The sequence below is a fragment of the Leptosomus discolor genome, chromosome 2, assembly GCF_034619465.1.
Source record: "Leptosomus discolor isolate bLepDis1 chromosome 2, bLepDis1.hap2, whole genome shotgun sequence".
NCBI classification, from domain to species: Eukaryota; Metazoa; Chordata; class Aves; order Leptosomiformes; family Leptosomidae; genus Leptosomus; species Leptosomus discolor.
In genome coordinates, this window is record NC_141392.1 from 125,846,421 (window position 1) to 125,952,480 (window position 106,060).

Here is a 106,060-nt window from a genome sequence, read left to right on the forward strand (position 1 = left end):
AACCCAAAACCAGTCGTTTCCACCCCGGGGAGGAAGCGCTTTGCAGGAACAGAGCGGTGTGCTAATTCAGGTGTGGAAGGTTAACAGGGAGGGTTTGGGATTACAGGGGGAGGGGGGGGATAAAACCCAGCCAGAGCTCAAGTTTTACATTTCGATCACCTCTTTGGGGTGACGGGGGTCTGTCGCTCGCCTACGGGATCCATGAGCCAGGAACAGCTTAGATGTTCCCGTCTGGAGACAATACGGGGACTAAACCTCACGAATTAGCAAAATTTCAGGCAGGATAGATTGCAAACCTCCGTCATCATTCCCCTGCCTGACTCTAAACAAGTCAAAGCACTGCCACGATTTAAAAAATTTAAAAAATACTGGAAATTGAGCCAAGAAGATCAACCACTTGAGCTTATTCAGTTTGGTTACAGTGTTTAGGAGCACTCAGCTACCCGGCTCCTTTGCAGCTCCAGATCCCTAAACCCATCATCCCCTTGAAGCAGCAAGTTATTTAGTAGAAGCTGAATTTGAAAACGAAAAAGGGTTTCACCCTTGAGGCTTACGGGGAATTGCAGTTTCCCCAGTTTAAGTCACTCAAGAGATTTTTCAGGCCTCTGTCTGCGTTGGCAGAGGTGACCTGGGCAGCTGTCCCTGCCGACGTCCCCCGGGGCGCTTTGCTCTGCCCGGGGGCGCTCGGTGCAGCGACCTCCCTCCCTGGATGTACCACCGGGGGAGCGCGGAGCTGTGGCTGAGCTTCGTCACTCCACGTCGGGTTTGGTTTGTGCTGCTTCTCCCTCGGAGCAAAAGCCCCGTGGGAGCAAGAACGACAATTTACGGTAAATCTGTTTCTACGACACGGTGACAGCCCGGGCGACCAAAGAGCGCGCGGGGACGCGCTTCGCCGAAGTGAGTCAGCGCAGCGCCAGGCTCTGACGGAGGCCCCGCGGCTCGGTGCCCTGCTCCTGCCCTCGAGGTTGTGCCACCCCAGCGGGTACCAAAAGGGTACACGCCTCCAACGGGTCAAAAAGGGAATTCTGTCCGGACGATGGAAAAATAAGGATTCGTTCCCCAGCGACGCCCCGCAGGAATTACTGAGGTAGGTTTAAAGGCAACCAGCGCTCCCTCACGCCGAAGGAATCTCACAGCAGGCGCTCCAGAAGACGGACTGCACCATCCGAGACATGCCTCGACTTTTGCCCGCGGTGCCAACAGACACTCCCCGTACCCCAACGGGTTATTTACACGCAGAAAAAGCCCCAACTGAGAATTCTCTACTGTGACTCTCTAGCGGGGGATGAAAAGAAAATAACCCACAGCAGAGGTCGGTCAGCAATGCTGGGAAGGAGCCAGGAATGGAGGGTGGATACGGCGCCTCCTCCTCCGGGCAGCAACGCAGAGGGTTTCTGGCTGCTGCAGCCCGCTCCTTCCCCGCCTGCCGGCAGCTCCGGCCTTGGTTTCTCCCACCTGTTTCTAAATTCTTGCTCCCCGCTCGCTCGAACCCCCCAGCAGCTGCCCAGGGGCCGGCAAGGACGAGGGGCTGGCCCTGGTTAAATCCCTCCTGCCTGTTCTGGCCTTAACCTTCCTCACCTAGGTCACGGGGTTTGTAAGCAGGCTTTGTTCTGGTTGTAAGGAAAAGGCCGTACATTCCAGTTTGGGTGACAAATCCAGCTTTTCTGTTATTATTATTATTTTTTAAATAGATCAGGAATAGGCAAGCTCAGCTTTTGTACATTAATCTAAAAAATAAGTGGCTGAATATTATCGAGATAACTGGTTTCCAGATGGTTCTCTTCCTACGTAAATTGTAAACAAGTAGAAAATTTAAATAGTCTTTCGTAAAAAAAGCAAGGACAATACAAGTTATAAAAAAATCACTCTTCCCTGCCTCTCTCTTCCCCCACCCTCCCACCCCATCCCAACGACCGAGCCTCAACAGCTCTGGTAAGAGCTGGCGACCACCAGCGCGGCGCCCTTCGCCAGAACGCTCGCTCCCGTGCCGCATTTCCAGCGAAACCCTTAGAAGCGCCCGCCGACCCCCGCAGACGCCCGTGACACGGCGCGTCACACGCGTCCCCTCCCCCTGCGCTCGATGACCACAAGTATCAGTGTCCAACCGCAGAGGGGCGCGGAGGAATCCCTTCCGTATTCCAGCTCCCTGATGCCTTACAGGGAAAAATCTCAGCGTGACCCGCCAGCGAGGTGTCAGGGTGACACCGACCGACACGCGGAGCCGTCGGAGGGAGGGGGTTTTTTGCCACAAAGAGTAAGAAATTCAGCAATGGTGGCTGATGAGTGACAGTTAACGAATAAATAATTCCCTACGGCTAGGTTCAAAGGAGGCAACCAGCTTTTTACTCAGTAATTCCACATTCCTGAACACTCTAGCTCTGAGGCAAGCACAAGGACGGTGGCTTCAACACGAAGAAGCCAGTTTCGGCTTCCTGATGCACCCCGTCAGCCCCCGGTGAGAGGCGTGGTAATACTGAGCTGAGGAGGAGCCGCCGGCCGCGCAACCGCATCCACCACGGCGGCTCAGGCGCTGGTGCCGTCCTCTTCGATGACGCGGTTCATGCTGGTCCCGTGCGTGATGTGCGTCATCGGGTTGCTGCTGAGATCCCTGATGCTGCTGTGACGCGACTGGTCGTTGAGCCGATGGGAGCTGCTGTGCCTGGAGTGGTCGGTCAGTCGCGACATGCTGCCGTGAGGTAGTCTCTCTTCCACGCCTCTGTAGCTGCAGGGAGTGTACCTGAGGCACAGGAAGAGAGGACAACCCTGACTGCTGTTACCCCGCGGAAGGACACAAAGAAACCCCGGTGGGGGCGCAGGCACACACAAAGCCTCCGCGTTCGTGAAACAAGCCGCTCCCTGGGCGGCTCGTACAGCCCCAGGCGGATCGTTTCAACGCTGGTTCTGAGCCCAGCGCTATGTGCAGCGCTGATAACCAGGTGAGTAAAATCCTTGACGATAAAGTACGGTATAAACCTTCACCGCACCTCAGTTAGAGCGGGTAACTCCCAATATTTACTATTTACAGAAACAAAATCAATTTACACACGGACAAAAGTGGCCACAAAACTACTAAGGTGACTTTAGGACAGGGCTGGCTCCCCCCCGCGCTCAGGTGGTGACGCACAGATCAGCGCCTTTGCAGGAAAACCGGCGCTGAACACGCTCACGCCATATAAATCGTGAAGAAGTAGCGCAGACTCTGAAAACATCACGAACTTTTCACAGAATCCCAGAATGTGAGGGGTGGGAAGGGACCTCTGGAGATCATCCAGTCCAACCCCCTGCCAGAGCAGGACCACCCAGAGCAGGTCACCCAGGAACGCGTCCAGGCGGGGTTTGGATGTCTCCACGGAAGGAGACCCCACCACCTCTCTGGGCAGCCTGTGCCAGGGCTCTGCCACCCTCCCAGGGAAACAGTTTTTCCTCATGTTCATGTGGAACCTCCTGTGCTCCAGCTGGCACCCGTTGTCCCTTGTCCTGTCACTGGCCATCACCGAGAAGAGCCCGGCTCCACCCTCCTGACACCCGCCCGTCACGTATTTATCCCCACTGATGAGGTCACCCCTCAGCCTCCTCTGCCCCAAGCGGAACAGACCCAGCTCCCTCAGCCTTTCATCCCGAGGGAGATGTTCCACCCCCTCCATCCCCTCTGGGGCTCTGCGCTGGACTCTTCCCAGCAGTTCCCCGTCCTTCTGGACCCGAGAGGCCCAGACCTGGACACACTATTCCCGATGGGGTCTCACCAGGGCAGAGCAGAGGGGGAGGAGAACCTCTCTCGACCTACTGACCACCCCCTTCTCATACCCCCCAGGATGCCACTGGCCTTCTTAGCTACTTTTTCCTCATTCCAATCCACACACCGACAGGGAGGGGAGATGCAATCAGAGCAAGTAACTATCAGCAGAACTTCCAGGTCTGGCACCACGACGGCCCTAGCAGAGGCTCGCCCAATTTCCTGCCAGACTTTGAGGAGAAGAGACGTACCGGCCGTCGCGCGATCGGTGCAGGCTGCCGTGGTAGCTGCTCACTTTGCTGTGGACGCTGCCTGCCTTGCTCCTTTGGTCGTCCATCATGGCCAGCTGGGTAGAGGAGGCGTGAGTGGACGTGCCCTGGGTAGAGGTGCCCCTTGACTTGCGGATGATGGGGGTGTTGGGATCTCTCAGAAGAGACTGAGCGAAGTCTGGCTCCTGCAGCACTTGCCGACTCTCGTTTACAACTCTGGACAAGACGTGCGATTGGAATCGTTAGTGACGGCAACGTGAAAGTCATCGCAGTAACAGCACGGTAACGATTTTACACACAGAACAGGCAAATGTTACAGCTCGGCAAAGAAGACCATCTATTTACGTCAGCAAGTCGCTCACTGCCTAATTTTGAAGCACCTCTACACAGGGCTATTTCAGCAAAGCTCATATCCTTGAATCCCTCCTCCTCCCCCTGTCTGAGCCTCCAGCCTGGGCACGTGGAACAACCGCGGAGTGTTTGCTTACGGCCTTAGTTTGCGAATGTTGTGGCAAGAGAAATCCTTGGGGCAGCGCTGTGACTCGGCACGCTCAGGCTACGCAGGGACCTGCCTCTGGGGGAACAGGGGAAGCCGCTTCCTCACTCAAACGACCTGGATTCAAACCGGCAGCAGAAGGAGGACACCAGGGAAACGCAGCACCTACTACAATGCCCAAGCAACTGCTCCGCAGCCCTGAGATCGGCAGTTACGGTCCCAGAGCTGCTCTGTTCGCTGGAGCCCCTTGCTGGGCAGGGCTGGAGGAGGGGCACACGCTTGGCCGCCCCACGATGGAAGGAGGTGCTGTCCCGTCCTCTACATTCCTTTTTTTTTTTTTTCATCTCTTTTTTGTGGGGAGGCCTTTTCCTCCCCTCCCATGCTCTACATTATCCTCCCACGTTCCGTTTCCGCTGCCTGGCAAACTCCTCCTCTTCACTTTCCCACCCACAGCAGATCCCAGGCTACCTAAGGAGGGGGGTTTGCGGTGGCTCTGCCTCTTACTGCTCAGGGAGCGGGGCCGGCGCAGGAACGCGGCTCCAGCCAGACGCTGGCACGCGCGGGGGCTCCTCTGCTGCACCCCGAGAGAGGATGGCGCTTCCAGAGGCCCCCCAGCTCTCCCCGAGACAGCCAGGCCTGTGAACCAGCTTCCTCTGCCTTCATTAGCTCTACTCCCGACCTCTACCCACCAAACCAGCAGGTCACCTCTCCGTAAATCCTCTCTAAACGTGCACACAGGTATTAAAGTCGTATTAAGTGGTTGTTAACCCTCTTCCTGTCATGGTAGGTTATCTTTCAAACAAAGGAAAATGTGCTCTGGCTTCACGGAAGGTGGTTTTACTTCAACCTCAGTGGAAGGCCAGCTCTGCTAAGGATGGGCAAGTCGAAGTCATGGAGGAGTCACGTCAAGGCTTGCTGTACTTGGGGATCTACTTTGAAACACTGACTTAAAAGACAATACTTACGATTGTGAAAATAGCTACTCATGGCTATCACAAAACCACCCAGGTTGTCTTTAAATTTATGCCATGCCTCAGAATAAATTGATTTCAATTTCCAGAAGCCCTAAGACACTCATATTGTCATTTTACCAAACTGTGCTTTGGCACTAATGCATCAGGGGGGATGAAAGCAAAGACATTTGCTTTTGACTGCAACCGCGGTGAAAAGAACTTGTGCTCCATTTCAGTGTAAAGCTCTGATCCAGCTGACAGGTAAGGGCGTTCACAAACACAAACACGCAGTTCCACCTCTCAGTAAATGGCAGAGAAGCTGTAGTATTCACCTGGAACCTAATTCTAGTTAAAAAATATTTATAAACAGATGGAGCAATGTAGATTGGAGCTGGGACGGAAGAATAACTATGGAAAAACAAGTGACAATTCTTCAGGGTTTTTTTGAGCTGTTGCTTGTCCTGTCCTTCCTTGCTCCGCTTTGGATAGTGACTGATTTCTAACAAAACTGTTCCGGTCTTTGCCTCCACGAAAAACTAACCAAAATGCTCTTCCAGGACTACAAGGGAAGAGGAGATCTTTCACCTGTACTCAACCAGTTGACCTGTCAGCCAGCAATACGCACTCTTTTTTCCTGCGTCCGTGGAAAAAGCTAGCCCACTCGAAACAGGTCTTTTTGCTTCCAACCCAGAAGACAGAGGGTATCCCAACGACCAAAGCCATGAGATATTTCATGAGAAAGAGAATCAAATCTGGACGGCTCATCTGAGTGACCTAGAGAGACAAAAAGAAAGAGAAAAGAAGATTAGACAACCCATCAGAGCTCACCACTCCATTTATCAACTCTTTTAAAAGAACCGTGTCTGCCTTGAGCCAAAGCAAACATCAACAGGGCTCCTTTGTTCTGTGGCTCTAGGAAGCACGACCGAGTGTGGTGTACAGTAACACAAAAGATTCAACTGCTGAGAGGTCTTGGCCTTTAGTTGTGTTCCTGGTCTGTGCCCTGAGTAACTGTGAAATATTTTCTAGCCTACAAATTATAAAGACTCATTTCCCTGGTGGAAGTAACCTGTATAAAAGCAGGTGCTACATCTGCTGTTGGGAAAAATCCCAATGAAATGCTCAACCCTGAGCCTTTGCTCCTTCGTTACACTCTGGTTACACTCGGAGTTTCCCTCCCTCAGGAATATGAGGCATCGGCAAGGTACGGCTGCCTGCCTCTTACTGACCCGGCAAAACCCCTCCCTCTCCCCGTTTCTCCTCCTTAAGGGATCAACTGAAGTTGAGAAAGCTCACGAGGTCTGTTTTTGCAAGCTTCTTGATACACAAAGGGTTTGTTTGGAAAAGATGCAGAGAAGCTACAAAGGTATGATTTCCAGGTAAGGCAGTATGGAACCAAACAGGCATCCAAGAAGTCTCTTGAATCCATAACCCAGCTCAAAACCTGAACCTTCAAGGACAGAGAACAAGCGCAAGCCTGAAAGGTACCACCGTCTTTGTACGAGAAGGCTGTGGAGGAAAGGAACTAACTTATTCTGGTATCATTAAGTCCTTTGTAAGCATTGGTGTGACACTGTCACCCGCACTGTGACCACGGAAGGTACTCCAGATCTCATTCTAGTCTCACACACCCACTGGCCAGTAAGTGACTGGGGGAAGAGGTTCCCTGCTGTTCGTCACAACCTGGGGAGAGCTCCTCAGAAAACCTCGATCTCCAGAGGCCCCTTCCCACCCCTCACATTCTGTGATTCTGCAAGCCGAGAAAGAAAACGAAGCCAGTCGGGACCAAGAGAGAAGGCGAACGACAAGCAGATGATGTGAAAGGACGGGAGACGTGATGGCAAGAGCAGCAGGAGACCAGAGGGAGGGGAGGAGATCCTGTAGCTGGGGACTCTGTGGTAAGGACTGACAGGCCTTTAACCAGAGCGGATCCAGAGCAGAAGGGTCTTCTGCCCGAGAGGAGCACGGCTAAAAGCAGCGGACGTGAGGCAGAAAAGGAACTTGGCAAGCGAGGGGAAGACATCACTGACTGTCTCATATCGTGACACATTGACAGGACGAGGTTCTCACCAGAATGGCTTTAGGATGCGTAACGCTAAGGCCGGGAAAGATGTTTAAACAAGCAGAAATTCGATTGATCTTCCGTTAAGTTCTCCCGACCCCAACAGAAATAAGGATAACAAAGATCCACAGATGGCTCAGGGATTAGTACAGCAAGAAGGTTTGGAGCTGTTTAATCGGGGGGAGGTGCTCACGAAATCAAGTCTTTCCAACCAGGAGTACCTGCAGCAACAGCTTGAGCCTGATGGTGACGCGGATGATAAAACCCATTATACTTAAGAAAGCGATCTGGATATCTACCGGCCTGTTTAAAACAGAAGAAAATATCAAACCAGCTGTTTCATACCAGGGGAGCTTCGCTCTGTAAGCTAGGAGTGAGACTGAAATACTTTGTGCAGTTCTGGGGATTCAGTCTGAACTCATCTTCCTGGGAAGCAGAGGGGTCTGGAGAAGGGCTAGAGGATGACAGGGAACAGTAGGATGACAGGGAACAGAAGCCGATCTTGCAAGAAGCTTGTCTGGCCTCTAAAGACTCAAAGGTGTGAAAAATACAATTACTATAAACATAAAATTTCTAAACTGTGAAATGTGGGAAAAACCACCTAGGGCTATTTGAGCTAAGCAATAGGAAAGAAATAGGCTGCACCAGCCATGAAGAAATGCCACCCTTACAGGAGCAAGATTTTGGAATAGCTTCCAAGCGAGAACTGTGAGGACAGGCATCTTCTAAGGTTGACTGACAGTGACAGTCAGAGCTCCCCTCTGATCCTACGAGCCTATATTAACGTAGAAACACATTCGCAACCTCCTAAAACAACATCAAGAACCATTTTTTCGCCCAAACTGAAAATCTGAATTCAGTGCAGTCACTGTGTCAAGATGATTTGCCAGAAGCAGGCTTGTGCCCCGTGGTTTTCCAACCATAGAATGCTGAGGGGCAGCACAGCTCCTATAAGGACCAGTGAAAACACAGCAATCGTTGCTTTAATACTCTGCATTATTACTCATTTTTTAATAGTATCGCCATCGTAGATGGAAAACGAGAATTTAAGCATCTTGCCCAAAATCACCTGGCACAACTGTGGCAGGCTAGAACACGACAAGAATTCAGGCCCATCGATCCTGGTCTTCAGTAACCACACGCCCGTCTTTCAATTAAATGTAGAAACATAACGAGCACTACTGTGAGAAGTTTCCTAGAGTTCGTCTTCGTACGCAGCGGGATCACGGCTCTCCCCATGTCAGTTCTTCCCTCAGCACTGCCAAGTGTGCTTTCCAGCACCCCCCAACCCAGGAAAAACCCTGATCTTGGAGGTCTTTGACCTCACTATGGACCCTCCTATGCTCACAACCATTTAACCACGCAGAAACGAGTCTGAAGGCTCTCCAGGTGGTTTTGTAGTCAAGCTGTGAGATTCCACTCAAGAAAAAAAAAAAATATTAACAATTACCCAATAAAAAATTATCCAACAAAATTAAACTCTTGAAAATTAACCTTATTATCTCATTTCATAATGTGCAAATACGGCATTAAGTGGAATAAATGGGGAAACTCATTGTTTCTTAATGAAGGTAATGTTCAGGTAAATTTTTGTATTTGCATATAATGCTTGTCCGCTGGGCCAAGTCTCCCCTGGCACAAGCACCGGCCTGAAGGGAATTTAAATTTGATTCTTGCGTGAAGAATAAAACAACAGTTCTAGCGCTAAAGCTCTCAGTTGCTCGCTGGACTGCAGGACATCTTTATTTCACTGACTGAGTCATGCTGCACTATGGCAGAGCCAACAGGAGTCAGGTGCCGTGACAGGTACATGTGTGTGTATCACACTGCTGTGGTGCGACTATGTCCCGTACTGAACATATTACAAATCTCTAGTGCACTATAAATCATGGAGATATTACAGTAAATCATGAAGATGTTATAGTAAATCACTTGATATCACAACTTCTGGCTCAACGTATTCGCGCTGGGTGCTACAAATAATGCCAAGCAAAAATTAAAATAAATACACGCAATAAATACTTTCAGGTGAAAGGAAGAACATCCCGCTCTTCGGCAAAGCAAGTTATTAAACATCATTACATACATTTCTGGAAAATAAGCCGCTTTGCACAAGGCAATTCAAGTCGTAACACACATTAGATCACTGGTGATTAATGCTAAAGGGACTGCACCTGCTTTAAGCACCGTGTACCTGCGGATTAGGAGACTTTTATAACAATTAACACAGGAAAAATAAAACTTGAAATTACTATTTGTCCTGGGTTACAGTGTAAAATGTGCCAAAAGGGAAAAAAAAAGTATTCCATTACCATCTTCAGGAGCTGTTGAGACCAGGTGGGACGGCGCTCCCTGCCTCCCCCCTCTGGACTATCTCCTGTTACTGGGCACAGCAATGCCTTATCGCTTGACCCATCGATCACTCCCTCCTGGGCTATCTCCTGTTAATGGCCCATCAAGGAACTGCCTCACGACTCCCCATCCCATGGTGAGATGCTCCGCCCGGGGGGAAGGAGCCAAGCAGTCCATGCCAAATAAAAACGGAGATCTCCAACACCCTAGCAGCCTTCTTCCACTGGATTCCCAGAGGAGCTTTTCCCCCCACTGGAGTTCCAGAGGACAAGAGCTACCTACCTACCACTGGACCTTCGGAGGAAGACCAGACCCTTTTACCTGATCGCTGCTTCCACAGCACTACACCCATCACTTCAGGAGGACTGCAGCCAGCATCTGATCGGACTGCTACTGCCCCCCTAACAGGGGGTCAGGTTGTATTTCTGACTCTGTCAGTGTAAACCAGGGGGTTGTTTGTTTTTCCCTGCCTTGTGTTATATATATATATATATTAGTAAAGAACTGTTATTCCTATTCCCCATATCTTTGCCTGAAGGCCCGTTAATTTCAAAGTTATAATAATTTGGAGGGAAGGGGGTTGCACTTTCCATTTCAAGGGAGGCTCCTGCCTTCCTCCGCAGACACCTGTCTTTCAAACCAAGACACTATTCCAGGCTTATAAAACTGAAAATACCAGGTGTTTAAACCCTGAGCCTCCGAGCCCGTTTCCCAGCAGCACGGCACTCGGGTAACTCCGAGCCCAAAACGCTGCCAGCTTCTCTCATCAGGACAGAGAACAGGCTGCACGGTTTCCAACAGCGGTACAGAACCCAGAACCTCATCTGTGTTCCCCCTCCAAACCTAAATCCAGGAGATCTTCACTTTGGCGATGCTGCCCTGCTCTTTAGGGAGAGTAAAACCGCGACGGACGACGGCGCAGTACTGCAGGCTTCAAGGTGGTTAGACAGAGGCCCGACACACGCAATTCGGACTTGACCTGGAACACCCAAACTTCACACACCGCTTTTCCCCAACGCAAGCCATCGTCCAAAAGCAGCTGCTGAGGCGATCTGCTTTGCCACACGACCAGAGCACTGCCAGTTCGAGCCATAAGGGCCCTTATCGATAGTAAATCCCCGCTGACAGCGAGTGTAACGTTGAAACTGTTTCAGGAGCACTTCTGCTATTTTAAAACCGCTTTTTTTTATACCCTCAGCTTCCGAAGCTCGGCTTGCCTGTCACTGCTCATGCCTCCTGCCGAGAAAAGCCAGGTAACTAGGGCTGCTGAGGCAAGTACCGATCGGCTGAAGCTACAATGGCAGCAACTCCAGCCCTACAAAACCACTTGCTCTTTCCTTTTCTTGACGAATTCATTGTGCAGGACCCAAACTCTTCCAGAAGAATCCAACTCCAGCACACGAAACCTCAATAATTTTCTGGGGGAGTACTTAGACGCAAAGCTGCTGCTGTAACACTGTCCACGCTTCTAAAATAACGAGCAGCTTCGTTTTTACAGCTCGTCTCCGTTGAATGACTAAGAGGAGACACAACGCTTCGCTAAACCCCAGGCTTCTTTAAAACCACACGACATCTACGTGCGTAACCGCCTTTGAAGGCGACAGTGAAAACTGGATGAGAGCCCCAGCTTCTGTTTATCTTCTTGTAGAGAGAAGATGACGCAGGGAATACATAAAGTGGTCCTAGACGCTGCGGAAGACCATCCTCCCATGCCTGCAGAGACTGTCGTTTTCTCCTCGCCCCCAGCCTCAGCTCAGTTTTGTTCAATTCTTGGCAGATTTGCAAACGTGAGGCGAGAGAGAAGTGCCCCAAATTTGGGGTGTAACACAAACGAAGAAAAATGGGCAGCCTGACTGATCGACAAATGAGACACTTGGGTCTCCGATGCCGTCCGTGCTGATGTCATAAGGTCACTCGATGCACTCTGTCTGTGTTTTTAAAAATTCAGAATATGAGCAGATATGTTTGAGCTTAAACAAATGCAGACTTCTATAAGCACTAATTGGGTCTATGTACCTCCCCGAAAGTGAGGATATTGGAAAACAGCTAAAGAAACAGCATGTATTTACTGCTCCTTCTCACATAAATACTTCAACTTCGAGGGAAAAACAGCTGCCATTTTAAAAGTACAGTGGAAAAAAGTGTGGTGGAACATATCGTTTGGAAATTGGTAATGGCAAGAACATGAAGACAAATTTTTCTTTTAAAATTGTATTCTCAGAGAAAATCTCTCTCCAGTAAGAAGTTTTGAATGAAAATGTGGCAGTTCTTTTATGAGAACAACCACAAAATGGGTAAACTTATTTTTAACCATTGATATTTTTTGCTACAACGATCAGAGTTTAAGAAACACTCCCAAAACCTAATCTATTGACATAACTGAAAGGAGGAAAAGAAGCTGAAACACAGTTACTGAGAACTTAAAATGTATTTTCATCTCATAATTTTCTACAAAACCCTTCACAGCTGCTGACTTCGCTGAGCTCCATGTAACGACACGTCACAAATACTGTAACAAGCAGAAAAAATCACTAGTGTGAACTCTCTGTGCAGTTTCCTCCTCTTTTATAGAATTCCAAGCAAGCAAAGCACTGCTAACATATTGTGTTGCAATTTCCTCAGGAGAGACACTTAAATGCCATAAAAAGCACACTCTCAGTGGCACAAGACTAAAAAGATCCTAAGAAATACAGTCTGTTATTGTTCATGCTTTGATAAGTGCATGGTACGTACCTTCTGAAGCTCCAATTAAAGATGTATGAGTATTTTAGCAATTTTGGGTTATAACACGCTATTGACGTACTGCATTTTTATCCAGTAACACCCTACACCGCTCTACCCTTCCTGCAGAGATGTGGGACGTCCTCACGCCCTCCTGCAACGGTTTAAACGCTGAAGGAGTTTCAGATATTCAGCTTTCCAGGTAGGGATCCAAAGGGGTACTTGATCACAAGATGCCCTCAGCAGCTGCAGCACCCTCCAGCTCACCTCAGCTGCCTGTTTTGGGACTTGGAGGCACATTACAGTAATTTCCCTGGAAATTATTTCTGGATGAGCATTAGCTTCGACTTTCAGTTTTGTTCTGCAAGTGATCCAAGTTGTGAGATGCTAATAAAAAGTCCCAACATGCATCTAAAACCAGAGGGCAAACACTCTTTCAGCTGTAAAATAACAGCTCTCAAATACTACTCCTTTTTTGGCACAGAGGGAGAAGCATGAAGCCCACCGGAAAAGCCATCTGTCTAATATCAGAGACGGAGTCCCACTGCAAACTCAGCAATGAGGAGAAAACCCTCTCAGAACTAATACTGCAGGTTATCAGCTCAAACAGTAACTCTGAACACCTACTACTTAATTTAATTCAGTCATTTCTTCTGTTTCCCGCTTGGCACCCTTGCCAGACCCCTCCTTTGTGGCTGTTAACCTCTGCGCCCCCCTCATTAGCACGTACCAAAGGCTTTCAAAATTCCTCTTACATGTCGGCAAGCCACTGACTCAAATCTAGAGACACTGCAGATCTCCTCTGGGCCCTAAAAAATGATGATAATACCTTTCTTTCTAGATAAAAGCCTGTCTTACAAGCGCACTGGTCAGGAGCTGCCTTTCCCTGAGGGCAATGTCAAGGAAACAGAGAGCAGAAGGCGGCCAGTGGCCATGTCCTTCCAGATGAGACCCTCTCCTAGAGGAAAGGTGATACTGGTGGTGATTCTCCGTTTTCCTTCATACCCGATCGCTTTTCCAGAGGTGCAAGAGGGGCTCACACGCTCTAGCAAGCTGAGAACTTGGCCATTTAGCAACGCCGGCAGGAATCATCGTTCTTGAGCGACAGCCTGCTCGTGGCGCCCTGCGTCGGACCTGCTGCAGAGAGGCCAGGGATGAAGATGCGCTTGGAAAGCCTCGGCGGGCTTCGGGCAGGCGCCCGCGCCACCGCTGGGCTGCAGGGATCGGAGTCCCTGAACCGAACCGCCTGGCTGTGTGCAGCTCCAGGCCTTCGGCTGACAGGGAAAACCAGGCAGGGGTTTGGGCCATGCGCTCCGCGCTGCGCTCTGTTCAGACCCGTCTCACCAGCAGCCCGGGCACCGACGTCTCACCCAGCGGAGAGCAGCGAACAAGTCCTGGCAGACACAAAGATCGCCTCTGCGATAGGGAGATTTCTGGAATCCATTTTTTCCCCTCCCACCCGCCGGGCTGGCGTGGTGGCTGGGTTGGTACAGACCATCAAACCGAAATGTACTTTCCTCGGCGAACACCAAAAGACGTTAGTTTGAAGGCGTCGTTTCCCTGCTGGAACACACAGTGGCAGGTGTTCAGGACGGAGGTTAAAAACATCCATTTCGGCATTCCTCCAGGGAAAAACAACGCTTCTTTGTAGGCACACTGTTAATTTAAGATGCTTATATAACTAATTTCTGAATATTTTCCCCTTCTGCCCCTGAACTATCAATCACGGTTGCTTTTTAGCGACAGAGACCAGTGGCCTCTTCCCACTAAAATGTATGAAATTGCAAATTAATGAGCTCGCTGCGTGTGTGAAGTGAAAGCGCAAACACAACACCTGTCCCCCTCCTTTGGGGCACGGTTCCACAATAACGCCGATCATTTGATATTTCCCGAAGGATAAAAAGCAATGAAATTCAAATTAACCCATCCTTTTGTTGAAAATGGGAGAAGTCGGGGAAAGACCAGAGGGAATCTGATCCAACAGTCTCACTTTCATAACCATTTCCATCACTGTCATTGCTTGGAGACTTAGAATATGACGCTCACGCTGCTCCTTTCCCGGTAAAACATAGCAGCATTTCTCACTGTAAAATAAAATTGTTTTTCCAGGTACCACGTGAGAACACAGATGCCCGTTGTCCCTTGCTCTCAGTTTGTGCTCTCCTCAGCCTCAGGAGCACGAAAGCACCGCGCATTAGCTCTGCCCACTGGCTCACATTAAAACAATTAAATTGTTAGAACAATTATGAAAAAGCATTACTAACTATTCTCCAGACTGACTTACCGAGTTGCTCTATACCCGGAGAGGAAATGAAAGCAAAGCGATCAGCCTGTGCAAGGCCCGGGCCAGTAACAGATAGCTTCGAAACCTAACCCTAGCTAAAAATAAATAAATAAGCCGCTGTAATAAAAGCTTATAAAATTACCATCTTAATGGGATACAGGCTATTCTGCAGGAAACTTATTCAGCACAGAAGTTAAGAGTTAGCCCAGGCACCGCAGATCCATCTCACCATGCCGAACTCATCTGCAATACATTTTTTTTCAAGAATTTAATCTGTGTAAGTGCCTAAAAAACACATCCTTATGAAAACTGCCTCTACAGAACATTGAAAATACAATTAATTCTGTTTTAGAAGAATTTCTCTTGAGTTCCTCTGGCATGTTATGGGAAAGAAATGATTCAGTCCATGGAAGAACAGCACTGGTTTTCACCAGAAGTCATCCCTTGTCTGCGTCGTGCCAGGGGAACACACTGGAGTCTAATCACCCGCTGGAAAAATAGCTTGAATAAAGAGTAACACAGCAGCGAGTGGCCTCGCACAAGGTAACGCTGCAGGGTTTCCTCATCGATCTCCTCCTTGAAAAGGGATCCCAGAGGACAACTAAAAAGGCCCTGACTCATGACTAGAGTCTAATAACTCGCCTCCAACGCTTTTGCCCTTCAGGCCCCGCGGTTAGTCACAGTGTCAGCACCCAGCAATCACCGAGAAGTTCGCTGCCACCCGCTCTTGCGTTCGTGGGCTGGGAATGCAGAGGACTACAGCCTCAGCCACCATGCTGCAGGTATCTTGCAAGGATCTGGGGACAGGTTGGCTCTGCAGCTTCAGGAGACTACTTCTGGGAGAACGCCCTGTTCCTCAAGGGAAAGCTGAAGCTCAGTGACCTTATCAGGATGTCTGGCAGTTTGTGGCTTTAGCTTGAAACGGAAGACAGCGTTCAATCGCGGCAACTAATTTTTTAAGTGCTGGCCACGGTTTGTAATTAGAGAGATTGCCCAAGCGCCTGCCTTCTGTTCTACCGCTATGAGGAACCGGTATCGCGAGTCTCTTGGCACGAACGCCGGGCATGGAGCATGGGAAAAGCACATCTACTTGAGCAAACTGCCCAGGAGAGACTTAGACCCCTCTTTCCATTTCCCGTGGACATGAACAAGCCGAAGTGGGGTGTCCTCTGCAGAGAGAAAAAAGCAAACAAGTCCCCACCCGCCGCACAGCACTGCTTATCTTTGCTCTTGTCACTGGAATAAGAGAGTCACGTCACAATCTCTGAGCACATTTCTCACTTTGGACTATTTCAGGTCCTCTCCCGAGCTTCCCCTTTCAGATGAGCTGTAGCTGTCCCACACCACAGATCCAAGGACCCATAAACTCTTTTTTCCCCTTAGAGACGCGCGACTAACGTGCGGATTCAAATGACAAAGTATTTTTGCAAGTCAAGGCATGACTCACTCAAAGGTGTCTAACAAACCCAATCTACTACGATTTCCCTTACTTAAATTCCAATGCTCACCAAAAAAAGAAGTGTCATGCAGTTGTCCTTACCCCCACTGTGGAACGAGGTGGCGTTACCGCAGTATTCTGTCTGTGCAAACAGGGACGGTGGTTGGCATGGGCTAAAATCAGCCAATAAACTTAGAGGTGAAACAAAGCTTTAGCAGCAAATGCTTCTTCACCAGCACCCACAACACACGGCTTGATAGACTTCCCTCCCTGGCAGTGCTCAAGGCCAGGCTGGATGGGGCTGGGAGCAACCTGCTCTAGTGGAAGGTGACCCTGCCCATGGCAGGGGGGTTGGAACTGGATGAGCTTTGAGGTCACATCCAACCCAAACCATTGCATGATTCTATGATATATCTATCTTTCACAGAGATTACATCGAGATTAAAGAGATGCCAGCCTGAATTGCTGGCAAATCTGTCAAATTAGGGATACTGAGGGGTCGCTGCGGTAGGTTGCATTTGGCAGATTCAGCATTTTTTCCTTCTGATATTAGCACTTAATTGGGAATCAAACAATAAGTCAGGGAAAAAAAAACAACTCATGAATCAGAAAATCTAATTTCTGTCAACCCTGCTGCTAAAAATGTACTTGGACTAAAATCTTTGCAGCCTTAATATCTATTTTGGCAGTAGATATTCTTTCTTGAATTCATTGAACTCTTCCAAGACAACATTTAGCAAGCTTACTATGACCCAGGCTTGGAATAAATCCCCATTAATAAACTCCCACTATTGAATGAAGACACTTGGCATTAAGAACATGGAACAAAAGAAATATCCTTGGTCAGGTCAAGTCTTCCACTGCTGCAGCCAGCAACAGCACACAAGCCTATTCTGTTATTCAGCTTTATCCTGCAATCACCCCCCACACACACTCAATTCACCAAGTAATTCTCTAATTTCCGATTGGAGTTTATCCAAGACCACGTTATCATTCTGCCAGCAGTGTCAATTCACTTTAACAGCTCTTTTTTAAAGCCCTTTATGGATCTCTAAAACTGCAACTGCATCCCTTCGTACTCCTCTTTTGCAAGGCTATGCACACCCTTACAACCTCCTCCCCCAAGCTCTAACAGAACCTTATTCCTGCCACCCTTTCATTACTTTTCATTTAGTTTTGTTTTCTTCTTATGGCCTCTTTTGATCCAACATGATGCAGTCAGTTACATGATGCCATACAGAAAAAACAAGTTGCACGTGACGTTATATTTGTCCTAATAATGGTTCAGAATGAGTAACTGCCGCACTGTGAAATCGCTGGAGTTGAAGTTGTAAGAAACAGGTTACAGAATCCCAGAATGTGAGGGGCTGGAAGAGACCTCTGGAGATCATCCAGTCCAACCCCCTGCCAGAGCAGGACCACCCAGAGCAGGTCACCCAGGAACGCGTCCAGGCGGGGTTTGGATGTCTCCAGAGAAGGAGACCCCACCACCTCTCTGGGCAGCCTGTGCCAGGGCTCTGCCACCCTCCCAGGGAAACTGTTTTTCCTCATGTTCATGTGGAACCTCCTGTGCTCCAGCTGGCACCCGTTGCCCCCTGTCCTGTCACTGGCCATCACCGAGAAGAGCCCGGCTCCACCCGCCTGACACCCGCCCGTCACGTATTTATCCCCACTGATGAGGTCACCCCTCAGCCTCCTCTGCCCCAAGCGGAACAGACCCAGCTCCCTCAGCCTTTCATCCCGAGGGAGATGTTCCACCCCCTCCATCCCCTCTGGGGCTCTGCGCTGGACTCTTCCCAGCAGTTCCCCGTCCTTCTGGACCCGAGGGGCCCAGACCTGGACACACTATTCCCGATGGGGTCTCACCAGGGCAGAGCAGAGGGGGAGGAGAACCTCTCTCGACCTACTGACCACCCCCTTCTCATACCCCCCAGGATGCCGCTGGCCTTCTTGGCCACGAGGGCCCGTTGCTGGCTCATGGGCACCCTGCTGCCCCCCAGGACCCCCAGGTCCCTTTCCCCTACGCTGCTCTCCAACAGCTCAGTCCCCAGCCTGTGCTGGGACATGGGCTTGGTCTTTCCCAGACACAACACTCGACACTTGCCTTGTTGCAGTTCATTAAATGTCTCCAGGCCCAGCTCTCCAGCCTGTCCAGGTCTAGGTTAGTGCAATGTTGTAAAGATGCAAATAATAGCCAAACCATAGCCTAAAGCAAAAGCACAGAACTTAGGGGAGAAGAAACAAATAGCTATTTTAGCAAACATGGTATTTGTAAAATATTTCTTATTCTCCACATACAGAGATCCTGTGTTCATCAGCCTAAAGGCCTTCTTTTACAAGTTGTGGTGTGAAGGGAATAAGGTTAATGATCATTTACAGTATTTGATTTTTAAAAATCAGTTCAACTGAAGCTTTGAAAAATGATTTGGTGTCAGGGTTATTACATCAATTGAGAAAATTTTACAACACAATGCTGTAATTCTGTAAGGGTGACTGAGCAGTGGAACAGGTTGCCCAGAGAGGCTGCGGAGTCCCTGTCCACGGAGATATACAGCATTGGGCTGACACGGCTAGGAGCCATCTGCTCCAGGCGACCCCACGTTGAGCAGGGGCGTGACTACATGATCCCCCCAGCTATTCTGCAATAAATACAAGAGTCTAGTATACTTAAATGTAATAACAAGAGTTATTAATGCCCTCTTTCTGCTTAAAACTGCTCTTCTTTCTCTCTGAAAGAACTGCTTCAGGACCAGAGTGGAAGTATTTTCATACATTAAAGCTGAGCTCCTAAATCTATACAACAATGCACCTTTAGAAAGACAAGTCCCAAACTTCGAACACGAGGAGCGCCGTCGTCTGGTCACAGCAGACCAGATCTGTGGATGTTCTACATCCTGGAAGACGACACAGCTCATCAGTTCCGATACGGCTTGTCGGTGTTGACACTCCTCAGTTTACGGCACTGCTTATCAGTTCTGTGCTCACACTTTGACTCTTTCATGGTGAAAATGGGACTTGGCTCTGCTCTTAGAGTTTTTGAGCATAAGAGCTATTTTAACGTAATTCAGCATTAAAGATTATATACAATGAGTTCAGAAACTATTAAAAAGAAAAAAATACATAAACAAAAAACACAACCAAAAGTATCTCTGTATGGCTAAGAATATAAACAATGGAAAACATGGAATAACCCAGTTCTTTAGATAACTCAAATACAGTCTTTTTTTGTATAAAGATTCTTATTTATACAAATAAAAAAAGGTTTTTTACGTTCCACAGTTGAATTTTGAAGCTGCACCTGATTTGCGAGTTGGCTCAGCTCCCGTGGAAAGCAAACCTTCACACATGTTGGGAAGAGGTACTGTACCCTTTGCTTGCACTTACTTTTCTAGGAAACAGACTAATTCGCTGTTAAGCGAAAAGCCCTAACAGCAGGATCATGCTGGGGAGCGCGGTTTGTTCACACGAATAACGTAAAAGAAAAATCAAACTTGAAATGTGCAAGTATTTGTTCCATTTTCGTGCTATAAGCCCAGCCACGACTAAGCTGAGCAGATGCTTACCAAGATCAGGGCACAGACAGAACACACCTGAGACACCCGGCCCAGCCTTACAGGTGAACTTCGTTCATGTATCTCATTACAGTCCATCGTTAGGATAGATCTATCGTTGCTAAGTACAGCCTTCACTTAGCAATACTGATGCCAGGTCTAGAAACAAATGGTTTTAACAGAGAGCATAAACATCTTTCTATACTTGTGTCTCTGCAGACTGTGTCTGAACTGCTGCCTGTTACACCACGAAGCAAACCTCTCAGCGGGAGCTGGTTGCTCCTGTTGTGCCCGGTGGTGTTGTAGAGACGGTGACTGCAACCACGAGCTCCCGAAAAGCCAAAGCCTTCCGAAGAACAGCTGTTGTCGGCAGCGTAACTGTCAGAGCTGCTTAGTCCTGAGACCAAGGACATTCAAACACGAGCACCCGTCCAGGACTGAGGTTTTAAAAATGTATTGAAAATAATAACAACCCTCTGGAATCACCAGGATTAAACGCAGAGCAGCGCAGCATCTCCGAAAGGTATCGTGCCTCGCGTCTCTGTGCTGACAGGACAAGGCACTCACTAGTCAAGGAACGCTGCAGAGAGCGCGACAAAAGCCATCTTTGCTGAGACTCAGAACATTCGGACTTGCAGACATTCAGCACTCGCTGGGATTTTGGCAGAATCTACAGCTCACACCCCGGTAAAGATTTTCTCGTTGCAAGCTGGTCTGCAGCTATTTTGACATCACTGTCCAACATCTCAAAGCAATTCAAACCCCAGCGAGTCACAATCATTAATGAATGTGTTGCTCTTCAGAATTGTCTAATGCAAATTATAGGCAATTTCCTTTCGTTTATTAAATCTTTTTTGAAGCAACTGACCTCCTAACACATGTACTGCAACATTCAGTTCTGACAGTTAAGAGCGACTGGTGCTTCAGAACCAGAGAAAACAGACGTCCTAACTTAGTTTTTGTTGCCGTTTTAATTAAAAGAGTCAGTGGAAAAAGAGCTTCTTCAGTAATCAGAATTAAAGGCTGTTCTAGACATAAAGCATGCTTATTAAACAGAGAATGGAATGAAACTGTGAACTCAAACGCAGCAAGATCTGACCTCCTTTGGCAAGTCACCCGCTGCAAAATACTGAATAAAAAGGAAAAAAAAAAAAACCTGAAAAAGATGACCTTGAGGAGTCATACTTGGGTACAAGAACAAATCAACCTGTCTGAGGATAATGGTTGAGAAATCAGCGCTTCCCTTTGTCTCTCGCTCAGTCAATCCAATTAAAAAACCAGCCAGAAGTGAGTCATGTGAATGAAATGATTGCTTTCACTCAGTATGTTAATTGACTGGAAATTGCATACGTGCCAAGGTGTGATAAGAGAATACATTGCATCCTCAGTAGGATTTATCAAAGTCCTGGATGTGCGAGGAGGAGGCAGGACTGATACTACTAAAGCTGAAAAGGAGAATTCTGAGAAATTAACTGGAATATATTCTTTTCCTTGAATATCTTCTTTTTCCTGAGCACCTAAACCAGGAGACATTAAGTGAATCCCTGTTAGGAAACCGTGCAATACTGCGATTAATGTTGTTGTTCTGAGCTGACACTCTTTCTGAACTTTTGTTTTTGAAAGAAGCCAACTCATCATTTACATTTGCTCAGTCTCTCCTGAGTAAACAGCAAGATGGAAAACACGTTTTTATCTCCACCGCTTCGGGTTTCTTTAGGACAGAATAATTACATTCAACAAGAAGCAATTCCTTAGGGCAGATTTAAGCAAATCCATTACCTCTGCTAAGAGGAATCCTAAACAATAACTAATGAAAAAGAAGGGGGAGGAGAAACCTCGATTTATAGACATCTCTAAATATACTCTTTTTATGCCTGTGCCAGACACAAACAGTGCGAAGACATCTCTCAACAAAGCCTCTTCTCTGCACCCAGCCCCGTGCGCTCCCCCACACGTTCCTGAGGACCCCTGGAACACAGACATAAAACAGCCGAGACACTTCGTGTCTAAAAAGAAAGCGGCAGCACCCCCGATTAGTGGAGAAAATGGCAAAAACTGGAAAACGCCACACACTGCAGCCAATAAAAGTGGGGAAACTCCATCCCAACTTAATCAGCCCCCCCAAAACCGCAGCCTCTCTGCCTCAACCATTGCTTCTTGCCACTGTTTTCGGCAAGATGTTTGCAAGCCCCATCTTTTCTTCTCTTTGCTCCGCGTGTGCAATTGTTCTAAAGCAGTTGTGCATGAAAATAAAGCCCGTGTCAACAGGGGCTACCCTGCACCCGTAACGCAGCCTGGGAGACGAGGGTCTGCTACCAGAGCACGTCGTAAGCGCTCGTGAGCCAGCTTTGCCGTCGCCAAATTTAAAATCTCTACAGTAAATTCAAATGTCTATCACAAATTTGGGGGGCAAAGAAGTACTACAAAAACTGAATACAAATATAATTTGTAAAGCAAGGCTTCGGTTTTCTTCTCTTTTTTTGGGGGGGATGGGGGAGAAATGAAGAGACATCGCTGCAAAACCTGAGCTGGAACTTCCAGCAGCTTGTCTCTGCGTCTCTTTTGCTTCTGCCCGATTTTACTGAAAAGTAGGCACTACGAGCCATAATGCTGAGCAGAGTGAAGTAACAGCCGAGCAGACGACTAAACACTCCCATACCCTTGGCTCGCAGCCTACCATTACTTTTCCACCACCGTTGCTTTTCGTCTGGCACCTGCTCATAAGAAAGCTTCCCCGTGTTGAATCGGTTCTGCAGGACGGCTACTGTTAGTTTGGAGACATCTAAAACGATCTTGAAAATTTACAGTAAAAAAAAATTAACAGTGATTAGATCAAAAAGTACATTTGTAAAAATGGGAAACAAGAAAACTGACAAATTCTTGACCCCAAATTATCAGCAGGTGACAGAGACCAATCCTAATATTAAAATCCATTTCTCCAACGCTAGTTGTCAAATAGTGCATTAAAATAATCTGTGATGCGGTATAAATTCCATATTAACAGAAATACATCAGCCAGCCTGTGCTTTGTTTTCCTTCGTGCCGGTGCGAGATACATCCAGGGGCCGCTGACGGAGGAGAGGAACTATCGACAAAACATCGCCTCCGCTGACGCTTTTGGTATCTCAGGCAACCACAATTAATCCTCTCGTCTCTCTCCCACACCAGCAATGAACAGAAGGGATGGGTGAGAACCCCCATCTTCAGTAAAAACCCGCTTGATGTTATCACACAGCAAGACCGGGGCCGCCTCTTGGAGGGAAAGAGCTGGAGCGGAGAGAAAAAAACCTGGCTGGATTGACTGTCTGGTTTTGTATCACACCATCTTACAGCATTGCTCTTAATTATTAAGTCCTTAAAAATACCAAGGCAGTTGTCATTTTTTTAAAAGCAAAGATCAGAAGGAAAATAGGATTTAGAGAGATAAGCACAGTAACTGCTTCAAGAACTCAGTTGGTTAAATGACATTTGCAAAAATGGTCGTGTTGTGCTCACGGTTCCTGCAGAAAAAGCCTTCCCCATCAGCGGCTGAAGTGGTTGAACTCAGGTTCAGATGGTGTTTAGCAAAGCAAAATTACCTGTCCATGGGATTCCCAAACATGAGACTGCGTCTTAGGTGCTTGTTTATGTTCTTTCTTCTAAAATGAGCAAAAAAGGTGTTACCAAGTTTTCTGCCTGGAATGACTGCTATTCAGGCCAAGACTGGTCAGGATCTAGAAAGTGTGTTTAAAAGGTGTTGAGGCACATTCTGATTTTTGAAGGGGACAGACTGCCAAAACCCCCTAACCTCTCCTACCCTTTCCCCCCACAAAATTTCCCTAGAATGTTGTAGCAAAAAATCCTAACATAAAAATATCCAGTAAGAGCAAACGTGAGCTCTTCAAACAGATAATACATGAAGTCAGAGTACAATTCACTTGCAGGTCCAATGAATCACTATACAAATGCCCGTTCCTCTGCTTCAGCTAGAAAAGCAGGCTAAGATGCTTGGCTCAGATGGAGACACTCGAAATTAGATGAATGAATGTTGCTCTCAGTAGCAGTTCTCGATTTTCACATTGTTTTCATTCCAACATATGTCAATTATCTCTGAAATCCCACTGGTTTATATAAGGTCAAGCCCAAAGCAAAGAACAGATGAAATAATGAGGAAGACGCGGCACGGGCACAGTGCCCCACCTTGGTTCGGTTGGCCGTAAGCAGACTCTGTAGCTGGATCTATCCATTTCAGCGCTTTCTGTGTCCAAATGCACTCATCACTATTTTTACTTCTGGTTCTGGGCTTAGGACTCTACCTGGAGTACCACGCTGAGCAAGACTGGATGGATATTCAGCATCCAGCACAAAACCCAGTTCCTAACGGAAAATCAAAGAGAGTTTCCAATACAAGGTCAGAGTTTGCTATTCGTTCTAAACTCTCCCTCCTGGCAGGGCTGCCCCATCACCAGTAAATCAAATGGGCTATCCACAGCTTCCACTCCCCTAAATATTAGTGAAGAGATGAGGGGGGAGCACTAAGTTAGCACTGAAGTCTTTTAATCCGGGGAAGCCATATGAGGAGGGAAATTACGAATATGAGATCACAAGGAAAGATAATTCACTTTGCTTAGCTTCGTTTCTCAAGGACTTCCACGAGGGTAGCAAATGCCTTTGAAATAGTTTACTTTTCTTTTCCCCCCCCTTAATATCTAAATTGGATGTCTTTCCCATCAGCCTAGCCTAGCCCTGAAGCATTCCTGAAAACGGTCGAGAGTCTGTTTATGTCTGGATTTCAGAGAAATAAATCTTAACTCAGGACCTCCTCTACTTTGCAGGAGATCTGATTTTGTGGTCCAGCCCAATAAACCTTTCCAGGCCTAAACAATGCTACACAGTTCAATTATGGGACTAAAAAAAAAAAAGAGGTAGAAGCTTTTCCCACCATACTCTGCCATCCCAAGAAAGCAGCCACCATTCCCTGTCTTGGGAAGGCGACAGCTACCGCTTTCTTCCACCTTTGAATGTTTCTGGCTTGATGCAGCCCTGGAGACAGGCTTTGCTGAGTATCTATTTCACTTTGCAGCCAAATTCAGCCCAGTTTTGAGACATATTTTCATAGATTGGGGCAGGTCACTGTGTCCCAGTTCAATTGCCTTTGTAATTTCCGAGAGGAACAAAACTCTGACACTCTCCTTGTAAAGAACAAGACACCGTGGTGCCTGGAGGACAAGAATATGTAACAGCAGCTAAATGCATTTCACATTTTTTTCCCCTTTTACCCTACTTTTTACCTTACATCAGGTCTATCTGAGGTTGGATGTCTGATAAAAAGGAACTTAGAGCTTTTAAGACAACAGGCACTCAAACCCTGACTGGATGTAGTCCTGGGCTGACCCTGCTTGAGCAGGGGGGGTTGGACTAGATGATTTCCAGAGGTCTCTTCAACCTGAGCGATTCTGTGCTTCTGTAAAGTGACTGCCAGCATTTTACCCCAGGCCACCACTTCATCTGAACTAGTTCCCACAGCATGACGTGCTCCATCGACACACCAGGTAGAAATTGCAAAGTAAGAGAGGGACGAGACAGACTTTGAAAGCTAACCATTTGGTCAGGAGCTCAGACTCAAAAGCTAAGCCAGTACCAAGAACTCATTAAGAACAGTGGAATTCTTTGAGGGATGACGATGACGATAGCCACACCGAACAGCAACAGCAGCACACGGAATCTTATTTCCCCAAACGTCCCTCCTTGAGCCCAACGTCACAGAAATCCAACCCTTGGTTCCGAGGCTCTGCCCTCCGAAGGACGATACGAGACTGGCAGAACCACTGCCGTTAACCACAAGCAAAACGAGCAGCAGCAAAGCACGTATTTTCAGCCGTAGCAAAAGAGATGACTAGACGTGATTGTTTTATGATTGGATTGTGTCACACTTCCCTGCTTCTTCCCCTTCATTTCTGCATTTTACCTTGATGTAAAATTGCTCTTTACTCTCATTAAAAAAAATTATATATGAGATAAAAGCCTGACTTGAAGAGCATGTAATGCACACAGCCCAGTTAAAATGCTACGCTTATGAAGGAGGTACCAGGTTCTATAGCTACTGAAAATTAATTTCATTTTCCACTGCATGAACTCCTCTTGCACAAAAACATTAATCCAGTTTTTGAGGCCAAGCATGAATTCATTTTTGAAGGCAATGAGTGAAAAGTGAGATACCAAGATAAACTTCAGCTCCTCATTTGAATATTACTGTGCAGGAATAGATTACAGTAAAGTAGATTACAGAGGCACTGCTCTCCCCTCCAGAAAAAGAAAAATGTCCCGACCTTGGTGAAAATGAAAGTGGATGGGTTCAGACATTTTTAGGGCGCTGTGAGCAGATATTTCAGACAGAAGTAACACTGACTGGAAAGATTGCATCTCTGCAAATAGTCCCAGCATCAGAAACCAATTATTTGTCGTTACACCTTAGTCAATTTGCCATTAATTGTATTGAAAGAAGACATTATCTTATAATTATTATGATTATACAGTCACCTTGATATTTTTAACTCAGTTGAGAGATTTCTCCAGGTTGATATAAAACACAGCTCCCCGAGTTGCCTGTTAAATTGACATCCACAAACCCAACGTGTTTCCCCGACAGCAGGGAAGGTGCAACTACATTTTTTAATCGTATTGGATACCTTGTACATACTGTAAATAAACCTCACCTCTCAGCTCGGTAGTTGTTTTTTCCTTACTGAAGGAGACTCAAGGAAACAATATTTACTCCACTCAACTTTCGACAGCTCATCTCGGAGCCCAGCTGAGCCCTCAAAGCCACGGTACGAGGGGGGCGACTGCTGCCTCTTTTACCTGCCGTTGCTGCCCAGGCAAGACTAAAGCTTCTGCCTGAACTGTGGCAGCCCACGATGCTACAGAAAACTAAGGATTGGGGAGACAGCTGCTGCCAGCTTGTACAAACCCTTCCCCTCCTTCCTAGTCTCTTCCAGAAACTTGGAGGACACCGAGGGAAAGGTAACGAGCTCCTTTTTGCTTCTTTGTAATCTACTGCTTCTCCAAGAGAGGGAATACTGGGTTATTGATTTCCTCTCTTTGTGGCCAAAAAAGTTTTTCTTTCACAAGGAAAGCAAGAGATGCCTCCCAGATCTGACAAACAACCACAACAATACACAGCCAGGTCAACCCAGGAAACAGCCAGGTAGCCAGAAATCAAGATTGAAGCGTGAAGGCGTCTCGTTTCTTCCTCCATTTTCGGAGTATTTAGCCCTTTAGGGAGCTGAAGAAACATGATGTCTATTGTTCATTCGAACACCAGCTGCTGAGGCCTCTTTGGTTCAGCAGCAGCCAGGAGAATCTGCAGCAAATGATTAACCCCGCGGTATCTCCTGCACGAAGCAGTCACAGGAGGGAGGCAGGGGGGCACGGCCGTAGCAGCTGCATCCTCCAACTCCCCCATTAGCAAGTTTCCAGCCTGAGTTACTGTGGCATCATCCTCCGATGGCAAAGATGATGAAACGGTTGAACGGACTAATGAATTTTTAACCTCAGCTTTGCTCAGTGTGCCTATGCAAGCAGCAAATTCCAACTACCACAACCCTGTGTAAGTTTTGCACATAAAACCTATGTCCACTGTGGAACCAACCACAGCTCTCAATTTAGGAGAGTCTAATCTCAGAAACCGATATTCAAATGTTTGAAGTGAAGTTAAATAACATCGAGGCTTAGAAAAAATACAGTCTTATTTTGCAAGTGAGAGATACTTCAAATTTCCCCCTAATTTAATAGCATATTTTACTAGCATGATCTAAGGATAAAATTGTTTTCCCCCACAGCTTTGGAAATCTGTTTCAACTGTAAGTCTGGAGAGTTTAATTAGGGAAGCATGTTTAGTTTAAGAAAAAAAAATTGGATGGGTTAGAAGAAAAACCCTTCTAATACTCCCTAGGGTCTATGGGTCCTTCAACCCAATTTGATGTGAATGAAACCATTATTGTTCTTTTGACTCCCGCTGAGCCATTATGTTAACGGTTTTCTAGAGATTTGACTAGCGTTTTACTACATGTTTTCGTTATTCCACTACCCAGGGTTTTAGCCCTCAGACATCAGAAGTTTCAAGGTTTAAAATAGTTTTGGTTCAACATTCTGCAAAAGCAATATCCTTTCCTTTTCACAGATTCTCACCCAAATTCCAGATTGGCACATGGTGGGTATTTGAAATTACCTAAGAAAACTGCATATCCCTCCTTTTCTCCCTTTTTAAGTATCACTTTAACATATTAAACCTGCAGCAATGAAGACTCAATCAAGCAAATGGAACTGCACACACCCACTGACAGGTATTTCCTGCCATAAAAATGCTGCACATTGGAAGGGAGGGAAGAGTCACACCCTAATAAAAGCTAACAGAGAAAACAATAAAACGGGTTAAAAGGTAATAAAAGGATTATTATCAAGCTATATAGACTAAACCAAACCTTTAGGTGATACTTTACTACATTAAAATGTGAGCTTGGACGATCCAGCTGGTGTTTTAGCTGCTTTAGAGCCAAAATACTAACTTTTTTTAAAGCCCTGTGTGCACAGCTATAGACTAGACGCTTGCTGTACAACCTCCCTGAAATCAAGTTGCTTTTAAATAACTTGCGGAAAATCTCTATGCAATATCATTCCAAACCCAATTTGCCACGTTGGCTCAAATAAAGAAAATAGGCTTCAGTGGTTAACACTTACAATACTTTCTTTGAAACTGCCCCAGTGTGAGACCGAAGTAAAGAGTGGACAGTTTGAGATCCAGTGCTCTTAGGGGCTTCCGTTCCTGGGATAACTCGATTAAACAAACGGAGCAGGTAAGTGTAATTTTCTTGAGAAAACCAGAACTGGTGAGCTGTAAGCTCTGGTGTTCTCCAGAAGACACCTGAAGGAAGATTCTATACAAACATTTCTGAGACATGCATAGGCTGCTCTAAAAGAAACACGAACCCCTCTAGGCTAATCAAAGCAACAAAACTGTTACAGATGAACAACAAAAACTAGAAAAAGCAGTCATCAGGCTGATGACCACTCAGTTTAAATCCCAAAATTCCTTCAGAGCAAAACTTCTAACACATCTCTAATGACCAAAAATAAACTCCTCAAGTCCTCTTCCTGAAGTTGGTCAGAAATAGCAGCTATATACCCTGTATAGGGCCCGTACAGCCCAGAAACTCCACAAACAAGGCAGCTGATGCAAGCCTCCAATTTCCCAGTCATACCTAGTCTTCCAGGAGGCCTAAGGCACTACCAAAGTAATGTGAGCACGGCAAGAACCTTCCCTCGTAGGAATAGCAGCACTTTCTGTTAGGGACAATAAATAAGTCTTAACATATCCCCTCGTTACCCATTTTCTGCACTCCTGAATATGTCACATCGGTTTCCTCACCTGATAGGGACACGGGATGTGATATTCTCTGCAGCGCTCTTGAATCCACGTCGTCTCCCACACGCCTCGGTAAGCCTGCTCATAGAAATAGCAGCCAATTACAACCAAGAGCGGCACGAGGTACAGAACACTGAACACGCCAATCCGGATCATGAACTTCACTAGTTTGTCCTGGTTCTCTTTTTCTAACGGGATTTCAATGCGAACCCGATTGAGAGAGATAATGCCAGCTAGCAGGAGGGAAACTCCAACCACCACATACAGGCAGAGAGGGGCAAGTACAAAGTATCTTAATGCATCCACATCATAGAGGCCAACAAAACATACGCCGCTAATATTGTCACCTTCAATTTTATTCATGGCTAAGAGGATGATGGTCAGAGTTCCTGGAATGCCCCAGGCACTGGCGTGGAAGAGCAACGCTTTCTTCTCGATTGCTTCACTGCCCCATTTTGGCACAGCTGCCAAGAACCACGTGATGGTAAGAATGACCCACCAAACGCTGCCAGCCATGGTAAAGAAATAGAGCACCATGAAAAGCATGGTGCAAGCTTTGTTGTGAGAGCCCTGTGTCACCGTGGAAGCCTTGTACTGGGCAGGGCTGGATGCATTACACGCTACTCGGTCTTCAAGCAGAAAGCCAATGAAGAAAATTAGCGACACCATCATGTAACAGACAGCATAAAATATTATCGGTCTCTCTGGATAGCGAAATCTTGTGACATCGATCAGAAAAGTTAAAAAAGTAAACAAGGTGGCAGAAAGGCAGACGATGGAGATCACTCCGATGAAGTAGCGAGCAAAAGAGAGCTCTTCACGCCGAAAGTACATATTTGGGCAAGGAGGGGAACAGTCCCGTACCCTCAGGAAAGAGTAACCCAGATCAGGGTCTATTTTCAACTCCCGAGGACACCAAAAACCGTAATCCCTCTGTACTGCCATTGGGGCCTCTTCTGTGGGCTCCCCAGCTAAATTGAGGTCAACGAGGCGAGGATACGGCTCATCACAATCTGGGAATCTGAAAAGCAAGAAAAAGATTTATTTACAAGGAATATATAAATTGCAAAGACTAGTAACCTTATTTCTCTGTCTGACTTTGGACAACCTAACTGGAGCAAAACCAAAGACAAGCCAAAGAATGGGTAACCCGTGAAATACTGCACTATGGGTGAACAGGCTCTGGAATTCGCTATCCCAGAATGCAGCAGATGGTGAAAATATGAAATAGGTTTAAAAATAAATGGACGAGAGAAATAAATGGACAAGGGGCCCATTGGGGCTTTAAGCATAAAGATGAGGATACAAACTCCATCTCAGGAAGTCTATAAATTTAGGCTTACTGTAAACTGAGACTATGTGCTCACAGAAGCATGATCTTATAGAACATGTTAAAACCTTTCCCTAAGCAACTGGGCTAGCTGCTATCAGACAGGGCGGTGAGCTAGTTAGATCAAAAATCCAACCCAGCACTGCTATCAGCATTAATAAATGGAAATTATGACGAAGATATTTTTGTAATTAAATAAAGCTCTCCCTGGAGGCTAAGGACTGCTGGAGGTGCAGTCTGAAGTTCTGAAGGAGAGACTGGAGGGATTCCACACCTAGCTGTCCAGGTCTTCCCTCTGCTAGATGTTATCACCTCAGCAAGCGCAGCGTAAGCTAAGTGCGCCTGTTCCTCTGGCACAGCTCGCGTTCTGGCACGATGGCACTAACACAGCATCAGCAAAGTTCAAGCAGTTTTAGGTCTGGTTTTGAAATTTCACTACCTGGGCCTTACTGAGGAGAAGGGAGGACCTAACAGGCCCAGGCATCTGTCCGGAGTATCTCAGAGCCACCTTTGATCCAGATTATCAGGACCTGGAAGCATCCTCTGTCTTACTCTTTTGCTAAAAGAAGTTTTAATTGGTTCTCTCTCTCTCCAATCCAACTGTAAGCAAGACTATTTCTTCCTGTCTGTGCTCCTGTATTTTATTAGCTGTCGGAGTCACTCATTAAAAAAATGAAGCATATTGTTTTCAGTTTCGTGTATATTCTGTTTCAAATAGACTGGAACATCATCAAATACTTTTTTATAGTTATTTGTGTAATGTAAAGCTGAAAACATCTGCTTGCACACAACTCAACAAGAGGTAGATGCTCTGAAAACAGAGCTTTAGGACTTCATACACTCATCAAAACCAGTCAGCTCCCCCTTCAGAGAAAGGGGCTATTAATCTCTCACGTACATAATTTTTCCTGACTCTCAGAGAAATTTATAGCAGTGTCACCTATTAAATTTTGGTATAGCAGACAAAATCAGGTCAGCACAAATGACAAAGGAAAATAGATGGGTAGATGCATTCATTTAAGAGTATGTGTGTGCAGGTTACAGCAGCTGCCCACAGAAATTTTCAACTGATCTCTTGGGCAGATGATAGAAATATGAACTTGGTTTCCACCTCAGGAAACAGGTTGTTGCACAAATGGGAGGGAAAATACGGGCACTTGTAATGGAACACATTTAAAACGTCTGTTTCAGACCATAAAACATCCTAGATCATACTAAAATTTTACCCCGGGATTTAAAAAAAAACCCCAGATTTGCTCACCTTGTGCACTCCATATCCTCAGGCCAAGAGACCCCAAACATCTCCATGAGTTTGGAGCACTCACTGTACGCTCTTTGACAGAGTCTACGACAAGGGAGCGTGACACGGCCGTACTCCATGCACACAGGAGCGTAGAGGGCACACAGAAATGGTCGAAAATCCCTGGAGCATTCCAGATTCACCATTGGATGAAAGGGCTAGAAAGGAAAAAGAAGAACTCAATAGCTGCAAACAGCGGTGTCGCAGAACACTTCAGCATGAAGATGTAATTTGCCTCATGTGGTGCTAGGGCTTCCACAACCATAACCACAACCTTCTTTTTCTGAACTTTGTTGGGAGAAGTGACCATCATAAGACAGCACTTTGGTATTTGAGGAAGGCAGGTATCCGAGAACCCTGGGGACAAAGGCAAAGATTCACAAGGGACATTGATGTACTCGATTTGCATTAAAATCAAGGGGAATTAGACACCTAAACACCTGAGGGTTCAGGCTTAGCTTCACTCTCCAATAACACTCCCAGAAACTTGATTCCTTTCAGCGCTTGTGCAGCCCACAGACACATCACCCACTGCTAGCTGCTTGTTTAGCAGGGTGGCATGAAAAGCTTGCATTCGGTGGGTGAGATTACAACCTGAGGAATGTTAGCTGATGCAAGATTCCGTGGTAGTACAGAAATATAGCATTCTGTGATCTTTCACACAGTCTTTTCAGATCACGACATAACAATTGTAAATAATCTCTTTCTTGAATTTCTTCAGCAGGGCAGCGTTCTTCATTTCTTTCTACAAAATGCAAACACGGGACATTTTCCATTGCGTTCTTCCCACAGCATCTTGTCCAACTGAAGAGAACCCATCTGTTAAAATCTCAGTTCTACCATCAGTGTATCTGCAGACAGGACACAATCCCAATGGGCACGTTCTTAAGAGTGGAACCACAGAATACTGAAACACAGGAGGACTTACAACTCTAGAATAAAACAGAACCGCATACGAATGCTACCTCCAGACTGGAGAAACAGCAGTGACATTTTCGCAAGCCACTTCTTTTCCTTGACTTTTATTTCAAATCACAGCTTGAAAGGAAAAGGTGACATCTGCTTAATCAATGGCAACACTAACATGAGCTTTCTTCTAGACAGTTTTATTCAAAGTCCATTATCTTGGCACCAGCGCTTCCTCTTCTCCACAGCCCAGCAGGGTTATAGAGCAAGAAGTCTAATGCTCAGAATTTGTGCTGCAATAGCAGAAACACAAACGAACCTGCTATATAGACATACATATACACACAAACCCCCTAAATCTTACAACTGAAGCTGAAGAGCAGGCTCTAGAAAAATTACATTTTCAGACAGCAATTTCCTGAGAAATATTTTAAACCAATTCAACATTTTCTTTTTCCAAACCACAGAACAGAACAGACCCAACAACAAAAAACAGGTCATCTTCTGTGGCAACATAAATGGCAATTACTAGAAATGATGAGGAAAAGTTGCACATTTCAGCTCTCCCTATCACCTCCTTACTCTTCCAATTCTCATATACCTCCTTTGCTCTGCAAAAGGTTAATTTTTGGCATACAAGACACAGCGATGCTGTGATTGTATTGACTTTTTAAAACAACAATTATTGTTTACCAAGCTGATTAAATTCTCTTCAGTGCTATGTGTTTTTGAAAATGTTGCTACATGACAACAGAACCGTGCGATTTGGCAACAGCCTGTGTGAAGAGCAGTGTAAGCCTTCAGAGCTACTGACAAGGAAGAAGGAAGGAACTAAAGTTACTCAAGGAACACTTTCTATTTGGCTGGACATTTACTTCAGATGCAGATATGTTTTTATTTTTAAATAGTTATTGCCTATAACACATGTACCCATACCTAAATTTCACATTCTCCTGACAAATGCTCTATCCTCTCCTCTGATACACCTTCCATTAAGAAAAGATCCTTCAGAAATTTCTCTTTTCCTGCTATTTCCCCTTCATTAAAAGATCGGTTTGCTGGTGGTTGATTTGCAGAGAGCTGTACCGTTTAGGAAGATCCCAGACTATCTCCAGGTGTGCACGTAAGAAAACTGGGCAGAGGTCCAGGTCGTGGCTACTGCAAAGCAAAGGCAAAGCAGGAAAGCAAGTTCAAGGGAGCAGAAAGGTACCGGTATTTCCCTGGAGCCTGTTGATCCTGCTGCGGGCAGGTGGCTGTTGCAATGGCTTTCAGCCAGCTCCACAGGACACTGGGCAACGGTGTCCGAGGGAATATTGGAACTGAGACAGGAAACATCCAAATATGGGGATGCAGGTGGTGCTCTTTGGCAATGGCTCCAGGGTCTGGAAGTGTGTTCCCTGGCTGTCCCTTCCCTGGCTGTCCCCTCCAGCAGCCGGTGGGCTACGTTACAGGGTGCTCCAACACACAGGACGTGAGACAGCTGCCTAAACCCCGTCTTCTCCTGCTATCTCAGAGGCCATTTATTTTCCAAGACATCCACACGGGCCTGGACAATCAGGCACAAGATCTGTCCTCTCTTGGGCCTGACAGATATGACACAAGGTCTCTGCAGAGACCCACTCCCTTCTGGCACGGCAGCTGGAGGCTGGGTTGAAGACGCTGAAACATCTGAAGTAACACCGGTTTAACTGAACCGTCCCTGACAAAGTCCCCCAGAGGGCACGTGAGCTTCGCTAGGGGTTCTTTCGAGCTGCAGAAAACAAGCCTGGTTCAGAGCATGGCCTCGGCATACTCCTCCAGTTGAATAGGACTGGTCCCCCAGTGCTGGCTGTTCTGCTTCTCAGCAACTCCAGGCCGCTCTCACAACAGTCTGTCTCTCAAAATAGCGATTGCAGGCAGACAGAAACTCTCTTCAGTTTATTTTAAAACCACAAAGTGGCTAAGCTAGACAACAGAAGAAGAAAACACCGTACAACCACTCCTCGTAATGCAGAAAAAGAGACTTACTGGCTTTCAACCAGCAGCAGCAGCATTTGTGCCTGTAAGCAGCCCAGTCGGTGAGCAGCCTATCTCTAAAATTATCTTACCGCGCTGCACCTCCTAACATGAAAAGTCACTTCCACCTGCTGATTATGTTGTTCACTATTAAAAGCAAAGCCAGGGAGATTAAAACACTTTTTTTATGCTCTTGCCCAAGGACGCCGTGCAAGTTGTGCCATTTAGTCTCAACATCTGGTGCCAACAAAAGGCTCTCTGTTGAAACGGGACGGGCTTTTGAAGAATGCCTGTTGAACAACACAATGTCCAAAGGAAAAAGGAAGAGGACAGGGACACGAGAAGACGGGATAGCCAAACTGATTTCAACAATTCAGGCCAAGTCCTGTGAAATTCAAGAAAGGGAAGAGCTAAATGTCTAAGAAGAGATAAACACTTCTTCGCTCCTGAAGGTACTTAAGTATTTAAAATATGCCAGATCACATAACTGTATAATAGATCTACAGTCGTACACCCACTGGTCCTTCCACCCCTGAGAATAATCTCTGTGACCATGCAAATTCCTTCAAACCCAGTGATAACAGCACTGTTAGAACTTGACTTTATTCAGGCTGAGTCAGGCCGCTCTCATCCCTCCTTTGCTCTGCCATGCAGGTGCTGTGTATCAAATAACACACGCCACAACCACATATCACTGCTTTCCTCAGAGCAGTCCAACTCGCACTACAACCCTATCCATCTCTTCTTTCCCTCTTCCCCAAAATTTTCTTTGCTGGCAGCAAACTTGCTTTAAGAAATTTCCCAATTCGCAGCAGTGTGGCCCCAGCTCCTTCCCTCCCTACAGTTCCTATCTGCTGAAAATGTTTTAATGGCTGTGTTTTAACAGAGAGTGAAAGTTTCCTGCTTGCCTTGGGTTTTCTTTTCACTTTTTTTTTTTTCAGGAGGGGTTGAAAGACAAAGGAGAGATGGAATGATATGCATAGATTTCTCCCCAAATCATTTTTTAAACAAATTCTCACTTTTGGTACAAAGCAAGAGCACTAACTCTAAATACACCGTGGAACTGCGTTACAGTTTCAGACTTCTCACTGAGAGATAATAAAGCAAATTGTACTTTTTGTTTTGCACAGCAGTAGCCATTTAGCTGGCTGTTATCTGGGAAGCGACATTATTGCAAGATTTAAACGAAATTATTTTGGTGATCTTCCACTATTCTGTTTCTTTGTATGTTCCCATCTTTTAACAGAAGCCTAACCAGGAAGCACTCTGCTAAACTCATAGACAGAAGGAGGGAAGTTTTCTTCCCTCAGGCTCATGGGAGAAGAGTGATGCTATGACTGTCAATTACTGTTGCAATTCTCTGGTGGCAGCAACTGCCTCGGGGTGTATCCTGTCTCAGGCCAGCCACATGATCTGCTGCTTGCTGTGGTTGAATTTAGCTTGCTAGTCATTAGGGAAAAAAATCTTGTATCTCAAAGTGCACGGGCAATAATGCTTTCTGGGCTGCTTCTCCCGAGGAGCCTCGCAGAAGCTGCCCCTAGGATTTAGCTCTGCAGCCAACTGCTGGTCAGACTGGACACGTTACGGCCTCCTGCTTTGGCTAACCACGCGGCTGCTCTGACCAAATGGCTCACATGGCTCTGACAGATCGTGAGAACGCGAGAGAGAGAGAGAGAGTGGTACGAGCGGTTTTCTTGAGAGAGTGGGAATCTCTTCTCCAGTGGCTCTGACCTGCACGCTCCTCTGAATCCTGCCAGGTTTGCTGGAGCCTACAGCCCACAGTCACACTGCTACACAAAGTTAACCTGAAAATATCGGTTGTAAGTTAATATCCTGAGCTGAACAACTGCTGTAGTACCTAAACTGCTGATGCTAACTGCAACTGAGGCTGTCCTTGAGGGTCCTGCCTTAACCTAACTGGTGCTTCCTAAAGAGGATTACAGCGTGCTCACACAGGGCAGTGATCTGGGGCACTAACTTCATCAAAAAACTATAGCTGGATTTAACAGAAAGCTACTTTTTTTCCACTCAGTTTGGCCTCGAGCTAGATAGTGCCACATACATAATGGTTGCAGAAAGGGCCAGAAACACGCGATCAGGTGTGTAAGAGTGAGTCCCTTTCTTCTGGAACCAACCCACGCTCGCTCAAGTTAACGTGACTGTGGAAGTGCAGCTTCATTGCACAGACGCTTGGTTCTGTTTTCCAAAGGCAATAGGCTCATTTGCCCCAGCCTGCTTTTAACGCACAGTGCCAAGCCAAATTCCGTGTAGAATACTCAGCATAATGTACACTCAAAGCTTACCTCACCACTAACTTGTCTGGGGAAACTTAGGTATACTTTTTTTTTGGTAATTATTTTTGGCTTGTATGAAAAGCCAAATGGGGTCACCATTCCGGCCGCCTGTTAAGCTTTCCTCTTCAGCATGGAAAAAAGCGACTCTCACATTACCCATATGAACCCCGATGAACCACACAACCCACTGCTGTGTGATATCCCACTTCTCCTAATTTGATGTTAGCTGGAAAAACTATGGCTGCAATGAGGATTAGATTGACACTGCACTACTTTACGGACTGGGAAGTAAAAAATTTCACATTGTTTTACCTTAGTACTAAAAACATATGTCCTCACGTTACTTTCTCCCAAGTAACAAGCGACAGGACAAGAGGAAACAGCCTCAAGTTGCACCAGGGGAGGTTTAGATTGGACATGAGGAAGAATTTCTTTACTGAAAGAGTGGTGAAACATTGGAACAGGCTGCCCAGGGAAGTGGCGGAGTCACCGTCCTTGGAGGTGTTCAAAAAACGTGTAGAGGTGGCACTTTGGGACATGGTTTAGTGGGCATGGTGGTGTGGGTCCACAGTTGGACTTGATGATCTCAGAGGTCTATTCCAACCTAACGATTCTATGATTTATGATTCATTTAAATAGCTATTAAGTCATTCCAACAATAAAGATGTCAAGTAATTAGTATGGGTTTAAATGATATTTCCCTCATGCTATAGGTTGAACCAAACAATCACCCTGTTACTCACTTTAAAACCTAAGACCAATTATTTTACCCGCCTTACATGCGAAAGGGCAGCAATCACGCAAACCATCCTGAGCTTTCTGGTCTGTAAACAGACAGCTGAGGTTAATTTCTCGACTGCAGAAAAGAAAGTAGGATAAAGATGAAAGTAGTTAAAAGACAGCAAACAACATCAATCTCTGTCTATATGACTAAAAAGCAAAGCCATCTGCTCTTGTTCTTTAAAGAGGTCTCCTGCTTCATTTTAAATTCTGAAGTTCCTTCGGAAGACACGGAAAAGATGTCACCCATCTGTCAATCTGCACTTTTCCTAAACGTGGGCTTTATGTTTTAGGAACCGACGAATGCAGATGGGTGGTCCTGGTAACAATTTCCATTCGCAAGAAGCGTTAGTTTTTATAAGCCAGCTGAGACTGCTTGGACTTCCTCCCTCCTCTCCATATGCCTGCTGTGATGGGCTTGGGAGACTTCCAAAGCATCACAGAGAAATAAATAAAGAGTCCCCTGGACTGTATTTTAGATACTGTTAAGTTAAGACACTATAAAGCACACATGTCTGGACAACCAAGAGACTACGGGCAGGAGCTGTGAGTCTTGACAAACTAGTATTTTTCATTTAAATGACACATTTCTGCCTCCTGCGGTTGCAAAGACAACCTTCTGAGTATAAAGGGAGCGTGATCGCGGCTTTGATGCCTGCCGAAAAAACGCTCCAGTGCTGTTGTCACTCTGGGGAGGAGAAAGATACCCACTAGGAGAAGCGGAGCGTTAGTGCTAGCAACCTTTCCTTTCCCTCCACACTGCCATGGCAGACTGAGCTACGTGTCAGGGGCTCACGGACTATTTCTGCCAACTCGAGGGAGGTCTGTCTCCTTGAAGAGTAACAGGAGGGAAGAATATAAACAATTCACTGCTGGTGCCGTGCTCAAAAATTAATCTTGCTGAGTGAAGGAGGAAAAACATTTGGTATGAAGACTTGACACTAACTTGAGAGCACACAACGGAGTCGGTAGCCAGATCAAGTTCTTCAGAGCTCATAAAAAGGGAATCTCTAAAAATGGGAAACATGAGGGAAAATACAGATAAGGACACAGCCAAGATTCAAAATCGCTGATGAGATTCACTTCACCTTCTCATTTTTACGGCCATCAACATACAGAATGAGCATTTGCCACATAATAAACAACAGTAACACCCTGCAGAATAAAATTAGACAAGTTTGGTTTCTAAAGTACGATGAAAGCAACACTGAACACCCCTACGGAAGAGAATTTACTTTTATTTCTCAAAGGCTTGATGAATTCTGCTATTTCATGTGTGACTTTGCTAGCAGTGGTTTTTCACACCGCTGACATAGCAGAAATCTAAGAGGGTTTAAGATTACAAGCCAAAGCAGACTAGCTGAAGCTCTGTGTTCTCCGGGGGTGAGGATGGAAGAAGGCTTCTGTTTTCTGAATTCTGACACTCAAGCCAAAGTGCTTCTTGACAGACTGACCAAGGGAATCTACAGTATGCTGACTCCCTTAAAAGTGAGTGTGAACTGTACAGTTGTCCTCCTCCTGCACGGCTGTGAAATGAGGACAAATGACAGCTGTCATCTACTGCACTTCAGGGTCCAGTTTCACAATGGGCATAAGTTTATCAACCCCTGCCCTCTCCCCTGCCACCAGCCTGGGTTTGAGATCGATTTTAACTGTCCATGAAACTACCCTCCAAGGCACACGTGCTGTATTTGGACCACGAGTAGTCTAAAAAGTCAGGCTAAGATCCTGAATGCTGAGACCTTTAAGCGTTAGCATCTGAGTGTCTTTCCTGTACTTAGGCTGATCAATTCACCTTTTTCTAAGCTTAGTTTTTCACTGGTTTAGCTCCTGGACAACCTTACAATAGGTTTGGGCAAACTCTGGTGCCAGTGCAAGAGGTGCAAAAGGGACACACTACTGGTGGATGAAGAACAGGGCACAGCTAAGCTGACCTTACAGCCAGTTAACATGGAACCCTAAGCTGTGCTGCTCAGGACATCTGGCATGTTCGTGGCCTCCTAAAGCAGAGATCAACTGCCCTGGATGCAGCCAGACCCAGAAAAGGATATTTAAGGTAAACCCTTGAGTTTTACGGCATTAGCTCCGCAATACAGAAGACAAAGAGCTCTTGCTGTGGCAGACAACAGGCGTTGATGCTGTTGAAACCCAGGAGCACACACTTTTGCAGACAGAAGGCTGCAAGACAAAAAAGACACTAAATCAATTCAGGAAGCTCTGTTTGCTGCTTCCCTGGCAGCCGGTCTGCTGTCAAAATTCTCTCACACAATCCTCTCACTAGCCAAAACACCTGGTTTCATATATGAGAATACCATGGCAGACTCACGGGTTGTAATAAATACATTTACTGCTTGAGCTATGAACGTCAGCCAGTATTCTCAAAGAACGAATTACTATTCAAAAACTCTCGTGTCTTACCTGGCTACATTAGGATCAACATCTCCTTGGGCATAGTTAAATGACTTCATTTGGCTCCTATGAAAGCCCCTAATGAATCTAACTGAAATACTTCACGGAACGGTCCTGCAATACCCACTCAGACTGGTGCTTTGTAATGTGCTATTACATAAAAAACCAAAACCAGTTGTGCCAAATGATTTTGCAGATGGGTTTGGCTACACATTACAACTTTCCTTGACTCTGCCCGATATTTGCTGGCCAAATTGAAAATCAAAAGGAGTACTGAGGTAATACAGTAATGCACCTCTAACAACGGAAAAGCCACGGGGTTTGGTATATATGGCTTGGAAAGAAGCAGAGCATGACATGACCCAACACAACTATGTACATAAATAATACGATGCAAACTGAAATAAGAACTTAATCGGTTAGATTAACGCTATGAAGATTATTCTGAATAGCAAACAAGACCTATCTGTAAATGGAATGCTAACATTTTAGCAGCTGTGTCTTAATCTAACATTACAAACCATCTGGTATATCCACATACCAGCAGAAACACACACACACACAGACATACACACACACACAGAGACATACACACACGTCAACAGTTGGATAGAAAACTTGCATCTTCAGGCCTCAAAATTAAGGCTACTTCACAGGGCAATATTTAAAACATATTGTCTCCTGGCTTGACAACTATTTATTTTCTTTCCCTCATGCTTAATTTCCAGGAAGGCTGCACTCTCAGTCTAGTACACCGAGCTGTCTTCTGGTACAGTTAATTCTAAAAATTAGCAGGTTGTTTCACATGCATGAATCACTCAGGATGGTTTCCCTGGATGTGTGGTCTACATTGTACAGACTCGGCAGCCCTGCTGGCCCCTGTATGCATTTACTAGAGTAGGATCCAGTCCAAACCAAGCTGCACCGTCTCCAAATCTCAATTCAACAGCACCTTCCACTTCATTTTACAAAGTTACTCTGCTACAGCTGTTACCATTTCTCCTCTCTCTCACATACCAATCATAGGTTTCAGGCTGTTTTGATTGTAAGGATTCCCAGGGGATTATATCTGGTTTTGTGATTATCTTAGCCAATTTCTAACACAAGAGAAGTAAAACTGCGGTACGTAGTACTCGTCACATGCATTAATTGGGTAGACCTGAGCAGATGATAGTATAATCCAGATTTTATTCAGGAAAACGTGTATATTTACCTGGAAGTTTGAGTAAAAGACCAACAGTGTATCTCCCAGTGTCACCAGGGGATCCACGCAGAGTCATCCTGTACTGTTGCTGTTACTGCAGCAAGTACAATAAAGCCATTACCAAAATAAAAGGTTACCTAGGTAGTTCAATCTCAGGATCAACTTTCTATATTGTGGTATTATTGAATTACAGAATTACAAGAGGGCCACTAAACAGGCCTCCCTACCTCATCAGACAGTAACACAGACCAGAAAAGTTAAGACTGAGGAAATCTCAATTTACTCCAACATATGAAATGAAAATTCATTTTTGCTCAAAACAGAAGCTTTAAGATAACTAGTCGGTGAATTCAATTTTTAACCATTTTTAAACCATTAACCATTTAAAAAAAAACATGTCCTCACAGAACAGCTGTAAATTAAAATTTATGATTCATCAGGGAATACTACCCCTCCCATTCAGTGCCAAGTTAATGAGGTCACAGATGAACCTCTACAGGGGAGGACAGGGAAAAAGAATTACAAATAATTGCAATTGCACAACACTTCTCCACTGGACAGCAAGCTGTATCTGCCTCACAAGCATCTGAATGACCAATTCTGAAAGCCTCACCAAAACTATCAAATTGAGAATAAAACCAAACTCCCAAAGTTGATTTTTTCTTCCCTACAGTTAATAATTTACCAGATAAATATTTGACAGGAATTCCCACAGTGCCTCCGTTTATTTGTTTCTGCGGCACCCTAAAAGCGTGCTTGCTTCTCTCCGAATAGATTAAATAATATTTTGCCCTCAAAGGTCCAGAAGTTTCTCCCTGCTGAGAACAGAAGTTTGTGCCTAGCTCTCTGCTGTATCACTAACACAGTTTTGGGGAAAATTGCTCCCACGGTGTATCCTGCATGTCTTGGAAACACTGGTAGCCAAGTAGGACAAGACCTAACACAATAACGGGATTAACAAACAGTGGGAGGAGAGAGAGGGCACGGATGGAAGGAAACAAGGGAAGACAAAAAGATTATGTGACTGCTCTGTGAGGCCCCTATGAGGGATGATAGACCCAAACTCTGTCCCAGTTCAACAGAATAAAAGGAAGCAAATATCGACGGGTGCTGTGGGAGAAGGACCCCTTCAAAACACCCCTCCAACAGCAAGTGACTCACAAGCACTGTAAATGCGCTCTGTGTGGCAGGTTCCGTGCGGGATGTGCTGCGGGGGTGTTTGCGATGGGGGCGTCGACCCAGAATGGAGGCACCGGGACCCAGAATGGAAGCACTGGGACCAAACTACACAACGCAGGTCAGATAACAGGCAAGACCACATGAAATGGCTTGGAGACGTAAGCATTTGAGGGTGATGCAAGAGACAAGAGTGGGAAGTGTGTTTTCCCGTGGATGCCTCTTTGAGTAACCGCCCAACGCTGCAAAATCCCTTTTTTATATATATCTGTGTCTACAAGGATGGCAAATGCAATTGAGCAAAGACCAGGTGTGGGGCTGTAAGGTAGGGAAGGCGAAAAGAGCTGGAAGCCTGCTGTGCTAAGCCCCGTTTGGTTAGTCACAGCAAGGCTCATCTGGCAGACCGCAGCAGACCGGGCAGAGGTCTCTCTGAAGAACCCCAGGAAGTTCATCCAGCAGAGCTGCCTTTCCGGCTCCTTTTGTCTCTCAAATCTCCAAAGCAGCAGGATGGGGAAGGGAGAGGGGATAGGAGGGTATGTACGTGTGTTTGTTAACGTTTCATGATGAGTTCTGCTCAAGAGCTCTTTGCTGATTTCACTCATAGTTGGCTCCCACCACCTCTCACCTCACGGATGAGGGCTAACACCCAGAGATCAAAAACGTGTCCTCTAAGCCATCACACTGGCTCCTCTCCGATGGGTCCAGCAGGTTGTGTCAGAGGAATCGGCTACCACTGCAGGAGAAGCGCAAGCCATGGGTCTTTTACAGTCCTGGCTTCGCTTCAATGCCCCTTTCTCGAGTCCCCTCTGTGACCCTGGCTACTAATGGCAACTAGTACAAAGTAGAGGGGGACCAAAGCCTACATTTTAAAAGCCCAGGGGTTTGCTGTTTCCACACAAAAGCAACTGCCTCCCATTGTATCAGAAAAAAGTAACTGATGGATCTGAAGAATTATGTCGCCTTTTTGTGATGCCACTTAATTAAGGTTATTCTGAATAACAGGAATAATTTGCCCATAGTTGCAAAGTAAGACTAAGGAGGACGTCTCTGTCCTCTTCAGGGCCTGAGATTTTTCAGTATATTGTCCAAAAGACTCTGTAAAAGTGCAGCTGGAGGACAAATTTTCAAATCAGATCATTTCAATGGTGTTTCTTCTACCTGAGGTAAAGGCTATTCTTCTGTAAGAACTAGACAGATTATTTGTCATTCAAAAAGCTACAGGGGAAAATCAAAAAGCTACAGGAAGACAAAGTAACTTCACTGTTCTTTCAGAAATTTGTGTCGAACTTCGCTATTTAACACCTTTGTAAAATCTGCAGATAAAATGTCCCAAAACGCACTCACTATCACGTGACACGCGTTTTTGTTTTCTCGCTTTTTCCTTCATTATTGACAGAAAGCATCAAAACTGAAATCCAAGGTCAAACTTTGTTTGACCAGATTCTTCTCTGCAGTTACATTTCCATATCGCACCTGCCCACATCAGACCACAATGCTAAAAACAGACAATAAGGAACCAGAAGGAATAGTCATCATGAGCAGAGATACAGCCAAAAGGGTGTGCTGATTCTGAATGGCATCTATGCATCCACTCCTCCACAAAAAAGGATGCACAGATATTGGATAATTGATTGAATCATTATAAAGGGAAAAAATGTCATACATTTTCAGAGAAAAATATCAAAAACGTGAATGATGCTTTCAGACCCACAAGGGGGAAAAAGCTAACTGAACGGATGACCGAATTCTCTCACTGAATTTAGAAAGAAAGATGTTTCTCCTTGCTCAGTGCCATAAACATGACAACTTTTGTTCTGTAAATCAAGAAACAGGGAATATAAACAAGTTTACAAATTGAAAGCAACTTTTAAAAGATAAATTTCAGGTTTCTACAAAACACAAAGATGAACTACAAGGAGCTTTCCTTCCTTGTTCAAATTCAAATTAACCAGCCCTTTGTGCTTCTGCTCTCCCCTCCTCTCTTTTCAAATTTCCTTCCTCGTTTCCATGGGAACCCCTCGCTGACAAGCCTCCGAGCAGAGCAAGAGGCCAAGCTTAGCAAGGGGTGTGAAAAGGGGAGAGAGTCAAAGGGCAGAATTTGGCTCAGGAGAATCAAGATGCCAACCTTTGTCACCCCACAAAAGGGGGGTAACCATAGGAACTAACTCTGCGGGACAGGGGCAGGGAGGAGGAGGGAGTATCATGGCCAAATTCATAAGATGGGAAACAAAATGGGAAAGGCATCGTTAAATATGCAGCGCTAGGCCCTACAGTGAAACCAAAAAAAAAGTCTTACAAATGAAAAATAAAACTCCAAGGACCGAGTATCCAACTTGGTGCTAGTTTTAAGTCCACGTAACTGCATCAAATTAATTTACACGAGACCACAGAGAAACTGGGCAGATCTGATTCCCAAATCCAACATGAGAAGGTTCTCCTGAGAAGATGCTGGATACCTGGCTTTGATGGGCTCTGAAGATGTTTTCTACACGCCTCACAGATTGGAAACACCAATTCAAACCGGACTCACAGATAACTGGAAACACTGCAGCTTCAGGAAGATGGCTGGCGAGCTACGGCTTCAAACAGGCAGAGCCAGTTTGCACTAAGAGTCCTGCAGAACACGGGGACAGCCCAGCCGTTATTGTTGCTGCAAGAGCACCCCGACAGAGCCGATTTACAGCCAGTGTATTAACATGGCATCGTGTCCATATACTACACAAAAATACCAATATGGCATATTTTCATTCTTGTACCTTGTAAAAAAGACAGCAGGAGGATGAGGCATGAAACAGCTCTGTGAAATCACCAATGATACATAAAGGAAAAACACGGTCCAGTTGCTCTCTCTATCTTCAGCACAAAAATCGGGAACACAAAAACAGCAGGAGGTTGCTTTGAAGAGGAAAAAAAAAGAAACCAACAACAGCAAATCCTTCACACAACACCTTTAACTTACGTAACTGTTTGCCACTGATTTGTGTGGATGCTAAAAGAATGTATGAGTTCAGGAAGAAAACTGATACATTTGTAGAAAAACACATCAAAGGTTACTAGTACAAGACACCATTTCCAAGGCACAAACTGCTGAACATGGAAGAACAGCCTGGCTAGAGGTACGTCACACACCCGACCTGTTCTTACCTGCTCCGTACAGCGCCCACGGTGGGCCACCACCGGGTGACACCACCAGGCTGAACAGGTCTCTGGTCTGACACCGCAGCGCTGTTCCCAGCTTCTTCTGTTTATCCATCTCCTCCCCAGCTGCATTTCTACTAGCTTCCCTCTCACGCCAAATAACAGGCTTTAAAAGCACAGCTTATTAAAATGTTGTTTTGCAGGTCCAAAGCATTGCAAGGTTGAATAACGAACTCAGTTCAAGAGCCCTGGGCTCCTCAGCCATTTTGCAGCCCACAGGCTACTGACCTTCTGCACCAGTTTTGGTGCTAGATGCAGGACAAACGCTGACTCGGTTTCCTTCAGAAAGTCACAAAACCCTCCTGCATTTGCATCTCTCAATGACCAGGGTACAAAACGGGGAGTAAGGCAGCAGCACACAAACGAGGCACATGTGAATTTAAGAAGATTGGTCCTTTGAACGTTAAAAACATGCTCTGGTGAGTTATTCTTCCTCTCGTACCACAGAACACAAGAGCTTCACAGCCAGACAGGAACCTCCCATTGATGCAAAAATGATTCAAATCCATACAAGCCATCCTAACTTTCTCTAAAATCACCACAAACGTTTCCCAAAACGAACAAGAAAACTGCAGCCGTACCAGCAAGACAAATGGGAAAATTTATGACGACTGCTCCTCAGTGCTTAAGTTGTTATTTCCTACTTATTCTCATCTCATCAGTCTTTGTGGTTTTCTTTTCGAATCCAACTATCCTATAACTGGAACCATCGCCACACACTACAGTAAGCAAGGAAAAACCCACCACTCCCAAGTGACCAGCAAAATAAAAAGTACATCCTAGCCAAGCCACACAACTTTTAAGTAGCCCACCGTTATTTGCATCACTGCCAACTTTTTGCACAAAAAAGCATGTTCTGAAAGAACGGCAAGTCGAAAGGACGGAAAACTAAAGGGCTTCCAACCTATTCTGTCAGGTGACAAGTTCTAAATGAGGTATCAAAACAATCTTTGTATCGGAAGAGCGTAAAGGGGGAAGAAAAAAGGCCTTGCTAGTAACTTGGACTAAACAGAAGCGTTGACTTGATTCTCTGGCGGACACATGAGGTCTCTGCCTTACGAGGGACAGAATGTAACGTGTACACACACAGCTATTTCAGGACAAATACAGCAGAACTATATCCTCCCCATGACACTGCTAGGTATCAGGCTAAGGCTCGTCACTGTAACAAACACTAACCTGTATATATCCAATATAAACATGGCTTTTGTCCCACGGCAGCTGCATCTAAGAGAATCAGCTGGTTGGTTTTGCTTAAGGTAGAGAAAAAACACACAAAGACAGGACTGAATGTCTGTACCTTGTGGTAGGTAAGAGGAATGGGAAATTCCTGGGTAAGACCAATGTTCCCTCAACGCTCTGGCACAACATTCTTTTGCTTCTGAGTTTACACTTGCAGATAGAAAGCTAAAAGTGACTATAAAGTACGCTGGCATTTAACTACTCAAAATAAATTCATGTGTGTTCCACCTTTCCTAATAATTCCTCTTTAAGCCTCTACCAGCTGCTACAGAATTAGCCACAATGCAGAGCCATCTGCCTTCATGACCCTGAAAACAAGCCCACTGTGAATAGATGTTGATTAAGATGTAGATCATTTACTTTAAACTGAATCATTACACAAAACTAATGCGTTTTTCATATGCTTGCTCTAAACTACGAAGGCCAAACTTCGTTTCCATATTTCCAGTTGAATCATCATTCAGAATTAATCTTTTATTCAAGAAAATATGACCATGGTGACAGAATTCATCTTCAATGTACAAGCAGTAGCTTCTCTGATTTAACAAAAACCCACCCAAACCCTACTTCTCTTCATTTTCTCTCTCGCTACTAGTCCACATTTTGAAAATATCCACATGGCATCTTGTTCTCACTAACAAACAAAAGTCTAGGAAACGGTATTTCTGAAATTCCTCTCTGGTGAACTGGTCTGTTGGCCAGGCAACGGGCAGTAAGGGTTTCTACACCTGCTGCCACCGATGAGCTACATGCAAAGTTTTAACCCTTCTGTTCTTTGTGTTCCTTCTAGGGAGGAGCGTCTCTTTAGCACTCTGTTCTCTCCTGCTGCTCTCTACAGCGTAGCACTGTAATACCTTTTTCTGGTTTCTTCAAGTGCAACGATACAGCCCCCGGAGGAAAAAAAAACCCAGAGACTCAGCATGGTGATTGCTCACATCAAACAAGCATCCATTCCACCTTAAAACGCCTGTCATAGCTTAAATTCCCTCTGATTGTTGTACCAGGATGGACCACACGCTCAGGTATGATCTAGGTCCACAGATCCATGGGGTTTGCCGTTGTGGATGCGGGTACCTCCGCACTGAGCGACATCTTCCTCACTAAGTCCATATTTGACACTCTGGTTTTCAGAATTACAATGCTCTCCCAAACACAAAACACTGCATGAATAGCAGCCAAAAAGTCCATCTTTTGTGTGTCTCTCCCTGGGTATGGCTCTGTTTGGGTTAACTGCTTCGGAAGATTTCTAGCCAAAGACAAGGCTCTTTCCCTTTCTTCCTCATTTAAGCCTCCACCAACTTCAAAGTAGGTGCTTAAGCACAGCTCTATGCTTTATCTGTGATCCTCTCATGTGGCTGCTCTTCCTCTCCAAAGAATCTAAATGCTTCAGTATTCACTGAATATTCCATATTCCTTCAGATGATCTTGAAGCTCACTGGCTCTCAGTGTGAAAAGGATTGAATTGACGGTGCCGACACGAGACCAGATGGTTCCCGGCTATGTTCAAGATACAGCTTCCTCAGAAGCCTCATTTTACAAAATTGTCAGATCATGTTCATTTTTGTACGGATCTACTCGGGGATGTAACAGCTCCAGTTCTTCCCAAACTGTTCTTACCCACTCAAGGTTCCTACCGCCTTTGCACAACGCCCATACCCTTTACAGGTCAAGACTGAAACCACGAGCTGATGCGTTTCAGAGAAGCCTCAGGTATTCCTAAAGCGAGAATTTCTGAGCAGTTCATCATCAGGCACTCCTTCGCTCTGCCTGCTCTCTGTGGAATCATCTTGGCAATTCTAGCTCTGAGACATTCTCGTTTAACAAGAAAACAATCCATATCTTTACATGGCTATTTCTAAGGGAAAAATTAGGAGTGGGAATAAGAGAACAGAAAGCTGATGGCAGAGCAGGCTTTAACCAGCTGGCGCAGTGCTGGCGTTCTTATGATCCTGTACAGGTCCATTGTTCTGTGGGCATCAGAGTCACACACACTCGAGAAAATTAATCCTTACTGCAAGTGAGTGCCTGAGGTTAGAGTGCTTACAAACACCAGCTGATGAAAACCTACTTTTCCATTAGCTTTATACTCTTACACTTCTATGAGTTTTGGATGCAGAACTGACAGAAGAATACAGAAAGCCAAGGGAACGTGCTGAAATTTAGGAGGGTGCAGTGCACGGGCAAGGCAAAAGAAGATGGGGGGTGGAAAGGAATAAAGATGGAATTAAGAGGGGAAGGAGTTAAGAGATTTTCCACCCTACATTCTCTCTATCCTCACTGATCAGTGGGAAAAAAAGATGCTTCCCACTTGTCTCCAAAAAACCTGCTCAGAAATAGAAGAGGAATGGGGCAGTATGACCCCCTAGCTCAGGGAAGGCAGGAATCACAATCATAGAAACCACGATCCGTGAATTTTGCACACTTCTCCCTGGCTTTTTTGCAAAGCAAGAACTGAGAGACAATATTCCACGCCGATTAGCTGAAATCAGTAGTAATAGATGCCTGATAGAAAAGCTGTTTGAGAAACACCACTAAAATGAGCCACTTAGTGCTTGACCTACCTATACTGGAAAAATGCCTCACTCTTGTCCTAGATGCTAATACCAGGCTGAGAATAAACATTGCTGTGTGTTCTGTTGATGCCATTTTTAAGCATAATCTGGTTCTCTTCCACTCAAAAAAAAGGAAAAAAAAAAAATTAAGACTCCAAAGATCACTACTGGGAGGAGGAAAAAATATATATGGTCACAAAAAAGAAATGGTGCTATACACAGAGAAATATAGTTAGCAAGGGCATGCAAATCCTGCAGCACACCTCTGCTCTGCGGCAGGTCAATGGCACTATTCTCTGCAAGGATCAGTACGAGCAAGAAACCACTAAATTTGAACTGGGGGATGAAAAAATCACGTCTTCACATCTGTAGTTGCAGATTCTGTGATGAAGTCCATTACCTATTCACTAGCTCTGCTTCTAAATATTCAAAACTCCATGATTGGATAATTTATTTATATTAACCCAATGATTCCCAGCTGGTGAATCCTGCCACACTGATGAAGCAGGAGCGATTGAGTCAATATTACTTCTCTCCCTTCCAGCTACCTCTGTCACACTGCAAGAAACAACACAACTGCGGGATAACATTATTTCTCTATTTCCCCCTTTGCATCTCCCACCTAAGCACTGGCCAACCCCGCTACGGTGCATCCCTGAGTCCCTCCTGCTGCTCTTTTTTGATAAGCAAAATGGGAATGGAAGTTGTGAGAGAGCGCAAAGGAAGAGCACGTTATCTCCTCTGCCCATGTGGTAACTGCACCCTCTCATTTCTGCAGCGTTTGACCTCCGGGATAATCCCAAAAGACTGCGTTCCCCCAGAGGGACCCATTTAGCCCTCAACTATGGCTGGGTCCTGTCCTTTAAAGGCTCTTTGATCCTCAGCATCATTGTGAGGTCCCATAAAAATCAGGGTAAGAGGAAGGCAGTATATTTAACTGCAAAAAGGCTGGAAATCATATTAAACCACTTCTCCTCATCAGTGACAAAGCTCTAATAGCATGCTCCCAGGCTCCAACAGGCTACCAAGTTACATGTTCTCTGATAAAAATATTTGTCTACAAAAATTGCATTCAGGCAGCTAAAAACCGCTGCTTGCTCATCTTACACATAAGCAATTTCTTCAAGACCAAAGGAATATTAAGTGAAAAAGGGACAGAAGATAATTCTTTGCAGCAATAAAAATCCAAGAGAAGGGTAAACAAGGTCAGATCCCTCAGGGGGATCGGGGTAATTTAACTTCTTGATCGTCGCTGCTGCCTCGTTCAGCACACGATCTGTGTAACACAGCAGAACTGTGGCAGCAGCATCTCAATGTCACGCTCCTATCATGAACGTATTTAGAGGGCAGTTTTAACAGCATAGCTGAGATGGACAATGCTAGATGGGTATATTATTAAAACAACCTGCTAGCAGATTATAGGAAAACCTAAAAATACCTCACGATACATTTTAGAGGCCAGGGCAGAGCGGCCAAAAGGAGTGACCCCAGAGAGTGGGGCCCGGGAGGCCGGTGGCCGCCCTGCAGGCCTGCGGGCAGGACAGCTCCCGGCTTCGTGGCAGGGACAGCTCAGCCTGGCCGAGAGGAGGCTCCGAGAAGGCCGTGCCCTTTCCACCCAGCATCTCCTGTCTCCATACTCCACCGTCACCGGTGTGTCCGTCCTTACGAAGCAGCACTGCTCCTCTCGGAAAGCAGCAGTGTGAACTGACTTGTCTCTGCTGTAGCCAAGCAGATGCTAACGGAGGCTGGACTAGTGCCTCTGGCGTTTGTCCTCCACCAGAAGGAGTAAGTCCCCTTTATTTGGGGAGAAAGTAACACTCCAGGCCCTTGAGTGCAGAAATCCCTTCAGGCTTCCTCGATTAAAGCAGGCCTTGCTGATGTAGCACGGCAGAAAGCTTAAGGCGTTGGCTTTCCTAGGAGTCAATAAAGGCAGAGAAACTGATGACAGTACGGACTGAGAGGGGCTCCTGACGTAATACCCTGGTTTTCTTTGTTTAATTGAGATGGTTAACACCAATATTGCTGCTCCATAACCAGACAACACTGATGACATAACTCATTAGCCTTTATTACAATTATGAAGGAATCACACAAGCGTAAACCCTCGCAAAGGCAACTTACAGACTTTCTGGGTTTTCAAGAAATAACAAAGTTTCTAAACAGTTCCTTCAGTGAAGCTGAAATTCAGTGTACGGGAAGAGAAGTACACTGAATTTATTGCTGGTAAGACAACAGCAGTTCTCTTTCTTGCTTCACATTCACTTTTTCTTGTGTTGTACTCTTCCAGTACAAGCAAACTGAATTTTTCTTATGGGTTCTATTAGGAGCCACTGTGAAAAAGCGGTACTGAAAACCCGTGAGAATCACAAGGCCTTCCCCCCAATACACACGATGGAGCACGCTGATTCTGCCCCTGCATTATTTTATGCTCGCAGCAGTCAGGGAGGGCTTGGGAGATGAGAGATGTTTACCAGAAAATGTCACAATGCCAGTTTTAATAGACTTGACTCATTTCAAAATTTGAGTGCTCCGTCCATTTGCCTGCAACATTAATTAATGTCTAAAAAGCCAAATAATAAGAACTTCCCTCCCGCTAAGTACAGATTTAAGGGGCAATCTAGGCTCATACAAGGAGTGGAAATACACTTATGAAAACCTGTGGCTTTTCATTCTTTTTTTCATATTCAAACCCTTAAAAAAAACCCTGCAATGGAGGCACAGGCCCCTGCACCGTGAATTTAAGCTTGATAATAGCCTCGTTTCCTTCCACAGCCTTCACCGCTTTTCATGACGGATTCAGAAGCAGCCCACAGTCCATCCCCAAGCTGAACCCACCGGTCTATATCCTAATTATATTGGCAGAAGGGAGCACCCTCTACTCCCACGACATCAACACACCCATGCTAACTCGAAGAATGGCTTTGGCATCGAGCTAGGATGCGAGCTGCAGCAGCACGGTGTTTCATGTGAGCTAATTCACACTGTGAAGCTGAGCTTTAGGCCATGGAGTGCAGAGAAGGAACATTGGCTCCTCGACCGTTTCCCTCGCTGTAGCAGAAAAGCTCTTTTACGAAGATAAGAACAATTACACCAGTTATTCTGGCTCAAGCTGAGGGTCCCTATAATTACTGCTCTGATTCCAACAGAGGCCATAACCAGACTGTTAGTGAAAGTGATATTTTTGACAGTTCTCCGAAATCATTGGTTTAACATGCAACAAAGGCCAGCAAAATGAACATGACGTTGGCCATTACAAGGAAGCTATTAGCAGGAAAAAGCGTGATTTTACTTATAAAGAAATCCCTAGTGTGCCCACATCTGCAGCGCTGTTGCCATTCTCATCTCTGTACCCCAGCGAGGAAAAGGCTCGGAAAAGGAACACTAAAATTATTACATGAACGAAGCAGCAGAATTGCAAGAAGAAAGCCCAAACAGCTGGAATTCTTCAATTTGGAGAGGAAAACCCTGCGGGATAAACCCGAGGTTTTCGAAATCACAAGTGTAACAGAGGATTTAACTGCAGCACAATATTGCACAATACTGGAACAAAAGGGTATTAAATGAAATTAGCAGGAAACTGGTTTAAAACAGGTTACAGAATAAGTACATCTTCACATGGTGGCTTGTGAACTGGTTGATAGTACTGTAGCCATGAAATAATTGAGAGAAATTCATTGGTAACAGAGCCATGAAATGACACTAAAGGGAACAGGCAGGGAGATACCCTCTAACAACCAAAATTCAGGGACTCTGGATACTGAAGAAGTTGGGGTTTTTTACCCCTACCTAGTCACCCTCTTCAGCATTCTCTTCCAAGTTCTAGTCCAGTTTCCTCAACCAGTTTGCATCCACAGCCCTGTCTGGGTTTCACAGCTCTACTGCCAGCTATTTGAAGAACCACCTCTTCCTCTTTGTTCTGACTTGGCTTCCAGCAACTTCACTTGACGGAGCCTAGCTCCTGCGCTGGAAGGGGCAATGTACAGCCAATCCCATAAGCCTTTGCATGTCACTTAGGGTGGCAGTTGGTGGTGGTGGTTTGGGAGTTCTATTTTCCATTTTAAAAGCAGGCTACAACATCCTGCCATAGGCGAAGCTCCTCACACGGAGATGTTCCCAGGCCTGTGGTCATTCTTCCTGCTCTTCTCCAGCCTTCTTTCAGCTTAAACACCTTTTTTTTGAGCTACCTCAAAACTTCACACAATGCTCCTGCAATTTGTGATCCACAGGACTGTATAACACCACTGTAATGTCTGGTCCTTATTTCTTTCCTAGTTATCCCACATGCCTGGTTTTCCTGTTGGCTTTCTTACTGCTCTGTCGATCTTTCAGCTGACATTTCAACAGAATAAACCATCCTAAGCCAAATGAGATAAGCTGACCGCCACCACTGATGTGAAGACTACTATTTCCCCCCAACAAGTGCATTTTTATCACTTTGAGCCATAAAATTGTTGAGGAAACTCAGTGTTTCTCCCACATAATCTCTAGATCTTTACATGTCTTCATCCTGGTTTGACCTTAGCTTTAAGTTACTCACAACAGTAGCAACAGGATTTCTTACCTTACTGCTAACGTCCTCTTCTATATCATTTAAGAAAATACTGAGCTGCGCCGACCCTGAAAGCCTTCCACTGATCATCCACTTCCACTCCAAGAGGTGAACACCTACTGCTCCCACCACCCAACAAAAACAAACCCCACTATCTCCACACCTCCACAAACCAACTCCCAGAAGTCTTCAATCCAACTGGGTTCATCGATTCCTTTAACGTCCTAAGTTCCACCTTCAAAGTGAAACAGTTTGCTCACACCTAGCTGTTCACAGACTAAACTTGCTTACTTGCTTTGGCTTCCTTTTTCCTCTTGCAGTTAAATCTTCAAAAGTCCTCAGAACTTACCAGAACAAATTCTGAAATAAAATTAATTCCTGTTGCTACGTATTTAGTATTATTCGGATCCCTGGTCACATCCAAATGAGCCACTGAAATGCAAGTCCATAGTTCTTTCAAACAAAGGAAATTTAAGGCTAAGAATCTCTATTTTCTCCTTACAGTAAAAAGCCTATCAAATCTGGTTCACAACTCTTCCGCAGAAAGCCCATGTAAAGCCTTGGCTTTATATTATTTCACAAGAACAATTAAATTCAGTTTCCTTATTGTCAGGAAGAGCATTCAGAGATGAAAACACATGATTACTCTTTCTGTTCTCAGCGTACAGCAACACATACCCACCAGCAAGGATTCCCAAGCATTTCAAAAATACAAATAAACCAAATCTGCACAAATCTCTCATGCAAATTTGAAGAGGCTGACTGCGAGACTTGCCTCACATTCTGAATGCCCATCAGCGTCAGTCAGATCACAGAACACCGAGTAGGGAAACTCCTCAGGCAGGGTGGCAGCACAGAGAACAGACTGAGTGAACTCAAAAGTCTTGTATAAACTAGATTACGGATAAAAAGAGACTGAAGTGTGTGGCTGAAGCCTCATCAAGAAAGTTCTCCAAAGAAAGGTTAGAGAAATACGAGCGGAAATGTGGTGGGTTTTTTTTAAAAAAGGAGAAAATGATTATGTGTAAGTCCAAAGAAGGTTTTGGGGAATAATGGTGACAGTAGTGAGGTACTATTATAACCAAGAAAGTGCCAGTCTAAAAGCTTGTCTGCTAGGCTATGGAACAGAAACAGGTTAATCAAACTCTCTGCAAGGCAACAGAGTTTCTTGCAGCTGAGAAAAGCAGCACTAATAAATGAGCAATTTCCATTATTTTCATGGTATGTCTTATCATTCTCATTTTCTTCACACCAAATTTTAGGAGAGTAAGAAAAGGCCAAATACTACAAAGCGACCAAAGGGCGTAGTCTTCAGATCTAAAAATCTTCGGTTCATTGCTCAGGATGCTGTTTTTCTGGCATTTAGTTAAGTGACAGACCATTCAAAACACGCTTTCTTGATCTGTCTAAATATTTAAAGTAACAGACTAACACACAAACACATCCAGAGTATTTCATACTCAGTTATACTAAATCAGGCAAATTTCGTAGTCATGGAATATTTTAGTACATACTACGTCTTATGCAAGTGGTATTTGGTTTTATATTTAAAATATATTAGAAATAACAATGAAACCATCAAGATAAGTATCTTCCTGGATTCTGTTACCAATTATTTGCCAACTAAAGGCCAAAAATACATATATTGCTGAAAAAAAAATAGCCTTACCTCCATTGCTAATGCTGCTGTTTGCTGGTCATAATGATTCAGAAGATTAGGCATAAAGGTGGTATTGTAAGGCAGATCCTGGCACATCCGCAAGATGATGGGCTCACAAGAAAACAAACTGTGCCCTCTCGTGTGCCCCACCAAAACATCCAAAAGCCAAAGGTAGCAGAACATCCAGCTAACAGCCATCCTTCCTCGCTGGGAACGGGCCGGTTACTGAGCCCCGTCAGAAAGCTCTTTCAGCTCCTCATGTACCCCCAGTTCTCACTTCGACGGTGATGTTTTCAGTCCTTGTTTCAGGTTCTTCAAAACTGGAATGCTCTTGGTGTACAACATTCTTAGCTCAGTCCAGGAGATGATGTTTTTGAGACCCACGTGTGAGAAATCTTGCTTTTTCTTTTCTCAGTATTATATAGCATCTGTGAGGTCAAGGTATTAAAACGTTTAACCACATTCCCACACAACTGACCCCATCATGACAGAGCAGCAGCCGAGTCACGTTCTTCTTTTCTTAGGTAACCTACAACAGAAAACACAGAATACAGTAAAAAGCCTTGTAATTGATTAAAATATCTTAGTTCTAAATACCCTGGCAGATGAATTGCTTCAAGTTCTCACGTGCAGACTAGAGGGTCCCTTGACAAGTTTTAATCCTAGTTTCAGACTATTTCTGCCGGAAAAAAAGCTGGTGTGCTGTAAAACTCTACCCAAAAAGGGTGGTGAAAACGGGGACTGTATTTACTATGAAGAAAATACTTTTAGGAAACCCCACACTTTAAATTTAACCATGCGAGCATTCCAATTGTTGACCACACTGAAACCAAGCTATTTATGACTCAGCATCTCCACTGGTACATTCCCAATGATAGCATCTCTTCAGCTGCATGGCCTCGTAACTTCTGCTGAATAATTACAAAACAAAAACAAAACAGTCACCGCCACCAACACGCAAGTCCCAGCTTGCAGGACTGAAGACTACTGTTCTGCCCAACAAGCTACAGTCACGGTTTGGCTACCTGTGTTCGACTGTGTAATTCCAGCCTAGTTGTAAACAGCTTTTTGGTTGTCTCTGACCCATTTTACTTGCACACACCTCTCATGCCCTTCTCTCCAGAAACCGTCACAACAGCTAAGGGCACGCCAGAAGACGGTGTTCTTTGGTCACCCCTCTCTCCACACACCCCCGAAGAGGGAAATCGCCAAGGCAGCTACGTACGGTTGCTCTGCCAGTTCCACTCGACCTGTAGAGCCAATTTAAACAGTCATCGCTCCCCAGGGCTGGGGCTGCCTTCTCTCAGCACTAAGGGGCTGGAGCGGAACAGGGACTCAGCCCATCGTGCTCAACCACTGGAGAAACAAACTCCAGTCTCAGAGGCTAAAGCATGGGAGAAGTTGCAGAGCCAGAGGAGGACAGAGAGGCCCTTTTCTTCTAACAATATTGTCTTACAGCAGTGAAATCTGCAAATTTCAGTCTCTAACCAATGCTTTAAAAAAATGTATGGTTAAAAAAGGTAACAAAAATTTAGAAATTCTGTTTGAACCAGAAAACCCCAAGTACTCCCTCAATATTCCCAAGAGCAGGCAAGCACAAATTTGAACAGACTCATCTTGAGAGAGCAATGTTTTTCCTTTTGAGAGAGTCATGTTTTTCCTTTAGATATTCAGGAAGGGCAATAAATTCTACACATCAGAGAGGGAAAAAGTTTTTCCTTTCTCCCTAATGCAAACTTAGCAAGAGACACAAAAGAGTTAATTACCAAGCTTCTGCTGGTATCAGCCGATCAAAAAAGTTATATATGCACCCTTGGGTTTACATGGGCCCATCTTATGGTCAGCAAAATTAAATACCATAAACCTCTTTAAACCCTCACATACCTTGTGGGTTGGACTAGACAATCTTGAGAGGTTCCTTCCAATCTAAACAGTTCTGTGCTTCTCTTTAAGAGCACGTGAGGCAATGTTTTTGGCTGCAGCTATTCAAGACAGGCTGGTAAAAACAAACATGCAAATAGGAAAAAGCCCAAGATGCTAAACATAACCATGTTAAATTAAGTTCGTTGGCAACTTGCTTTCACAGCCTGCTTCCTCTCGCAGCTACTGACGGGGAAGCCATGTTTGAGGCAGCACTGAAGTACATAAAGAATATAAATAGTAAAAGTGTCCCAAACCTAGGAAAAATAAAACATGACCAAAAAAAAAAAAAAGCAGAAAAGAGAACTATCCACACCTGAAGGCAGGTGGTAGAACCAACCAACACAGCTCAAATCACAGCGTCTTGCTTATACACAGACACAAGCGTTGCTGTGAAGAGCAGTCACCACACTGAATCAAAAAGATCAAAATTAGCCACAATATTTAAGACATGCTCCATCTGACCACACCTGATCTTAGTCCAATTTCTAGTTCATGTGGCCTTGAAAAGCTACATCCTTCTGATCCAAGGAAGCCATTTCTCAGACTGATTTTTTAAGAATTCGGCACCCCTCAAAAAACCCAAAGGCCTGAACTATCCCATCCTCCAGGCAGCATTCCTACTTAGTTTTGTACAAGTTGCCTCATCTCCTTTGAATCTAGTCCTTTGATTTTAACATTTTAATAACAGTTCCCCAAACTCAGGAAAAGAAGCCTTTTCAGTTCGTTGTTATCTCCAGAACACTGGCTTCAAGTAATTCTTTTTCTTTTTCCCCAAACACTTTGGCCACTGACTCCAACAAACTTCATTCAACAACTTCAGTGAAGCCCACTTGGGGTGTGGATTAGCAACCGGTGCTTTAGTACGCTCCCCGTAACTCAGGTGCCATTCCAGCAGTGACCAGAGAGAATACTTCGTAAGGCAGGTTTGGGAGCAATATAGGATGAACCGTGCTCACACCGGTTATTCTGTTAAAGTCTGAAGCACAAACATTGGGCAAATCCAGGTCAGGATCTAGAGTCTTGGGAAAAACTCCAAGAACACTTCACCCCAATCATCATATTAATGACATTCAAAATAAAGATTCCAAACAGATCCACCCATCCTCTGACTTCCCCACAACCTCAAACTGTAAAAAACCATGCAAAAACTTAAGACTCAAGAAGCCACGAAAAGTTTTAACTGCGCAAAAAGCAGAAAAAAATTCATCATGTCCTTTCAGGATTTTTCCATTGTATGCTCAAGATCTTATTACTATTGAGTATCATAAAGGAAATGAAGAATAGATTTACTAGAGCCAGAAAAGAATGACAGATTATGTAGCCCAGTCACGCAGTGCCCTTTCATGGGGAGAAAAAAAAAAACAACTAGGTGAAATAAAGAAAAGAGACAACCATATCATTGCGAAAGGAGACAAAAGTTTTGCAAACGAGCATATAGATGACCTATTAATTGGTGTAGACAGACGAATGCTGTAATAAGCAACCTTTAGTGTCAAGAGAGATTCTTACCACAGCTCCAGTTCTGTATACTCTTTGTTAAGCCTCCACATAGGAAATTTTGTGGTTGTTTTTATATGTATATCAAACCAAAACAAAACCATTTCGATGACACTGGGAATAAAAGAGGAGGAGGGGATACCTACCCGTCTACCCCAAGGCACTGCCCAAAAAACTGCGGCCAAAAGGGGTAGGAAACAGCTAGTTTGTTAGTGCGGTTATGGATTTATACATTATTTATAATCATAAGCAGCCCATCCAATTCCTGCTGTAAAGGACAAATTAAGACCCGCATAGACGACTATTAGAAAGAGTGAAAGTCGTGGAATTAAAAGGGTTGACTCCCACAAGGGAATTTTTTCTTTCCAAATACATTTTGAAGTTACTCAAGGGGAAGCAAGGAGAAAAAAAAGTCATCAGACTTTTAGAAAGGCAATATGTAGGTGGATTAATTCACGGTTATCTGTCCCAGAGAAATGAGGTGAAAAAACAAGAAACTAGACTCCTGTATAAGCAAGAAGACAAGAGGAGAATGTCACCTTAGTCATTCCCCACCCAAGTCTGATCGCGGAGAAAGGAGAGGAACTCACTCATTGCGTGCAAGCACTGGCAGCGTTTCCCCGACCCATTCCCACCCACATGAAGGCAGAAAAGGAGAATACATTATTCTCCCAACTCCATTTTAATTAGTCAGCGGGAAAGAAACCCCAGTGCTGTACTCCCCTGTTCCACTTCTGTTAGGTATTAAGGAAGAACTGCACTATAATCCCCCACACCCTCCATTTCAATTAGGAGACCACGGAGGGAAGCGGGCACATGCTCTCCCACTCTTCCACGCTCTTCCTCAGTGCACTGCAGGGCAGAATGAAGACGCACAGTGTCTCCTCTTCCCCTCTCCCTCCTCACAGTGACACCACGATAGTCTCCGCTCCATTCCCCGCAGGGAGGATGGAAAGGCAGAAACCCTTCCTGGTGAGATTCTCCATGTCTGTGGAGGGACAGGTCCAGCATCTCTCTCCATTTGAGTTCATATGGCATGGCAAGCTAAAGGAACTGGAGGGGGAGCTAGCTCTCATCCCTTAGGCTGGCAGAGGAGGTTGGCTGCCGACTGAACCAGCATCCCCTTTCCCCTTGAATCCTCACTGTGTTTCAAAGGCAACAGGAACAAGTGCACACATGGGACTAGCATCCTCTTGGATTCCTGCTGCATTGCAAAGGAAAAGGAAGGATATGTACGTACATAAGACTAGCAGCCCTTTCCTCTGGGTCCCCGCTGCACGGCAAAAGGAGAAGGAGAGTGCGTGGACAGAGCTAATATCCCCTTTGGATCCAGCAAAAAGGGAGGCGAGCACGGGACTAGCATCCCCTCCCTCCTGGGTCACGGCGACCGCACTGCCACACGAATGGAGGGCAGTGCGGGACCAGCGACCTCTCGGGTCCCCGATGCACCGCAGAAGAAAAGGTGTGTGTGTGTGGAGAAGGGGAAGAGCACACACACACACACACACACACACACACACCCCGCCACCCTCCCCAGGTCCCCTGTGCGTGCCCTTCCCTCCTGGATCCACACAGAGCAAGGGGAAAATAGGGGGAGGGAGCACATGGATTGCCATCCCTCTCGCCCCGGGTCCCCAGTACACTACGAGGGGAAGGAGGGAGAGTACCTGGGACTGGCATCCCCCCGTCCTTGGGTCCCCAAGGGAAAGGGCAGGGAAATGCACGGGACGAGCATCCCCTTCTGCTGGCTCCCCAGCGCACTGGCCGGGGGCAGGGGGAAGCGGGAATGGCCGGGACCGGCACCTCCCGGCCCCGAGGCGCTGCTGAGGGAGAGGGGGTGGATCCAGCACCTCCATGTCGTTCAGCGGAGGACAGGACCAGCATCCCCTGTCCTTCAGTCGCCCGCTGCACCGCAGCGGGGGACCTAACCCCTCGCTCCGCTCACCGCCCCCCCCCCTCCGCCCAGAAGACGCTTCATGGCCGCCCCCCACAGCGCCGTCTCCGGGAGCGGGTGTCTCTGCCTCTTGGCGAGCGAGGAGACCGCCGTGCGGGGGAAAGAACGACATCCCTGAGGGAAACCCCCTGCCCATCTTCACATCCCGCTCCCCTCCGCGCCGCCCAGGGCCCGGGGCCCCGCCGTTACCTCAGCGCGGGGTCCCGCCGCTGCGGCCCCGCTTCTTCCCTCAGGTGGCGGCGGCGGCAGCGGAGGCAGCGGCCGCGCCTCCTCGCGCCCGACCCCGCCGCAGCGCCCGCCCCGCCCCGCGCCTACGCCCCGCCCCCCCGTGCCGTCACGCCCTGCCACGCCCCGCCCCTCTCCCTGCCGAAGAGAACGAGCCAATCAAAACGGGCAGGAGCAGGTTGCTAGGTAGATCGGAACGGCCGGTCGTTCTGCCTTCCCGCCCCCCCCCGCCGCTGGTAGGATCTGATTGGCTGGCGCTCTCCCCCGGGGGCGCGGGAAGCGGTTGCCATAACGACGGGAAGCGGCCTTGCGGGAGGAGTAGGCCGCGCCGCCCGCGGGCGGGGAGGAGGCAGGTGAGGGGCGGCCCGGCCCGGCGCTGGGGGCCGCGGGGGTGACCGAGAGCTCGGGGGTGAGCGAGGTCTGAGGGGACACGGGGTGTGCGGATCCCCTGGGAGAGCGTGGGGCGCGCGGGGGGTGCGTGGCGAGAGGGGCAGGAGGGGACAAACGTGCGGTGTGGCATGGGGAGGGGGGTACAAATGCGATGGGAGGGAGAGGGAGAGTGGAAAGAGAAGGCGGTACATGCTCCATGGGGGATGTGGAGGGGATGACAGATTCGGTAGGATGCAGGGAGGGAGTGGGGCGGGAAGATGGCAGACCCCCGTGTGCAGCACGCTGCGAGGAGGGGGGTCTCTGATGCACCCGGTGGAGAAGGTGTAAACGCTGCGGTGGGGGTCACTGAGGCACAAAGGGCCCAGGGTCTGCCCATCTGCCTGGGGCCCGAGGGGATTGTTGTTGCCTTTGGGTCCCGGGAGAGATTTCAGTGTGTGAGTGGAAGGAGTACTTAGAAAAATTAAAGCTCGAAGGGACTGGGCGTGAAGACATCACGTGAAGAGTATGAACTTGGTAAATGGGTGTAAAAAGCACTGGTATCTATGGTCACAAGTACTGAGCAGCTGGGGTTTGCTACTGCTTTGTCAAGTGGGGTGGGGAAAGCTGTCGGGGCATCGCAGGACATGGGGACGCTGGGCAGTGTAACTATGTGCTGCAGGACTGGGGACGTTCTGGTGGACTTTGAGGTGAGAGCATCATGGATTGTCCAACTGCGTAACAGAATATAAACCCAGTGAGATCTGGGGTAGAAAGGGAAATGCTTTATTCTCTAGGGATAAAAGGGACCTTGCTGTTGTCTTATTTAGGGGAGAGAAGGTGTGAGGGATCAATACTGATCAGTGCCCTCGGGTGTAATGTCACTGGGACTACACAGTGCTGTGACAGCTCCCGGGAGGATGTTGGCCCTGCAGGACACACAGAGACTGATGTGGAGCAGGAGTGGGAGTCAGTGTTTCTGGGCTTGGAGCAGATCCTGAAGAACATCTGTAGCAAGGATACAGAGGAGAGCAGTCAGGTATTGACACCACCAGGGAGGGGAGATCGCAGGGTTTATTGGAGGCCAAAGAGGGTACCGGTCCTTTGGAGCTGAGTGACGCTGTGGGGTAAAGGGACCAGTTGGAAAGGACCTACATCAATCATCTAGTCCAACTGCCTGACCACTTCTGGGCTGACCAAAAATCCAAGTCTATCATTAAGAGCATTGTCCAAATGCCTCTTAAACGCTGACAGGCTTGGGGCATTGACCACGTCTCTAGGAAACCTGTTCCAGGGTTTGCCCACCATATTGTTGCGGATGAGTGATGTGGATTGCTTAAAGAATCACCATCAAAGGTGTTAGCAAAAGTGATTTTAATATTAATTTGTAAAAGTGCGACTTAAAGTTTGATGGCAAAGTTCACTGTATTACTTACTACATGGAAGAAACCTACAAAGGAAAATCGAGTTAGAATTGATTTAGAATGATTTACACAGAGACCAGAGATGCAAAAGAGTAAGAGAGACCCTCCTGGTTGAGTCAAGAGGTTCAGAGTAGACCCCCTTGCTTTCTAAACTCCTGATGGAGCTTAGGTGCGGCTAGATCCAACCTCCGTCCCAGACTTGGTCAACCGTTTATGTCTAATGGAAGGAACAGAAAGGGTAAGGAAAACCTCCCATTGAGTCACAAGGTTCAGAAGAGACCCCCTTGCTTTCTAAATTTCTTCTCAGAAAGGAGTCTTAGGTGCATCTGGGTCCAGACTTAGTCCCAGACTTGGTCAATCGTTTATGTCTAAAGGATTTAGAGACATGGCTTTCATTAGCATTAATTCGGCATGCTATCGGTCACTTACTGAGGTTCCATTGTGAATAAAGGGTCTCGCCGCCTTGGGTAAGGAAGGATCTCTTAGTCCCAGGTAAGGACTCACTCTCAAACCTTGAGAGAGGTCCCTGCTCAAGGGGAGAGCTGCCTGGCGTGCAGTCCAGTTGCCATCCAGGGAGAGTTCAAATTGGACTCATCCAACGATCTGTCATTGGTGAAGGATCTCGTTGCTTCGAGGAGCAACCTTGAGAGGCATCCCAGCTCAAGGGGAGATCTCCGCCGTGCAGCCACGCTGCCTGGCAGGGAGAGCTCAAAGGAGGCTCACTTGGGCTGTCGTATTTATGGGATAAAGTGGTTGGCTCGTAGTCAAATTGCATACAATGGGAAAGGTGTGCACGAGACTCCTCGTACCCACGACTCTCTTTGTTCCTTCAGAAACAAGTCTTGGAGGAGCCACCCACTATTCATGAATTAATTGCATGATGGGTGTTCCAAGCTCATATGCATCGGTGCTCACTGGGTCACTCTGCTCCTTTGTGGGTTGGTTTCCTAGAGGAGTTCCTGGCCTGGCCACGGCTCAGGCCTTTACCTCCTTTGGAGCCTGTACCAAACTACTAACCAAGTCACTAGCGACAGGACGAGAGGAAACGGCCTCAAGTTGCACCAGGTGAGGTTTAGATTGGACATTAGGAGAAATTTCTTTACCAAAAAAAGTCGTCAAACACTGGAACAGGCTGCCCAGGGAGGTGGTGGAGTCACCATCCCTGGAGGTGTTCAAAAAACGTGTTGATGTAGCACTTGTAGACCTGGTTTAGTGGTCATGGTGATATCAGGTCAATGGTTGGACTTGATGATCTTAGAGGTCTATTCCGACCTAATGATTCTACGATTCTATACTGTGAGTTTGGTTAAGGAGGGTCGAGTGCATCTGCCACACCTCTAGGTAAAGAAATGTTTCCTAATATCTAGTCTGGACCTCCTCTGACAGCTTTGAGCCATGGTTCTGAAGAGAATGAGTGTGGGAGTTGAAGCAGCGTAGCAAGGGCATTGGTAGGGGGCAATGGTCTGGAGGAGCACAAGGGATTTGGGGTCTGTTGGTCATTGGAGAACATCACCTGGGGGATGGTATGTGGAGGTACTGATGCCTTGGTGGGCATCATGGAGCAGTGAAGAACAGAGTTAGTTATTCACTGCCTGGGGTAAGGGGGCTCATAGGGGTACTCAACCCTTGGGTTCTCGTGCACAGGGACACTTCTAGCACACCCTGGCAGGGGTATGGGTGCTGGTCTCACATGATGTGGGCTGCACAGAGGTGCTGATGCTGGGGAGAGGCAGAAAGATCAGTGGCACAAGGTGCTACAGGTGCTTGGGTTTATCGGTACCGTGGCGATGCCATGCTCTGGGGTTTGATGCTGTAGCATTGGTACCACAGAGATGCCCAAACCCAAACATGTGTGTCAGGGTCACAAAGCCTTCCATGGGGGACAACTGAGAAGACCAATGAGGTAGTGGGGAACACTGGTGATATCCCACAGTCCGAGTGGACACGTTAACTGAGGACAGGGCGTCAGGATGCAAAGTGCAGGTGGCAGATGTGGGAGGCTGGATGATATCGGTGTTTGCAGCTTGTGGGTTAAGGGCTAGCTAGAGGGAAAGGAGGAGCGCAGTGTTGGCCTGCTTGTTGGAAATCGTTGCAAATATGCACTTAGCCTCCTCTTGCCGTCTTTCTAGGTGTCCCCCTACACATGAGGATCTATTTCACGTTATCTTTTCCACCCAGAGCTATCCTCTTGGATTTTTCCATTTTGAATGCCCGATAGTTTGGCCTACATTCTCGATTGTTTTCCTGTTACTGCTGTTCAAAGCCTTTCTTCCATAGCATCAATCATCACGCTGTTTATTGTCGATACAATAATTTACAATAAAAATTACTTTCCTGTCTGAGCTTGAGATTGATTCAGTTAAATTTTGTTTATTCACAACTGAACTCCTCGATTGTGCCATTGTCATCACATGGATTAATGTGATTAGGCTTTTTCTCTGCAAAAGGCATCCTTAAACCTTTGAGTGCACCGGGCTCTGTGGAACCACAAAGGTTTACTGCTGTAGAAATGTGGTCAAAAACGGTCAATAAAGCCGCTTTGCTTCTGAAGGGCTTGTTTTGAGTGTGGTTTGCACAAACCTCTGGAATGCCATTCCAGAGGGTTAAGCAGAGATTAACCCAGCTAAAGGAAATGATTCCAATGCCCTTAGTTAAGATGATATGATCACTATGTATTGTTAATCTCTCTTAAATGCAACCACGTTGGGCTTGACCCAACTGGTACTGAAATCAGTGGAAGCATTTCCATTGGCTTCAGCAGGATTTTGATCAGGCTTGAAATTGTCTTGCTGTCAGACAATGCCATTCGTCTTTCCTGCCCTGTGAAATTAATGTGTGTCTTCTTCATATGTGTCCAAAAGCACAAATCTTTTGGATCCCCATTCAGTATATCCTTTCATTTGAACTGTGAACCATCACTAGGTACTCTCTGGCTGTAGTAACCCAGGCAGGTTTGCTCTTTTTTGACATTTGCGCTCTGCCAGGCTCACCTGCTTTCTGCAAACTGGGTAAGAGAACTGCTGTGAAACCACTGGAGATCTCTGACCAACTTGCTGTGAAGTTAATCAAACACAACCAGCTCGTATATGCTCCCAAAACTTGGTCTTTCCCCCAAATCTCTTCTGCACTGGTACTTACTATGCCTGCCACCTGCCCCTACGTTGCCTTTTTATTTTTCCTAGAAGAAGGATAACGGATGATTTTTTTAGCATCATGTGTCAATAGCTTTTCCTCTTTGGGTAGTGAACCAACATTTTCCTTATATATATTTAAAACTTGATTTCGTGTTAACATCTTGCATCTCTTGCTGGTTGAAAGTTTTCAAATCAGCTGAGCTTGATGAATTTCATCCCAGGATAAGTGTAGAACAAGCTGGAGCAATCTCTGGAATGTTACTTTGGGCAGCCAGTCCAAAGATAACGACTGTTGCAGAAGAAAAGTGGGGCCCTGGCTAAACACCTTGACAATCACTGCTCTGCATGGTACACCGGCTGCTTTTTAATGTGTACAGAGCGAGGTGCTGCAGCCACCTCAGTATCACTTCATAGATTAACTCCGATCAGAGTTACTCGAGGCTCTTGAGGAAGCCAGATTAGCTGTTAATCCTGCCAGGGATAGGGAGTTCAGGCTGAAGACAAGAAGCCCAGGTTTTGCTTTTGGGGAACAGGCAGCTAAACTGTAGTTGGTAAACGAAGTGTCTTCTTAGAAGGCCTCTAAAGAACTTGCAGTCCAATTTTTAGGCTAGCTGCACATTGCAGGTAAGGTGCTTCTCGATTTTCTAATGCTGCTGGCTCCTCTGATGCATCCCACGAAATTCAAGGCCACCTGATAAGCAGGCACACTGAGCATGTAGAGCATGCCTTTGAGGAACCTCAGTGCGCTCTGAAGTGACGCTGCACAGTCCTGCCTTCACCAAAGAATTCACCCTGTAAGCACGCGCCGTTGAGGTCGGACTTGGGGTCGCCTCCCTCCCCTCATCGTGATTTTGAGCCTAGCGGGGGAGATGAGGAGCAGAGCAGGCTGGCACCTCGTGTACAAATTTCAAACGTTTGGCTGCGCTCACCGTTTTGCCTGATGGTACCTGCCTTGGCGGCCCTGTTTACACGTCGTGCTCCAACATCAGGTGCGGTTCGGGCAGTTTTGTGGTGTGTGCAGCGGGGAAGAGGACTTCTGCCAGGTGTGCTGTGAGCCACAGTTTTGGCACAGAAGGCACACAAGAAGGTCCAGAGGCACCACTGGCTCTTTGGGCTACGAGCTGCTAACGCGCCAGTTCGTGGAGGTGCTTTGTGAACGCAGCTGGTCCAGCACCGAGAAAGTGTGTCAGCGTAGGAAACTGGAACGTGAATCCCGGGTTGGGAGTGTGCTGCAGTGACAACTGATGGGTTCGTGACTAATGTGGAAGGTTGTCCCTGAAAAACAGGACATGGTTGCCTGAACCTGTTTTTTTTGACAGTGGAGCTGTTTCTCCAGCTTGTAATGTTGTGTTTCTGTGCATTGAAGAGGGCAGGGGCCTTGCAGAAAAAAGCCAGACCAAACCAAAACCAACCCAGTAAGTGATCCCGTTGTAACGCCTATCCCAAGTGCACCCACTGGGTTGCACAAGAAGCCTCTGACATTGGCCAACTGCAGAACATCAGGCGTTGAAACCTTAGTAAGTTGTTTACACAGAATCACAGAATGTGAGGAGGGATTGGAAGGGACCTCTGGAGATCATCCAGTCCAACCCCCCTGCCAGAGCAGGACCACCCAGAGCAGGTCACCCAGGAACGCGTCCAGGCGGGGTTTGGATGTCTCCAGAAAAGGAGACCCCACCACCTCTCTGGGCAGCCTGTGCCAGGGCTCTGCCACCCTCCCAGGGAAACAGTTTTTCCTCATGTTCATGTGGAACCTCCTGTGCTCCAGCTGGCACCCGTTGCCCCCTGTCCTGTCACTGGCCGTCACCGAGAAGAGCCCGGCTCCACCCTCCTGACACTCGCCCGTCACGTATTTATCCCCACTGATGAGGTCACCCCTCAGCCTCCTCTGCCCCAAGCGGAACAGACCCAGCTCCCTCAGCCTTTCATCCCGAGGGAGACGTTCCACCCCCTCCATCCCCTCTGGGGCTCTGCGCTGGACTCTTCCCAGCAGTTCCCCGTCCTTCTGGACCCGAGGGGCCCAGCCCTGGACACACTATTCCCGATGGGGTCTCACCAGGGCAGAGCAGAGGGGGAGGAGAACCTCTCTTGACCTACTGACCACCCCCTTCTCACACCCCCCAGGATGCCACTGGCCTTCTTGGCCACGAGGGCCCGTTGCTGGCTCATGGGCACCCTGCTGCCCACCAGGACCGCCAGGTCTCTTTCCCCTACACTACGTTTAGCTTTCAGTGGCTTCTTTGGGGGAAGTTAAAATCACAGAGTGCAGACAATAAGTTATTTAAGGATCTCTAGCAAAAAAATAAAAGAGAAAGACTCTTGTAATGAACTTATTTCCTAACCATGGACCATGGTGGATCTTACATCAGCAGATGCGGAGAGAAAGATAGATTTTTCATTTTTTTCTTTGTATTTCTTTGATTCCATAATAACTTAGGAAAGAAAGGGAGGAAAAACTAATCAAAAAGGTGAGGTGCCCAGACAGATCCTGCAGTGGGTTTTGAAGACTAATCTTCCATTGATATAGACAGGAATTTTGTCTGGGTAAGGAATGGGGGAATGGGCTTTCATGAAGGTGTGTCTTGTGAGCCTCACAGCTGTATTGGCTGAAAAGGTCCTTTTGCTGGGTAAGTTTTGAGGTGCTTGGGTTCAGGGTAGGCTGGCAACACAATATTGGAGTTATTTAGTGGATTTGCCTTTTCTTTTGTTCCAAAATTCCTATTGTTCACCTTGCCACCATGAAGCTTTAAAGTGATCTGAAGTATTTACAGAAAAATTGCCTAATAATTGTACACAGGGAACTGAGATATATTTTAATGTGGTAAAGAAATGACTTGGTTTTCAGGCTCCTGCAGCTTAAGCCTCCAGCCTGGAAATTGGATGCCTGAGGTGAACACTGACATTATCCTGCTGACTCCAGCTGCAGGATGGAAGATGAAGGAAAAAACCTTTTCCTATGTTTGAGCCAGAACTTATGCAGCAATGACTTTGTCTGAACAAAGTCCAGTTACTTGGTGTCACAAAAGGCAAGGGAAATTTTTTTAAATGTCCAATTTACTTCACATAGAAATTTTTCTTTAAAAGAACAGCAGTCATTGCAAACTATCAAGCCCAATCTGCCTGAAGACAGGACCCTGAGAGATTTCAGTCAGTTCTGAACCATTCTGGATCTCATTCTTTCAGTTAAGTGTTACAGAAACAAATGGGCCCTGGGAGACCATCAAAATCACTAAAAACCTAGCTAGCGTCACTTAAGTAGATGCACAAGTTATCTCCAATTTTCAGTGCCAAAAACTGGAAAGAGAAATTTTGTGTACTTTCTAGCTCGCTGCAGATACTCTGTTGCGATCGTTCCTGCAGCAAAAATCAAAGGCATATTCAGTAACATTTGCGATGGGGAAGACCTGCTGGAAATGTGGCCTTAACTGTCACGGTTACTGTGGATACATAAAAGAAAAGGCCTTACTCTAACCAACTTTCAAATAATCTTACTTGTATATAATTTCTGCTCTATGAAATTATTGGATTCCTTCTTAAGATTATTTGCTTTTCACTAACATTCTATCATGGAGTAGCACAGAGATAATGTTGGTCTTTGTTCCATTCTTGTAGGCATTGGTGCTGGCAAGACATCAGAGGACCCACCGTCTCCTGTATCTATGGCATTTGCACCTCCTAGAAACATGGATGGCCCCAAGCTGCAGACCAAGATGAGCACATGGACTCCACTGAACCATCAGCTCATGAATGATAAGGTAAGTTCTGTGCAAATGGGTCAAATTCATAGAGCAACAGAATTGTTGAGGTTGGAAGGGACATCTGGAGAACAGCTGGTCCAACCCCTTGAGGCATCAGGTACAGCATTTGCTCAGGATCTGGTCAGGTCTGGTCAGATTTTGAATATTCCCAAATCCTAAGGCAAATTCTCAGGTTCACTTCACTTCAAGTCACAGAAAAATTTAACTTATGTTTTTGCCTGTGTAAAACATGAGTAATGGAATAAGAACTTAAAGATTCTGTATACTATTAGAAGTATTAGAGGCATCCTGGCCTGTATCAGCCATGGGGTGTCCAGCAGGAGCAGGGAGGGGATCGTGCCCCTGGGCTCGGCACTGCTGAGGCCGCCCCTCGAATCCTGGGGGCAGTTTTGGGCCCCTCCCTGCCAGAAGGACCTTGAGGGGCTGGAGCGTGTCCAGAGAAGGGCAGCGAAGGTGGGGAAGGGTCTGGAGAACAGGTCTGGTGAGGAGCGGCTGAGGGAGCTGGGGGTGTTCAGCCTGGAGAAGAGGAGGCTGAGGGGAGACCTGATCGCTCTCTGCAGCTGCCTGAGAGGGGCTTGGAGCGAGGGGGGGTCGGTCTGTTCTCCCAAGGAACAAGCGATAGGATGAGAGGAAACGGCCTCAAGTTGCACCAGGGGAGGTTTAGCTTGGACATGAGGAAGAATTTCTTCACTAAAAGGGCTGTCGAGCACTGGAACAGGCTGCCCAGGGAGGTGGTGGAGTCACCATCCCTGGAGGTATCTAAAAGACGTGTTGATGTTGTGCTTGGGGACATGGTTAGTGATGGAGTTGGCAGTGCTGGGTCAACAATGATCTTAAAGGCTTTTCCAACCTAGACAATTCTATGATTCTAGGTATGTATATATCAAACACACATACAGTCTGTATTATGTACACATCTATATAAACCCTAATATGTTGTGTAAAAACTGAAAGTTCTAATGTGCACTGTTTAAAGCACACAAGTATTTTGTTCAAGTATTGTTACTTTGCCAAATCAGTTGTCTTTAAACAAAAAAAGTGTATTCTTTTCTTAGTGACAGTTGCCAAATCATTCTTTCTTCTGCACCAGATGACTTCAATTTAACCCCAGAGCAAAGTGAGTGTCAGTGTTTCTGAGTGGCCGGTGTGCTCCATCTTAGCTCAGAAGATAGACATTAGTACCCACACTGGGGCTTCTCTGCCAAGCCTGGCAGTGATGAGGATAGCTTGGTATTTTGGAAACTGAAGTGATGCACTCAATTTATAAATAACGAGATGCATTTCCTAACCTCCCACTCTGTGTGCTATATCTGGGATCTGCTAACATAACTGAGGGGGGGGGGGTTGGCTCATGTATCACCAGGAGCATGTTCCTCCCTCAGAATTCAGTTTAAATTTCTGTTGATGATTCATAGAATTTAATCCAAGAGGGCCATTACCTCATGGAGTCTGGCTTCCTGGATTTCTTGGGCCCTCTTGTTTCACACAGTTCTCACAGTCTTGAGCTCAGTAACTAGAATTTGGCCAAAATACATCTTCCACAAAGGTATCCAGACTTCCTTTGGGGATATCAAGAAATGAAAATTTCATCACTTCCCTCATAATTTTCTCATGATTATGCCCCTATACCATTAAAAGATGAAACCTTGTCTTGTCTCCTGTCTAAATACCTCCAGCATTAGCTTCCATCGTTTAAATCTTCCCCTGCTAGCTTATTAAACTCTTCTGTAATCAGTATTTTTTCCTTGTGGAAGGACTTTTACCCTGCTTCAAGCCAACACTTGAACTTTTTTTGATAAACTAAACAGATTGAGCTCTTTGAAGTCCTTTCAATCTGGCATATTCTCCAGCCTTTGAATCACTTTAATGACTGTTTCCTACACCTTTAAAACGTATTTTTACAGATGCACATCGCTGTGCAATAAAGTATGACCTAACTAGAAATAAGTACGTGGGTAAAACCACCCTTTCCCCCCTTCTTACTCCTCTGCTCCTTAGGCAGTCTGATGTTGCATTGGGCTGCAGCAAAAGGTTTAGGAGCTCATGTTGGATTGTCTTATACTTACTGATGTTCCAGGTAGGAAAGAACATACCATAAGCTCCCAGACCTGTGCTCAGTGATGAAATTCGTGATAAAAAGTGTTTGCTTGTTTCTGACCCAGGTTTTAAAGCATTGACCTGCCTGAAACTCACTATACCGCTCTGTGGTGTTCGCAGGAGAAAAAATAGTTGCAACAAAAATATTGCTGATGGCTGAAATGAGGAGACAATCCAGCTGATATGTATGTAGGGAGCTAGGGAGTGAGAAGGCACCGTTTTCATACAATCACATCTCTGTTCATTTCTGCACTCTTGAGTTAGGAGAAAGCACAAAGAGAGAAAAGAATTTATAGATAGAGGGTGTGTGAAAAACAGGGAGAAGGTGAAAGTGTAGAGAGGAGAGATGCATAAGAAATAGGCAATGAGGGGCAGGAGTGGTGGGAATCCAGAGATGATCCAAGGCAGAAGCATTTAAGCTCCATCTAAACCATTGCTGGGAGCAGACCCAAGAACAGTTAGTAGCACAAATTTGCCACCTGACTGATTTGGGGTAATCCTGAGGGTACTCTGTTAGTAGTTCCTGTAGATTTCCCTGAATTCTCAAACATGCTCAAGAGTACACTCGCCTGCACTGTTGGGAGGACCCAGCTCTCTCCTGCCTTTTGTGCATCCCGAGTCCTGCTGCCTCCATCTACGGGTTTCTTCCCTTACAGCAGCTGTTAGAATGGAAATGACTATCCAGGGTGTACTGGACATAGGCAGTCATGATGGTTTTAAAAGCCAGGATCACCATCAGGGACAGACCAAAGTCAAAAAAGCCAGAAGTAGGAAACCTCAAATTATGCAGCATTCATGGTGAGAAAACCAGAGGTGGAGTCTCAGATATGCCAAGGCTGTGCTACAGTGAAGGCTGAAGTAAAGGTAGGAGACAGGGCAGCCCACTCGCCCGCAGCAAAACCATCAGTCCTGCTGAGCACAGGGCTTTGCTGCCTTTAAGGAAGGACTGGAGGTCGGGAGGTGATTTGCCTTCTGCTGGGCAGTAATTCAGGTCTGGGGTAGAATGAGCCCCCAGTGGCATCTGCAGCAAAGGGTGGAGGGATTTGCCAGACAGCCTTGAGCTTGAGCTTACTTAAAACCACCTGAAGGCATGGATGTGACATGGCAGATCTCAGGCCTCAGGCTGCGTGCAAGGCCAGCCATCTTAGGCACACCATAGGTGTAACTCTAAGGCCTTGGAGGAGAGGACAGTAAACATGGGCTTCATTAAGACAGTGGATGATTATACCAATTTTGGGCCATTCTGTTGCTAATTAATGCTTCCAAGTGCCTGGAGGAGGCAGAACTTTCCAAAAGAGTTGGCTCAGATGTATCTCCAAGAATGCTGAAAGCAAGTATGTGTCTTTCTTTGATCAAAGACCATTAACATTGCTTTCAGTTATATAAATAGCTCCCTGCTTCACTTGAATTCTCCAACCCAAAACTTAGATCTTTGACTATTCATCACTTGCTTGTGGCAAATCCTTTTCCAAGTTCAGCTTGTTAGGCTGTTTTATTTTACTTTGCCAAGTGCCCCACATGCAAATAAAACAAATAACAACTGTCAACATACAAATAAAAGAAATGTCATTTTCTACCCCTCGCAAGAGACGCTCCTGCTGAGAGAGACGGAGCTAATGCTGTCAACTGCTGTACCAGACATCAGCACTGATAATGTCTCTCTCTGCAGGAACCTTCTTTGCAGGCTGTCATAGCAGTAACATGTTTGGAGCTTATAATGATCAAGCATGTTTTCCTAGTTGTGGTTAATAGCTGGGTTTATGTGCAGTTATAAGCTGGTCTTTTTCATCTTTGATCTGTCTTCTGGAAAAATCATCTACAGCATTTCCTCACTTCCCAGGTCACAATCCTGAGTATAGAAGACAGTTTTGTGGTAGTGGGAAGCCACGTGCTAGTGCTTTCAGGGCTAGCTCCCTATGGATAAAGGTCAACATCATAAATCCTCTGCTGTATTTTGATACTGATCACCCTTCTTGTTAGCTGTCACTGTAAAGTGGCCAGGAACGAAGACTGGTCTTACTTTCTTACTCCTAATGGTTTTGCTGTGTTAAGATTGAAGCCATCACCAGGGCTGTGTGATAGCTACCCATGCTGTATCCATTCCAGGAGATTTCAGGCACCCAACCTCTCCAACTCAAGGCAGAACTGAAATTTCTCAAATAAATAGGTGGGAAGCCCAGCTTCTGGTCTCACCAAAGCATGTGAGACACCACGCATCACTGCATGCCCAAGAGAGCAGAGCGATATGTTGGCACATCGTGCGTGCAGCAGCTGCAAAGAAGGGAGCTGGGGATGAGAGGTAGCACATTGCAGCCAGTCTGCAGAGCTGTCCTTCACGGTTGAGCACGCATAGCCCTTGAACTTTAGGGAGTCTTCTTCAGTGAAAGGAACCTTCCACAGGAACCAGCCTGTAGAGTTGAAGGAGGTCAGGAGGAAGTAGGTGAGGCCTTCCTCAGGCAGCTGGAAGAAGCCTTATGTTCACAGGCCTTGGTCTTCATGGGGAACACCCTGATACCTGCTGGAAGGGCAACACAACAGGGCACATGCAAGCCAGGAGGTTGCAGCAGTGCCCTGATGATAAAACTTCCTGACACAGGTCATCAAGGAACCAAAAAGGGAAGATGCTTTGCTGGACTTCATACTTACAAAGAAGGAAGGGCTGGTTGCGGATGTGAAGGTCAGGGACAATGTTGGCAGCAGTGACTCAGAGATAATGGAGTACAGGATACTGAGAGGACAGGGCAAGACAAACAGCAGATTCACAATGATGGACTTCAGGAGAGCAGACATTGACCTCTTCGGGGATCTATGTGGAAGGATCACACGGGATGTGGTCCTGGAGAGAAGAGAGGTCCAAGGAAACGGATTGATCTTCAGACTTCAGTCAGGCTTTCAGTACTGTCTACCATAACATCCTCATAGACAAGCTGATGAAGTACAAATGGAGAGTAAGGTGGATTGAAAACTGACTGACTTACTGGCCTCAAAGGATTGTGATCAGCAGCACAAAGTTCAGCTGGAGGCCAGTCACTGGTTGAGTACGCCAGGGGTGGACACTGGGGCCAGGATCCTTTAAAATCTTCAATAACAAGTTGGATGATGGGGCAGATTGCCCCCTCAGCAAGTGCGGTAGACGATACAGAATTGGGAGGAGTAGTTGATAGACCGGATCTTTGTGCTCTCATAAATCAGAATCATAGAACAGCCCAGGTTGGAAGGAACCTCAAAAGATCATCTGGTCCAACTTTTGTGGGAATGGGAGCCTAAATGAGATTACCTAGCCTCCTGACCGGTTGTGTCTTGAAAACCTCCAACAACAGGGACTCTACCACGTCCCTGAGCAGTTTGTTCCATTGATTAAGAGGGACCTTGACAGGCTGGAGAAATGGACTGGCTGGAAAGCAGCTTGGGAGAGAATGACTTAGGAGTCCTGGTGAATACCAAGTTGACCACAAGCCACCAAAGGCCACCATCATCCTGGGCAACATTACAAAGAGTGCAGGTGGCAGGTCAAGGGAGGTGATCCTTCTCCTCTACTCAGCACTGGTGAGGGCAGATCTGGAATCCTGTGTCCATGTCTGGGCTCCCCAGTACAGGAAAGACATGAACTTACTGGACCAAAGCCAGCGTAGGGCCACAAAAATTATTAAGGAATTGGAGAGTCTGATGCATAGGGAAGGGTTGAGAGATGTGAGGTTGTTCAGCCTAGAGAAGAGAGGCTCGTGGAGGACCTTATCAATGTGCATAGATATCTGATGGGAAGGGGTAAAGAAACTCTTCTGGTGGCATCCAGTGAAAAGACCAGAGGTGACAGCCACAAATTGAAATACAGGAAATTCCGTTTAAACGTAAGAAAAATGTTCTTACCGTGAGGGTGGTCGCACACTGTAACAAGTTGCCACAGAGGTTGTGGAGTCTCCATCTAAGAAGATACTCAAAACCTATCTGGACGTGGCCCTGAGCAACCTGCCTTAGTTGACCCTAGCAGGGAGTTTGGACTAAATTATCTCCACAGGTTTCTTCCAAAGTCTTAGATGCAGTGATTCTGTTTATATTTTGTGGATTGTTTTTCAAGCTGTATTTTCCTTAGGACATATTGAATCCCCTTTAAATATTCAATTTTGGTTTTGTGTGTATGTTTTACAGGTATTCGAGGAAAGAAGAGCCCTGCTTGGGAAATGGGTAAACTTTTCTCTTTAAATATATATTTCAATACAGCTAGATTTCTGAACAAATCAAGAGATTGCTATAATGGGAATGTAAAACCTATCCTATTTTGAAAAAGGGGTTCATCTTGCTGATGTGAAAGTGAGCTGTAACTGCTCTGCTTTTGACGAAGGTAAAGGTGTAAATTCCTTCAGTGTCCGTAAGCTCTGAACTTGGGAAATCACATCCCGTCATCAGATTGATCTGAAATGGGATAAGACACCCTGAGAAATGTCTGTGATGTCTTCAAAGAAGATCCTGGATGGTTAGGTATTGCCATTGCCTGCTAGCAGGTCTTTGAAACCCGTCATAAATTACATGTTATCTACCAAGTGCACACGTATGGCTCCTAACGCTGTAATCATTGAGCACCTCACAGGTTCTTACGGTCATTATCTTCACAGCTCCAACAGGAGACAGGGAAGTGCTGTCACACTGTTTTGCAGATGAAAAAACGAGGCACAGGGAGACATGAGACAGGATTTGTCTGCCCCAGCCCCACATGACTGCAAGTTAGGCATTCGGGATGGGGTTTCTCTGGCCGCGTGGGTATGTCTGAAACATAATATTTAAGCCTGGCTGGTCTGGTCCTCACAGGCTCCTTGTAGAGTCAACCGAGAGGAAGCAGTGTGTCCAGAGGGTAATTCATCTCACTTAATGCAGGATGAAAGACCAGCCCTCTAGAGATGCCTGTTTCTTTCCATAGCCTGTGAAGGGGGTCACTGCTGGCTGGTGGAAAGGAATACAACTCTACTTGAGCTGCCCAGGGAGCTGATGGCAGAGCATGCAACGGCAAAAGATTCGCCCTAGTCCTAAGCTCACCCCTTAATTACGACGTTGTGCTTTCTCTTTTACATGGCAAAATCCATTTACAGGCCACTGTGGGAAAGCAGCTGTAATCTGCTCAGCCTCCTGTGCAAACTGGGGAATTTATTGCAATAAAGAAGTGAATTCAGGTGAACGGATTACTGTGGCTTGTGTAGTTGAGTCCTGTGCACTCCCTGTAACTGGAACCAAAGAACCAGTTACGTGGTCACGTGAAATACACAAGCTAAACTTAAATATAGAGATGATGCTCCTCACCAGCACTCTTTGATTTGCACAGTGACTTTATTTGAACTATGACGCTTATTCTTTGTGCCTAATAGGTCTTTACGGACAAGTATTTTGATTTTAAGCTCATAAGGATTATTTGTCTTTATAGGAAATATGCTTTCCATAACTTGTTGACCTGCCTGCATTTTGATAATAAGGAATTTAACGGACACCAAGAAAGCAAAATAATGGAATGATTATTGTTCAAATAATACCTTTTAGCATGACAGGCAGTAACTGGCAGACCTAAAACCTGCCTCTTGCAAAGTTTAAAATGCCCATGGGATATTCTGGGAAAAGGGCAAAAATGTTTTCATTAGAACCCCCACTGAAAGAGCCAAAATTGAGGAGAAAAACCTCCGTCCAAACACACACAAGAGTGCTGAATCGTCTTCTGAAAGGTTAAATTTCTGACCCTTCATGTGACACTAGATCAGTAGTTCTCATCACACTCCTTCAGAGCTAATTCTCCTTGTGCTTCTGTCATCCATCATACCAATGAAAAGGGTGCAGAAAGCACAAAAGCTGCTCTTAACTCCCTTCAAAGCCTGTGGCGTTGTATATCTGGTATGCAAAGCCTAGAGCACTCTGAGCTGGAGAGAAACTGTGTCAAGAAATCACCGTGCCCTGGGCAGGAGTTTTTACATCGATTCCCATGACCTTCTCAAAGTGCTCTCGGGAAGTACAGACTAGATGAAACTGCTGAAGGGGGGTCGTATGGCTGGGAACCCATATTCAGTGTAGTTGTAAATGCTTTGTTATGAAACTGGAAGGCTGAAGTCTGTCCTAAGTCCAGAACTGTTAAGCGTTTTCAGTAATACCTGGATGATGGAATGGAAAGGAACGTACTCATCTGCAGCTGACACCAGGCTTGGAGGGATTTCATGAACTTTGGAGATTAAAAATCAGGATGAAATGATCCACAGTTTGAAAAGTGAAAAGTGCTGCATGTAGGAATGACATTTGCAAAAACTGCAGATCTGAGAAATGCAGCAGTTCTGCATAGAAAATTGCTTGGAATTATGGTGGATCACAAACTAAATGCAAGTCGACAGTCTCTTATAATTGTAACAAAGGGAAATGTCCCAAAGGGCTGTCTGAAAGGCAGAGCCATGTCCAGTTCTGGTCGCTGCATTTTGAGAAAGCTGGGGACCAATAGGTGAAATGAACAAGTCATATGTGAGAAGAGTCTCAGGTCCAGAAAATACGGAAACAATCCCTTTACTGCAGGGAAGATGGAGAAAAGATGTAATAACATGGAATCATTAGGTTGGAAGAGACCTCTAAGACCATCAAGTCCAACATCTTCCCAATGACACACAAAAGGTGTCCGAAACGAGGAAGGCAATGATCTGCTCTCTGTGTTCACATTGGATAGGACAAGAAATCACGGGCTTGAATTGCGGTGATGGAGACACCATTTAGACACCAGCAACATCCAATGCCACAGGTAATTCACTGCTGGCATAGCTTGCCTAGGGGTTAGGGGTGGATTCTCCACTGCCGGAGTCTTTTGAGAACAAGTTAGATTAACACTGGTCAGGAATGTTGGTGTTGGGTTGATGGTTGGACTTGATGATCTTAGGGGTCTTCCACCAACCTTATGATTCAATGATTCTATGAACTAGCTCAGTGTTTCTCAACCTTTTTTACATTGAAGGACCATCCAACCTTCTGGGAAAGCAGAACAGGTTGCCTTGTGCGGCACTTCCACAGCGGTTTTCCTTTACAGCCAGATAAAGATCAGATGAAACTTTGGAAGCTCATTGTTTCTTTTATTCTTCCTGATTTCATTTGCAAGCATTTAGGGACTACGTACGAGCATTTTCCTTTAGTTATTTTTTTGCAATTGTGCTACAGAACATCTTTGATGTCTCCCAGGCGGTTGTGGTCCATAAAACACAGGTTGAGAACCCATGAACTAGCCAACCTGAAGGGATTTCATTCGCTGTTTCCGCACTGCTGGGCAGCCCCAAAGGGCATGGGACTGGCTGTGCTGTCACCTGCAGTACCCAAGATGCACGATGGGACCCTCTACAACTTTTTGTCTGTCTCAGATTGCACTCAGCTCCGCAGAGTATTATTGCTACACGGAGTGGAAGTAGTGGTGGTGTGTAGTGGCAGCAGACTGCCTGTCTTACATGGCTGTTCCCACGTGTGAGAGTATTTGAGTATTTGTATGCTTTGGTCCCGCTGGAGGCGTTGGCGATGAATTTCCTTCACACCAAGTCCTTTGCCCAAATACTATTCAGATAGATATGTAAAAGAGAAATTGTGCTGCTGTCTTTCAGTTGAAACCCTTTTGATGGATAAACTGTGAAAGGGTTAACATCTCTCTGTTCATTTCTATATTTTATTATAGTTGCTTTTATTCTGTATTGCACCCAGGGCAGATGCCTTGACGTGCTGCCTCTCAGCCTCCCTTTCTGCTGTGTTCTGCAAGCCAAAAATTCCTCCCATTAATTTAAAAAAACATAAAAGCATTTTGCTCTGCCTTAATGCTCAGCGCTATCATGCTGACACCCAGGTTAAGAAGTTGACAATGAAGCTGGGGTTGAACTTGTAGATTAAGACACTTAAGCCTCAGTGTCTCGAGGTGATCTGAGCGTCTCGGCTTCCGTTGTAGCCAAATGAGATGTAGACAAGTCAGGGGAGCCCAGACAGTGATTCAGCTCACCCTGTGGGCTACATCTTCTGCTGGTAATTTATACAGCACATCTGAGTATTCCCAGGGACTGGAACTTGCTCATCCGCACTGTGACATTGTTAGCACGCTCCCTGGCACGATTTTGGCCTGGGCCGGTAGCACTCTTCCAGACATTGTTCAGACACAATTTGGACATTAGCCTGGGCCAGGAACCGTGCCAAAGACACGGCTTGGATCCAACCACCTTGTTTTGAAGGGTGAGAGTGTGATAGTGTGGACATTCGTGTTATCTACCTCTTGGTCTCTCATATCACGGCGGGTATGAGGCAGACAACTGTCACCCTTGGAGTGGCAGCTCTAGGCTTTGCGGGATACCCCACGACACAGGGCACTGGCGTTTGGGCAGCTGAACCCCGTCTCTACTGACCGCAGACCCCCACCTATAGACACCTCTTCACCCAGGAGCTGACCCCACGCTAGGTCCCAAGAAGCAATGGCTCCTGCTCGGGGGTGCTTCTTGTCACCAGGCTGCCAGCTTGTCTTCCTCAACACTTTTCCCAGGAGTCTCCTCTTGCAAAACTTCAGGCTCAGTTGTTTAGCTACGGTGGTGAAAGCAAAACCAAACAGATCCTGGGGGCTAGTTGCTAATTGCTGACACGGAGCTGCTTGGCAGCAGAGAAGTTTAGGATTTCGTTGGGCAGATTAGTGTATCTTACGGATATCAGGTGCCTGTCTGCTTCACCCCTTCTTTTCTCACCCAGGCCCCAGGTCTCCAACAAATCCCTTCATCAGGACTGGGAGAAGATAGCTGGGGAGGGAGGGCGAAATTGCTTCTTCCCGGGTGAATCACCTCCATCTACTTGCAAGCCATTCTGCCAAAGGGCCTCGTTGACTAGAGAATTCCATCCCACCTTTGGGGAGCGCAGGGATGCCGGTGTGTGATGGTAACCCTGTGAGCTCACGTCAATGTCCTGGTTTGGAGATGACATTACGTCCCGTTTCGGTGGCTGGTTCGAGTCAGTAAAACAACCTGTCTCCTACAGCAGGGCGAGGGGCCTCTGAGTTTAGCAGCAGAGCCTCTGTACTTTGGCACTGAGGTCCTGGGCTCTCCCCTTAGTGTCAGGCTGCGTTATTTGTGTGTGTGCACTCAGGGATTCATTGTAAACTGATCGCCGAAGCGGGGACCGAGCACTCTGCACTGCCAGCGTGGCCTTATGTCATACAGTCCCTGGGGAGACATTGTTCACCGGGGCTTTGGGAAAGGCACAGAAAAGGGGGGAAAAACCCGTTCCTAGCTGCTGCGGATAGAGAAGGTGCAGCACCTCGAAAAGGGGAATCCGGTCCAACTGGTTGGGTTGCTGTAATCAGATGCAAGGGGAGGAACTGCGGAGAAAGGCAGCCAAATGTAGGATGGGGACATGCTTGTTAATACTGGAAAAGAGACAAATTATGCCTGCTTAACTACTTGGCTGCTGCTGAATGCAGTGGAGGAGAAGCTGTGTGTTCCCATGCCCCTGACTCTGTGGGGCTGATTTTACTGGAGTTTCCTGTGTAGTGTAAGCACAGGCTGAGGATGCTGGAAGGAATTGCTTTATTGCAAAACCCGTGGCAGAACGGGAGGAGTTAAACAGGAGCAAATATTCTGTCTCCTCGAAAGAGAAGCTGAATTTGCTTTGATTAGTTTGCTTAATCTCTTGGTGTGGAAGACAGCAAACCAGTTACCCCCTTGTCTCTGGAACTTATATGGGAGGAATTGATCTTTGCAAATTAGTGATTGCAGATTGTTTTAATGAGAAGAGGATGTAGCTGTGATCATGAATGGGGAGTCTGCAGCAGAACCTTTCCCCCTTCACCATGTGACAAGAGAAAGCCTTTTCTATCAAGCTGAGGGTGCGAAGGGGACAGGCAGAACCTCCTCTGTCCCCCTCTGCTACACCTTTGTCTGGTTTTATTCTCAGGGAACATGTTTAAGCCCCAAATCCAAAGGTCCTGCTTCAGTTTTTTCCTTAGTGCTCTGCTAAATGTTGTTAGAGGTGAAAGTTGTATGCAAATCAGGGAGGAAAAGGGCGTATTCCTTAATTCACTGTCTGTTGGTGCCTGAAAAGGCATGGACATTGGGGAGCTTTTTTCTGGTTGGCTTTTTGTCTGTCTGGGATCTCACGAGTGCCAATTCCACCCTTTCTTCTTGCTGACCTGCTTGAAGGTCTTGCAGAGGTTTTTGCAAGAAGAAGAGCAATTTACTTCTTAGACTTCATTCTCCAGCACTGGAATTAAACACAGCCAAGTAAAAAGAAAGAAACAAATGGTTCTTTAAAACTATCTGGAAAGAAATTGCTTCTCAATTACTTTTCATCTGCATGGTGTATTTTAAACTGTTATTCTGCCAGTCCTCCACCTGACTACAGGCTTGGTAGGGGGGAAGCAGAGAGAAAAAATAATCTCAATTTCTGGTCTGTTTTGTTTTGAAAGGGAAAGGAAGGGACATTGGACATGAAACTATTTACCCACAATAATTTTTTTAAAAAATTGGAAGAAATGCATGTTTTTTCTTATTATTTTTCTTTTTTGGAGGTCACCTTTGAATAAGGATTTCAAATGCACTTGAGGTTAAATGCAAAAAACGAATGTGTTGTGATTTGACCTGTTGTCAGCTATGGAAAGCTGGCTTCAGGAAACAGCCCTGGGAAAGCAGGGTGCGTGTTTTGGGGGTGGCCAACACGGGAGAAAGAAACAAAGCGGGCAAAGCAGCATTCTCCCAAGAGGGGAATTCCCCAAACGGCTCAGTTTTCCCTTTGAAAAGAAGGTGAGTTTGGGTTGAGGCTGCTTTTGCTGTGCTTGGAAAGAGGATGAAGCAGGACTTCTCCGAAATCCATATTTTGCCCATCTTTAGCCGTGCCGTTCTGCTGCCTGCAATTCCCACCGGGGATTCCTGCCGATCCTCCCCGCCGCCGCCGTGGTCCTCTGACATCTTCCTCCCTCCTGGCACCCTGCGCTGCCCTCGCAGCCAGGACTGCTCTTGCAGGTTTGGAGACGGATTGCACAGACTGTGGCGATGAGGTCAGTCTTCTCCCAGGAGATTCCTGCTGACGGGGCCCTTTCCCTTCCTCTGCTATCAACACAAGTTAAACACCAGCTACCGCCACCGATGCTCCCACCCTGTTTACACAGCTCTGCCCCACTCCGCTCCGTGCAGCCTTGTTGCTGCCGTCGTGGCAAAGCGATACGTGCTTGTGTGGTTACCTAAGCGCTCATTTCTTCCCACAACCGTCCTGATCTTCCTCTTTAGACACCCGTCATAAGCGTAGAAATGCTGTGAAAAATCTTTGTTGCTGTGCTGCCGGATCTGTGCCGCAGATTTTCCGCGTGAGACCTGGGCAGCTGATGTAGTTTCTCTTTGCTCCACTTCTCTGTAGTGGGGATTTCCCTCCTATGCAGTGGGACTTGAGAATAAATACTTCACAAACTGTGAGGCACTCAAATATTGCAGTTGTGGGGCCATAGAAGTGTCAGGATAGACGAGGAATCAGCAGTGAACTCATTGTAATTTGGAACTTGATCCTGTAAACACACATATGAGTCTCCTCCTTTCCATGAGTGATGCCAAGTCTCGGAGCTGGTCCCAGGAGCAGACAATCTTGTAGGCATGAGTGTGTCCTGGACTAGGCCATCCTGGATGCTTTGAGGATTATAAATCATATGTTGTGTGGCTTCAGAGTTTCTTTTAATGTAGCCTCTCCATTTGTTCCCAGTTCCTACGTGCTTTGCTCTTGAGTGAGTCACCAGAAGCTGCTGCTTATGCACTTTCCCTTGCCTTAAATGTGTGCTTTATTTTAAGAAGCTGAATCTCCAGTTTCTCAGAACCTGAAACTCCTTTTTTCAGTTTGACAAGTGGACAGACAGTCAGAGGCGGAGGATCCTGGTGGACCTGTTAGAACGCTGCTCCCCGTCACAGCAGAAATTCTGTACCAAGCAGCTACAGGATCGAGTCCCCACCGAGGCTCTAGATTTTACCACAAGGCTTCCTAGAGTCCTGTCTTTATACATCTTTTCCTTCCTGGACCCACGGAGCCTCTGTCGATGCGCACAGGTAAAAAAGCCAACCCGTACCTCAGGTTCAGAAAGCCAGGTCAAGCTAGTTAAAGGAAACAGCACTCGTTTTCAGCAAAGGCATACCAGTGCTGCTGTTCATCCTGCCAGGATGTCTTCTGGGTTGGCAGCCTGGTGCCAAATGCTTAGTGACGCTTGTATGAGGCCAAATGCAGCACTTCTACAGCTCCTGAGTTAAGGCAGCTGGGCCAAGATTTGCCAAAGTGAAGAGTAATTTTAGATGCTCAACTCAAAGGCATTTAAAATGTGGCACTTCACAAGGCTGACTCTTCCCGAGAAGGAGGCCTAGTACTTTCGGCAACTCGTGTTCTTTTAATGTACCTTGCACTGGGCAGAATCATTAATTCCTTTGAAAAGTATTGGCTTGTGCTAGGTGTGATGAACTGCACATGATGCTTTAAGAAAACCAGATGCTTGAGGTAAAGTGTTGGATGTGGAGAAGCAGAGAAGTTACAGATGTGCTTTTGAGCACAGTGGCTAGGGCTTCAGTCTTCTGAGCACAGTGACTCCGAAAACATGTTTTCATGAGATAAAGCGCTGTGAGGTGATGCCCAAAGTAGCTCTGAATGAGTAAGTTCAGATATTGGTGGCATTATTACTGCCCTGACATAGTAGTCTATGTAATACTACATATATATCAAAATCTCAGCTTGTTTAAAGCTTGCTCTAGGATCTTTCTCCAGCATTTCATGGTTTATGTGGATGTAACTCACACTGTCCATTCACAGGCAGGGAGAAGACCGGTTAGGAAAGAAATTACTTAGAAAGAAAGGTCTTTACACTGCTACTCATGTCATATCGTTGTCAGCTGCTCTGACAAGCATGGCGGTGCCAAGAGATGATGTTTGGCCCTAAGTGGGCACAAGCATCTCGTGCAAGGTGACTGTGTGATGGGTATAACAGCAGAACATGAGTAGGGAGAAAACATTCAGAATGAGTCTTATCAGACTTGGGGAGTTTATTGATGCGGTTTTCTCAGTGGAAACAAAGGGTTTATTCCAACTCCTGTGTGCTGATTGAGAAGAAATGCGGGAAGTTGCCCCAAACAAGCTGAAATCTTTCTGCTTGGCCTTTGATTTTGTGGAATATTTCACCCTGTACTGGAGATCAGCTAACACTTAGGCTCTGAGCATGTCATGAAGACTTTGAGTGGTTTAAATGGTTTAATGAAAGGTTTAAATGGAGCATAAACTGTGCTGAAGAATTGTACTAGTTTAAGGACACAGGGGAAGTCTCTAGCTGCGAGCTTGGATGCTTGAAACCCCAGTGTTTTCAACTTACTGGGCATTCACAGGTGAGCTGGTACTGGAAGTACCTGTCTGAACTGGATCAGCTCTGGATGCTGAAATGCCTGCGTTTTGGCTGGTACATCAACTTCTCTCCAACCCCCTTTGAGCAAGGAATCTGGAAGAAACATTATATTGAGATGGTGAAAGAGCTGCAGGTCACGAGACCAAAGGTATGTACCAACCACCTCTAGAGATGTTCGGGGCCAGTGGGAAAACTGGGCTGGTCGGGTTCCGAACTGCTTTGCCTCTTTACCTTTCCGTAATCTCCCACTAGTAAAATGGAAGATACATCCTTTTAAAATAGACTCTAAACTCACGTGTTGCCATGCGCTCTACTTTCCCATCGTCCATCCCTGGTAGGGGGGAAGTGAAAATCTCACTGGTTAGGAGAAGCAATCACCAAGGCCTCACTCTGCTATGTCTCGAGGGTGTTCTGGAGCAATCTGCTAGATTTCCCTCTCCAGCACTCAAGGCTGCTCCCCTCTCTTTTTCCCCAGCTTATAGAGCATATGATAGCTCGCCTCCATCTGACAGGCAGAGCTGGGATACCCACCATCACCCCCACTGACATTTCAGAGTCAGTTTACGTGGTGGAAAGGAAAAAAGCACCTGTTGTGCCCGTTCTAGCCCTTGGTGTTGCCTCTTTCTCTCTTCTTCAAAGGCAGCAGGGCCATTTTGGGGAGGTGGAGCATTACTCAGTAGCCAGTGCTTTCTCCTGAGATTCACTGATGCCATACTTGGTTTCCAGGGCTGTGAGGGTGGGATTCTTCTGCCCTGAATTCAAAACTCTGCCCTCTAATTTTAACCAAACTCCCCCACAGACTTTCTCTGTAGTCAACAGAGCAAAGCCAATGCATCTCAAAAGCAGCTCAGCTCATCTTAATACAGATTTTGGGACATGGTTGATGACATGCACTAGCGGGGTGCCTATTTCTGTCCACACAGTGACCACAATGGAGCCTGGAGAGACTAATTTTGAGTTAATACCCAATTCTTAGAAATCTAAAGTTAAATAGATCGCACTTTTGTTATAAGCTAAAATTTATTTTCTTCTTTTCTTCTCTCTTATTAGACTCCTTCAAAGGATGAGTTTGTAGTTATTGATGTGCAACCGGTAAGAAGCAATGTCCCAGAGGCAAAACTTTCTGTGCCAGGCAGGAGGACAAACAAGGCGAAAAAAGAGCTCCCGCCGTGGCGTTCATCAGACAGGCATCCTACAGACACCATCCGATTCAACTACCTCGACAACTACGATCCCATCGAGCAGGCTAGGCAGGCGTAAGAGCTTGGTCTCTTCCCTTTTGCCTTTTCTACCACAGAGCGTATGTCTGTGTCCTTTGGAAGCTCACTCTGCCTGTGCTCCAAGCTGCCTGGAAGCCTTCTAATTCAGCAACCTGCTTGCAAACCCACTTTGCTGTTCCGTTGGGTTTTCTTGGTCCAGTTGTAGTTGCAGCTGCACTACTTTGTGTCCTGTCAGCGCAGAGCATGGGCACAGCTTGGTTAGTGGCTGCCTGTAAAATAGGCTGTAACTCCTGGGGGTGTTTCAGGGCTGTAACGGGAAGAATCAGGACAAGCGTTTTAATAGTACTGATTACCTAATTTTTTACACTGCCCAACAGAGACTGCCTAGATCCATCAGTTCTTGGGCTCCTAGGATTATCTGGTCAGCAGCTGGCAAAAGAAAGGCATTTCTGCCCCGAAGTATAGTTTTACAAGTCGACTTGTGTTAGGACTGCCCCATGTTTTCCTTTGACACATCTGGCACCAGATATTTTCAGAACCTTAGATCTGTGGTCAAATTTCTGTGCATTAACAAGCATCAGCACGAGCAATAGCAAGGAGGCTGCGGTAGTGTGTGCAGTGTTTGGCCTATTTATCATTTAAGTGGCTGTTTAGGATGACCTCTCCTTGTTCATGGGCTCACAGCAGTTACCTCAACTCAGCTGATGAGCAGTAACTTGTGGAACTGGTAATACTATCGTTAATCTGAGCCTGGTGAACAGGTGATGGGTTAGCTTGACCATTGCCTAGCTCCTGGGCGAGTCCCTGTGAAAAGGACCGCACAGACTCTCACCCAACCGAATGGGCAGAGAGGAGGAGATTCCTCTTCGCTGTGCCAACAAAAACCTTGGGAACCAATTGAGCCACAATGAGAGTATCCAGACTGTACTTTTAAGTAAATAAGGGATAGAGCTGAGATTAGCCCTGTGCACAGGAACAATCAACCCAGGAATTACCCCAGCCGAGTGATTACTTGGCTAAGCAGCCGTGCGCTCACGTAGGCTCTTTCTCAATGTGATTAACTTTGCCGGACCCACCACTCCTCCGGGGTGTTCCACAAAGTTCCCAGTGTCTGAGCAAAAGCCTTTTATGAATCATTTTTTAATCCGCGTCCCCTAGTCCTAGGAGACCGCGCTACTTCAAAGAGCTTCCCAGTTTCCACCTCACCCTCTTTCTGCGGTACGTTTCCAAACGCTAGCACCATTTTGGGTAGCGTTCTTTGAGGCTTTTAACTAAATATTTTGACAAAATGCCTCTTGTTGCAAAGGGATGTCCTGCTATTATTTTTCAGCTGTGCTAAATGGTTCTGTGTAGTGGCTCCCAAAGGTTTCTGTGAAGTTTAGGGTTCCCTTATGCTGGCCATCACCCAGGGCCAAAGGTGGGACAAGCGTTGTTTGAAGACATTAAAAGTCGCTTGTTCCAGCATTGAGCTGTAGGTGCAGCTGACAACCGGATGCACACGATGCCGAGCTGCTAATGATACAGTAAACACACCGACTGCTTTCTTCTCCTAAGTGAGATTTAAGCCTCTATCCATTTGTGCAATGGAGACTATTTTAATGCCGAGTGTTCTAGCAAATCTGGCATTTATCCGTAATTATAGAGGATTATTGCAAGGAGAGAAATGAATTCTGTAAGATTTGCCTGTTTATCAAGGCTCTCCCTTTAATATCACTTAAGCTGAAAGTAATTGCTGGTGTGTAGTCTCATCTGTAACGATTATTCAGCAGCATAGGTGTGCTGTTTCAGGTGCTGACCCAGCTTCCCACTCACATGCTGATCTTCCGGCGCTGCTTTTCCGTGGGTGCATTGCTGGCCGAGTCCCCTACTGCAGCCCCTTCCCAGAAGTCCTCCCACTAAGGCTCCATATTGCGTCCTCTGCTTCTAGGCGGCTGCCTTGGGTGCGGGTCTTCAGCACTTCACCTGGCTCCCTACCTGCAGCAGGAGCAGTGAGACACCAGCTTGGACGCTCGACCGTTCCTCAAGGGCAGGCTTTCGGGGGAGGTGGCCACTAATGGGTGGCTTGGGTGGGGAGGTGGCTTATCAACGGTGGCACAATGGCAAAGCGGCCAGAGTGCCCCTCTGTGATGCCAAGCATTGTTTTGGATGGCTGATGAAGGCCACGCTCAGCCAGCTGTGAGTGTCTCGTCTAGTTGAGCTACAAGTCTCATAGGAATGCTATGCAAGGTGATCTACCTCCTTGCAGCCTACAGGCTCAGGCAGACCCTGCCTGACCAGTGTAAAGGGTTGTAAAGCAGAACAGAGAACCATGATAAAAATCTCTGACCCCCCAGGCTGCGTTAGGTATAGTTATTCTTCGGATTAAATGAATTCTTGGAGCTCAAGGGCATAACAACTACTCTTCATGTAAAACGAATGTCAGAAGTAATGAAATCTATGTAAAGTGAGATTCCTAAAACAATAGGAGTGATTTCCCCAAATCCAGAGCTTTGCAAAGGCAGTCTGGGAGAGGAAATGGGTTTTGATGCTGTCTGACTGCATAGAGAGAGGAACGAGTCTTTTCTTGAGGTCATGACCATGTGTGAGAAGACGCAGCAGATCTTGCCGAAAAGCAGCAGGAAGCCAAAGCGATGGCTGAGGGAGAAGGACTAGAGAGAGCACTTGTAGGCCAGCAGGTTGACTGGAAAGCTGGGAGCCAACAAACCATTCTTTCCGTTTGAGCTCTGCTGTGCTGAGGAAAACCGGACTTGTAGAAAATTCTTTGTGAATAAACCAGATTACATCAAAGAAATACCTGACGCCATCATCAAAGCAATGTGTGAGACTAGTCACTGGCTACTTCTTCGAATCAAAGTTAATCTAAATTTTGCAGAATTTAAGAAGTAACAAAAAAAAAAAAAAAAAAAGCTTTTCCTAGCTCTTGGACCTGGTTAAAACCTCCTCTGAGCTGGACCTGCCTCTACACTTGCGTTCTGGTCCCAAGAGAGGTGACAACTCTCCTGCTCATCATATCAGGGTGTCCACGCTGCAGCTGAAATACTGTCATTTAAATGGCAGAGCTGTCATCTGTTTCTGTGTTGGCCTTTTGAGAGGAGTCATTAGCTACATGCTCCCTCCCAACTGCGCTGCTGTGAATTCAGAGCAGAGAATTTAGCCTTGTTTAGCCAAAAAGAGTGAAACATGGGAAGCGTAACAGGCTACAGTCAATTCTCAGCTATGCAGGGGAGCGGAGATGAAGGGAGTCCTAAAAGAGGTAACATAACACATATACTTTGGGCTATAAGGCTATAATTGGGTATTTACCTTTGAAAAACAAATAAATAGATCTCTATAGAGCTGCACAGTGCCAGTGCTTCATGTTGCTGGGGAGAAGAACCATAGCCCTGTGCAACAGCTGGGTAGTGCCCAAAAAATGGCAGAATGGTCTTTATTCGCAATGTGGGTGATAATTGAGACGTGACTGTTTTCTTTCGCTGATGGATTTTTTCGGCTGCTTGCTCACAAAGGCACGAGCTTGCGCTATAAAAACTAAATGGCACCCAAGAGCCTCAGTGACAAACATCACTGCAGCATGAAGGAGACGGGACAGAGATCCCCGAGTATGCTCACCGAGAAGTTATTTGGTTTAGATGAGGTAGCGTGGGAAAAGCTTCGCAGTCACTGAGCGGTGAAATTAAGAATAGCAACGATCAGATGCATAGCCGAGGGAGTGGTGAGGCGATAGAGAAGAGATACAGCCAGGGGTTGAATTACAAATTGCCTGCAAGGGGTTATCAAAACCCCTCGGCAGAATGATAGCTGGGTTTTCAAACTTTCGGTGTTGCTGCGTGTACGTGCGCCATTTATCACGCGGATGATGCCTGGTCGGTCTGGTTTCTTTTCTGCCTAAATTGTCCAGGTAGTTTTTTGTTTACACACAAACCAAACAGAGCCCAGAGAGGATGGATTTGTCTCTTTGGGCACTGAGCAATACGGCAAAGGTGAAGGGAAAGATTTTTATCTGAAGCGTGGAAGCAAGTTAGCAAATTTTCTCCGGGACTCTGATCTGCCTCGAAAGGACCAGGAGGGGCATTTCTTTCAGACCATGCGTGTGCAGTTCTGCTGGAAGGCATCTGGTGTTTGTGCTGCTCGGTGCCAATAAATCAAACGATTCGCCTCCCACTTTATCAAGAATAATGAATTCCGATTCCAGCCTAGCGCTGGACCCCCGCCAAGATTGTGTCCTTCTGCCTCAAGAAAGAGCCCTGCTACTCCTCATGACAGCAGCTCAGCCAAAATGCAAGCTCCTTCCCCCGCCTCCCGCCCCTGCTGCAACCAGCTCCGGCTTCTGGAAGCCAGCACTAATTCAGTTAGATAATTTATGGGCATCGGGCGGCTCTAAAAAACAGTTGCATATTGTACTGGAGTGTTTACCCAATGAGAAAATAATTACTTTCAGTAATTGTTCTGTCAGCAGCCTGGGCCCAGTTTCTGACAAAAAGGGGCTCGCTTGCGTGAGAAGGGCATGGTGTTTCGCTGTCCTTCCGAATCCAAACGCTTGTCTCTTGCTTTTCATCCTTCTGAATAGCCAGCCCAGTAGCCTCTGCCTGATAGGGAATTAAAAATGTTCCTTAAGGGACAAGAGAACGGGGTGAGAAACACCGAGTTCAGCACTGGGAGTGAGAGACCTGCCGTCCTCATCTCGGCTCTGATGCCCTTTTCCTTTGCAGCCTGGAGAAGCTCATCCTCCCTGCTCACATTTTCCTGACCTTGCAGTGAGATCATGGTGGTGACCTGCTGCAGGGGGATGCTCTGACACCATGAGCACAGACACTACAGTACAGCTGTAGAGGTTAATCTCTTAATTTACGACCACAGGGGCAGGTCTGCACTCTGTCTAAAGGTCATGGAATCATTTAAGTTGGAAAAGACCCTGAAGGTCATCGAGTCCAACCATAAACCCAACGCTGCCCAGTCCACCAAGATGACCACTCCATTCCCCATAATAATGTTTAGGATTGAATTATCTCTCTTGACTGTTAGTGAAGTGTTTATAAGCAGATTGCAGTTTTCCTCAATTTGCTATTTGAAATAACGTCTGATTTGTCTTTATAGCTCTTGATCTGCAGCTGGTCTGGGCCGAGCGAATACCAGATACGTGCTGGCGTTGGCTGCTTTTGAGGACGTGCCTGTTGCGCCACGTGTCTCTGATCCTTTATAGGATAAATGTTGCTTTTAGAGTCTGTTTCCAGCCTTTACCTTCACGATGTTGCATTCATACTGTGCTTTTCAGCGTGCCTTCCAGGAGCCCAGAGAGGCTGGTGACAGAGCTGGGAGACACTCAGCGAGCACACAGAGCTGCTGCTTTAAATTCACTAATTCCGTGTTGCAGGATTTGAACGTGGAAAGGGAACGAACACCTTCAGAGCACGTGTTCATGAACCTACCTGAGTGCTTAACAAAAACCTCCACATAGTATGGATTTTACTCCTGATATCGAAGAAACATGACAACTGGCCACATTCCAGTGTACTTCACTTATTTTTCACACTCTGGAATATTCCTGTTCTGCCAGTTGTATTGACTTTAATTTATATACATCTACAAGAAGAAGTATTTGGCTATAAAAACAGTGAACAACTAACTTGTTGGAGGGGCAGTCCCCAAGCCTTATTTCTGTCATAAGTTACACGGACTTCACTGAAAACTCTTAAATTGATGTAGCTAAACTTGCCTTGCTGTGAATGCCCCTAAGCTGCTGTAACATGTTATGTGGATTTAGCTTAAATCAGTAAGTCTCAAGCCAAGGACATGTGTTTGAGTGCTATAAACTTATCATAACCTAAAACCCAGCAAGTTACCAACCTCCTCTGAGCCACGGTACCTGGTTGTGCGCTCTTGGTCTGCTCCAGGTCCAAGATAAAAGATGTTATCTTCAACCACGTCTTTTCGGGTAGCAATATCATACGGGATTTTCTTTTTCTCAACCCCAGGGAACCAACTCCACAGCGCTTCTTAATACTATTCTGTTCTACTCTGCAGGAGAAAAAAAGGAGGAGGGGAGACCCCAGACCTTAGCCGGCAGGCAGCTGAGGAAAGAAAGAGAGCAGGTCGTGGATCTAATAAGCTCCAGAAGGCAAAATCACTGGCAAGTATCACTGGCTTGTAATTATATCAACTGGGGCCCGGTGGCAGGTACACCCAGAAACATTTTAAGCTCAGAGCTTTTACATAACTTAAGTAACTGTGAAGCTTTGGTCCTGCTATGAGCTGCCAGGCACATGTGCTGCCTGTGCCCGAGGGAGATCCCTGGGCAGAAGGAGGACACAAAGCACCCCACGTCTGGCTGCTCCGGGGGGGATCTCTCATCGCAGCCTGGACATAGACCATCTGCCTGCGGTGGGAAAAGGACAGGGACCGTCTGTGTGTAGACAGTGACCTTGTTATCTGCTCCTCCCTCGCTTTGCTTACTGCACAGCACCCCGACAGTCCCTTTCCATGTGTTACAAAGCACTGGATCAATTCTCTTACGACGCTTGCATCTCTTCCCAAAGCTTCTCTGCCGTGCTCACAACTTTTGATCCTTGCAGTTTGATGTTAGTTTATGCTCTGTTCATTGTACTGAGCCTGAGCAAGCAGCCCCAAGGTCTTAATACTGAGGATTCATTGTGCTCATCGCTGGTAAAATAGGGCATCCTCACATGAAAGGAGTCTAGGGAAGTCAGGCTTCCAGAAAGCACCATGGGTCTAAGCTTTTGTAGATAGGGCAACAAATAACTGCCAGAAGAAGGACGTGCTCACAAGCGTATCGGGGGGTTTTGCAGACCTGGAAGCGTGTTTCCTAAGCGACAGAAGCCAGGGAACGCATGTGAGTTGAGCTAAAGAAGGTTTACATAAAAGAGAGGCATTGTCTCCCGAGATTGAGAGGCGTTCTCCTGACCCAAATACAGCCTGTTTGCAAGGAAATAGATTCAGTCAGTGTTAGAGGACAGAAAATATAATTAAAGTTATTCAGGCTGTGTCTCACAATTTCCATTCTCCAACGGCTTCCTCTGTAGCCCTTAGATCAGAGCGCCCTTACACGGTTTCATTCCACCACAGCTTCCCGTTTCAAACTTAAAGCTGTTTTCTTGCCAGTCCAGAAATGAAAGGAACTTAGTTCAGAGTAAAAAGGGGTGAATTGGATTTTCTTTCCCCAGATTTTAGGTTAAGTTCTTCGAAGTTACTTAACCTGCAGCCCCCAGTCAGGAAGGCACAAGCACCTCGTCTGACTCCCACCATGAGGTCCAAACCCTCCTGCACAACGTCAGCAACTGCAGCAGAGCAGGGCTGAACCGTGCGTATGTGTGTCACCTTCTGTTGGCTGCTTACAGCTGAAAAGGGACATTATTTTTCCTGGAGCAAATCCTCACCAGAAAGCAGTTATCTGACACAAAATGCTCCTAGACGGATGCCTGGGGGAGCACGCAGAGTTAGCGGGTGCCGAATTCTCACCCCACAAAAAGCCCTGGGAAGGGTCTTAAAGCCAACTGCCTGCTGCCAAGGCCTGACAGGTCCCCCATCCTCCCTCGGTCCCTCCTAGGCAGTTAGGGCAGCCTAACGCAGGGCGAAGTGGCCTGAAACCCACGGGGTTACACCTTGGTGACGTCAGCCTTTGTGCTGCACAGTCTCGGTTACACTGGCTTCTGTTTGTGTTGAAAACCCGCGGTGGCCTGTGTCGCTGGGTCACTCTTTCCTAGACCTTTGCGTTGAAAATAGGCTTGTATTTTTCTGGAGTTGAGAGTTGTCCAAATTTCAGTAGAAGAGCCTCGTTTCTTATTCTCTGATACATAAGCCTGCTGTTACACTGGCCATTAATGACTACAAGGCTACATGACAATAAAGGTTAGGTTATGGTAGGCTGATGCATAGAAAAAGAATATCTATATATAACATGCTAAGAATAATCCAAAATTAATTTCCATTTATTATTAAGGTAGCATTAGGAAGCCTTGTTGAAGTGAAGACCTGTGAAAGGACTCTTATTTAATCAAGTACAAATAAAGAGGCTTAATGCTCAAATCTTTTAGTAAAGCCTTAGAAGAAGAACAGACGATGATGAAAGAAATAAGTGCCCCAAGCAAGCAAACATCAAGTCAAATTAAAATGAAGCTCTTAAATAGATCAATGATCCAAGTGCAGAAAGCAGGTGAGAATAAAGTCTCTTACAGACAACAATGAAGATGTGGAAGGGGCTATTATATGGAGCTCCAAGCTCAGGAGGCTGAGCAACAGCTCACCAAAATAGAAGAAACACATAATTAAGGTGATGACCCGAGCCCTGGAATTACATCCACTGGCTCCACATTTGCACGCGGTGAATCAGTTCTCTCCCTAGTAAACCTGTGAGGTTTTGGAGTTTACTAGTAATCATGGAAACAGTAGCATAAAATATGACCAGGCTCACACTTCATTTAGAATAAATTAAAGTAAATTAGCTCAATTACAGTAAATAGTAAATTACAATAAATTAAGTTAATTAGGTCTCTGAATGGAGGGCCATACTCTTTCTTATAAATGCTCACGCAACCCCCGTGTCCCTACGGTGGGGAGGGGACACCTGCTCTGGCTTTATCCAGGGAAATGCCTTGCTCTGAGGGTATGTGTAGTTTCAGTGTTGACCATCTCTTTGCTGGATCAAGGCTTTGTGGCTTGTCTCCACCACCTGGATGCTCACGTTGCCTTCAGCAGCTGCTGTCCCACCATTAGGTAAAGAAAAGTGATGAATGCAACAGGTTCGGTGACTTCTCCAAGCTTTGGAAGCCAGATGGCTGTTTGGGCCACTGTATCACACCCCCTGGTCACTCTGACGTGGCACTGCGCTGCCCTGCTCTGATTTCTCAGCTCTGGCCCCTACAGGTCCCTTCGCAGGCGTCACCGCTGCCACATCAGTGTCCTTTACACAAGTCCTTGCGGGATTTCCAGTGAGGAGTCTCCTGCAGCTTCTCACCAAATCAGGCAGCCTCACGCCCCAGAGACTTTATCAGGAAGGTAATACTTGATTGCTGCTTTTGACGGCTCCGCAAATGACTGCGATGTCAGCAGTTAGGGGCTGGTTTTGCCTTTCGGGCTGTCTGCTCGTTTCTGTTCGAGAGGCTGCTCCACCCTCACAGCTGTTCCCGAATTACTGACTTATTTTTAGTACTTACTAAATAACGTCTTTTGGCCGGGATCAGTCGTTCTTGCCTCGCTGCCTATACCCTAAGGTAAGACGATTGCAGCATTTGAAGCCAGGAATATATTTTCCTATGACATATTGACAGGGAATTGATGTTTTGAGTATGAATCACGTTCACGTACGGCGTGGGTACAGCCCATGTGAAGATCCAGGGCTCTCAGCACCGAGACACCGTCCTGTCCAGTGTGTATTTATATCCTGCAAGCCTTATTTTGAATTTTATTTATTCATACAGGAAGCCCTGTTGAACTTCATAGGACTATTCCTAAGAGTGAAAATAACTCAGTATAATATTTGCATATTCAAATTCAGCTTATATATATCACTCTAATTTTAAAGGCATAGCCTGGCTTTAATTAATAGTCTGTGCCTACGAGCTCTAAAATTGAACCACCACCACCACAGGAGCTGAAAAGCAAGGAACAGTCAGATCTGTGCTGCAACTACCCCTGCTTCCGTGGTACTGGGCTTTTTTTGACAAAAAACCTGTAGCTGCTTTTACCGCACCATCTCTGTCGCACTTCAAGGGCTGCTGAGATCCCGGAGCCCTTTCGGCAGTTGTGTAATCACTGGCCTTTCCTTCGGTTGATATTCAGCAGTTGCTGGATTGCTTCTTTATAACTGGACAATCCCCATATATCTGCCACTGCTGCCAATTCAAATAATGGAAAGGGGAAACAGGCAGGCAGGAATTGCAGAAGAGCATTGACTTTTCTGCACAGCCATTTTACTCCAGACACTAATTTCACGTCAGACTGTCTGCCCGTGTTGCTTTTGAATGAGTTGCTATGTAAATGTTTGGGTTTGTTAATGTTTGTTCACTGTTCTTACCAAATAATTTGCATCAGTCGAAAAAACCCGAAGCTGTGGGTCTGCAGAACCCGTGCTTTTTGAATATTTGGGATCCTTCTCAAGGAGTAAACAATCACTGTGTTTTTAAGTTGGGTCTTTTTTGCCAAATTTTTATACTTTTTAGTAAAACGCTCGTTGAACAGTATGCTAAAATAAACTGCATCCTTTACACTGCGAGACTTCAAACAGCAAGCAGGACTGGGATCAGTCCCAGCCGTATGCAGGGGGGAGAACTGGTGCATTAACATGTGAATTGATGTGGAGAATCAATTAACGTGGGTTTGGCTTTCCTAGCATCAGTTTCTAATTGGGTCCTTTTGTCCTTAAGGTAAACTTACACCCGGGCACAGGTCACTGCCAATAATGCAGATTCTGCTTGGATCATTTGGGAATATAATTCAGGGATATCATTTAGGAATATAATTTATAGAATGTGTATAGAATCCATACAGAATTTATGAAAGTTCTCAATGGACATTTTCAGACGGGATGATATGATACTTACTGCCTTCTCTTCCTAGCTGTCACTTTCTGCAGATCTTGAGTCGGTTCCAAAACCACCAGTTCGTCCCAGCTGGGCCACTCCCCAGTCAAATGGGCACCTGCCCTCCAAAGCAGCAGCAAAGACCCTGGCCCAGAACTCCCAGTGGAACGCTGGGATACGACCAGCACCTGTTCGAGCTCCAGTGCCAAAGCCACGTGGAAGAGGAAAGAAAGACTTCACAAGGACAAACACCGGGTCCCCACGTTAGTATGCTGCCGTGTCCCATGTGGGGGCTACTGTAGAGATTGCCAATATCCAAATTTAGCACACGGAGGGAAGGAGATGGCGCTGGCAGTATATTTCTGTAGGTGGAGGAGAAGGCAGTCGTTCTGGATGGTGGGCATCCAGATGACAGTGATTCGCTGCGTCAAAAGAGAACATATGGCCAGAGACGTCACATCTAGCACTTGCCAGATCCACCTGTCTGTCACGACTGTCATCTTGGGATTGAACCCTGGCATGGGCTTCCCGTGGGTTTAACTCACTAATGCTCAGCGGCAGAGCAAGAGATCTTAGATCAGAAGTGACAGTGGGCTCAGTCCAGAGTCCATGGACTCTGGCAAGTCCTGGATAGATGCCAGCAGGAACTGGAATGGTTGGGTTGGAATCGGAGCATTCAGCAAACGACAGGGCAAAGTAACTCCAGGGAGACAACAGCTGAGAAAGCAGCTGATCTGCAAATGCCTTCCAAAAATAAGGAGGCAGACTGACACCATCAAACCCAATTTTATGCCGTTTCTATCTCGGGTTGGCTTGGGCAGCTATTCATGATGACCTCGACGCTTGATATGGCCAGCACCTCCTGAAGGTCCTCAGCGTCTGCAGCTTGCTGGGGAAGTCTTTTGGTCTCTTTCGGAAGCGCTCCACATTTGGGCAGCTGTTGGTGAAAGTCCTGTCAGTTCACAAGTGGGTTATCAACGTAAGGATCGCAGCCTGTGACCCCTCATGATTTTTTACTGGTGCAAGAAGGGTAGTGGGTAAAGAACCTGGAGTGAACAAAGGAGAAGAGGCTTCTGATGTGATACTGTTAGAATTTTCAAAGAGATCACAGGGGTAGAGTGAGGGGAGCTCCTACAGCACAGTGACTATCCAGTAATTATCTAGAAGGGAAATAACGGAGCACGTGGAGACCTCCAGCATCCCTTTGGATCTCCCTACCATCTAGCGTTTTTAGCAGGTCCATAGGCTGACCCCCATGAGGAGGACCCACAGCGCAAATGAGTGATCAGAAATCCTTCTGTGGGAGATGAAAGAAATGATCTAAACATAGACAAAGGATGATACATAGGGGAAAGAGGCCCAAGGAAAACACATGGGGACTTCTTCATGTGGGAAGCAGTACAGAAATGCATTCTGGCCATAAAAGCCAAGGGAGAAAAGCATCAGTATCAGGCTAGAGGGTTACAGTCCCTCATACTTCAGTTTAGTTTAGGTTTAGATTGAACAGGGGGAAAAATGTCTTTGCTGAAAGGGTGGTCACACATTGGAACAGGCTGCCCAGGGAAGTGGTGGAGTCACCATCCCCAAAGTGGTTTAAAAAACATGTAGATGAGCCTCTTCAGGACATGGTTTAGTGGGCATGGTGGGGTTGGGTTGATGGTTGGACTTGATGACCTTAGAGGTCTTTTCCAACCTAATGATTCTACGATTCTACACTTCTGAGGCAATACGAGGTTTCTATAAAATAAGGCCCTGATCCTGAGGTTGCATTTCCTCAACAGAGTCTTAGGAAGGTTGTACGTTGGACTGGGGCCAAGTCACGGAGAGTTCAGCGTAGGCTCTGGGCCTTGGCTTCCTTGTTGGTTGTTCCAGTCAATCAAGGGAATTCCGCTGGTCTGGCAGCAGTGCTGTGGCCTCCCAGGAATGTAGCACTCAGCTCCGATTGCTGCCGTCTGGGAGGCACTGGAGATGGGAAGAAAGTGTTTCAATCTCTTATCTTCTGTGAACCAACCTGCAACTGCAGTTGAGATGCGGTTTAGCGTTGTCAAAGAGGATGTAGGGGATGGAGCAAGGGGAGCTCCTGCAGGGAAGTGGCCACCCCGTGATTATTCCATATGGGTGGAGGGCGATGGTGCACGCAGGGACGCGCAGTGTCCTGTCTGAGCTCTGCTGCAGTCACTGCGTTCTGCTTGATAACTAACTTGAAAACTGTGCATGAGGAAAGGGTTAGGGTTAGGGGGGGAGCAAGCTACCTAGAAACACCACGGCTGTAGTATAACAACTACCAACGTAAATTATCCCTGGGGGATTGCATTTGGATCAGGGGCAATTGGCAAGGCAAAACCATGTATTTTTTTGTATGAGAGACAAATTCTATCTTAATTCCTTCAGTGACCTCTCCTGGACCTTTGTGATCTCTGCGAGGCTTTTCTCAACGTAAACTTACCAACTTGAGGTAGTGGTCCAGCGGGGCTTTACCAGGGCATGTTTGCAGATTGTCAGAAAGTGGGCAGGAAAAGTAAAGATGTTTTGATTGATGATTATTTTCTCTATAATGAGATGATGAATGGAAACTGTCTTTCCATTCAATCCAGATTTGTAAAGGTATTTGAGGCATTAAATGCCACCAAAATCCCAAGGATTGGCTGAGTACCTAAATATGTTTAGAATCTGAATTCTCTGACTAAATTAACCTGATTCTTACATTATTTCTCTTTCGTCTAGCATCTCCACTGTTTGAGGCTCAGCCCTGGCACCTTCCTCCATCTAACCAAGGATCTGACACAGAGTAAGGGAGGATCATCCCAGCAGAACAGAAACTTATCTGCCTGGCACTGTGGAAACAACAGCAACGTTACCCGAGTCGCACGCTGTGCTCAGTGAAGAACAGCTGCTTTTGAGTCCTTCAGAAGGACCCAGCTTAATTTTTTTTTTTTTCAACTGTTGCTAGAAAACACTTTCTTCCTTGACCTCACCACACAGTGCAAAGAAATGGGCATGGAGGTCCTGTGTCTAGTCTCACTGAGGCTGGCCAAAAGAAATTTTAACTGCCTTGCAGCCAGTTTAGATAGAAAGGTGTTGGAACAACAGCTTTGTACTTTTTTTTTTTGGAAGTACCATACTTGGTGCAATGACTCCTGCCGGCCTTTGGGATCTCCAGGTGGGATCTCCCGTTTCCAAACTGGAGTACAGACCAAGTGTGTTTCCCTGTTGTGCTTCTCAGCCCGGTTTCCTGTCCCTGCTGCTCTCGAGCTGGTGCTATATTCTCTTTCTCTTCTGGGTATGTCGTCTCTGCAGAGTTCATCCAGGTGTTTGACCGTGGAGACACTTGCATGGATCCTTGCTAGAGCTGCTGGACCTCATGTGTGCTGAGCTTGCCGATGCATCACTCGGACATCTTGGGGCATGTCCCATGGCCTGAGCTGCTCTGTGATGCTTTGCCAGTGAATTACAGAAGTTGTCTGTCTCTGTGGGCACCAAGGGGATTGTGGAAGACAAGGGAGGACTACCAGCCACCTGAGTGATGGGAAGCTCTACCCTCCCTACAAAATGAGTGGTTTACCACCAACGTTAATGTGATCCCTCAGCTGTAACCTACAGCCCCTGCCAAATCAGCTCGACGGTGAAGAACGCACCACAGCGTTCAAGGGAAAAAGCCTTTAATAGGTGGGAGAAAGGAGGCCCAGGGAAAACGTTTCAAGAAAAAACTAATTAGTATTGAAGACAGAATTTCTTTCTCATGTTAAAGAAGGCGACTCTTATCTTTTCCATCTCGTTAGTGAGAAGGAAATCAAATCCCACACTCCAGATTCCAGCATTGCACATGACTCTGTGTGGGGAGCTGGCACTAGGCTAATTATTTAAGGGAATGTAAATCATGTGCTCTTATTTGTCTTCTCCACAATTAAGAAAATACCCAGTAAATGTAACAAATCATAGTTTTTAAGGATGAGGGGACTGAATGCACAGCAACTGTAACTCATTGCCTTATCATATCCCAGAGAGAGAAAGCTGGGATAAAACCGAACATTTCCACATGTTCAGAAGAGTCACGGTATGCCCATGAATTCTGAATGAACTACAGACTAGAAATCATGCTTCAGAGAACATGCCAGCTGCTGATCAACAAGGATTAGGAGAAGACTTCTGCTCTGTGAGCAGATTATTCTGCACTGTGTCACCTGAGGGTTTCAAGGTTTTGGACACAAGAGACATTGACCATTGTCAGGACCAGGCACCGAGCACGACGCACCATGGATCTTATCTGAAGGGAGGGCATCCAGCAGGAGACCCTACCCATTGGGGTACTTGGTTGAGTGCCATGTGAATTCCAGCTCCAAATCAATGATGAGGTAATTCAGTGCATCTCCCTCTCCCAGACTTTCGTCTTTCGTATTTCCAGTTGCCCCGGATGCTCGGAAGGGGGAGTTCATCTCAACTAATGCGATGTTAAGTCTAAGCTGGTCACTTCTCAAGTGATCAGCTGAAATAGGAACTTGCAGATGGCAATTATCTCATCTCTCTTAGGATTTGTTGATTATGCAAGAGACCAGACTGACTAATTTTGATTAAGAAAGCCAACTTTTGAGCATTTAAAGCAAGGTGGGGTAAATCCCATTCATCGGTTTCATTTCCTGGTATTGCAAATCTCTCCTCACAAGCCTTTTCCTCCAGGAAACCAAGTTAAACTGATTGCTTCATGGGTGTTTCCTTGGTTTCTGAAGGCCAAACTGTTGCTCCAGCTTCTTTTTTGTCTCCGTTAGGCAGCGTGTAGCTTCTTGTGGAAGCGGTTCAACGCTAAATCCGTGCTACAAACAGCAAATGGCTACGCAAGGGAATGATGTAACCCTGCAGAAATTGTTTGTCTTTTCTCATCAATGAGCAGACTCGCGGGAAACATCAAGTTCCCAGGGTCTGACTGGTCTTGGAGCCGAGTGCTCGGGCATGACTGCGGACACTGTGCCCTCGCTGCAGCAGATCATGCGTCTTAAGTGCTTCCTATACATTTCAAGGCTTAGGCCTTCTCTGGTTTGTAAAGTTTTTGTGTTTATGATGCTGTCAGATAACTAACAGCAATGTCCAGGAACGTACCGAGCCAAGCAGTCTACCCTTGAAGCAACATCAGACCTACATAACGCCTTGGTGTAACTCCTTCCGACCACGTTGTGAGAACAAACACGTACGTACTTACAACATACTTTACAATCATTCCTGAGGTCACAAAGTGGGTCAGAATCTGAAATGGCGAGAAAAGGTGCAGAGAGACGGAGCCTCCATCGCCTGCCACTGCCACTGAGCTGCTGGCTGGCCTCGGGCGAGCTGTATCACCCTCTGTGCCCCGGGCTGCTGATCTGCAGAGGCAGATGGTTCTTTACCCACCTGCATAGCGCGCTTCCAGATATGCTGATAAGAAATTGCTAAACAAGTACAGGGGAAGGTGGTTATGCCTTCGCCCTTCCTTGCAGATGCACATTTCCCTGCACTGCTTGGCATTTCCAGATCCTGCACCACTCTCATTAGCCACAGCCTTTGATTAAAGAACTGAAAGTACCTTTTAAACCCCAGGGGCCAATGAATCAGCAGTGCTGCATCTGAATTCCACCAGTACAAGCAAGATCAGAATGTGAGCCCTAGGCTACAGCCCTGCTCAGATGTGGGGAACAAACCCAAACATGCCAGCCGCCCTCTCACCCAAGCTTTACCATCCGTTTCTGCCCAAAACTCCACCTGCATCTACCCGGTGTTCCTCGCCTGGAGCAACGGCAGAGCTTAGTGCTGTAGTTTGGCTTTGTAGTCAAAATGAAGTTTTCCTAATTATTGCTCTTCGGAGCTAAAGAAACAAAAACTTGGGAAAAGGGCTACGTGTAACTGCAGTTGATGGGAGTTGCAGGTGGGAGCACAGCTGGATGAAAGCTGAGGATTTTTGGAAACGTCCGACTTGTGTGGCGAGACGGAAGACGAGTGAACGTGAGCTGTTGTGAGGGATGGAAGAGCATTCGGAGAGCGAAGCCTCAGCGACGGCGTTGGGGTTAGAATAGATTAAAGGAGCTACTGAAGAGCCTGGAGACCTTGCGGCAAAGGGAAAGCAGCTAACGACAGGAGCTAAAGGCAAGATCGAAAGTTGCTGTAATAGGTGGATGAAGCTGCTACCAAACGGAGAGCACAGCTCAGCTCCTGTCACAAAGGGCTGAGGAGAGGAGGAGGCAGTGCCACGGTGGGCAGGGTGGTGTTGGGGAGGGGGAGGATTAAGGGGAGGGCGCGGGGTACGGGAATCCGTTTGAAATCAGTCGCTTTGTCCCTGCTGGCGCGCCCTTAGGCGAGCGCTTTATCGTACGTCTAGCGCGGGCACCCGTCCTGTCCTGTGCTCTGTGCCACCCCCAACATCATCCAAAGGATCCTCCGGATGGATGCTGCGGAGCACGTGCACCACCAAATAACTCAGGGGGAGCCTTCACAGCCCAGCCAGCCCAAAGCAGGGCACCGCTGGACACACCGACAACCCCTGACTGCATGGCTGCACCTGAAACATCCCTTGCTGCATGGCAGCCGCTGCAGTAGCTCTCAGAAAGGGGACAGCACAGGAGGCAGGTCTGGATCGATGCTCCGGAGCTGTCTGTGCAGCCCACATCCTGAGCACAACCCATCTCCAAACCACGGATAAATTGCTGGTTGGCACAGGATGCTTGGGAGACCCCCCGGGAGGTAAAATCACGGGTAAAGACAGGTCCAAACGCTGCAGGGCACTCCCAGCACATCCTGTAGGACGGAAGGTGAACTCAGCTCTCCAAAATGCCCTGAAGACAGGAGAGAGGTAGCAACGGGAGCAGATGGTCTAAACGGTATTTTCAACCTGTTTCATCCTGGGATCTTGCTTTGCACAGACAAGATGCTGCCAAACCCACCCTGCAAAGTGGGGGAGGCAGGATGGTCTCACAAATCATGGTCTCATAAATCATAAAAATGGGTCGTTTGGCAGTTGCCAGCATCTCTCTATTTTTTTCTGTCACTTGGTGTTATTTTTTTTTTCTTTTTCGTGGCATGTTTTTCCTTGCTGCCTGTTCTCTCCTCCTCTGCAGTCCCGTGTTCTCAGGCAGGCAGCCTCTCCCCTCTGCTCACTGCTGGGTTCACATTATGTACAAAGAGATCCACCCAAATCACAGAACGGTTTGGGTGGGAAGGGATCTTTAAAGGCCACCTAGTCCAAACCCCCTGCAGTAAGCAGGGACGTCTTCAGCTGGATCAGGTTGGTCAGAGCCCCATCCAGCCTGACCTGGAATGATTTTAGGGATGAGGCATCTACCATCTCTCTTGGCAGCCTGTGCCAGCGTCTCACCACTCTCAGTGCAAAAGATTTCTTCCTTTGTCTAGTCTGAATCTGCCCTCTTTTAGTTTAAAACCATCATCCCTTGTCCTACCACAACAGGCCCTGCTAAAAAATTGCCCCTACCTCTCCTGCAGCCCCTTTCAGCCCTGCCAGGCCGCTCTAAGGTCTCCCTGGAGCCTTCTCCTCTCCAGGCTGAACACCCCCATCTCTCTCAGCCTGTCCTCACAGGGAGCTGCTCCAGCCCCTCAGCATCTTCGTGGCCTCCTCTGGACCCGCTCCAGCAGGTCCGTGTCTGTCTTGTGCTGGTGCCCCCAGAGCTGGACGCAGCCCTGCAGGGGGGGTCTCACCAGAGCGGAGCAGAGGGGCAGAATCCCCTCCCTCGCCCTGCTGCCCACGCTGCTCTGGATGCAGCCCAGGATGCCGTTGGCTTTCTGGGCTGTGAGCGCCCATTGCTGGGTCATGTCCAGCTTTTCATCCACCAGCACCCCCAAGCCCTTCTCCGCAGGGCTGCTCTCCATGCCTTTGTCCCGCAGCCTGTATTGATATTGGGGGTTGCCCCAACCCAGATGCAGGACCTTGCACTTGCTCATGTTGAACTTCCCTGGCAGTGCTCAAGGCCAGGCTGGATGGCACTTGCAGCAACCTGCTCTAGTGGAAGGTGTCCCTGCCCATGGCAGGGGGTTGGACTAGATGGTTTTTGAGGTCCTTTGCAACCCAAACCACTCTATGGTTCTATGATACGATTCTATGATTCATGAGGTTGAACCTCATGAATCTACTGGTTGACCAGGACGCCACCATCAAGGAGAGGCAGGAGCTGGCAGCACCAGCGAGGCTCTGGCTAACAGCAGCAAACAAACAAAAGCAGGGAGGTCCCCATGTGAGATGCAATTCAGCCATGGAACTCCCTGCCTGGAGAAGTTGTAGGTGTTGAAGCTCATGTGGGCTCTAGATGTCACTGGAGATTCATGGCAGGATCTTCAGCTCATTTCATAGGACTGTAGGAGAACCAGGGCTGGAAGGGACCCCAGGAGGTCTCACGTCCAGCCTCCTGCAGGGTCAGCTTTGGGATCAGCCCGGGCTGCTGAGGCCTTTCCCCGCTTCAAATCCTCCAACGATGATGCCACAACCGCTGCGGGCAACGCGCTCCGACCCCTGGCTGGCCGGGCGATGAAAAAAGTGTCTCCTTACACCCAGTTTGAACCAGTCTCCTTAAACCTTACACCCGTTCCCTCCCACCGCACACCACTGCGAAGACATAACCTCCTTGGAGGCAGTGGGGGCCTGCCCTCAGGACCCCCCAAAGTCCTTCCTTTCCTGAGGGAGCCCCTTCCCTCACCCTCTCTCCCACAGGAGGCCCCTCACCCGCTCCGCTCCCTTCCC

General features: G+C 46.6%; 2 protein-coding genes across 3 annotated transcripts; one reads left to right on the plus strand and one right to left on the minus strand.

The window, feature by feature from the left end:
• Positions 1 to 2,523: 2,523 nt before the first annotated feature.
• On the minus strand, positions 2,524 to 56,055 carry FZD3 (frizzled class receptor 3). 2 transcript variants are annotated; one of them, XM_086461701.1, is made up of 6 exons: positions 55,867 to 56,055; positions 31,918 to 32,050; positions 29,266 to 29,516; positions 6,077 to 6,225; positions 3,985 to 4,218; positions 2,524 to 2,737 (listed from the first exon to the last, which is right to left on the minus strand). In XM_086461701.1, the coding sequence occupies exons 1-6, from the start codon at positions 56,053 to 56,055 to the stop codon at positions 2,524 to 2,526; spliced, it is 1,170 nt and encodes a 389-aa protein (XP_086317827.1). The 2 variants fall into 2 exon arrangements, with proteins under 2 accessions (XP_086317827.1, XP_086317826.1); XM_086461700.1 differs by having other exon boundaries at positions 29,266 to 30,283; positions 31,854 to 32,050.
• Positions 56,056 to 70,039: 13,984 nt separating this feature from the next.
• Positions 70,040 to 100,145, plus strand: FBXO16 (F-box protein 16). Its single transcript, XM_009952947.2, has 8 exons — positions 70,040 to 70,135; positions 76,382 to 76,417; positions 84,064 to 84,270; positions 85,585 to 85,749; positions 86,652 to 86,857; positions 92,843 to 92,948; positions 97,391 to 97,616; positions 100,078 to 100,145. The coding sequence occupies exons 1-8, from the start codon at positions 70,040 to 70,042 to the stop codon at positions 100,143 to 100,145; spliced, it is 1,110 nt and encodes a 369-aa protein (XP_009951249.1).
• The last annotated feature ends 5,915 nt before the right edge of the window (positions 100,146 to 106,060 follow it).

What these genes read in the sequence shown, in the direction of transcription:
- FBXO16 (XM_009952947.2), top strand. Translation starts at nt 70,040, where the DNA reads ATGGCATTTGCACCTCCTAGAAACATGGATGGCCCCAAGCTGCAGACC. An exon ending in GAGCCCTGCTTGGGAAATGG is followed by an intron (nt 76,418 to 84,063) that starts GTAAACTTTTCT and finishes TCCTTTTTTCAG; the next exon opens with TTTGACAAGTGGACAGACAG. An exon ending in TGCAGGTCACGAGACCAAAG is followed by an intron (nt 85,750 to 86,651) that starts GTATGTACCAAC and finishes CTCTCTTATTAG; the next exon opens with ACTCCTTCAAAGGATGAGTT.
- FZD3 (XM_086461700.1), bottom strand. Translation starts at nt 56,055, where the DNA reads ATGGCTGTTAGCTGGATGTTCTGCTACCTTTGGCTTTTGGATGTTTTG. An exon ending in CAGCAGCATTAGCAATGGAG is followed by an intron (nt 32,051 to 55,866) that starts GTAAGGCTATTT and finishes TTTCCTTTCTAG; the next exon opens with CCCTTTCATCCAATGGTGAA. An exon ending in ACATCCCGTGTCCCTATCAG is followed by an intron (nt 6,226 to 29,265) that starts GTGAGGAAACCG and finishes TTGTCTCTCTAG; the next exon opens with GTCACTCAGATGAGCCGTCC.